Below are 144,179 nucleotides of genomic sequence, written 5' to 3' on the forward strand. Positions count from 1 at the left end.
TTTGTAGACCTCAATCATATCTCGCCTCATCCATCTCTTTTCCAAGCTGAAGAGCCCTAACCTCTTTAGTCTTTCCTCATACGAGAGGAGTTCCATCTCTTTTATCATTTTAATCGTTCTTCTTTTAAAGGTTCGCTATATCTTTTTTGAGTTATGGCGACCAGAACTGAATGCATTACTAAAGGTGCAGACGTACCATGGAGTGATACAAAGGCATTATAGTGTTTTCGGTCTTATTCACCATCCCTTTCCTAATAATTCCTAGCATCCTGGATGCCAGGTGCAGGGAAAGCGTTAAAAAGGAGGGAAGATGCACAGAAGCAGAAATAATCTCAACACCACTAGTGGGGAATTGTCCTGGGACAAGCAAATGTAAAAAGGGCAAGTCCAGTAAAGGGAAGGAAGCATGGATCCTAGTAAGGAATCCCTAATTCAGACTTCTGGATAAAAACCTTGTCTTGGACTGGAGGAACTCATTGTTGGGAGGGTTCAAAAGGATAGGGAGGAACAAGGGCAAGAAAAATGTCATAAAAAGCCCAGATTTAAGACGGAACCTGGGTGACCTGGAAAAGGTGGCAGGATTCCAAGAGGGTTGGAAGATAATTTCTTGGTAAAATACTTGGAAGAGAATATAGCTCAACTGGACTTGGAATTGCAAGTGTCAAGCAGACCAGGAAGCAAAACTACCCTTACTGAGCAATGGTTAAAAGAGATTCTAGAAATGAATAAAGGCTTCATGAAGACCCTGATAGGAGGTATACAGCAACAGAAACAGTGGATCCTCTTAGAAAACGTGCAGAAAGGACAGGGAAACCTCAGCACAGGCCTTAGAAGTCAGGGAAGCCAATGTAATGCCTATTTTTAAAAAGGTTCCAGAGGTGACCCGGGAAATTATAGACCAGTGAGCCTGACATCAGTACCAGGCAACATGGTACAGACTATTATAAAGAACAAAACTACAGAGCATATTCAAAAGCATGGATTAATAAGACATAGCCAACATGGATTTACCAAAGGGAAATTTTGCCTCACCAATCTATTATATTTCTTTGAAGGGGTGAACAAACATGTGGATAAAGGTGAGCCAGTGATATTGTGTATGTGAATTTTCAAAAGACATTTGTTAATGCACCTATGAAAGACTCCAGAGGAAATAGGAGAGTCATGGGATAGGAGGTAGTGTAAACCCCCTAGTCGTGGAGCAGGTAAATTTGAATAATTGAAGAAATAAATATATGAGTGTCACAGTTTTAAATAGGGTTCCCAAATAAACTCCACACAACCAAGGGATTTAGCAAGAAAAAAAAATATTAAAGGTTTTATTAAAGGGTAAAATGAATAGAGGGTAAAGTAAATAGAAACACTTGTTGGTTATGTTTCTTAAATGTTGGTACCAATTTTTACAGGTTGATGGTATTAAATAAAATCAGTGCAAGATGTTAAATGCTTTGAGATAAGTTACAAAGGAAATAAAGGCAATAACAATTTTAAAAACTACAACCACATTCATCAAGAATCACAGTTATCAAGGATCACAGCTATCAAGACCCCAACTCCACATCTGCAGTTACCCAAAACATCCCACACATGTACACAGCACTAATTAGTGTACTCAGATCTGATATATATATAGTTTTCAATTTGTGTGCACACAATAATATTACCGGTATACCAAATCTTCGCTAGCATCGCTGCTTTCTTGCGTTGGGTACCTTAGTCTTCTTCACTTCCACGTCTCCTCGGTTGGGGAGGTCAGCCCACTGGTTCAGGGACTCCCGATACCTACTATTCTGACTCAAAAAACTCAAAAAAGGAAAACCTTAACTTTCTGTGGAACTTGTGGACTAACTAAATTCAAAATAAAAGATAAGCAAGGAAAATTCCTATCTCAACCACCCAAAACATGACCCCTTTTGTTTTGTTCTGTTATACAACCACCCCAAATCTCACTGATGGACGGCTACACTAACTCCCCTAGAGGCAGGCACTCACAGAACTCGCTTAAGCATGGCAGCTGTTCCCCAAGGCAGGCTTTTGTCTGGATCCCCGGAAGCAGGCATAAACAAAAAAACACAGTGTTCACTTTTAGTCTGGCCACTCAGTGCAGGGGGATGCCCCTTCTCTCTCTCTTTGCGGATGCTCAAACCAGCAAGCTTCTGGGCTAGATCCCTCCTGAGGCAGGCACTCAAAAAGCACAGTTCCTTTTCTTATCTGGGCACTCAGTGCAAAGGGGGGGTGTCTCTTCCTCTCTGGATAAGCCTCTTGTTTACAGGACAGTCACATGGCTGGTCTTCTCCTCTGCTCTCTGGACAGACAGACATACACACACGTGGATTGCCCTGGGTGGATTCCTCTGGGGTTCTATCCAGCTATGCACTGCTCCCAGCACGTCCCTGTGACCACTGTAACAGCAAATCTTTTGCTCAGCTCACCTCAGCCCCCCTTTCTTCTGTTCCTGTCTGCTTCAATGCCCGGCCACACTCACCATCTCTCTCCTTCTTCATCTGTGGATTCCAGCCTGCAGCTGCCTCTTCTTATTTGAGCATACCCTGCTTCTGCAAGAGCTTACAGCACATTCTTCCCTCAGACCATGCTTATAGCTTCCATTGTCTGTAGCCTCGATTGCCTTCTTCCCAGGCAGCCTCTGCACTGTAAAACTTTTTTTCTTTGTTCCAATCCTCCTGCCCCCTGGATTGGCTCAAAATTCGTGCCAATCTAAGGATCAGACTGCCTCCTGCCACCTCATTGGTCCAAATTCGTGCCTTTTTGCAGATCCTGTCTCCTATTGGCTATCTCACACACTGTCCCCTCCTCTACTTCCAGTTCTCAAACAGCAAATCAGGAGCCTTGTACTGTGCTCTCAGACAGCCAATCGGGAGCTCTGTAACAAGTCTGCCCTTCTCTCACAGTTACAAACTGTGGAAACTTTATAAACACACATCTAGCATTTATGGACACCTGAGTTCTTTGTTTTATAGCAGTGCTGGAGCATTCTAAACACTTTAAGCATTCTAACAAAAGGTGCTAGCATTGTTGCTGGCTCTCAGCTTGTCCTCTGTGTCTCCCTGCTCTCTGCAAGATGCCCCCTTCCCAGGAAAGAGGGGGGGGGGGGGGGACAAGGTAAAGGCTTCTTTTCTTCTCTATATTTACAGTACTGTCCTATTGTGGATTAAAAACTGGTAAAAGATAGAAAACAGAGAGTAGGGTTAAATGGTCAGTATTCTCAATGAAGAAGGGTAGACAGTGGGGTTCCACAGGGGTCTGTGTTGGGACCACTGCTTTTTAACATATTTATAAATGATCTAGATATGGAAGTAACTAGTGAGATAATTAAATTTGTTGATGACACAAAGTTATTCAAAAATGTTAAATCGCGAGAGGATTGTGAAAATTTACAAGAGGACCTTACAAGACTGGGAGACTGGGCATCCAAATGGCAGATGCCATTTAATGTGAGCAAGTGCAAAGTGATGCATGTGGGAAAGAGGAACCCGAACTATAGCTACATAATGCAAGGTTCCACACTAGGAGTCACCGACTAGAAATGGGATCTTGGTGTCATCGTTGATATGTTGAAACCCTCTGCTCAGTGTTCGGAGGTGGCTAAGAAAGCAAATAGAACATTAGGTATTATTAGGAAAGGAATGGAAAACAAAAATTAGGATGTTATAATGCCTTTGTATCGCTCCATGGTGCAACCGCACCTCAAATATTATGTGCAATTCTGGTCACCACAACTCAAAAAATATATAGTGGAATTAGAAAAGGTATAGAGAAGAGCGACAAAAATGACAAAAGGGATTGGACAGCTTCCCTATGAGGAAAGGCTAAAGCGGCTAGGGCTCTTCAGCTTGGAGAAAAGACAGCTGAGGGAAGATATGATAGAGGTCTATATAATAATGAGTGGAATGGAACAGATAGACATGAATCGCTTGTTTACTCTTTCCAAAAATACTAGGACTAAGGGGCATGCAATGAAGCTACAAAGTAGTAAATTTAAAACATATCTGAGAAAATATTTCTTCACTCAATGTGTAATTAAACTCTGGAATTCGTTGCCAAAGAATGTGGTAAAATCAGTTAGCTTAGTGGGGTTTAAAAAGGTTTGTACAGCTTCCTAAAAGAAAAGTCCACAAGCCATTATTAAAATAAACTTGGGGAAAATCCACTGCTTGTTTCTAGGATAAGCAGCATAAAATATATTGCACTATTTTGGGATCTTGCCAGGTATTTGTAACCTGGATTGGCCACTGTTGGAAACAAGATGCTGGGCTTGATGGACCTTTGGTCTGTTCCAGTATGGCAATGCTTATGTTCTTATGAGTATTTTAGACAGAAGAAAAGTTATGTTAGATTGTTAACTACTCTAAATCTGAAGCTTCTGACAGAATAGGAGGGAAAGAAAGAAAAGGAGTCAGAAGTAGGCCATTTTCAGATTACCCTAGAAGAAGTCAAGGAGCAGAGCTGCAGCAAGTACATGAAGAAAAGGTATTGGAGGTGACCCATCATCTTCGACAGGACAAGGTACAGCAGATAGCTAAGCTGCTAAGCTTGAGGGAGAGTTCCAGATCAGCCAAAAGGGAGTGGCATTTAGAATGAGACTCTCTTGTTCAGAAATTAAAGAAGCAGCTAGCCAACCTTCAGCTGCAGAGACACAGTTAAGAGGCGGTAGAAGCCTCACTTAGGGCAGAATTAACAGAGGCCCAGGTGGATTGTGAACAGAAAGGGAAACTCCTAGTGAGATGGTAGTACCAGGGGTGATGTTAAAAGAAGAGGAATTGGTAGGGTTAAAATAAAGCATATCAGAGTTGGAGATGGAAAATCCTGAGCCAAAATGCCAGGCCAGAAAAAAAGGAAAAGAGGCCTGGGGAGGGTAAATAAGAAAGGGAAAATAATTGAGCCCGTGTTGAACCCTGTGCCAGGGGAAGAATCCCAGGTAGAAGGGATTTCTGTTTTTTGGTCTAAAACAAAGACTGTGGCATATAAAGCCTTCATTTGGATCCCTAAAAAGCTAATTTTTATGTTCAAGAAACTCTGGCAGGTTGTTTTTTGCTCCTCCTCTGCCAGAAGGAGTCCAAGAGAATATGGGATAATAAAGATATTATTTTGTCTCAAAGAAGGAGTGGTGCTGAATTTGTGCAAGTGGCAGTAGGGAATTTACCCTAAGTGAGCAAACTACTGAGAAGAACTATATGTCAGATTGTCTCTAATTCTTTTTATTATAGGCAAGGTTTTCTCCTTGGTACTGAGGGCTTGTAACTAGACCTGTTTGCTAGGTTTTGGAACATAGGCCCTGAAATTGTCCTCTGAAGTGCTGAGGATGTGGGGCTTGTGACAACACACAAACATATGCAGATACATACATATGCACAGATATAGAAAGGTTGAAAATTATTCTATAAAGCATGCTCTTCCCCACCACTAAACTCTCTGCTGGCCTGGCGGTTAGTGGGTTGATGTTTATCCCCTCCCCCTTCCCCCTAATATTCAGCCCACCGTGGTCAGTGTTTTCAGCACTGGTATCTGGATTCCAGCCAGTCCTGAATATCCAGGTATAATTTATTTTGGTGCTGTTTAACCAGGTACTAGTGATATTCAGACCAGTATCCAGATAAGTAACTGGATAAAGTTGGGACAGCCTTTTTGCTGCCCTAACATTACCTAGATAGTTACCTAGTTAGTGGATTGGATATCGCTGCTAACTGGATAAATGCCAGCTTCTCCCAGGCTGCACTCTCTCGGACCACCCTGGCACTACATGGATAGCACCGAAATAGTCCAGATTTTCAGTGGCATTATCTGGATAATACTGCGGGATATATGAGTATGGCCAACATAGTACTTTTGACTCTGGTCAACTGACCTTAGTTGTCTTTTTAGATCTTATGGCGGTGTTTGACCTTGTCGATCCAGATTGCCATATTGCTAGATTAGCTTCATTCGGCCTTGAGCAGTTTTAGACTTCTTTTCTTCAGAATCACACCTTCAAGGTCATAACTCAGTCCACTGCCTCTTCTGTTTAACCTTTGTCATGTGGCATACCACAAGGTTCAGTATCACCCCTCCTTTTTAACATTTATCTTAATTCCCTGGCCACAATTATTCAAGACTGTGGAAGTACTGCCAGAGGCGTAGCCAGGTTTTGACATCAGGGGGAGCAGACCTTTGTAAAATAGGCACCAGTGCGAGGCTGAAGGGCCGGGAGAGAGGAAAGGGTTAAAATCCTCATAGGCATATATGTGTGGTCAGTGACTCAGTTGTTTGGGGAGGCTAAGATGGAGTGAGGTGGGCCAGTGGTGTACCAAGGGGGGGGGGGCGGTGGGGGCGGTCCGCCCCGGGTGCACCCCGCTGGGGGGGTGCCGCAGCGCGCGCCTGTCTGCTCCCAGTTCACTACGCTCGCTAAATTCTTTCGTTCGCTGCAGCAGCTCCCTCCTTCTGCCTGGAACAGGTTACTTCCTGTTCTGGGGCAGAGGGAGGGAGCTGCAGCGAACGAGAGAATTTAGCAAGCGTAGTGAACTGGGAGCAGACAGGCACGCACTGTGGCACCCCCCCCCCCCCCCCAGCGGCGTGCACCCGGGGGGGTGTCATTTCACGGGGGGGGGGGGGGGGGCGCTACACCCTGGGGGGGGGGCGCATCGGCGATCCGCCCCGGGTGCCATTGAGGCTAGGAACGCCACTGAGGTGGGCCTAGAGTGGGGTTGGGGCAGGATAGGGCTAGGTAAAATCCTTAGGGTTAAGGCAGCACCTATGTCAGCAGCAAAGGGACAGTGAGGGCACTTTTGAACACAGCAGTGAAGGACCCCTTCAATGTGTCTCTGGTGCACCTGCACTAGTCATTTCCCCCTAGTATCTCTATTACTGAAGGTATTTACACTGAATAAACTCCAGGGAATTATGTGCCAAAACATCCATATACTGTACCACAATAATACTAATTATTAAACAGAACAGTATTTACAGTATCTTGTAAATATATGCAGGTACTTTTAAAACTTGGCTGCCAGTCAGTCCTAGCTCTCTAGTCCAGCATCTTCCTGTTGGCCATGTGAACAGTGATGTTCAGCAGCACTGTAACAGAAATCCTGTGATTACTGGCAACCATAAGATGATTTGGCTATCACATTTTTGATAAATGGCCACCAGGTTTACTGCAGAGTTACAAAACATGTTTGGAATAGGCATTATCTATATTAGATTAATCTAATAGTTAGAGAAGTGAGCTGAGAACCAGAGAAGCCAGGGTTCAAATTCCACTGCTGCTCCATTACCTCCTTTACAAACTTAGATGTAAGCCTCCAGAGGCAAGAAAATACCTGTTGTAGCTAAATGTAACTCACCTCCAGCTCAACATACATGTAGAAAATCTACCATAGAACAGTAGCACTGATTTCTATGATTTAAACAACAAGAACCCTATGTAAGAACAGGCAGCACAACAAACAATACACAGGGCGCTAGAATACCAATACACCTACCACTGGTACAACAGAACAAGTGGGGCTGCTACAGAATTCTACACAGAAACTATTTGCCAACAGAATACTACACCTTTGTCACACATCAAATACAGAACAAGAGATCACAAATTAAAAATATAAAGACAAAAATTGAACTGGAAAACCGAAGAAGTCAAACTCGGTATGTACCACAACATAGGAAAAATAAAAACAGAAATGCGTTTCTTCTTGTATTGAAAAAAAATACAAAGACATCCATGATGCACACTTCCCAAAGTTAATGTATTCCACCAAATAAATTCAGATAAAACACTTTTTTTCTACCTTTGTTGCCTGGGTACTTTATTTTTCCAAGCATATTGTTTCCAGTTTCTTCTTTTCTGTTTTCCTGTATGTCTTCTGCATTTCCAGTAAGTGCAGTCTATTTGTCCTTTCTCCACATTACTCTTATCGTTTCCTCTTCCCTCACTATATATGTCTCTCTGATATATTTCCTCTCTCTCTCTCTATTTTCTGTCTCTCCCCTCAAATTTCACCTTCTTGCTCTTCAGTCCTCCACCTATATTTCACTTGCCAGTACTTTCCATGTCCTCCTCTCCCCCCTACATCTCCTGTGTCACTCCATCCCTGGCCTCATTCCCTTCTCTTTCACCTACTCCTCATTAGTACAATTCTTCCCTCTGTACTTACTATCCTCCTCTCATACTCCTCTCCTTGAGATCCCCCATGGTCTCTCCCACATGGTTCCACCATGCCAAGTATCTCCCCCTCCCTCTCCCTTCTTATACCCTTGTAGCTCAGCATCTCTCTGTCCTTCCCTTCTCCTCCACCAATATGGTCCAGCATTTCCCTGTCCTCTCTCCCTTCTCTTCCACCCCTATGGTCCAGCAATTCCCTTTCTCCTCCCCTCTTCCTCCCTATGGTCCAGCAACTCCCTATCCCTTCTTCCTTTCCCTCCACTCCTATGGTCCAGTAACTCCCTATCCCCTCTACACCTATGGTCAAGTAACTTTCTGTCCTTTCTCTGCCCCTCCACCTTTATGGTCCAGCAATTCTCTGTCCTCTCATCCTTTCCCTCCACCCCTGTGCTGCAGCAACTCCATGTCCTCTCTCTCTCTTTCTTTCCCCCCTTATGGTCCAGCAGCTCCCTGCCCCCCCCCCCCCCTCTCTCTCCCTTTCCCACACCTCAAAGTGAAGCTTCAGTGTTCAGCAGGCAGCAGCTCGGAGAGGAGAACCTACTCAGGAAATCCAGCCTGGTGCCAAAAGAAGTGGCTACACATATCCCAGTGCCATGCACCTTTCTAGGTTGTGTAAGTGGTAAACTGCACAGTAAAAATAAAAGCCTGCTAAGCATGATTTAGCCCCTACACAACCCAGGAAGGAGCACCGCATCAAGGTTTGTGTACCTGCATCTCCTGTGAGTCCTTTCTCTTACTTACTCTCTCCATCCGCCTATGGCCTTCCATCTTCTTCCTCTCTACCTGGTCCCCTCACCTGTATTCTGGTATCTCTCCTATCCCCCTACCCCTGCAGATCTAGCACCTGTCCCCTTCCCTCCCGCTTTCCCCCCCCCCCCATGGGTTCAGCACATCTCCCTTCTCCCCAATGAGTCCAGGACCTTTCCCTCTTCTTCCCCAAGTCCCCCTGGAATCCAGAACCTCTCCTTCTGCTCTCAGCACCCCCCCCCCATGAGTCCAGCAATTCTTCTTCTCATTCCCTCAGCCCCCCATGAGTCCAGCAACTCTTTCTCTCATTCCCTCAGCCTCTCCTGAATCCAGCAACTTTCTCTTTATCACTCAGCCCCCCCCCCCTCCCATGAGTCCAGCACCACTTTCTCTTTTTCTCCCAGGTGTCTCCTGAATCCAGCACCACTTTCACTTTTTTTTTCTAGCCCTCCCTTGAGACCAGCACTGCTCCTTTTTCCCTCAACCCCTATCCTGAGTCCAGCACCTTCTTCTTCCCTCAACCCCCCCCCCCTTCCCACCTTCCCAAGTCCAGCACCTCTTTGTGTATTTGTGTATCTAAAATGTAACCTTCTATGAAACATGAAGTGAAGATGTGATTCCATGAGCCCCAATGAAAGGAGAGTTTCATTTTACTTCCATTTAATTTCAATATATTTCATCAACTTTATAACACCTGGATTCTCAAGGCAGATTACAACAGTTAAGATGAACCCGTCAAGAAACAGGATATCCTCACTGAAATTTCATCTGTATTGTATAGAACAGTGTAGGAAAATATATATTTTTTAACTGCTGTTTTGACCAGCTACACTCATTTTTTAAAGCTGTTGTAGTGATATTCAATGTTTATTTCATATAATGAACTAGATAGGCTCACTCACCCTGGCTGTCTTCTATTTTTATCCAATTTCCTTGGCTGATACAGTCTTCTGTTGTCAATCTAACCTTCTCCTTCCCTTCCATCCCTCAAACATGCTTTCTCTAGCCCCTCCCTGCTGCTGTTTCCCTGCAGGGATAACAGGCTGCCTGACTGAGCCCATGCTGAATGTTTCCCTCTGCCACATTCCACCCTCACATACACAGTTGTGTCAGAGGTGCAGGGGCGGAGCAGAAGGAAGCATCAGACTCGGGCTCACTCAGGCAGCCTGTGATTGCTGCAGGGAAACAGCAGCAGGGAAGGGCTACTAGAGAAAGCAGGTTTGAGGAACCAAGGGGGAGGAGGAAGAGAAAGAAAAACCCAGGTGTTAGTCTGCTAGGCTGTGGGGGAGGGAGTGTTTGAGGAGAGGAAAGAAGAGGGACGGTCATTTTGGTACGATGAGAGAAAGGGGAGAAGAAGTGCAGCAAAGTTTAAAATAAAATCCATGCTGCTGTGTGGCAGCAGGTGAGGTAGGCAGTGGTGTGCTGGTAAATTTTTAACAACAGGCACTCTCCCCAGTCCACCTCGGCACCCCCCCATCCACCTCTGCGCCCCCCTGTCCACCACTGCGCCCCCTCACCCACCTTTGTGCCCCCCAAAATTGCAGAGCTGGCTGTACCCGGGGAGGGGGGGGGGGAGGGGCAATGCATTACTCTCTCCAGGAAAAAAAAATTAAATGATCCCAGGTTCCAATCTAATTCATGTATAATATGGGATAAAATGCCATAAATAAGTAAATAAATATAAACGTTTAATGTTCAGCACCTGATTCTCAAAGTGGACATATTCCAAACACTATAATGAAAATAAAATTATTTTTTTCTACCTTTGTTGTCTGGTGACTTTGTTTCTCTGATCATGCTGGCCCAGTATCTGATTCTGCTGCTCTCTATCTGTTCCCTTGACTCCATTTCCAGGGCTTCTTTTCCATTTATTTCTTTTCTTTCCTCCTTTCTTCTTCATTTCTGGTCCTCCGCAGACTTGACTGTCCAGTGGATCCAGCTTCTGCCTATTTTCTCCATCCATGTGCAGTTTCTCTCCTCACTTCCTTTTTCCCTCATCTAATCTCCTTCCTCTATCTTCCCTCCATGTCCAGCATTTCTTCTCTCTCCCTTCCCTTCCCTCCCCTCCATCCATGTCCAGAATTTCTCTTGCCCTCCCCTCCATCCATGTCCTGAAACTCTCCTCTCTCCCCTGCCCCTCTCTATCCGTCCATACCCAGCAATTCTCTTCTCTCCCCTGCCCCCCTCTACCCATCCATTCCCAGCAATTCTCTCCCATGCCCCCCTCTACCCATCCATGACCATCAATTCTCTCCCCTGCCCCCTCTGCCCATCCATGCCCAGCAATTCTCTCCCCTGTCCCCCTCTACCCATCCATTCCCAGCAATTCTCTCCCATGCCCCCCTCTACCCATCCATGACCATCAATTCTCTCCCCTGCCCCATCTGCCCATCCATGCCCAGCAATTCTCTCCCCTGCCCCCGTACCCATCCATGCCCAGCAATTCTCTCCCCTGCCCCCCTCTGCCCATCCAAACCCAGCAATTCTCCTCCCTTCACTGCCCTCCCGCTCCCATCCATGTCCAGCGATTCTCCGTCACCCCCACCCTCCCCTCCCGCTCCCATCCATCTTTATGTATTAACTCCGTCGAAGTGCCGAGTTATTTAAAGCCCTGCTGCCCATCTCCAGCCTTCCCCTGCTTGCTTCATGATGATGTTCGTTCCCTCAGTCCCGCCTTCACGGAAAAAGGAAATTACATCAGAATGACGTCAGAAGGCGGGACTAAAGGCACGGACTCATCAGAAGCAAGCAGGGAAGGCTGGAGACGGGCAGCAGGGCTTTAAATAATGCGGTGCTTCACAGAGGTAATACAAACTGACGGATGGGAGCGGGAGGGGAGGGTGGGGGTGAAGGACATCGTTGGACATGTTTGGGAGCGGGAGGGGAGGTAAGCATGGCCTGTGATGGCGCCCTCCTGCCATGCTTACCTCCCGTAATGGAGCCGGCTCGCCCCCAAGAACAACCGGCTCGCAAGAGCTGTCAAAATTTAACAAGCGGCTCTTGTGAGCCGGAGCGAGCAGGCTCCAGCACACCACTGGAGGTAGGCACCGTTTTCGTTTGAAATTTGATTGGGGGAGCAGCCGCTTCCCTTGCGCCCCACCTAGCTACACCACTTAGTGCATGTTTTTACGCTGATGATATCTTGCTCTTGAACTATACTGATTCCCTTCTTCTGGACCTGAGCCTACTGCACTATTTTTTGAATCATATTGCTGTCAGGCTGCATGACAACTTATTTGTCCTTAACCCATCTAAACCTGTAACTGCTTGACTGGGCTGATTTTCCTATCCTACTCTTCCCTGACTCTCCTGGGCTCTCCTATGTTTCTAGTTGATTCATTTGATATTTAGGGTTTGTCTTAGATCATCAGCTTTCCTTTGCCTTTCACATCTTGATTGTTGTTTAGTGCTGCTTTCATACACTATCAGGCTCATTTTCAAAAGAAAAAAACGTCCAAAAAGTGGCATAAGTCTGCATTTGGACGTTTTTCTCACAGAAATGTCCAAATCAGCATTTTCAAAACCTATTTTTAGACATTTTTCTCTGAAGTTCACCAGAAGTGCGTCCAAATCTGAGGGGGAGTGCCAGGGGCATGTTCAGGGCGGAACTTGGTTGTTACTAAGACAGACGTTTTTCTGCCATAATGGAACAAAACTATCCAGGACTAAAACTTAAATGTTTTGAGCTAGACCTGTTTTTATTATCAATAAAGCACAAAAAGGTGCCCTAAATAACCAGATGACCACTGGAGGGAATCAGGAATGACCTCCTCTTATTCCCCCAGTGGTCGCTAACCCCCTCCCACCCCCCACCCCCAAAATGTGATGAAAACATAATTTACCAACGTAACTTGCGCAAGGGTGGGACACAGGGAGGGAAGGCCCGAAGGGAGGCGATCTGCAGACTGCAACTGCTGTGCTTCTTTCACATGGAGTGAGGTCGAGGTGAGGCACTATAATTTGAATTCAGGTGGGCTGGGCCCGGTGGTGGGTGGAGGAGGGGCGGCGATGACGACGATGACCTCAGGGGGTGGGGCCCCGGGGGCAGCCTTGCCCCGGGCCCGGCCCAGTCTCTCGGCGGCCCTGGCTTGGTAGGCCTGCTTGGGCTTGATTTTGACTTTCAACTGCCTACCTCTTAAATTGTCTTTAAATACCAAGGTGATAGTTCCAGGGGTGAGGTGAGGGCTGAGATGCTGTCCCCCATCTCTTCCCTTCCTTCTTCTACCTCCTTCCCTGAGCCTACCTTTGTTTCCCAAAAGGTGATGGTGGCACCGGCACCGACTTCTCCTTTCTACTGCAGCTAGCCTTTCAGGAAACAGTAAGTTACATCAGAGAGGTGGGCCGTAGTAGAGAGAAGAAGCCAATGTCGGCAACAGAGCAGCCTATGGGAATCGCTACATCTGCTGACTTAAAGTAAACAAAAGTAGACTCGGGGAAGGGGACTGAAGAAGGGGGGAGAAGCCAGACCGTGGGTGGTGTGGGGAGATATGCCACTCCCTGAAGGGTGCCGCCTGAGTCTCCCGCCTCAATTGGCCTAATGGTAGAGCCACCACTGGATGTTTCCTTCCACCTTCTTCTCTTAATTTCTCTGTTCTATCTTTTGTGGCATTCCTCCTTCTTCTCTAGCAATTAGTCTGCAAACCGCCTTGCCATGGTAACACTAAAGGCGGTATAGAAAGTCCTAAGTAAACAATTAATGGACCGGTTGAAAAGATATATCTAAGAGACATTCCTACCCAGGTAAGTCCTGCTAAATATCAACCCCTTCATTTTCTTTGCTGGAAATTCCTCTATAAAACCTATGACTGAATTCTATATCTTTCTTAATGGTTGTTATATATGGTGACATGTACTGAATGAATTGTGTAGTTTGCTACTGGTTGCTATGTGTAAGACCTCCCAATGGTAGGCAAATATAAACATACCCATTGCCTTTGTACAGTGGCACCCTGTGGTTTAAATGTATGGAGGGGCATTTTCAATAAAACATCTAAGTCCAATTTTGGACATTTTACTAAAAACATCCAAAAATTGAGTGGTAAACATAGCCATTTTTGAACCTGAAAAACATCTATTTTTTGGTTTGAGAAGAAGCCAATGTCGGTAACAGAGCAGCCTATGGGAATCGCTACATATGCTGACTTAAAGTAAACAAAAGTAGGCTCGGGGAAGGGGACTGAGGAAGGGGGGAGAAGCCAGACCGTGGGTGGTGTGGGGAGATATGCCACTCCCTGAAGGGTGCCGCCTGAGTCTCCCGCCTCAATTGACCTAATGGTAGAACCACCACTGGATGTTTCCCTCCACCTTCTTCTCTTAATTTCTCTGTCCTATCTTTTGTGGCATTCCTCCTTCTTCTCTAGCAATTAGTCTGCAAACCGCCTTGCCATGGTAACACTAAAGGCGGTATAGAAATTCCTAAGTAAACGATTAATGGACCTGTTGAACAGATATATCTAAGTAAGAGACATTCCTACCCAGGTAAGTCCTGCTAAATATCAACCCCTTCATTTTCTTTGCTGGAAATTCCTCTATAAAACCTATGACTGAATTCTATATCTTTCTTAATGGTTGTTATATATGGTAACATGTACTGAATGAATTGTGTAGTTTGCTACTGGTTGCTATGTGTAAGACCTCCCAATGGTAGACAAATATAAACATACCCATTGCCTTTGTACAGTGGTACCCTGTGGTTTAAATGTATGGAGGGGCATTTTCAATAAAACATCTAAGTCCAATTTTGGACATTTTACTAAAAACATCCAAAAATCGAGTGGTAAACATAGCCATTTTTGATCCTGAAAACCATCTATTTTTTGGTTCGAAAACCATCTTTTTCAAGACATTCCCTCTCCCCCTCCTGATATTCAGCCAGCAGCGAGCAGTACTTTTGCTGTCTGACACCGGCATTAAACCCAGATATTCAATGCAGGAAACCCAGATATTCAATGCTGGGCCTGACCGGCATTGAATATCCAGTTTCATTTTTGACTGTGACAACTTAACTGGGTAAGCCAATATTCAGCGCTAACTGGAGAAGTGCTTAGCGATTAAAGATCGGCCTGCTATTTATGCAGCCTATTTGATTGCTAAGCATAGCTGGTTTAGCGATGAATATCTGCACCTAACCAGCTATGTTAGGTGCAGATTAGTGGCTAGCTGCTAACCGCGGATAGTCAGCGGGGTATAACTGGTTATCTCCCATTAAATATCTGCAGTTAGGCACTAAAACACTATTTAACTGGTCAGGAGCTGTTCCTATCCAGTTAAATAGTTTTGAATATTGGGCCCCTAGTGCTCAGTGTATTTCTCTTTTACCCAAAAAACAGCCATTGGGATGTCTGGGGGCCATAATTCTTAGTAGACTGGCCACATGGACATCTCAGCAAAGCAGTGGGGCAGTCTAGGGGGCACTGCAGTGGACTTCACAATGGTACACATCTCACCATAACCCCCTTATATTTTATGGTGAGCCCTTCAGGAACAGAGAAAAACCTACTGTACCTCACCGTACACTACTACAATAGCCCTCAAGCTTGCAGGTGTCCCCTATATGTACGTACAATAGGTATTTAGTGTTTTTTGGAGGGCTCACATGTACCACGTAATTAAAAGATAGGTCTTTTTACCACCATCCCAACAATCATACATATAAAAGATTGGAATGATAAAAGACCAGGCCATATGTATGAGAAAAAGCAGTTTATTAACTTACCAATAGAGTATACAGAATTAAAGATTTTCTCATAGGAGTACAGTTCTGCTTATACAAAAGTATTGGCTGAGACTGTCTCAAACATTTACTAATCAGACTGCTACTTATATACTGTTTCTACACAAAGCCTTTTCATAAAACATTAGTTCATTCTTTCACTCATCTTTCTCTCTTATGTTCTACAGCCAAAAATTCCCTGCTACATTTCTATTATCTCATGTTCTGTTTCCTGAACTCCTGTACATACCATTCTAACTACAGTCATGTCTGTTAGTTTGGTCGACCTTCAACATCCCTTGATCCATGACCGTGATGCCATTTCTTCATCTCCCCCCTTGAAGGCCTTCCTGGAAGGGCTTCACATTGAACTTGGGAAGTGGGCCTTGTTCCCTCTGGCTATACAAAGAAACCCAATTTTTGTTATCTGTGTTTGGTAAAAGGTTGCGACTCATAAGTCGCCGGAAACATGAACCACAGCTTAGTCCTACACCTAGGACCTGTGTCTCACCTCTGTTTCTGTACTGGACTGTACCAGTTACCATATTAGTTAATACGATATGGTATTAGTGCCCTGGTAGTAGGCTGTCTTAAGTGATGGGCCACTCAAGTCCCAAAAGCAGGATGGGAACCCTAACTTACCTGTCATCACCACACTACCTCATGAGCACTCAATATGGCGAGTTCAGTTTCCTGCATGAATGGCGTATAACCTTTCACAAAGGTGAATCACAAGGATGGTTTGGCCTCAATGGCCAGAGAAATTTAAATATACAAAGCCAGAATGAACAAAGTGAACAGAAACAATTAACACGGTCAGACACATATCTGGATGTTCCTAATACATTAATGCTATAGTATAACTAAACTAAATATTTAAAAATGTTTAAAACACATGTGAACATCATCTGTAATTATCTACGAGTGTGCAATGATTACATAGTTATTAGCTAGATTATGCAGAGATATCTTCACTATCTGTAATTCTAACTTTTAAATGCTCATACAATACATAAGCAGGTTCTGCAATAATTTTCTTAGTTAACGCAGCTTCAATAAGGCATTGCACTACTCTATGTACACATGGTATAATACAACAGGTGAATAAAACAAAAATAGCAATGACAATAATAATAGTGGTTAAACCAAACAAAATAAAGTTTTTGCATTCTCCAAATGCATTGTCTCTCCATGATGTAGCATCAAGTTGTGAAGCAATACCTTTGACAGCATCTCTATATAATTAATCCAATCAACATTTTTATTTATACCCCCCTTGGCACTTATTAATAATAGGTGAATTGCTGAAAAATGACAGGATACAGAGCATGCCATTAGGATCATTATGCCAGGTAAGTGGAAAGGAAACAACATGAGGTTCAGGTCGAGAGGTGGTAAATATATAACAATCAGAAAGGTTTTAAGGAAAGATTAGTATATCTAACCCAATCTAACCAACTGTTCGTGTCTACATAGCCTGTTACTAAAAAGATTGTCTCTTTTAAAGTAGTTACATTAAATATTCTAACAGGAACATTACGTGAATTAAAGGGGCCTTCAGACCGTGACTTAGTGGGGTTGGTATTGGATGTTTTTGCGTGGAGACAAAACCGTGCTACAGGATCAGTACCTAAGACATCAATTCCTATCTGATAAGTCCCATTTTGTTGTGATCCTGGATTGTTAAATATAAATAATATAGGGTTACATGTTCCAGAGAAAGCACTGTAGGGTACATACAGCTACAGGAAGAGAGAAAAAATATGCTGAGAACAGAGAAAAAATATGCTGAGAACAGCAAAGCAAGGAAAACTGAGGGCTAACAGGGCCATATTACAGGCCTAGTACCATATAACAGGTCATTTCCCTCTTGAAAGGCCAAAAAGGGCTTAAAGCCTGTGGCCTTTCACACATAAGATAGTGAGGGACTGGGTTAAATTAATTAAAAAAATTAGAGTAATGGGACAAAAAGGAAGTGTAGGAGAGGTTGATACTACCAAGAAGGAGCATGAATTAAAGGAAATGTTTCATGAGGAATGGATATAGCATTAACAATTTCGAACCTTAGTATAATACATGAAGACAACAAAACAAAAGAAGAGCAATTCACCACTAAAAAAAAAAAAACAGTCCAGGAAGTGTCACTTTAAAAAAGTTCATTGCAGTGATAGGCAGGCAGTCCTGAGGACAGAGGAGACTGCAGTGGTCAGGCTTGGGTCTGGAATTGTGAAACAGCAGTCCTAACACAATTGCAGTGAAGACTGGTGCTGGTAGTGGTCACACAGTCAGAGATCAAATGATGTGATGTCCTGCTTGTACCGGAAGATGTCAACTAAGGTGAAAGGACAGTTTTACAAACCTGAAAAAATGACTCCAAACAATAAATCAATTTAGCAGAGCAGGGCAATGAGGGCCTATGTTTAGGCCTCAGGTCATAAAGGATAACAATTCACTTAATATCTGGTCAAATCCTTAACAAAATGACATTAGCTCAATTCTATGCTCAGATTTTATGCTTTATACAGATCTAGTGATAGTTAATTCAGAATAAAATCAATTGCTATTCTGGCCTATCCCAAAAGAGTATATCATAATTCATATACATATTCCTGTTCAAACACTTCCACATATATTCACTTCCACAGACCTTCTAACTAACTTACAGTGTACTTTCTAGACATGCTGCTTAGTATATTAGCATGCACTCCTGCCATGTAATTAATCACAATATGTATTGGTAAACAGTTCACACAACTTGCACATTGGCAGCAAATAACTTTTACAATGTCCAAACTTCTCAGTAACCTTTCACATAGAATTACCCAAGATTGAAGGGGAATTTTCATCCATCTTCTTCACAACTGGACTTTCTACAATTCAAAACATAAATTTAAATCTTTATCATGGCAGATTTCACTTCTTTTGGTAACCAGAGGTAAGCCTTTGCTTAAAATCATTAGATAGGCACATTTCATTTATGGAAAAGCAAAGTAGAAAAATAAAATTACATCAGCATCCAATTGTTAACAGTGGAAATTAGGGAAAATAAGGTTGTAAACTTGTCTTAAAAAAACTAATTAATAGCTTGAATAACAAATGAAATTAGGGCACCAAGTAATCAGGGAGGTGCACCGTTTCCCCATTTATTCAAAACAAGGCTCATAAAGGACACAGAAAGTGGGCGAAAAGTTTAATATTCCAGCTGTTTAAAATTAACATCTAAATTGTATATATATTACCTAGAAGCATCCTGCTTGCTGCTGAAACAAGGAAGAAAACAAGTAACTCTCCCTAAGTGAGGGGAAAATGCTTTCAAATTCAATCAATATAAAACAATAAATTGAGAAAGTTTATCACTGACATAACAGTTCCAAATAGGAAATCGAACAACCTATCTCCTATATGGTGAAAAAAGAATGCAATTTAAACAAATTAGGTCAAATTAGGCGGTTGCCTAGAAAGGCACTGTCCTTGGTTATAGAACAGCACAAAATACAATCATGCAAGGTACATAAAAACTAAACAACTTCATAATGTAAGCTCATCTAAATACACTCTTCCTGGGAGTTATTTCTCTGAAATCTCAGTTACCTGGGGTACAGAACATACATAGATAAACACATTGGATATTTCAGTAGACAAACAGTTCTTGTACAAATCCTAATGAGGTAGATAAAGGTGTATCCTTGGCTACCCTTTACATGGTTGACATAGATCAGGCAAGAAATAGTCTGCAAGTCTTATGAACAATTTGGAAATTATTTTAAATATAAATCACATCCTTCCTCTGCTATCCTGAATCGGGCCCTGAAACATGAAAACAGTGGGATAGAATGATATAAAAGAAAAACAAATTTGGTGTAATGTAAAGATAAAATGCAATTAAAGCAGCTGTAATTTGCACAGCCGGCTAAACTCATAAGACATACATGAAGTTCCTATAACGCTAACCGTTAGGCAATTAACAAAAGAGCATGGCTAACTATACCAGGAACTGATATGTCCCTGAAAGAAAGCACAAACTGGACTTCTCGCACACCCACACATAGCAAAAGAACGCAGTGTACAAAAAAACAGCTCTGTCTTATCAAGTAACTAAAGACATGGAAAAGAAAGTTGCTGAAATAAAATAGATGTGCCAAGGCTGTGCTTGTAAAGGAACAGAAAAAAAAGTTCTCTCTCTTTTTGAAAAGAAAAAACAAATGAGTTCCTCTTCAATCTACAGGCCCAAAAAACAAAACAGATGTCAGTGTAAAGGAAAGTAAGCAATTACCTTACAAAAGACACATATATACATACAAATAGGCCATGGTCTGCAGACATAAAAGATGGGACAGAATTGTAAATTAAATTGGGCGAAGTACTCAATTTCTGCTCCCTTTCCGGAAAAATAATTATTCAGGAACACAATATGAAATGATCAAAAATTCGGAATTGCAATGCATTGCTTTCTCTAAAATAGGTATACTTGGTTTCAGGACAGGTCCATGGCAATGGTAGGAAATGTGTATATGTATGACCTGTGAACAAACATAATATTATATACAAGTACATATGATAATATTATATACAAGTGCATATGGAGGAATGGCCTAGTGGTTAGGGTGGTGGACTCTGGTCCTGGGGAACTGAGTTTGATTCCCACTTCAGGCACAGGCAGCTCCTTGTGACTCTGGGCAAGTCACTTAACCCTCCATTGCCCCAGGTACAAATAAGTACCTGTATATGTAAGCCGCATTGAGCCTGCCATGAGTGGGAAAGTGCGGGATACAAATGTAACAAAAAAAAAACATGATGCTAGGGGCAGAAGTACTTCTCATGTGCACAGAGTAAGATGGAATAGCTACTCCGAAGGCAGGGAAAAATACTGTGCAAATGCTCCATTCAGATACTGTATCTCTGCAGCAGATCAGTAATCTGGAGGCGCATAGAAATAAGTAAAAAAAACCAAGAAAGTATTTCTTTACATCCCGCCAGTGGTCTAGCTATATCATGACCTTACACAGCAGCTATGTGCTCAGATGAGAAAGAAAAAAAAAAGGGTGTTGAGAATGAAAAAAAAAAAACTCTGTTCCTAGTTAGTGCTGTAGAGCCATAAAATCAAACATGAAAAAAAAACCAAGGATGACAAAGAAAGCCTTCCGTGACCACATAGAAGGGATTCTCTGTAGCAATCCTGTGCCCTTGTGTTTTCTCGTTTACTATAGAGCACTGCAATTTTAGTAATCCAAGCAGTCAGAGCAAAGCATAGTTAGGAACAAAACCTAAAAATATATTTAGCAAGAGTTATTACAGCAAATATCAAACAGTTATTCTGAGTTGACTCTGGATGTCAAAATGAAATTAAAAGTTAAATTGTATCAATAAGTCTCTGCTTAATAAATTTACGGGGCATAGTAAGGCAGACAATAAAAAAAAACTTATGTCTTCTTATCCAGAGAAATGAAATTTAACAAACCCATTTAGGTAACATGTTCATGGGATAACTTTAATTCTTTTCTGTAATTTCATAGGAGCATTGGCCAAAACTAAACTGTACGGGGCTGAAAGTAATTATCATTATAATCAATGAATGCTTTTAAAGTGGGCGGATCAAAAGATCCGTGCACTGGCCAACAAAAATCAGTTTGTTTTTGGTTCCATTTATGCAATTTAGTACGAGTCTTAGTAAAATCTGTGTTTTCTAATGGAAAGCATTTAATTACTAACTAACAAGACATGGCCATCTTACACTTAATAATGTAAAAAATAAAGGTTCTACTTACCACTGTCTGTGCGACACACACCTGGGCGTCTCATCCACTGCTGGCACTAGTGGTGTAGCCGGTCCTCTATATTGGCATGCTAATGTGGAAGCACATGACCACTCCTCTGGAAATGATTGCCGGCCGGCCTATCCAGTACTCCCTGGATTCAATCACTTTTCGTCTTCCTGAGTCGGCTCAGGCTCCCGGTATTTCACTTGCTTAAAGCACCTAGTCTGCATGCAAAAGTCTGACCTAGGACCTAGCAGTAATAACACTAAAAATGATCCACTTTTTATTGTCTTTTTCGTATTTTTTTGTACTTTTTATGATCTGTATTATTTTGTTTTTTTCTCGTTTTTTTGTTTAATTTTTTTTTTTGTCACTGCGCCCAACCCGAAATCCGTGTCAATCAGAGGGTCCGTGCACGACTCATAACGGACAATTTCCCTCCTATCCACGTCGGGGACACCAATGTAATTAAGAGATAGGTCTTTTTACCACCATCCCAACAATCATACATATAAAAGATTGGAATGATAAAAGACCAGGCCACGTGTATGAGAAAAGCAGTTTATTAACTTACCAATAGAGTACACAGAATTAAAGATTTACTCATAGGAGTACAGTTCTGCTTATACAAAAGTATTGGCTGAGACTGTCTCAAACATTTACTAATCAGACTGCTACTTATATACTGTTTCTACACAAAGCCTTTTCATAAAACATTAGTTCATTCTTTCACTCATCTTTCTCTCTTATGTTCTACAGCCAAAAATTCCCTGCTACATTTCTATTATCTCATGTTCTGTTTCCTGAACTCCTGTACATACCATTCTAACTACAGTCATGTCTGTTAGTTTGGTCGACCTTCAACATCCCTTGATCCATGACCGTGATGCCATTTCTTCAACCACCACAAGTGTTCCAGTTAGAGTGGGATATGGGCTTGGGTCCCCTTTTATACAGTTCACTGCACTAACCACTAGGCTACTCCTGGGACCTGCCTGCTGCTCTAACAAGAATGGCCATCATATCTAAAGCTGTCATAGAGCCTAGTATGTACTGTAATTGTCACATCTTAGGGGGTGGGAGGTGTGACCACTGGGGAGGAGTAAGGAGGGGGTTATGCCTTAATCCCTCCAGTGGTCATTTGGTTATTTAGGGCAACTTTGGGTCACTAATTTGTGTTTGAAATAGGTCTAGCAAAAAACAACTTAATTTTGGCCCTAGACATTTTTGTTTTCTTTCATTATTGCAGCTCGGAGTCAGGATCAGTAAATCCAACGGCATGCAGATGAAGGCCACATTGAGACTGAAAAGACAAAGAGAAAGTAAAAAATAACTGAGAGGCCTGAGATGCTGCAGTGGTCATGGACCTGCCTCTTTCCCACCCTTCTCTTTTGATGCAGATTTCCTGTGTTAGCCACACAGAAAATGAAAAATGTATTAGCAGAAAATGAAATGAGTTAGCAACAGGAAGTCTGTGTTATGGAGGAAGGCGGGAATGAAACAGGTTCTTGAGCCCTGCGTCAGCTTGGAGGCCTCACACTTATTTTTCACTTCATTGCTAAGGCTGGACTGCCAGGATCCTTCTGGCCAACGGCAAGGGACAGAAGTGAGAGTAAGGAAAGGAGAAGCTAAAGATGGCCTTCTTTCCACCCCCCCCACCCCCCCAGGTCAGTAATTTCCTACCATTCATCCCTTACAATGTAGTGATTTAAAGCATTAATATATGACATTCTCTGTTTGTTAAAAATTCTAGAAGACACATTCCATTTTCTGGAGCCATTATCTTACCAGATTATAGTTTATTAGACATTTCTTTACAAATTTAAAACATTGCTATTTTTACAAGCATGGAAGAAAATTAGTAAGAACAATTATACTTAGGATTCCATTAAAACCAACCACAAAACAAGAACATATTATGTCAATTATCAGAGAACTTGATATGTATATATCTAAAGTGCATTATTTTACAAAAAAATAATAATATAGAAAGTCAGCAGCACCAAGATACATTTACAAAATAAATACACTATTCAACAAAATAAATTATAGTAAATGTTACAATAAAAATCAGCCTAGCCTTGGCAAAAATATTCACAATGACCAAATGTGCAGTTTCAAAGAGCACTAAGGGGAAAAGGTTTTATTCTGATGTATTCACTCTATTTACAGACAATAAATATTTCTAATACTTTCCATATGTTCACCATTTCAGAATACTGCAATATGTTTTCTGAAGGTCCCCACTGAAAAATTTCAACGCCTCCTGAAAGAGAGAAAAAGAGAAAAAAAACAAGTTAGGTCTCTTCCTTTTCTGAAATATTAACATTTTAAACTTAATAATAGCACTTCTAGAAATACAGAACAAAAGATGGTGGGTCTTATGAATGGATTCTTTCAATGATGATGTATATAGATGCATAGTGATTATCTTCAGATTTACTAGAATACATTTATTGAATTCATGATCATGAATAATGTACAATGATATTTCCAAACATAGGGGCCCTTTTACCAAACTGTGGAAAAAAGGGCCCTGCGCTGGTGGTGGGGCCATTTTTCCCCACGCCAGGGCCCTTTTTACCACAGTGGGTAATAAAGCCCCCAGCATACATGGCCATGCGGTAAGAGAACTCTTACTATATAGCCATTGAACAGGGAGCCCTTACCACCACCTATTGAGGTAGCGATAAGGGCTCCCACGCTAACCTGGCAGTAACAAGGCAGCATGCGTCAATTCCTGATTACCGCCGTGCAAGCCATTTCCAGGCGGTTTCTTTCTCCCCCGGATATGGCACATGCTCAGGGTGGGACTACCACCGGCGGCTGCATTGGACCAGCAGCAGGTCCGAAACAGCGAGCGGTAAGCCCGCGTTGGGCTTAACGCCGCTTTGTAAAATGGCCCCATAACTTCTACCTCATCCCCACCACCTAAAAGCTGTGCTAATGGTGGCAATTCAGCATGGACAACCCACTAGAAAACTTTGAACAAGTTACTGTTTTCCTTAAATTTCAAAATACCTAGAGCTTAACCATCCTTCTTTCAGAATTTTATTTTATTTAGCTTGGAAGACTTAAGCCTTCCTTGGTCACATCTAGGATTAATCCAAAGAGACTGCGACTCAGCCTGTCTCTGGTTACATAAGGTATTTGCAAGACATAATGAAGTTTACAGGTATAACATCAAAGCTTCCACTTCGTTAATGCTAGGGTCTGGATAAATCTGAGTTGCTAAATTAGAAAATTAAGTGACTTTGATAAGATTCATCGCAACAGATAGAGCAGTATTTGGAGATCAGTTCTGGGATACAGCCATGAATTGTCATGGCTGTGAACCATCCACATCTCAAATTCAGCTGCTGAAGGTACGTGTTTTAGCAGTCAGACATAAAGCTATTTTCTAATTCAAAAAGAGTAATGTCAAAGTGCAGATTATACCAGAATGGAATGTCCCAATCGATAAGAAGCTTTGCCATGGGAAACCAAACTGTGACTTTATACTGAACTAGAAACACCTCACCCCTCTCTGTGAAACAGGTCACATAGACACTTGATACAGCAGATCACTTTTCATATCGCTCTTTTGGCAACTAAAGTTCCTCAGTTCTAGCATGGGTATTACATCCAAGTTAAAGTTCAATCATACAAAAGGGATAGGAAAAACAAATCTGAACAAGACAAGAGGTGAACTGAGACAGGGGTTTGTTTGTTCTGGAAGTTTGGAGCCAAGCAAATCGAGATATACCTGGCAGTTGCTTTCATATGAAACTTTATTGTGTGTAGGTTCCAACTGCTGTCTTGATACAATACTGCATTTCTTTGCTGCTGTCAAATATTTCTGGGCTATCATGTGATTAATATTTTCTGCCATCAGTGAATTACCATTTACATCAATGAGAAAAGGAGATTTCTTCATGTTTAAGAAGGCACTGCATAGTGGGGAGTTTATGTATATCTTATTATATGAAATGTGCCACCAAAAACAAGTCACTGCCTTAGATATAAAAAGCATGTCAAAAGAAGACTATTTCTGGCCCAACTGACCCAAACTTATCCCAATACAATACATACAAACCCACAAACATTAACACCGCAAGATACACCCTCCCTGTCTCAGACAGCCTGAAAATTCTCGGAGTAACAATCGACCGTAACCTATCACTAGAGACCCAAGCGAAAGCCACCATAAAGAAAATGTTTTTCTCAATGTGGAAATTCAAACACGTAAAACCATTCTTTTCGAGGGAAATATTTTGTAACCTGGTTCAGTCCATGGTATTAAGCCATGCAGATTACTGTAATGGAATCTATGCGGGATGCAAGGATCAAATCAAAAAGAAACTTCAGACCGCCCAAAATACAGCAGCCAGGCTTATATTTGGAAAAACACGTTTTGACAGCGCCAAACCACTCAGAGAAAAACTGAACTGGCTACCAATCAAAGAACGCATCACCTTCAAAATCTGCACGACTGTTCACAAAATTATTTATGGCGAGGCACCGGGATACATGACAGACCTCATTGACCTGCCAACCAGAAACACCACAAAATCTGCACGATCATAACTAAACCTTCATTACCCAAGCAGCAAAAGACTCAAATACAAATTCACCTATGCAACCAACCTTTCCTACCTAAGCGCACAACTATGGAACTCATTGCCTAAAGCAGTAAAAACCACACTCGACCACCTAAATTTTCGGAAAGCACTAAAGACAGACTTGTTCAGAAGAGCATACCCCACTGACCCAACATAAAAATACCGGTCACTTGCAACACAATATAACCAAAGACCGTAACGGACATTACCTGACTCTTCTTCCCCCTTTCCCTATCTAAATTCCCCCCAACTGTTTCCTACCATCCATATACAGTGGGGGAAATAAGTATTTGATCCCTTGCTGATTTTGTAAGTTTGCCCACTGACAAAGACATGAGCAGCCCATAATTGAAGGGTAGGTTATTGGTAACAGTGAGAGATAGCACATCACAAATTAAATCCGGAAAATCACATTGTGGAAAGTATATGAATTTATTTGCATTCTGCAGAGGGAAATAAGTATTTAATCCCTCTGGCAAACAAGACCTAATACTTGGTGGCAAAACCCTTGTTGGCAAGCACAGCGGTCAGACGTCTTCTGTAGTTGATGATGAGGTTTGCACACATGTCAGGAGGAATTTTGGTCCACTCCTCTTTGCAGATCATCTCTAAATCATTAAGAGTTCTGGGCTGTCGCTTGGCAACTCGCAGCTTCAGCTCCCTCCATAAGTTTTCAATGGGATTAAGGTCTGGTGACTGGCTAGGCCACTCCATGACCCTAATGTGCTTCTTCCTGAGCCACTCCTTTGTTGCCTTGGCTGTATGTTTTGGGTCATTGTCGTGCTGGAAGACCCAGCCACGACCCATTTTTAAGGCCCTGGCGGAGGGAAGGAGGTTGTCACTCAGAATTGTACGGTACATGGCCCCATCCATTCTCCCATTGATGCGGTGAAGTAGTCCTGTGCCCTTAGCAGAGAAACACCCCCAAAACATAACATTTCCACCTCCATGCTTGACAGTGGGGACGGTGTTCTTTGGGTCATAGGCAGCATTTCTCTTCCTCCAAACACGGCGAGTTGAGTTCATGCCAAAGAGCTCAATTTTTGTCTCATCTGACCACAGCACCTTCTCCCAATCACTCTCGGCATCATCCAGGTGTTCACTGGCAAACTTCAGACGGGCCGTCACATGTGCCTTCCGGAGCAGGGGGACCTTGCGGGCACTGCAGGATTGCAATCCGTTATGTCGTAATGTGTTACCAATGGTTTTCGTGGTGACAGTGGTCCTAGCTGCCTTGAGATCATTGACAAGTTCCCCCCTTGTAGTTGTAGGCTGATTTCTAACCTTCCTCATGATCAAGGATACCCCACGAGGTGAGATTTTGCGTGGAGCCCCAGATCTTTGTCGATTGACAGTCATTTTGTACTTCTTCCATTTTCTTACTATGGCACCAACAGTTGTCTCCTTCTCGCCCAGCGTCTTACTGATGGTTTTGTAGCCCATTCCAGCCTTGTGCAGGTGTATGATCTTGTCCCTGACATCCTTAGACAGCTCCTTGCTCTTGGCCATTTTGTAGAAGTTAGAGTCTGACTGATTCACTGAGTCTGTGGACAGGTGTCTTTCATACAGGTGACCATTGCCGACAGCTGTCTGTCATGCAGGTAACGAGTTGATTTGGAGCATCTACCTGGTCTGTAGGGGCCAGATCTCTTACTGGTTGGTGGGGGATCAAATACTTATTTCCCTCTGCAGAATGCAAATAAATTCATATACTTTCCACAATGTGATTTTCCGGATTTAATTTGTGATGTGCTATCTCTCACTGTTACCAATAACCTACCCTTCAATTATGGGCTGCTCATGTCTTTGTCAGTGGGCAAACTTACAAAATCAGCAAGGGATCAAATACTTATTTCCCCCACTGTACCTCATTATACCACAATATCACTTTGTATTCATTCATACTATGTATTTGTTCAAACTGTAACCGGCTAACGCCGTTAACGGTTATATGTAAGCCACATTGAGCCTGCAAAAGGTGGGAAAATGTGGGATACAAATGTAACAAATAATAATAATAATAATAAAAATGCCATATAGCCTCAGGAAATTGGAAAGTGGCAAGAATCCAACTGTTATAAAAGTAGATATTTTGCATACACTTAGCAAAAAAGTATATTTATCATGGCATGAAGATAGATATTCAGAGAACATAAAAGAAGGGCACATCATGGATTCTCTTTCTATACCCTCTATGCACATAAGCCCCCATTAACCTATATGCTAATCAGGGAAATATAGCAGAGTAAAAAGGCATTCTGAGAGTTATGGTTATGGAAAGAAGAAAAACATATAGAAAAGTAACCTAGTGGTTAGAACTCTGGGCTTGAGATCCAGGGCTGACCAGTTGAAATTACATTGTTGTTCCTTGTGATCTTGGACAAATTACCCAACCCACATCTGCAAACTTAGGGGGTCTTTTTCTAATAGTTTGAGTTATCTGCAACAGGGCCCATTTGTGAGCACTCCAGAGCCAGAAAAATACATACTGTGCCTGATCATAACTTGACGAGCTACTACTGTAAAAGGTGTGAACAAAATCCAAATTTATCATTTGGAGTGGAGAAATAACCTAATGGTTATTACAGAGAGGGACTGGGTTCAGTTCTCACTGTGACTCTTTGTGATCTCGGGCAACTTGCTTAACCCTCTATTGCCTCAGGTACAAAAACTTAGATTGTGAGACCACAAGGGACAGAGACACATTGCTTATATATAATAAATGTAAACTGCTTTAGTTATATCACAGAAAGGCAGTATCTCAAGTCCATGACCTTTCACTATTATTCCATAATTTCCAAATACATTTGTGCATTTTCCAGTGCATAGCCAACCTGCAGAAATAGCAGGGGTTAGGTATGTAGGTACTTTTGACCCTATGCATCTTGTAGCTAATTTTCAGACAGAAACTTCTCTGTAATTCTAACAGAGGTTTCATGATCAAAAATGAAAACAGTGAGTTCTTTTCTTTCTTCTGTTTATCCATATAGGGGAAAAAAAAACCAAAACAAAGAGGGTAATACAGCATACAAACAAAAAAAGCAACACTGGGCCTTCAAGACTAGGACAACAGGAGCACTTTATTGACAGGTAACCCAACAAGGGCCGTGTTTCGGCGTCAAATGACGCCTGTCTCAGGGGTCAAGATTTGGTTCTGCAGTATTTAAATCGTTTAGGTCAAATGCCTTAAACACATTGAAGTGTTATCGTTGAAAATGTTTGCTGCTACGCGAAAAAAGGTATTTGTAAAAGCCTTCTCCTGTGTAAAGATAGCCGGTTAAAGCTAAATGCCAGTAAGGGTGCATAAAATGCTGCTTAGAAAACTACCCCAGGGTACAAGCAATGACAAGAGCGCATGCACTTTTATGTGACTTGGGTGCAAAGGGTCGTTCTTAGCAATTGCAGGGTCCTATGCAGACCAATTCAGTTGCCCCCCCCCCCCCCCACCCATGCCCACCACCATAAGCCATAATTTATCAGTTTAAAATGCTGCTGCCTGATGCTTTCTACTAAAATGTGGATGCACATTAAGGTATGGAGAAGGGAGGTGTTCCGAGACAGGAGGACAGATGAGCCAGAGATGTGGGGCCCCTAGGAGCACGAGGCCTTTTGCGACTGCCCCTGTCACCCCTGCCTAAGACTACATGTGGGTGCATGTGTGTTCAGGGGTGGGCTTTGGGTTGAACAGGGCAGAGATGCAATTTATGTACACTGTTTACAAGATACACGTGAACATTTATCCCTGCTTTCATGCAAGTGTAAATATGCACAGCTTCATTTTAACTGTAATTTTGGCTTCTTTTGGAGGATAATTTTACTTTAAAAAAACACAGGCCCCTTTGTGCATTTATACTGTAGTCTTAAAATAGACTCCTCCATGGCCTCCCAACCTAGGTGACCTGTTATAAAATTACCCACTTTAAACATATGTTGCCTATGTTGAAGGCATGGATTGCTGAACGGATGATTTAAGAAATGTTGTATGAAGGAATGAGTTGTGTCTGCAAAGTGGTTCCTACAGAAATCCTTGACTGTAGCACACATATTGCTGGATTCTAGGATTCTATTGTCTAGGGTTCTGTGGCAAAATCTAAGCGTATCCCATAACAATGCACTTATCTTAATTGGCTTAACATGCTACTCAGCAATGATAACAGCACTTAAGCAATAATGAGCACAAATTAGCAATAATTAGAATTTACACGCACAGCTTGCTAAGTGAATTCTGTAATGAACTGCACCTAAATTCTAATGTGCGCAGTTCAAAAGGGGCAAGGCTAGGGGTGAGGAAATGGGCATTTCATAGATGTTCCCAAATTTATGCGCATAGTTAAAGAATATGGCCCAGTGCACGTAAATCTACGTGCAGAGATTTATGCCATATTTTCATTGGTGAAAATGGAGGAACGTAGTTTTAGGCACTGGGATATCAACTAAGCATATTCTATGTACCACGCCTAAATCTAGGTGCCACTTATAGAATATGCTTAGGTAGAAATGGTTACCGCGTAAATTTTTTAGGTGCCTTATATAGAATCTGGTCCAAAGGGAGTAATTCTACAGCTGAGTGCCTGGTGGGAACCTTTTCTATAAAGGAACATAAGTGTCTACTTTCTCTTATAGAATACTAGCATACCCATGAAAATACATGACAATAAGTTAGGTACGAGCATTTACACCTGCCATACTGCTGGCATAAGTGTGTGCACCTAAGTTGAGGTGATACACGCATAACTTAAAGTATTCTGAAAGGTTACATGCATAAGAATGTGTCCCATCCATGCTCTGCCCAGACTCTACCTATGTGAATTTTAGCATTTGCATGCATACATGTACACATATGTGTGTTTATGTCATTAATCTAATGATTTACATGTATAGTCCGTGCATAACTGTTAATGCATACTTTATAGAATCACAGAGGTTAATTTTGTAAGGGGGTACCTAGTTTCCAGTAGGTGCTGCTTAGAAGCTATTTTATAAATATACTTACAGGCTTATTTTCGAAAGTGATCGCCGGTGATCTTCCAACATAAATCGGGAGATGGCCGGCGATCTTGCAAAAGCGACGAAATCGGTAATAATCAAAAGCTGCTTTTTTGACACCATCGCCGCTTTCCCATCGCCGTGCCGGCGAAAGTTCAAGGGGGCGTGTCGGCGGTGAAGCAAAGGCGGGACATGGGTGTGGCTACCAGATGGCCGGCTTTCATGGATAATGGAAAAAAAAAGCAGCGTTAATCAGTATTTCGCCGGGTTTACTTGGTCCTTTAATTTTCACGACCAAGCCTCAAAAAGGTGCCCCAATTGACCAGATGATCACCGGAGGGAATGGGGGATGACCTCCCCATACTCCCCCAGTGGTCACCAACCCCCTCCCTCTATGCCAGCCTCAAATGTCATACCCAGCTCCCTGACAGCAGTATGCAAGTCCCTGGAGCAGTTTTTAATGGGTGCAGTGCACTTCAGGCAGGCAGACCCAGGTCCACCCCCCCCCCTACCTGTTACACTTGTGGTGGTAAGTGCTGAGCCCTCCAACCCCCCCCCCCCCAAACCACTGTACCCACAAGTAGGTGCCCCCTTCACCCATAAGAACTATGGTAGTGGTGTAGAGTTGTGAGGAGTGGGTTTTGGGGGGATTTGAGGGATTCAGCACCCAAGGGAAGGGAGTTATGCACCTGGGAGGCATTTGTATATTTTTAAAACATTTTTAGAAGTGCTCCCTAGGGTGCCCGGTTGGTGTCCTGGCATGTCAGGGGGACCAGTGCACTACAAATGCTGGCTCCTCCCACGACCAAATGCCTTGGATTTCGCCAGGTTTGAAATCGCCGGCATTTTTTTCCATTATCACTGAAAAACAAAACCGGCCATCTCAAACCCGGCAAACTCTGGCATTTGGCCAGGCTAAACCGTATTATCGAAAACAAAGATGGCCGGCCATCTTTTTTGATAATACGGTTTCGGCCAGCTGTAGCGCCGCCGCCAAAATAGATCGCCGGTGATCTATTTTGCCGGCGACGTTCGATTATGCCCCTGTTAGGCACCTTTATGTCTACTATACATAAAATACTAGCATAAGCAGCAGAAATCGCATCTACATTCAGGCATGGACATAAATGTCTGTGCCTAGATTAAGTACATGCATAAATTAACATATTTTATAATCTATGTGTGCACTTGTGAATTCCACCCCATGCATAGCTACCATCACAATATACACCTTCATGTCAACATGCATACTTTTAGGCTGATCAGAATTTTATAACAGACAATTTGCTTGCATATGGGCTACATAGGTGCAACAAGAAAAATAAAAAAGCCTGCTCCTGTATTAATATTTCTTCACTGTTAAAAATTGGTAATGGGTGTACCTCAGAGCTAAATACCTTCCCCAAGACCAAACAGGTTCAAATAGGACGCTACAGCTGTCCTCTATCATCGGTAACACCACATACCTGGAAGTGATGACAAACTCCACATTTAAATTAAGTAGAGAAAAAAGTCATCTCAAAAACATATATCAAAATAAATAGACCCATGTTTGGACCATTTGGTCTCAGTAGTTTCACAATTCTAGACTCCTGAAGCAGCTTTGGCGAAACAAGGGACCCTTGTTGAGTCTACAAGTCGATGTCTGAAATTCAGCTCTTCAGGGTTAAAGAATGGTGTTGCTGCTTTGAAGATAAGTGACATTATTAATTTTGATCTACTAACGCAGCGTGATTTTTGTAAACTGTTGTAGCTGTTGCCTATTTGAGTACTTTTTTGTTATAGAGAAGACCTCTTTTGCAATTATTTGCTATTATTGTACCACTTCTCTGTTTGATATTTGACATTTATTTTGATGTATGTTTTTGATGTTACTTTTTTCTCCTCTTAATTTAAATGATGGAGTTTTTTTATATCATCTTTTTCTAGTGTATGTTGTGTTACTGATACTAGACGACAGCTGTAGCCTCCTATTTGAACAAGTTTGGTCCTGGGGGAGGTGTTTAGCTCTGAGGTACACCCATTACCAATTTTTAACAGTGAAGGAGTACTAATACAGATTGCAAGATTACACACATGCTGTTGATACTGGGTGGAGTCTCATACCACATGTAAAGTTAGAAAATAAGCTTCTTTGTGAGCATTTTATAGCTTGTCTACAAAAGTAATTGGTTGCTTAAGCTATGGTGAGGCATAATACAGACTCACTTAAAAGCTGCAGATTACTGTCTGCATCCTCAGGGCAGTTCATTGAAGGCAATGAATGATTTGTGGCTACTCTGTGTAAAGCAGTGGGCTTTCCTCTGCCTGCTACAGACTTCATATAGAGTCTGAGGACAAGCAGTGAGTGATAATAATCTCCTTTAACAGGTGAAAGTGCATTTACTGTTAATTAATATAAAGGAGCACAGTAAAAAAGAAGTCAATAGTATACATTATATATACTGTAATTCTACTTGAATAACTTGCCTTGGAAAACAAGCCTTACTAGAAAGAATCTTGTGTATTCATTCTGCACTACAGTAGACGAACAACAATGCCATTCCAAGACAGTGATTCAAAGGTCTCTGTTTCATAATTAAATATAACAGAGATATACACATGCATTAAATATGAACTATTAGAAGACAAAGCACAATGTCTTTCTTTGCTTCTTATGTACAGAGCTATTGAAGGCTATTGAAAGCTGCAGGAGAAAGTAATATAACAAAATGTACAAGCGTAAAATACTTTCAGAAATCTATGGATATGTATCTATTTGTAGTGTGTCTACATCTATATATTTTATATGCTATAGATACCTTACAACATAGTAATAATGGCATCAGCCCCATGGCTCAGATCACAGTGCTACAGCATGGTAGATTTACTATTCAAGTCTACTCACTGGTAGGGCTGTCAGGGTATAGGTGCAATATGAAGGCAACCCTAAAGAAGCTCCAAACAGTGCAAAACACAGCGGCAAGATTACTATTTGTTAAATCTCGGTTGAAGCAGCGAAACCTCTAAGACAGAAACTCCACTGGCTACTGATCAAAGAGCGTATCGAATTCAAAGTCTGTGCACTAACCCACAAGATCGTTTACAGGGATGCTCCAGTTTATATGTTCAGCCTGATTGACCTCCCTCCAAGAAACTCCAAGAAGCCGTCCCGTACTTATCTACATCTCCACTATCCTAACTGCAAGAATGTATGGTACAAATTGCTCTTCGCCTCCTCTTTTTGCTTCATGAGTCCACGATACTGGAATGCCCTGCCATTCTCATTAAGGGAAACTACCGACCACGCCCTGTTTAAGAAACTCTTCAAGACTCATCTATGTGATAAAACCTACTCAGCTGCTCCTTAACTTCCTGCCATCCTTCCTTGGCTTCCCCTGTTGTTCCCTCCCACCCCCCCACAGATGTGCCTTCTTCTCTGTTCCACCCTTGCATTTGTTTGATGTTCATTCTTTATAAATTGTTAGCCACATAGAGCCTGCTATGTTGGGAATATGTGGGATATAGATGTTCTAAATAACTAAATAAATTTGAACTGATGGCAGCAATACACTTGAATGCAGTGGCGTGGCTACGTGGGGCCTGAGGGGGCCTGGGCCCCCGTAGATTTGGCCCTGGCCCCCCTGCCGGCGATCCCTTTGAACACCCCTCCGCCACCAACTCTTTGCCGCAGTCGCCGCCCGCCCCACCGCCGCATCAGATACCTTTTTTGCTGGCGGTGGTCCCCAAACCCTGCCAGCTGAAGAGAGTCTTCTTCAGCGCCGGAGTAGTGCCTTCATTCAACTAAGTTCCTGGTACGATCAGCTGTTTCGACGCCTTACGTCCTGCACCGTGCATGTAGCCCCATGCAGGACGTAAGGCGTCGAAACAGCTGATCGCACCAGGAACTTAGTAGAATGAAGGCGCTACTCCGGTGCTGAAGAAGACTCTCTTCGGCTGGCGGGGTTCGGCGACCCCTGCCAGCAAAAAAGGTATCTGATGCAGCGGCGGGGCGGGCAGCGATGGCGGGGGAGGGTTGGTGGCGAGAGGGGGGTTCAAGGGGGTTGTCGGCAGGCCGGCAGGGGGGGTCCAATGTGGCGGCGGCTCGGGGGGGCGGCTAAACAGTGCCCCCCCACCTCGGGCTCTGGCCCCACCCCCCTCCCGGCGAGGTCTGGCTACCGCCCCTGCTTGAATGCCATTGCTTTGCCATTCATATAGCAGCATCAGGGCTGGGAGATAGTTTCAGAAGATTAGAGATCTAGGGTCCATTAGGGGCTCCTGTGTACTACTCCAGCATGCCACCTGAAACTGGGAGTAGTTAAAAGGTGAAGGAGAAAATAAGACTAAGATATTGACTGATGATATAAACTTTGTCAACCACCCAAAAGTGCATAGCAAATAATATATGCCATGCTGGATGAGACCATAGGTCCACTGAGCTCAACCACCTTTCTCCAATAGTGGTCAATCCAGGTCACAAGTACTCAGTAGGATCCCCTGTTGCTCACATCCAGAGATAAGTAGTGGCTTTCTCAATTCTGCATGGCTAATGATGGTTAATGGAGTTTTCCTCCAGGAACTTGTCTAAGCCCTATTTTAAACCCAACTATGCTAATTGCCTTCACCACATCTTGCTGCCAGCAATCACTTCTTAGACAGACATAAATTCAGTGCATTAAATAAATGAACAAAATAAATAAATATGATATTATTCACAGTCTATAAAATGGTAATTCTATAAAGTAGGCACTAACATTTACATGCTAATCACGTGCATACTAGCATATATGCATGCATGTGTGCACATACATGTGTAAATGCCAAAAATCGGCCTAAGTACTATTCTGTAAATACATGCATATCTTACATAGTGTGTATTTTACAGGTAGGTGTACATATAGGCAAAGTCTTGGTGGAATGTGGGCAGTGATCACGCTTGCTCTATAACTTGTAGAATGTGCATGTCTCAGGCATTTAGGCATAGGCGGTCGGTGGCCCAACTGTTTGGGGAGGCTAAAGGGGGCGGAGTCGGGGACGGTGCCAGGGGTGGAGCTTACATCCATAATTATCTGACAACACAGAAAAAAAAATAAAAGTAAAATAGTAACAACATCTAGGTTGCACACTTTTATATTTTTTCCTCTCTAATTAAAATGCCAGCAATCGGTTAACAATACTACTTTATGCATGCCTTTGGGAATTAACAAAATAATAATAATTTTTAAAAGGCCCTCAATTGAACTGTTGCAATGGCACGTACAGTACATAACACAAAAATAACTCTTCTAGGGTGCCTGGTCTTGCATATCCTGGACATTCCACTCAAGAAAGATTCCTGTCCATCGAAATTACAGTACACAACAAAATAAATCACTTCATCTATCCATAGATAACGATTTCAACTGCTGTATGATTTCATTAAGATATACCGTTCTTATTTTGTCTTTCATGTTACCTTTTCTATAGTTTCCCTTGCTGTGAATGATGAAAGCTGCTGCTTAATGGCTTGAAAAGGAAGTTGTACCAACCGCACAAAGAAAGACTGATGTGATAAAAAGTTTGCCATCATCTTGAAACGGTGGCAGTGGCAGGGAAGAGGTAGGGAAGGCAGAGCCAGAGGAACTCGTTTCTGCTAACCTCATTTAAGTCAACGCTGGAGCGCTGCCATCTAAGAGCAGATTCCCTTAAATAACTTCTAAAGTACCCGCTGTCTCTCGGATTCAGTAGCTGTAGGTAGGCAGACACTGTGCGCGGGGCTATCATGGATCGCTGCACGGTGGCACTGATCTTCTGGTCCCACCCTCTATGATGCAACATCCTGTTCAGAGCTGTCAGCGACGTGTAGCAGAGCTCTATGGTCACGCGCACGGTCTGTATTGACGGCCACTGGGTCGGGGAGCGGAGAGTCGGACAGAAAGGCAGCGCGGGGAGGGGAAGCTCCAGCTTATATCGTATGCTGCCGCCAGAGATTGGGAAGGTTGCATTTAGGCTGGGGAGGCTTAGCCTCCCCAAGCTTCTTATAAGGGGTGCCTATGCATTTAGGCGTGAATATTTATGCCAACCCTATGGTTGGCATAAGGGCTCACAACTAAATTATAGGTGTGAATTTCACTGGTTATGCCAGTATTCTATAAAGGAAATCAGGCACCTACTTTCCTTTAGGCTCCTCATAGGTATCCTTTGGGTGTCTATGGGGTCCTTTACTGAGGTGTGCTGAAAAGTGGCCTGCGCTGGTGTAGATTCATGTATTCAGCGCACCTGCAAAAAAGGCCCTTTTTTGGCCGAAAATGGACGCAAGGCAAAATGAAAATTGGCGCACATCCATTTTAGGCCTGAGACCTTACCGCCACCTGTTCACTTAGTGGTAAAGTCTCACATGTTAACTGGGTAGTAATTGTCAGCATGCGTACAATGCTGATTATCGCCCGGTTAGTGCCACGTGCCGGAAAATAAAATATATTTTCCAGCGTGCATACTGGACACGCGTAAAAAATGAAATTACCACTTGGGCCACATGATAGCTGGATGTTAGTTCCAAATTGGCGCGCATTGGGTACATGTAGGCGCTTATGTGGCTTAGTAAAAGGGCCCCTATATATAGGCACACTATAATAGAATTACCCCCTAAGTGGATAGAAAAGGATAATGCTTATTATATATTTATTATGTGCTGACATTTACCATTCTACTAAGTTACTACACTTTATGAAGTTTTGATTAAAGTGTATAATCAAACTGAACAAAAAAATAATTGGTAGCACCTTTGAATATATATACAAAGTTAAGCCCTGTGGCAGGTGTTTAGGAGTGGCCTAGTGGTTAGGGTGGTGGACTTTGGTCCTGAGGAACTGAATTCAATTCCCACTTCAGGCACAGGCAGCTCCTTGTGACTCTGGGCAAGTCACTTAACTCTCTATTGCCCCATGTAAGCCACATTGAGCCTACCATGAGTGGGAAAGCGCGGGGTACAAATGTAACAAAAAATAAAACTTTATATAGTGGCCATCTTGGCTGAGTATTGGGCCCATAATCTCTACAGTGACTGTAAGATTATTTTCCTGAGCAGGAATTTCTAATATGCAACCCAGAATTATATACCTTTAGGTAGAATTATATCTGCATCACCTTGCACTTCTCTACATTTAATTTCATTTATCATACACCCAGTCTCACAAACTTCCATAGTACTCCTCACTGATAATTTAACTGCTTTGAAAAATTTTGAGTCTTCTGCAAATTTAATTACCTCAACTGTTGTTCCCTTTTCCAGATCACTTACAGATATGATTTTAAAAAACACCAGTCGCAGGATATTTCCCTAGGGCACTCTGCTATTTACTATTCTTCATTGTAAACTGACCATTTAGTCCTACTCTGTTTTCTATCTTTTAATCGGTTCCCAGTCCACACTAGGATATTGCCACTTATCCTATGATTTTATTTTTTTAAATTTGTTCAGGAGACTCTGAGGGACTTTATCAAGCACTTTCTGAAAGACAAATATAAATGGCCATTATTTTAGAAATATATTCATGTGTAAACAGCACCATTTTCACATGTATATCAGAAATACATGTAAATACTCATTTTAGGAAATCGCTATTTACATGTGGAGAGTCACACAATGCAGAGATTTCAAGGGGGAATACATATGTATGGGGAAAAAATTCCTCACGGGTTTACAGCAGCTCAATAGTAAGCATAGGTTTTTTAAAAAGTGCTTCCTTCTGCCAGGGCTTTATGCAAGGGATTAAGGGAGTCATTCTCCATAATCTCCCACTGTATATTTCCTCCTCAAAAACGAAACCAAGTTAAAATTGCAGCCTCACTCCTTAATTGGCAGCATTTGCAGGTGTAGATATATAAAATAGCATAACTATACATGGAGGAGGTGCCACTTTCACATGGTAGTTGTGAAATTGCCATTCCTCTGTGGACCTAGTGTACGTGAATGTAACTTGCCTTGATCTACTACTGAAAAATGTGTGAGCAAACAACACATATATTTTTTTAAAGTGCCTATATCTCTATGTAAAAGCTGCCGGGTTCATGCCGTTGAGTTTTTCAACATGTATTTTTGTCAAATGGCTGCTCCAGATACTTTTCTAAAATACCACCAGGACTGAGCACATCCCAACCTAGATATCTCAATTCTGATCTCTACTCTCTATGTAAAATGAGGCTCCACATCCACTGGTCCACTTTTACTCACATGTTTATTAACACCTTCAAAATATCTAACAGGTTAGTTGCATATGACTTTCCTCTGCTAAATCTATGTTGGCTTTCTCCCATTAAGCTTTTTCCATATATATGTGACCAGTAACTTATAATTACTACCATTTTGCTAAACATCAACATCAGGTCACCAGTCTGCAATTTCCCAGGTCACCCCTGGAGCTCTTTGTAAAAACTTGCATTTCATTTATAACATTTTCTATAGCTCCTGGAGGTAACCAGTATTTGATGACAGACAATCTGAAACAGGCACTTCTTAAGCCTCTGAACTAAAAGCAGACATAGTAATACTTAAGCTCATTGTTAAAGCTATGTTGAGCAGAAAGGAACTTCCCATTGGAAAAAAATATATTTAAACATAGTTCTGGAAAGGAGGAGGAGGTAAATGTTTGCTAAAGTTATTCTTTCAAGCAAATCTCCTTATGTTTTTTTGAAAAGAATGAATGTTTTTTTGGAAGTGTAGGCAATCATCTCTTTTATTTCATGTTTTATGCCCTTGTTTTATTTTAAAATGATGGAATAATGAGCACTGAACAAATTCCTCATCTGATCCTCTCTCTCCGATTACATCCCAGATTCAAATACCTCCTTCCCAACAACAAGAACAACAAAGCTAGTGTTTTCTTCACACTGACGAGTGAAGCTTTCATTTCTTGCCATTAAAAACATTCATTGTCATGTATGAGAGAAACTTGTCTATCCAAGGGTAATGCTCTGCATTTTTCAGCAGCAACGTAATTATCTCATAGGCTGGCAGGAAGACAGAGATGAATAAAATGGTCCTCATGATAGAGAAGGTATTTTTATATTTTTAGGAAAGACTGACTGCATTGTCTGAAGACATTACTGCTGGCAAATGTTTAAAGCTCAATTTTGTATAGCCTATCTAGGTCAGAAAAGGGAAGTCCAAGTTGGGACATTCACAGTTTGCAGGGTATTGTTCAAAAAGCTTTTGTAAAATTCTTATATGGCCAAGGGAAAAATATCTGTATTTGGTAGCATGCACACAGAGAAGATCAATTTTACAAATAAACATGTAGAAAAAAGAATGGCTTCACATGCACCTTTTTACATGTGTAAGATTTTGCTACTTACATATACAAGTAGCAGCTTTTTGCAAAACTGCACTCCAAAGTTAAGGAGTCGAACCCCAAAATCAATTTGTGTGCTGTTTGAAGTGGTTTTAAACACCAGAGAGGTAAACACAGCTCTCCCCTCAATCGTTCCTGCAAACCCCAGGTCCAAACATACAGTTAGCTAACAGTTAAGTATGCCTTGAAGCAGGTGTAAATGCAGATGGAGAAATATGTTAAAGTATACCTATATTTCTACTGCAAACTAGGAAATGCATCTAAAATTGTAAGGTTGGACCAAACTAAATACAAAACACACTTCCTTCAAATTTGTGCATGTCATATGCATACGCATAAAAGTAGCACCTCTTCTAAAATTTCTTCTTATGTGTCTACCAATTTACAGGAGTAAATGGAATTATTTTACATATCTAAGCCTTCTAAAACTACCTCCTTAGTATTCTTTGTGTAGTGTAGGAGATGGTATAAATATTTAGAAAGAATGCCAGGAAGATATTTTGTCCCACACAGCGTGGTGTGTTTGTTTCATTCATGCTAAACTGTAGTTTACTTTTCCTAATCATTCAGTCTCTGGTGGCACTCATGTAGGGAAATGAAGGGAAACAGTTCACCAACAGGCTTATTTTCGAAAGAGAAGGGTGCCCATCTTTCGACACAAATCGGGAGATGGGCGTCCTTTCCCCAGGGTCGCCCAAATCGGCATAATCGAAAGCCTCAACTGCTTTCTGTCGCGGGGACGACCAAAGTTCACAGGGGCATGTCGGAAGCGTAGTGAAGGCGGGACTGGGGCGTGCCTAACACATGGGCGTCCTCGACCAATAATGGGAAAAAGAAGGGCGTCCATGAAGAGCACTTGGGCGACTTTACTTGCTCCATTTTTTGTTATGACCAAACCTCAAAAAGGTGCCTGAACTGACCAGATGACCACTGGAGGGAATCGGGGATGACCTCCTCTTACCCCCCCCCCAGTAGTCACCAACGCCCTCCCACCCTAAAAAAAACTTTTAAAATATTTTTTGCTAGCCTCTATGCCGGCCTCAAATGTCATACCCAGCTCCATGACAGAAGTATGCAGGTCCCTGGAGCAGTTTTAGTGGGTGCAGTGCACTTCAGGCAGGTGGACCCAGGCCCATCCCCCCTACCTGTTACACTTGTGGTGGTAAATGTGAGCCCTTCAAAACCCACCCAAAACCCACTGTACCCACATGTAGGTGCCCCCCCTTCATCCCTTAGGGCTATGGTAGTGGTGTACAGTTGTGGGGAGTGGGGTTGGGGGGGTTGGGGGGCTCAGCACACAAAGTAAGGGAGCTATGCACCTAGGAGCAATTTCTGAAGTCCACTGCAGTGCCCCCTAGGGTGCCCGGTTGGTGTCCGATCCACCCAGGGCCTTTGCTCCAGGTGCTGCACGCCTAGTCTTCTCTAAATTGTTTTTATTTTCTCTTTGCTATTTCTTATGGCTCCAGTACAGTTCCTCTTCTTGGTACTTTCCCTTCCCAATCTTTCTCCATCTGAAACCACTGTATACTAAAGAAACACAATTGCCCACCATCATCTCACCATCCCTTTTGTCTTCTCCCTTCTTCTCAGCTCTCAACCTTCCTTTCATTTAACCATCTCCATTCTGTCTGACTATATCTTGTCTTTGTCGCTGTCATCATGCCTCCCCTACTCTTCTCCATACTCTCTTTCTCCTTCGCCTGCTCTCCGCTGGGAATATCAATCCCAATCCTGGTCCTCCACATCAGCTCTCTTCCTATTTGTGCAGGTCACACAGTGATGTCTCCAATCTAATTTCTGTTCCTTTCTTCTCCCCTTCTTCTCTGCCTTTCTCATGTGCTCTGTGGAATGCCTGCTCTGTCTGCAACAAACTATCCTGCATCCACAACCTCATTATATCTCGTACTTTCCATATGCTTGCCCTAACTGAGACTTGGCTTTGCCCTTAAGGCTCTGTTTCACCTACAGCTCTGTGTCATGGAGGTTGCCTTTTCTCCCACACTCCTCACATGGCTGACCGCGGAGGTGGTGTTGGGCTACTACTTTAATCCTCTTGTAGATTTCAGTCTTTTCTTTCACCTCAGTCTCACTGCTTTCATTCCTTCAAAGTCCACTCTATCCATCTATTCACTCCTTTACCTCTCCAAGTAGCAGTCATTTATTAACCCCCTCATAAGTCCCTTTCTTCCTTTCTAACTGACTTTGACTCCTGGTTTTCCTTCTTTCTCGAACCTTCATCTCATTCCGTCATTCTTGGGCATTTTAACATTCATGCTAATGATCCCTCTGACTCTTACACTTCTCAGTTTCTCGCGTTAACATTCTCTTTCATTCTTCAACTGTGCTCCACTACCCCTACTCACCAGAATGGCCACTGTCATGATCTTATCTTCTTCTTCAACTGCTCACTCTCATTTCTGTGCCTCAGTTCTTCCCCTCTCCGACCATCATCTGATAACTTTCACATTTAAACACATTCCCCCCAGTCCCGTCCAATCTCCACCAATACATTTAGGAATCTTCAGACTATTGAATCTTCTACTCTGTCCTCCAGTGTTTCAAACCTCTTGTCAACCACTATCCTGCTTATTTTTGAAGGAGAAGGGCGGCCATCTTCCGACACAAATCAGGAGATGGCCGGCCTTCTCCTAAAGCCAGCCAAATCGGTATAATCGAAAGGCGATTTTGGCCGGCTTCAACTGCTTTCTGTAGCAGGGCTGACCAAAGTTCAAGGGGGCGTGTCGACAGTGTACCGAAGGCAGGACAGGGGCATGGTTAAAAGATGGCCAGCCTTGGCCAATAATGGAAAAAAGAAGGCTGGCCCTGATGAGCATTTGGCCAACTTTACTTGGTCCCTTTTTGTTCACGACCAAGCCTCGAAAAGGTGCTCGAACTGACCAGATGACCACCAAAGGGAATCGGGGATCACCTCCCCTTACTCCCCCAGTGGTCACCAACCCCCTCCCACCCAAAAAAAAATTAAATACATTTTTTGCCAGCCTCTATGCCAGCCTCAAATGTCATACCCAGCTCCATGACAGCAGTATGCAGGTCCCTGGAGCAGTTTTTAGTGGGTGCAGTGCACTTCAGGCAGGCGGACCCAGACCCATCACCCCCCTACCTGTTACACTTGTGGCGGTAAATGGGAGCCCTCCAAAACCCCACCCCAAAACCCACTGTACCCACATGTAGGTGCCCCCCTTCATCCCTAAGGGCTATGGTAGTGGTGTACAGTTGTGGATAGTGGGTTTTGGGGGGCTCAGCACCCAAGGTAAGGGAGCTTTGCAGCTGGGAGCAATTTGTGATGTCCACTGCAGTGCCCCTAAGGGTGCACGGTTGGTGTCCTGGCATGTGAGGGGGACCAGTGCACTACAAATGCTGGCTCCTCCCATGACCAAATGGCTTGGATTTGGCCGGGTTTGAGATGGCCGCCATTAGTTTCCATTATCGGCGAAAACCAATGGCGGCCATCTCTAAGGCCAGCCTAAATGTTGAGATTTGGCCGGTCCCGGCAGTATTATCGAAACGAAAGATAGCCGGCCATTTTGTTTCAATAATACGATCAGGTACGCCATTACAGATGGCCGCCCTTATAGATGGCCGGCCCCGTTCAATTATGCCCCTCCAAGTTATCCAAGTCTGTCAGTGAGGCTGTCTCTTCCAATAATACTATTCTGTCTCCTCTGCTCTGTATACTCTCGCTCCTCCCATTCCCTTTTCTGTAAGGCATACCAAACCCCATCCTTTGATGACCTCTGCTATCTATGTTCCTGTGTCCGATCTGCCAAATGCCTTTGGCTGAAATCCCATGCCCATGTTGACTTGATACTTTTCAAATTCTTGCTGACCTCCTTCCACTCTGCTTTTTCATTTTCCAAACAGGACTACTATATCCAGTTGCCAAACTTTCTTGGCTCAAACCTTCAATGTCTCTTTGTCACTCTGAACTTTCTCCTCAAACTGCTTTCACCTCCAACTCCCCCTTCACTTTCTCCCTAGACTCTGTCTGAGTACTTTCTTAATAAGGTTCCCAATATTAAACTTGAATTCTCAACCAAATCTCCCCTACCTCTCCTTCTCTAGTCCATTCTGTCAACCCTCCTTCAACCCCTGCCTCCGTTTCTTCCTTTTCTGAAATCACTGAAGAGGAAACTGCGCATTTTCTTTCCTCCTCCAAACTGACTACCTGGTTCTCTGATCCTATTCCCACCCATCTACTTAGCACTATCTCTCCTGCTGTCATCCATTCTATCTGTCATATCCTCAATCTTTCACTTTCTACTGCAACTGTTCCTGATGCTTTCAAACATGCTGTAGTTACGCTACTCCTCATAAACCTTCATTGGACCCTACCTGCCCTTTCAACTATTGCCCCATCTCCCTCCTCCTTTTCCTATCCAAGATACTGGAATATGCTGTTCACCGCCATTGTCTTGACTTTCTTTCATCTCAAGCTATTCTTGATCCACTTCAATCTGGCTTTCACCCTTTTCATTCAACTGAAACAGCCCTTGCAAAAGTCTCCAATGACCTATTCCTTGCCAGATCTAAAAGTCTCTATTCTATCCTCATCCTTCTTGATCTGCTGCTTTTGACACTGTTGATCACCGCCTACTCCTTGATACTCTGTCCTCTCTTGGATTTCAGGGCTCTGTTCTTTCCTGGTTTTCTTCTTATCTCTCCCATCACACTTTCAGTGTATACTCTGGCTGATCTTCCTACACTTCTATCCCAGTATCAGTTGGTGTACTATCAGTGCTCTGTCTTGGGACTGCTTCTTTTCTCCATCTATACTTCTTCCCCTGGTGCTCTGATCTCACCCCATGTTTTTCAGTATCACCTTTATGCTGATGACTCCCAGATCTACCTCTCCACACCAGAAATCTCAGCCGAAATCCAGGCCAAAGTATCAGCCTGCCTGTCTGACATTGCTGCCTGGATGTCTCACCGCCATCTGAAACTAAACATGACCAAGACTGGCCTTCTTATCTTTCCCCCTAAACCCACCTCTCCTCTTCCCCCATTCTCTATCTCTGTGGATAACTATCTCATCCTCCCTGTCTCATCAGCTTATAACCTTAGAGTTACCTTTGACTCCTCACTCTCTCTTTCTCTGCACATATCCAACAGACTGCTAAAACCTGTCCGTTCTTTCTCTATAATATCACTAAAAATTTGTCCTTTCCTTTCTGAGCACACTACCAAAACCCTTATCCACACTCTTATCACCTCTCAATTAGACTATTTCAACTCACTTCTCACAGGTCTCCCACTAAGCCATCTCTCTCCCCGTCAATCTGTTCAGTTCTGCTGCATGACTTATATTCCGCCAATGTCGCTATACTCATATTAGCCCTGTCCTCAAGACACTTCATTGGCTCCCTATCCATTTCCGCATATGGTTCAAACTCCTCTTATTGACTCACAAATGCATTCACTCTACAGCTCCTTAGTACCTCTCCACTCATATCTCTCCCTACACTCCTCACCGGGAACTCTGTTCATTGGGTAAATCTCTCTTATCTGTACCCTTCTCCTCCACTGCCAACTCCAGATTCTGTTCCTTTTATCTTGTTGCACGATATGCCTGGAATAGAGTTCCTGAGCCAGTACGTCAAGCTCCATCTCTGGCTGTTTTGAAATCTAGGCTAAAAGCCCAACTTTCTGATGCTGCTTTTATCTCCGAACCCCTATTCACTTGTATAGTACCCATGTATGTTTTATCATTCTCACCTTAGTAATTCCCTTATCCCTCATTTGTCCTGTTTGTCTGTCCTGATTAGAGTGTTAGCTCTCTCAAGCAGGGACTCTCTCTTCATGTTCACATGTACAGCACTGCATACATCTAGTAATAGTAGTAGTAGTAGTAGTACCTGGGGCAGTGAAAGGTTAAGTGACTTCCCCAATGTCACAAGGGGAATTTAACCCAGCTCCCCAGGTTACTGCACTAACAATAAGGCTACTCCTCCACTTCCCATGCAAACTAAATTCCTCCCTAAGGTGGTTTCAGACTTCTTTAATAAAGAAGTCTTTAATCTTGCAAATATTTTCTTCAATGCCACATGCGCATAAAGATGAAAGATCCTTCTTTCTTTGAACTGACATCTTCTTACTGAAGCTGTCTCAGGCATATGGAAAATCTACATTGATTTTTGTTCCTTTTGACCTCTATAGATATGACAGTGCAGTATCACAATACACTATTGCTGAATGATCTCTTGTATCTTCCATTATGCCCTAATGGGCCTCATTAGAAGTGCATATCAAGGCCAATAAAGGTCATGGTGGTATCAGTTGCCAATTAAGGTTTATTTCCATTCAGGAGATTTGCAAGACTCTAATGTGGAGTTCATACATTGGCATTCCATTACTGTCTGGGCATGTTCTCCTGGCAGGATATTTGATTTGGACTGTCCATTCTCTATGATCTCTTTGAGGGATTCAGTCTAACTTCAAACCTCCATTTTGATTAAAAAAGAGAAAACAGAGAAACAGACTTTAAAAAAAAAAAAAATCTTACATTTTTTTGTAAGACACCCTTTAACTAGAAGTTCTCAAATATGTCACTCAAAAAAACTCTACCAACTCGTGAATAAATTAATAGACACCATACCGGTGACCACAACCAGCACAGGCACCCCATCAGCAGACAACCTTGCCAAATACTTCAATGAGAAAATTATAAAGCTACGATCCACGTTACCACTCAATACCACTGATCACGAAAAATTCATGGACTGCCTGGACCCAACTCCCGGTGAACACCCAGCAGATCGAACCTGGACTAACTTTGATCTGTTAACCGAAGAAACCATCACTCAAGCAATCAACAAATTCTCCAAAACCCACTCCAAACTGAATATCTGCCCCAGTAACCTAATAAGGCTCACCCCCCAACGCTTCATAACAGATCTTACGTCACATATGAACTACATGTTACAACATGGCCTGTTCCCCAAGGACAAAGGAAATATTCTACTTACCCCTATACCCAAAGACTTAAAGAAAAAATTAAACGACACAACCAACTATCGACCAGCATCAATCCCCTTGGTAGTCAAACTAATGGAAAGTATGGTAACCAAACAACTTACCAACTACCTAAACAAATTCACTATACTACATGAATCACAGTCAGGATTTTGATCCAACCATAGCACTGAAACAGTTCTAACCACTCTTATAACCAAATTTAAACAATTGCAACCGGAAACAACGTGCTTCTCCTACAATTTGACATGTCCAGCGCGTTCGACATGGTCAGCCACCAAATACTCTCGAACATCCTAGACTACTTCGGGATTGGAGGAAACGTACTTTGATGGTTCGAAGTCTTCTTAACAGCAAGAACCTATCAAGTGATATCAAACTCAAAAACGTCAACACCATGGAAACCTGAATGCGGAGTACCAAAGGATCGCCGCTCTCACCAACCCTTTTTAACTTAATGATGACACCTTTAGCCAAATTGCTATCCAACCAAGGACTCGACCCGTACATCTATGCAGACGATGTCACAATATAGATCCCGTTTAAACACGATCTAACCAAAATCACAAATTAAATCAAACACAGCCTCCAAATAATGAATTCATGGGTGGATGGATTCCAACTAAAGCTAAACACAGAAAAGACACAATGTCTCATTCTGTTCTCATAATATAACACAAACAAACCCAGCACCATAAACACCCCAGACTACACCCTTCGGTCTCAGATAGTCTGAAAATTCTGGGAGTCAGAATTGACCGAAATCTCACACTCGAAGACCATGCAAAAAATACAGCAAAGAAAATGTTCCACTCAATGTGGAAACTTAAAAGGATCAAATCTTTCTTCCCAAGGGAAATATTCCGAAGCCTGGTACAATCGATGATGTTAAGCCATCTAGATTACTGCAATGCCATTTATGCCGGATGGAAAGAACAAGTCATTAAGAAGCTTCAAGCTGCTCAAAACACAGCAGCCAGACTCATATTTGGGAAAACGAAATACAAAAGCGCCAAACCCCTAAGAGAAAAACTACACTGGCTCCCATCAACAGAACGAATTGCGTTCAAAGTTTGCACCCTGGTCCATAAAATCGTTCACGGGGAAGCTCCGACCTATATGTCAGACCTCATAGACTTGCCTATTAGGAATGCAAAAAGATCAGCATGCACATTACTCAATCTCCACTACCCCAGCTGTAAAGGACTAAAATATAAATCCACATATGCATCAAGCTTCTCCTACATATGCACGCAACTATGGAACGCATTACCGAAGGTCATAAAAACAATGCATGACCTAACAATCTTCCGTAGACTACTGAAAACTGACCTGTTCAAGAAGGCCTACCATAACAATCCATCCTATATACAAAATAATTAGACTTTACATGATCTAGACAAAACCGAACTCTTGTCACTTGACTGTTTTCTTGTCACCACTTTTTCTCTTATGTTGAAAATGATCTCTCCATAGCCGATGACCTAACTTATGTTACAATTCGCTCTATCACTCATAAACCTTTATGCAATACCATAATGTATTCTTCTTTACCATGTATGTATGCACCTTAATGCAATGCCATTTGTAATTCTGTACCCGTAAATGGCGATTGCCATCACAGCATAATGTAAGCCACATTGAGCCTGCAAATTGGTGGCAAAATGTGGGATACAAATGCTACAAATAAATAAATAAATAAATGAACAGTTTGCATTCAGAAAAAGTAATGAAGTTTGTTATCTGTAACGGATTCTCTGAACCTAGCAGTTCACTTATCATGCAAAGCTTCCCGACTCCATTTTGGGAGTTGTTCTGTCTCATGTCAGAGCTAAGTAAGCCATAGGGCTTCTGCAGGGTGGGAGCTACTACAGAACACTCTAGAAGATTCATGTCTACTTAGCATTCTGTTCAGTTACATGACCCAGATGTATGACTGGTGAACTGCAACCTTATAGAATATCTGTTACAAGCAGCCATTTTGGATTTCTAAACATCTAGGTGCCAAATGCAGGATTGAGAAGGCCATGTGACTTCTTATGAAAACAGTCATTGGATGGCAGCAATGTTAGGTCATTAGATCTATTAAGATAATTCCTAATGGGTAACCAATAATGAAAGGTTTTAAGGCATATTGTTCATCTACTATGTTTTACAAAGTGTGGGTAGAATTATCATTACCTTAAATTAAGAATCCACTTAAAGCTAGAGATATCCAAAAAAGGAACCTTTTCAACACCATCCCCAGAGGTTGTCCACACCGAACGGGCTCTCCTCTTCTTCTTCTCTTGCTCTTTGCGTTTTCCAGGTTTTCCTTTCTTCTTTTTCCCTGGTGTCTTCAATGGAGGCTCTTTGTATGATTGAGCTTTGTTTGTCTCCTGAGTTAGGTACTTGCCCTCATCATCACTGCCAAACCTGACATTATTGTAGTTTTTTGTGTTGGTAGCAGGCTTAGGATTAGGAGAAACCTCTGATGTGGCTCGGATTTCAGCTGTGTTAACCCCATCTATTAAATTCTGAAGAAAGATTCTTCGCCGTAGCTCGTGAATTGACCTCCCTTTGTCATGAAGTAACTGGTGTTCAGACACTGTTCTTTTCCTGTAGGTGACAAATAAAAAAAAAAGAATTATATACAGTGGTGGAAATAAGTATTTGATCCCTTGCTGATTTTATAAGTTTGCCCACTGACAAAGACATGAGCAGCCCATAATTGAAGGGTAGGTTATTGGTAACAGTGAGAGATAGCACATCACAAATTAAATCCGGAAAATCACATTGTGGAAAGTATATGAATTTATTTGCATTCTGCAGAGGGAAATAAGTATTTGATCCCCCACCAACCAGTAAGAGATCTGGCCCCTACAGACCAGGTAGATGCTCCAAATCAACTCGTTACCTGCATGACAGACAGCTGTCGGCAATGGTCACCTGTATGAAAGACACCTGTCCACAGACTCAGTGAATCAGTCAGACTCTAACCTCTACAAAATGGCCAAGAGCAAGGAGCTGTCTAAGGATGTCAGGGACAAGATCATACACCTGCACAAGGCTGGAATGGGCTACAAAACCATCAGTAAGACGCTGGGCGAGAAGGAGACAACTGTTGGTGCCATAGTAAGAAAATGGAAGAAGTACAAAATGACTGTCAATCGACAAAGATCTGGGGCTCCACGCAAAATCTCACCTCGTGGGGTATCCTTGATCATGAGGAAGGTTAGAAATCAGCCTACAACTACAAGGGGGGAACTTGTCAATGATCTCAAGGCAGCTGGGACCACTGTCACCACGAAAACCATTGGTAACACATTACGACATAACGGATTGCAATCCTGCAGTGCCCGCAAGGTCCCCCTGCTCCGGAAGGCACATGTGACGGCCCGTCTGAAGTTTGCCAGTGAACACCTGGATGATGCCGAGAGTGATTGGGAGAAGGTGCTGTGGTCAGATGAGACAAAAATTGAGCTCTTTGGCATGAACTCAACTCGCCGTGTTTGGAGGAAGAGAAATGCTGCCTATGACCCAAAGAACACCGTCCCCACTGTCAAGCATGGAGGTGGAAATGTTATGTTTTGGGGGTGTTTCTCTGCTAAGGGCACAGGACTACTTCACCGCATCAATGGGAGAATGGATGGGGCCATGTACCGTACAATTCTGAGTGACAACCTCCTTCCCTCCGCCAGGGCCTTAAAAATGGGTCGTGGCTGGGTCTTCCAGCACGATAATGACCCAAAACATACAGCCAAGGCAACAAAGGAGTGGCTCAGGAAGAAGCACATTAGGGTCATGGAGTGGCCTAGCCAGTCACCAGACCTTAATCCCATTGAAAACTTATGGAGGGAGCTGAAGCTGCGAGTTGCCAAGCGACAGCCCAGAACTCTTAATGATTTAGAGATGATCTGCAAAGAGGAGTGGACCAAAATTCCTCCTGACATGTGTGCAAACCTCATCATCAACTACAGAAGACGTCTGACCGCTGTGCTTGCCAACAAGGGTTTTGCCACCAAGTATTAGGTCTTGTTTGCCAGAGGGATTAAATACTTATTTCCCTCTGCAGAATGCAAATAAATTCATATACTTTCCACAATGTGATTTTCCAGATTTAATTTGTGATGTGCTATCTCTCACTGTTACCAATAACCTACCCTTCAATTATGGGCTGCTCATGTCTTTGTCAGTGGGCAAACTTACAAAATCAGCAAGGGATCAAATACTTATTTCCACCACTGTACTTTTCCTTAACAGAATGTCATAAGATTCAATGATCTGTTGCTAAATGAAACTATTGTAAACATGATCTTATTTCCAGATTCCCTAGCTCTTATAAAATGCTAACTAGTCTAGTGCACACATAAATTTCATGGCCTTACTTTCAGTGTAGGAATGCAGAGTAGGACTGAGTGTAGCACTAAACATTTATACCAGTCATAGAACTGATGTAAGTGCTAGTGTCTACATGTACATGCATTCTTCGGCACTTACACTAGAATTTTATAAAGTCAAGTAAGCATGTACCTGGCTTTATAAAACAGGCATAAAAGAGGCACATGAAAACACATGCTAACTAGGTGCAATTTGATAAAATTACCCTCCATGCATAATTACAACTGACATCCTTTCTTTCTATCTCAGAAGCAGTGGCATAGCTACAAGGGGCCTTGGGGCTCTGGCCTCCTATTCCAGCCTCAGACCCCCCCCCCCAAACCTGCTGCCCTCCCGCTCACAGCACCACTGTCTTTCAGGCTCCTTGCCCTGCTGTCCTTCACCGCTCCCTGCACCACTGTCCTTCAATTTTCCAGACCATCAGCAGCATCAGTGAGGTAAACACACTGCCTTCGGTGGCCCGGAAGCTTTCCTCTGCTACAATTTCCTGTACTGCCTAGGCAGGATGCTGCAGCAGAGGAAGACCTTCCGGGGCCATCAAAGACAGTGTGTTTACCTCACTAACACTGCTGGCAGCCCAGAACGTTGAAGGGAGAGGTGAAGGACAGTAGTGCAGGGAGTCAGGAGACGTCAAAAAGCTGAAGTCAATTAGGTTGGTTTCCCTTTCCCTCTCCTCCATACAGCTGTCAGTCATCCCTGTTCACCCAAAACAAAGCAAGCAAACCTATGAGCTGCTCTATTCACGTTGTCGTCCTTTATTGTTGGTAACATTTTTATTTGATCTCGCTTAAATTTTCAAACGTGCTGGCTTTGCAGCATGCTGATGTACACAGGGGAACTATTGAGTAATTAGTTCTAAATTGTAAATCATTTTGTCATTTGGACGGGCTGATTACAGGGACCGCTTGTATTTGTGCATAGATGTTTTCACCTAGTAAAAGGCCACCAAAACAAACATTATGTTATGAGAATCAGGTGCTTAACGATCAGACTTACTATATATAAGTACAATTAAAACAAAATAATAATTAGGTTACTTTGCAGGATTTAGTGTTACTTCACAAAGTAATTTGTCAAATAATCCTTTATTTGTCTGCTCCATAAGGAGAAGGGGGAGGAAGGAACATTGTTAGGAACACCAGGGACTTGAACTGGTTCATGTCAGCTTCAGAAAGGACAGAAAGCAATAGAACCAGAAGAAGGGACAAAAAGACTTATTTTATTAATACAGCTTAATATTATATTTCTTATAAAGTAAAGTTGAAGGATATGTGCCACTGCAGTAATTATTTTCCAGGATATTGTGACGTGTGTTGATAGGTTGACCAGACTCAACGTGGCTGTCGGCAGTAGTCCCACCCATAGGGCACGCCATTTCCGGGGGAAAAAAGAAAACCCCCAGAAATGGTTTGCATGAGCGGTAACCCAGCAGTAGTCAGACATCATCACGCACTGCCCAGTTACTGCTGGGTTAGCGTGGGAGCCTTTATCGCCACCTTAGTGGGTGGCGGCGGTAAGGGCTCCCTGTCGCATGACCATGCTGTAAGTATTCTCTTAAAATAGCAAAAAGGTTGTCCTAACTTTATCCAGTTAGTAATTTGTACGTTTTGGGTGTAAATCTAGAAGAAGCTGCCTTGGTAACTCTTAACATTTGGTTGATTGACATATTTTCAAGCATCCCCACTTGTCTGGAGGTTTAGTTTTCCTTTAGACAGCCAGATGTAACTTCAAAATATTGAGGCCAATATTCATAAGTACTTATATGTTAGCAGTGGCACTAGCAATACACATAATTTAAAAAAAAATCTGGATGCTAAATGACTAATTCTGGACATAAAAATTGTTGTACATCTAAAATTAGCCATCCACAAAGAAGCAGAATTTAGGGCATTTCAAGGGTGACACCACTTAGGTATATAATTTACACTCTAAGAGGTGTAGTTACTAAGCTGGGTAAATGTAACATTGGGACACGCTAGAAAGGTACAATTCCTTGATGAAATCAAGGACAGCTTTATGGAGCAGCTGGTGCAGGAGCTGACGAGAGAAGGAAAAATTCTAGACTTGATCCTTAGTGGAGCGCATGATCTGGTGACGGACGTTATGGTACTGGGGCCGCTTGATAACAGTGATCATAATATGATCAGTTTTGATATCAACCTTGAAGTAACTATACACAGGACGTCAAATATGTTAGCATTTAACTTTAAAAAAGGAGACTATGATAAAATGAGAAGAACGGTGGGAAAAAACTTAGGGGGACAACTGAGAAGGTAAAAACTGTACAACAGGCATGGACACTGTTCAAAAATACCATCCTGGAGGCCCAGGCCAAAAATATTCCACTAATTAGAAAAGAAAGACGGAACTCCAAAAGACAGCCGGCCTGGTTGAAAAGTGAGGTGAAGGAAGCTATTAGGGCTAAAAGAAATGCCTTCAGAAAATGGAAGAAGGAACCATCTGAAAATAACAAGAAACAGCATAAAGAGTGTCAAAGCAAATGCAAGGCGCATATAAAGAAGGTCAAGAGGGATTACGTAAAAAAGATAGCATTAGAGGCAAAAAAACATAGTAAACAATTTTTTCGGTATATTAAAAGCAGGAAGCCAGCAAAAGAATCGGTTGGGCCGCTGGATGACCGAGGGGTAAAAGGGGCAATCAAGGAAGACAAAGACGTAGCGGAGAGATTGCATGAATTCTTTGCTTCGGTTTTCACTGAGGAAGATTTGGGTGGGATACCGGTGTCGGAAATGATATTTCAAGCGGACGAGTTGGAAAAACTTACTGACTTCACGGTAAACCTGGAGGACGTAATGGGGCAGTTCGGCAAACTGAAGAGTAGCAAATCTCCTGGACCGGATGGCATTCATCCTAGAGTACTGATAGAACTGAAAAATGAGCTTGCGGAGCTACTGCTAGTGATATGCAATTTATCCTTAAAATCGAGCGTGGTACCGGAAGATTGGAGGGTGGCCAATGTAACGCCCATTTTAAAAAAAGGTTCCAGGGGAGATCCGGGAAATTATAGACCGGTGAGTCTGACGTCGGTGCCGGGGTAGAGGCTATTATTAAAAACAAAATTACAGAGCACATCCAAGGACATGGATTACTGAGACCGAGTCAGCATGGCTTTTGTGTGGGGAAATCTTTCCTGACCAATTTACTTCAATTCTTTGAAGGAGTAAACAAACATGTGGACAAAGGGGAGCTAGTTGATATTGTGTATCTGGATTTTCAAAAGGCGTTTGACAAGGTACCTCATGAAAGGCTACAGAGGAAATTGGAGGGTCATGGGATAGGAGGAAAAGTCCTATTGTGGATTAAAAACTGGTTGAAGGATAGGAAACAGAGAGTGGGGTTAAATGGGCAGTATTCACAATGGAGAATGGTAATTAGTGGGGTTCCTCAGGGGTCTGTGCTAGGACCGCTGCTTTTTAATATATTTATAAATGATTTAGAGATGGGAGTGACTAGCGAGGTAATTAAATTTGCAGATGACACAAAGTTATTCGAAGTCGTTAACTCGCGACAGGATTGTGAAAAATTACAGAAGGACCTTACGAGACTAGGAGACTGAGCTGCTAGATGGCAGATGACGTTTAATGTGAGCAAGTGCAAGGTGATGCATGTGGGAAAAAAGAACCCGAATTATAGCTATGTCATGCAAGGTTCCACATTAGGAGTTACGGACCAAGAAAGGGATCTGGGTGCCGTCGTCGATAATACACTGAAACTTTCTGCTCAGTGTGCTGCTGTGGCTCGGAAAGCGAATAGAATTTTGGGTATTATTAGGAAAGGTATGGAAAACAGGTGTGAGGATGTTATAATGCCGTTATATCGCTCCATGGTGCGACCGTACCTTGAGTATTGTGTTCAATTCTGGTCGCTGCAACTCAAGAAGGGGGATATACGATAAAAACAAAGATCTGGGTGCTGATGATTGTGCAACCTCCAATTCCTTGAACATGAAAGACTTAGCCCATAGAAAGTATACCAGATAGAGTTGAAGCTGTGACCTCTACTACAGCCAAGCCTGAGAACTATACACCTTGATTTCACCTGAAAAATTTTACAGCCTTCAGTAAAGTCCAGAACTCAGAATCACAACAGGAGACATTTCAGAACCAGGACCTCCTGCATAATACAGCCAAGCCAATCAGGAGATAATTAATTTGAGATTCATAGTTGCTATTTATGGACATTATGGACTCATATTTTGATTTATTTTTAGTCTAGCATTAACCCTGTCTATTGGAAAGGTTCTATTTTATTTTCTTAGTGCTTCCTTTAGGCTAATTTATGTTGCTAGTGACACAGTTTCCATTGTAGAAGGACATTTGTAATTCAACTCTTATTGTTTTTAGATTTAATTTTCTGTGAACTTTCATTTTGGCATAATTAACCTTTGACATGTACTTTAACACCTACCTACCCAATGCAACTTTAGGTTAGGTCTAAGCTCACAACAGTCTGTACTGTCACATGTGGTATCCAACCCTGCCTTCATACTGACAAGGCCAGTTTGCCTTAGTCCAAGTAGTTATTCCTATCACCTCAGCGTGCGAGGTCTCTAACCCTCTCCAGGAAGAAACTCAATTAGAGTTCCTAGGGGGGTGCCAGATGATTTTAAAATGCTCAATTAGATTGCAGCTGATCTATTGGCTGAATTAATTATACCATGTATGCACCCATGCAATCTATCCCACTGAATGGTATCCCATATGTTAGCATACACCTTTCTCCAATTGTTCCCCATGTGGTAAATACAAAAGATTATTTTTAGATTATTTAATTCAACATGCTGTTGTTTAAATTTTAACACTGATTGCTATGGTACCATAGGAGTGATTGAGCTACTCTGGAACGATAGCAATAATGGAAATTTTGCACTTTCAAATTTGCCCGAGGGAGCTAGCATGCTTCCGAACTTGCTAGGTACTTAGACAGGTATTACAAATCCCAATTTCTTCCTTTGATGATCTATGTACCTATAGAAAATGTTGCTACCATGTTACTCTGTGATAGAAGCCCTAACTGTTGCCCTCAGCCTATTCTTAGCTACAGTGGGGGAAATAAGTATTTGATCCCTTGCTGATTTTGTAAGTTTGCCCACTGACAAAGACATGAGCAGCCCATAATTGAAGGGTAGGTTATTGGTAACAGTGAGAGATAGCACATCACAAATTAAATCCGGAAAATCACATTGTGGAAAGTATATGAATTTATTTGCATTCTGCAGAGGGAAATAAGTATTTAATCCCTCTGGCAAACAAGACCTAATACTTGGTGGCATAACCCTTGTTGGCAAGCACAGCGGTCAGACGTCTTCTGTAGTTGATGATGAGGTTTGCACACATGTCAGGAGGAATTTTGGTCCACTCCTCTTTGCAGATCATCTCTAAATCATTAAGAGTTCTGGGCTGTCGCTTGGCAACTCGCAGCTTCAGCTCCCTCCATAAGTTTTCAATGGGATTAAGGTCTGGTGACTGGCTAGGCCACTCCATGACCCTAATGTGCTTCTTCCTGAGCCACTCCTTTGTTGCCTTGGCTGTATGTTTTGGGTCATTGTCGTGCTGGAAGACCCAGCCACGACCCATTTTTAAGGCCCTGGCGGAGGGAAGGAGGTTGTCACTCAGAATTGTACGGTACATGGCCCCATCCATTCTCCCATTGATGCGGTGAAGTAGTCCTGTGCCCTTAGCAGAGAAACACCCCCAAAACATAACATTTCCACCTCCATGCTTGACAGTGGGGACGGTGTTCTTTGGGTCATAGGCAGCATTTCTCTTCCTCCAAACACAGCGAGTTGAGTTCATGCCAAAGAGCTCAATTTTTGTCTCATCTGACCACAGCACCTTCTCCCAATCACTCTCGGCATCATCCAGGTGTTCACTGGCAAACTTCAGACGGGCCGTCACATGTGCCTTCCGGAGCAGGGGGACCTTGCGGGCACTGCAGGATTGCAATCCGTTATGTCGTAATGTGTTACCAATGGTTTTCGTGGTGACAGTGGTCCCAGCTGCCTTGAGATCATTGACAAGTTCCCCCCTTGTAGTTGTAGGCTGATTTCTAACCTTCCTCATGATCAAGGATACCCCACGAGGTGAGATTTTGCGTGGAGCCCCAGATCTTTGTCGATTGACAGTCATTTTGTACTTCTTCCATTTTCTTACTATGGCACCAACAGTTGTCTCCTTCTCGCCCAGCGTCTTACTGATGGTTTTGTAGCCTATTCCAGCCTTGTGCAGGTGTATGATCTTGTCCCTGACATCCTTAGACAGCTCCTTGCTCTTGGCCATTTTGTAGAGGTTAGAGTCTGACTGATTCACTGAGTCTGTGGACAGGTGTCTTTCATACAGGTGACCATTGCCGACAGCTGTCTGTCATGCAGGTAACGAGTTGATTTGGAGCATCTACCTGGTCTGTAGGGGCCAGATCTCTTACTGGTTGGTGGGGGATCAAATACTTATTTCCCTCTGCAGAATGCAAATAAATTCATATACTTTCCACAATGTGATTTTCCGGATTTAATTTGTGATGTGCTATCTCTCACTGTTACCAATAACCTACCCTTCAATTATGGGCTGCTCATGTCTTTGTCAGTGGGCAAACTTACAAAATCAGCAAGGGATCAAATACTTATTTCCCCCACTGTACATCATTGGCAATCTTGAACATAAAGACTCCCCTTAATAATGTCTCTTATACTTACTGTCCACCTCCCTGGTGCTCAGAAAGATTGTTTGGCCATGACGGGTAAGGAGGACTAATTGTCCCAACCTAAGACAGTCTTCGGTCAGGGTACTAGTCTTATTATTCTGAGGTGTGAACATGAGGCCTAGATGATTGACTTGGCCTACTATAAGTTGTCAAACCATATATTGTTGAAGCCCTTTCCTAAAGGCCTTCAAAGGGGGGAGATGTATAAAAATGCTACAGTTATGAGCCTTGGTCCCCTGCCTAGACTTTGGTTCAGGCTCCAAAATGAGGGAAAAGCTTACAGGCCTGTGTGACTCTGATTTGAACTCTCAGTGTTGGAACACTGCAGAGAACCACAGGAAAACATAAAGGTGGGGGGGGGGGGGGGGGGGTCTAACGGTCAGAGTGACATTATGTTCTGCAACATGGTGGGAAAAGGGGAAGTTGTGGTCAGTATAGCCAGGTGCAGGGTCTTGCTTAAGTTAAGCAAGCTAGGGAAGAGAACATGTTCTCACGATAGAGCTACTCATTAGTATGAGCCAATCAGTGGTAACCATGACATTAGCATAGATCCAATCAGGTATATCTATTGTCATATTATCCATATCCTGAGGGCACCTATAAAAATCAGAGTATTTCCTGGTTTAAGTTAGAGAGAAGGGTTGCCACTCTCTCTCGCCAAGGGAAACCAATGTGACCAGCAGAATTGACAAATTACCTAATTGCTTTCCCTTGTAAAACCTTTAATTGGTAAAAGAAATAATAAAAAATTAGGAACTAATTAACACCTGTTTGCAGCTGGATTATTATATTCCTATAATTAATTGATTGTACGTGCCTGTTGTCAATCACTGATTTGACTTGTATCTTGGCAAATAAACTCCTCATCCCAAATGATGTTCTGTGGACTTCACTTTATGATCAGAGGCTGTAAGTATAAATGCTTTTGCTGTATTAGGCTATCTTTCGCTGCATTGTATAACTTGTAATCTAAATCCAGTTTGTCATAAGGCTGGTATCTTTTCCTTAGACCTAACGTCTCTCTCAGTGGCAATTTCTTTTAGAACTTCACAACTTCTTGATTACCCCAGTACTAGTGTTCTTTAGAGATGGAGTCAGATTTGAGGTCTCTGAACCCCTATATTAAAACAAAAGATATAGTGGAACTGGAAAAAGGTGCAGCGAAGGGCGACTAAAATGATAGCGGGGATGGGACGACTTCCATATGAAGAAAGACTAAGGAGGCTAGGGCTTTTCAGCTTGGAGAAGAGACGGCTGAGGGGAGACATGATAGAGTGGAGTGGAACAGGTGGATGTGAAGCGTCTGTTCACACTTTCCAAAAATACTAGGACTAGGGGGCATGCGATGAAACTACAGTGTAGTAAATTTAAAATAAATTCGAGAAAATTTTTCTTCACCCAACGCGTAATTAAACTCTGGAATTCGTTGCCGGAGAACGTGGTTTAAAAAGGGGTTAGACGGTTTCCTAAAGGACAAGTCCATAAACCGCTACTAAATGGACTAGGGAAAAATCCACAATTCCAGGAATAACATGTATAGAATGTTTTTACGTTTGGGAAGCTTGCCAGGTGCCCTTGGCCTGGATTGGCCTGGATTGGCCGCTGTTGTGGATAGGATGCTGGGCTCGATGGACCCTTGGTCTTTTCCCAGTGTGGCATTACTTATGTACTTATGTAATACGGTTCGGGACTGCTCTTTGCGGTGCTGGCCAAATAGATTTCTTCTCCACCACCTCCCATGGGAGGGCATTCCAAGTATCCACTACTCTCTCTGATAATTGCCAATTAGTGTTCATTATTGCTTGTTAAGTGCTGGCATCAATGCCAATTAGCTTGTTAACATAAATAAGTTACGTGTGGTGTTATAGAATCGGCAATGATTTTGGGGCCTAAATCTAAGCACACTATACAGAATCTGGGCGTCAGGGGTTCAATTTCTACAGATCACCTAAAGTTAAGTGCTTTTACCAAGCTTCAGGTAAAAGGGTCCTGTGCTAGCGGCGGGGGCCATTTTTGTCGTGGGCCCTTTTTACCACAGCGGCAAGGGCGTAGTTTGGGGAGGGGCGAGGGGGAGCATTGCCCCCCCCAAAAGACAGTCTTACCCAGTGCTTTTTTTGTGCCGGTACTGGCGGGTGGCGGTAGTAAAAGCAGCAAGCAGGCAGGCTCGACTCCGTCCTTCGTTTCCCTGCCCTCTCAGCGTCTCGCCCACCCGAAAGGAAATTACATCAGAGGAAGGCGGGACGCAAAGAGGGCAGGGAAGCGAAGGACAGAGTGCAGCCTGCCTGCTTTCTGCTTTTACTACCGCCGCCCGCCAGTTCGCCGCTGCAACTTCGGTACTAGAGAGTGGAGTGGAAGTGAGCCAGCCTATCTAGTCCACTGTAAGGAAGGATGCCATTTGGTAAATCTCTGTTTCCACTCCCCCGCGCAGCCATCGCCGTTCACTCAAAACACTGCAAGCAAACCTGGGAACTGCTGCATCCACATTGTCGTTCTTTATTGTTGGTCCATCTTTAACAAGTCTAAAACTGTTTTTGTTGGGTAGGCAGTGCCTTACAGGGTGGAGGAGAAAATAAATAATTGAATATCACTAAAACAACTTCACAAATTATTGTAGCTAGTAGAAACAACAATTATAAATTGGCTGGGGGCCCCCCTCCCTCCCTCCCTCCTAATTCCATGGTCACCCCCCCCTCCCTCCCTATTCCCTCCGTCTCTCCAAGTTCTAGGGTCGTCCTCTCCCCTCCCTCCCTCCCAGTTCCAGTGCCCCTCCTCCCTCCCTCCCTCTGAATTCCATGGTTGTCGTCCCCCTCCCCTCCCTCCGAGTTCCAGGGTCGTCCCCTCCCTCCCTCCCTCCGAGTTCCGAGGTCATCCCCTCCCTCTCTCCGAATTCCAAGGTCTTCCGTCCCTCCCTCCGATTTTCAGGGTCCCCCCCGCAAGGGCGGGACCAGAACTGAGAGACAGGCAGCGAGAGAAGGGCCGAGGCTGCACGGCCTTTAGCGCTACTGGCGGACGACGTAACCCCAACTTGGTAAGTCCAACATGACTTTTTAAATTCGGAGGCAGGGGGCCTGGAAGTGGAAGGGAGGAAGGGAGTGACGGATGGGGGAACCCTGGAACTCGAAGGGAGGTTAGGAAATGTTTTTTCCAACATTCCAATGTCTCTGGTGACGTCAGTTGGTGGTTACGAATGCAGCCAGAGACATTGGAACGTTGGAAGTGCAAATTATTATATTAGATGATCTTCCTTTTTGTCCTCAATTTCATAGCTTAAATAATTTTTTGGGTCAATGGCATGTATACATATATATATATATATATATATATATATATATATATAAATGTTTTTAAAAAATATTGTTATTAGAGCTTAAAATTAGTATTTATATTCATACGTTTACATCTATTTTTAACACTTGTATCCTTTTGTGGACATACGTATGTTTGTTCATTCGTCAATCGTATTTTTGTACATAATATTACAAGTTATATATTACTAAACATAGATGAATATACACGTAGTCAATATTCATCCGGGGCCTGAATAAGACAGTTATGTGGGCTCCAGCTGAATATCAGCCAGGACCTTTATATGTTCAAATAGCCAACTCAACCAGATTTAGCTCTCAATATTCAGTGCCAGTGCCTGGACATGGCCCAGCCCTGAATATCTAGGGCTAATCTAGTCGGAAACGAGAAGCATTTAAGAAAATACACTGACCACCATGGGCTCAGTATCAGCCAGTGTGTATCTAGGTAAAACTTAAAAGGGGTCACTATTCAGCAATGATCGTTCTTCTCACTGCCGATGGCATTATTCCTGGATATTCAAAACCAGGACCTGTGCAGGCTTCAGTTTTGAATATCCAGTTTTTAAAGCCAGCTAATACATAGCTGCTTAAGTTATTTAAGAGACCATAGGTTACTGTATAAAGATAGGATAGACATTTATGTGGTCCCATTTATACACTAACCCTGTCTGCTTAAGTGCCGCCTCCACCTCCAGAACGCTCCCAAGATAGCTGATTTTGTGTTTGGCGCTAACCGCGATATTCAGCAGCACTCAGCCAGTTAAGTGCCACTGATATTAGCAGCCAGCCCAACCAAGCGATTTAACCGGTCAGTGACCAGCTAAGTTAGACAGTTCAAGACATATGTTCTCTATGCAGCTGAATATTGATTTCTGGCCCTATTTCTACAGCTTGCACTTTCGAAAGTAGCTTTCTATCAACTAAGATATAGTCTATGCGGGACAAAGTTCCATGAGCTCTCGAGACGTGCGTAAAATCTCGTTCTCCGGAGTGTAAGACACACCAGGCGTCTATAGTGTTCGTCGCTGTCATAAAATGTGAGAGTGCTTTACATCGTGATCCCCCTCTATGAGCTTTCATAGGTACCGAGCAGTCTAACAGTGGGTCTACAACCATATTAAAATCTCCCATTATCAGCAGCTTAAGATTTGGGTGCTGGTTGCATTGTTGCACTCTGTGGTTGTAAAACCTCTGGTCGTATGTATTTGGTCCGTACAGCGCCACTACCAGGAGCTCCAAACTCTGTAGCCACAAATGCACCAGCACATAACGGCCCTGGGGATCTTTCGCTATCATTTTCGTTTTCGCTGCAAGGCCCTTCCGCACTAGGACAGCCACTCCTCCATGCCTTCCCTCTGATGAGGCATGTACCTCCCCCACCCACTCTCTGCCTTCATCTTATTGTTGATATTCAGTGGCAACATCACTGAATATCACTGAATATACATATGATCTGAAATCATTTTGAAAATTAGGCAGAAAATTTCTAACTTAGACATTTTAGGTTCGATATTCAGACAAAAAAAGCAACACTGGGCCTTCAAGTCTTGAAGGCCTAGTGTTGCTTATTTTGTCTGTATACTTTCTGTGTATGCTGTTTTACCCTCTCTATCTGTGTTAGGCTCACTATTCAGCCAGTGCTGATCACTGCTGGCATCATCCCCAGACATTCAATGCCATGATATTCAGCAATTAACCAGCTATGGAGTACTGCATAAAGATAGCACTGACTTTTATACGGTCCTATTTATGCAGTTAACTTGGCCAGTAAAGCATGAATATCAACACTTAATTGACTAAGTGCTGTCTTCACCTTCAGACACCCCCAAAATAGCCAGCTTTGAGTTGGGCACTAATTGGTCATTTTCAGCAGCATTATCTGGTTAAGAGTTGCTGAATATGACCAGTTAGCCCCAAACAAGTGATTTAACCAGCCAGGGGCCGTTTCTGTCTGGTTAAATTGCTTTGAATATCGACACCTTCATCTTATTGTTGATATTCAGTGGCAACATCACTGAATATCACTGAATATACATATGATCTGAAACCATCTAAGTTAGACAGTTCAAGACATATGTTCTCTATGCAGCTGAATATTGATTTCTGAGGGATCGATATTCAAACTGCGGGAGTTAGCCCAGCTAAGTCCCACACTCCGTGGTGATGCCGGATATTCAATGCCAGGCCATTTCCGGTGACTGGAATTAAATATCCAGTTTATTTTTGGCCGATTTGAACTTAACCGGCCAAGCTGATATTTGGTGCTGGCCGGTTCTGTTTAAATTGGCCAAAGATATTCCAGGGTTTTATGTGGCCAAATACAGCTGCCAAACTCAGACTGAAAATTGGCAGATAGCCGGTTATATCGGGCAATATAACCGGCAATCTGCTACCCACTAACTGGCAATATTCAGCAGGAGACAGCCTGCTATCTCCTGTTGAATATCGCCATATAGCCGGCTAAGCACCATTTAACCGGCCAGGTGCTGTTCCTGGCTGGTTAATTGGTTTTGAATATTGGGGCGGTGAATGTCTAAATGTAAAGCCATCAAGGCATCTAATCCTGTACTAACTATTAAAGAGGTCCTTTTACTAAGGAGCGCTGAAAAATGGCTTGCGGTAGTGTAGGCACGGGTTTTGGGCACGCACTGATCCATTTTTCCACATGACTGTAAAAAAGGCCTTTTAAAAGTTTTGACAAAAATGGATGTGCGGCAAAATCAAAATTGCTGCGCGTCCATTTTGGGTCTGCGACCTTACTGCCAGTCATTAACCTAGTGGTAAAGATTCACGCGGTAACCGGGCAGTAAAAACTTACATGCATCAAATGCCACTTGGCGTGCATCTGATATGCGCATCTGAAAATAAAAATTATTTTTCGGATGTGCACATTGGACGTGCACCAAAAATGAAATTACTGCAAGAGCCATGCAGTAGCCGGGTGGTAACTCCATTTTGGCTTAGTAAAAGGGCCCCAAAGTGTCTAAACACTATGCTATTTTGTGTGGTGTCTAGGTTCCTGGTATTCTTAAGACAATGAGAATCCGAGCATTGGTTCCTTCTTTGTTGCACAAGTTTAAAGACTACCCTTGCTGTGCAATTTGAAGAATATTTTCACAAGACATTAAAATACTAGAGTAATTAGGCAAATAGGAAAGCTTTATGCTCACAATTATACTTCTCTTATTTATTTTGTTTTTTGCCACTTTTCCAAAAAGTGCCCAAAGTGTCATGTTCCCGTTCAGATGGAATTCTGGAGATGTCCCAGCATAATAGACATATAATAAATTACAGGAAGGACTGGTTAATTAGTTATATAAAACTGAGAGTTCCTGGGTTTTCATCTGTCATTGACTTTGTGACTTTGGTAAGTCCCTAAACCAGCCATCTGTGCTTGTGCAATAATAAGACTGGATATTTGGAAGCTGTCAGCAGCATGCAGGCCAATGTAAATAGTTAAGTGGCGGTGTCTGCATATGTGTTTCTACGGTGCATTGAGAGTCTTGATGAAAAGTGCTACAGAATTGCAAATGTTTGTTTATAGAATATATTTACATTGTGTATTATTCCAGACACCACTCTCCTCTTTTCTTCCTTATGTGTAATTCAATTAAAAAAATATAAATAGACAGAGGAACGCTGTAGACAGAAAACTTCAAAAAGTCTGTGAGGTCACCAGACCTTCAGGGGCTCTTTGGGGCAGGAGCTCACTGCATGTGTATGTAATTTCTTAAACCTTGTTTAGGGTGGTATATAGATTTATTTAGGGGCCCTTTTACTAAACTGCAGCAAAAAGTGGCCGTAGCGCACTCTTGTGCAGGTTTTTGTTGTGCACTAAGGCCATTTTTACCACAGCCATAAAAAACAGCCTTTTTCTATTTGTTGTATTAATAGCCATGTGCTAATGTTGCCATTTCTGGACAGCCATTTACAAAATTAGCACTGTGCACTTATGACCAGCAATTTTGTAGGTGGTAAGGGCTCATACACTGTTCATGCACTAATTAGTTAGGGTTGTGTGGGGGAGGGAACTGAGCTAGTGAAAGGACTGGAATGCAGAGTAGAAATGAGAGAACTAGAGAGGGACATAGGGAGAGAGTGATAGGATCTAAAGGGTATGGGTGTGAGATCAGAGTAAGTGAGGAAATCAGAATGGATGTGAAAGGATAAGGATAGAGTAAGGGAACTGGAAGGGGTGTAGGAGGATAAGGAGAGAGTAAGTAATGGTATCTGAGTTTGTGGGAGAGTGGGGGAGGGTGAGAAGATCAGAGTGGGTTTCAGAGGATAGGGCTAGAGTAAGGAGATTGGAAGGAGTATGGGAGGAAGTATAGAGTGACTGGTGGGAGGAGAGAAAGGAGATCAGATGTGCTGTGGAGTGTGAATGGGGAATGAAAGAAGGTCTGGTGTGGGGTGTAATCCTAAATCCTTTCCCCAGTCCAGGACCACTTCTTTCTCTTTCTCCTCTCCCATCACCAGTCTGGGATCACTTCTTTCTTTCTAAGTACCTGTATATATGTAAACCGCTTTGAATGTAGTTGCAAAATACCACAGAAAGGCGGTATATCAAGTCCCATTTCCCCTTTCTCCTCTCCCCCCCCCCCCCAGTCCTGATCAATTAACCCATCCTTTCCCTTCCTTCTCTTTCCCTCTCCTTCCTCTGCTCCCTGCTACCCTCTTCCTCACCTCCCCCTGCACCTTATCCTTCCTTTCAATCCTTATCTGTTCCTTCTGGCTGAAACCCACTCTACATTTCCTCCCCCCCCCCCCCCCCGAGATTCATTCTCCTTTCCCTTTCCCCAGACCCCATTCCCTATTTACTATCCCCACTGAGCCACATTGAGCCTGCAAATAGGTGGGGGAATGTGGGATACAAATGCAATAAATAAATAAATAAAATAAAAATCGTTCCTTTCCAGCTTCAATCACTAAGATCTCTTTTCCATCCTGAAAGGATTGAATAAATTAGCTGGGCACACAAGAATGACCAGAAATGACATTATTCTATAAAGTAATACCCCCTATAATTTATATGCAAATTTATAAAATCTGTGCCACATGATTGCCAAAGAATTTTGTAAAAACTGTGAGGGAGCCACTGCCTTGGGTGCTCAAATTAGCAATTGCATTAGTCAGTTCAAGTTTCAGAGTAGTATCTTGTATTGTCAAATCCAACATCTTCCTCAGAATGTAATACCTGCATTGTAGGAGGCTATTTATGTGATTGCTTATGGTCAATGAAATTAAATATGACCTGTCACTGATTTATGCAACAGAACAGTTCTGTCTCAGATAGATTACACTGACTGGATTTTTAGCTTTGATCTTGAGGCTGACATTGCTTATAGAAATGCTTATTCTCTAAAAGCACAAGATATTTGTGCTTCAAGAGAAAATTATCCCCATGTGTTGTCTTAAACTCTTCAGACAAACTATGAGAAGAGAAAGATTGATTACATTATGTTTAGAGCTTCTGATTTTAAGGTTTAGCAAAAAAAAAAAAAAAAACTCTGATAGAACACCCTTAATGCAAAATAATCATAATAATACATTAAAACAGGTGTTCATTAGATTAACACTGAAAAAATACTACATCCCCATGTACTCTCTCACCGCTCTCCGTGCTTGTCTTTTATCCTCAACTCAGTTTTTGTGCCTTTTCTGCAGTGATGACTGCTAAGTGACACAAACATATTTGATTCCGCTGAAAAAAGTGTTAGGTGATAGCACATGTGGCATTAAAACACCAAAGAATACCAATATGTTGTACTCTCAAAGAAATAATTAGCTAGAAGATAAACACCTAAATTTACAAGGGTGGATATTCAAAACCACTTATCTGGATATCAGAACCTGCTGTCCAGCTAATTGCCACTGACCAGAGTATTCATACATAATTGGGATAGCGCCTCTGAATATCCTTTCAGACCAGCTTTTCACCATCCCCCAGATTCTGTATAGGTCACACAAATTTGGGTGCAGATCACAGATGTATGGATAACTAGTCAATTAGGCGCAGATAATCAATAATTTGAATTAATTGGCAAGAGTGAAGATTAGGCCAGGATGCACATTTATGTGTGTAACTTATAAAATGCTATAGTTACGCACATATCTCCCAAATCTAGGTGCAAGCATTTACACTAGCTTTTTGGTTGGTTTAAGTACTCAAGCCTCAACACATAGGCACATATATACCCAATTATGCCAATATTCTTTATAGAATAGGCTCCAAATAGACATTCTGTAGGTACCTAAGTGTATGTGACCCTTTACAGAATTGCTCTCCTAGTGGTAATATTTATTTACCATATGAACAAATTGATGTGTTTAGATGGATTGGACAAATAGCAGTTGTACCTTTAAATGGATAACTTATCTGTTAAGATTAGGACTGCATATTCCCCCAGATTCTGTTAAGTTAGGCACCGAATTTCTGATTAGTGAGCAAATTTGGGGGCACAAGTTATAGAATAGTGCCAGCTGGGTGCCTACATAACTTAACTTTTTAAAAGTATTTCCAAGTAACTTCCTTGAGTGTCCCCTAATCTTTGTACTTTTGGAACAAGTAAAAAATCATTTCACTTCTACTCATTCCACACCACTCAGGATTTTGTAGATCTCAGTTGTATCTCTCCTCATCCATCTCTTTTTCAAGCTGAAGAACCCTAACTACTACTTTAGGTGGTGAGCATTTACACCATGTAAAAAGGCTGGTGGAAATGGTGGTGCATAAAGTTGGCAGTTAAGGGTCTAAGTGCTACTATTCTGTAACTTACACATACAACTGCAATGCACGCCCCTGACCCTTTCATAGGCATGTCCCCGTTGCAGATGCGTGCTACAGTATTTAGGCGCTATGTTTATAGAATAGCACTTAAGTGCACTGCTGTGCATAACTACAAATTAGTGCCAATTAGCAACAATTAACACCCCTTTAGGGCTATTATTGGTACTTTTAATGTCACTTGGGAGATATGTGCTTAACTATAGCATTTTATAAGTTACACACATAAATGTGCATCCTGGCCTAGACACCACACATGTGAATGCCCACTCGCAAAGTATACGATACCAGTTATATACATTCTTACAAGACAGCATGTGTAAAGGACTAGAATACCAGCATTTCCAGGTATACATTCCACCTAACTTTAAGTTGCTCCTTATAGAATTAACTATATGGGTACATTTTGACCCTGCCCCAGAACACACCTGACCCTGTCTCATTTTCAGTGGATTCATTTTGACCAGACATTGAGTTGTCTATCTAAAAATTATTCATTTGCTCCCGGATTCTAATGCAAATTTGGTAGTGTGGCCAAATTGTGCACACAACTTAATTGGTTAACAAGCCAATTGGCGCCTATAATTGGCCACTAACAAGCAATTATTGGCACTAATTAGAATTTACACACACAATTTTCTAAGTGGTGCATGTAAATTCTAATGTGTGGATCTCAAAAGACCCCCTTTTGAGATCCACATATTAGAATTTACACGCACCACTTTACAGAATACACTTAGAAATTTGTGTGTGTAAATTCTAATTAGTGCCAATAATTAGTGGCAATGAGAGGACCATGGGTGGGTTGTGGGCATTCATAAAAATTACACGCACTGTTATAGAATATGCTTGATCTGTGTATAAGTTACGTGCATGCATTTACACTAGGTTTTGTTTGGAAAAAATGGTCACGCCTAAATTTTAGTGATGGAATGAGTGCTACGGCTAACTTTAGGTGAAGTTTGTAGAACAGCGCTGTGATTTTTTTTTCTGCACTGATTTTTTTGGTGCCATATATAGAATCACCCCTTGGTGGCTTCGGATATTACATTTAAAACACATATATGTTCAGCACCTACAGCTAGCAGCCTATCAACCCCTATGTTTTCTTATTTGCATGATGTCTTTTTAAAAATTTCTCCTTCCCTCTCTTCCAGCTGCTCCTGTACCTCCACCAGCACTACCCAGCAATAACCTAGCTAAACTATACCATCTCACAACAATCATCAAACTGATTTATGTGGATACAAATTATGAATGAGGTTTTGCTGGAAATAAAACACTGTTTCCATGACATTTCTTGTGGTTTTTTTTTTATTTTGAAATGAAAAAAAAAAGAGAATGACATTCAATTTGTTTTCATCTCATTTTAAAGAATCGGGCTTTACCCCACTATATTAAAAACATCCCATTCATGAATCCCCTTCCCACTACCCATCCTATTGACAACCTCTCCTCCCCCCTCCCTCCCCAGCATCTTACCCTACTCACTGTCTGTAGAAGGAGCAGGGATAATCTTTAATTGCTCCTATCTAGATGGTCCTATGTGGCAAAATGGTGCGGGCTGAAAGAAGGCGGCTGGTGCCATTTAAAAAATGGTGCCAACCTTGGATCAACAAGTATTATTTTGCCATACACATTCAATGGGGCAGGAGTGACTGAGAATTGCACCATCCCCTTTTACAGAGAGTAAGTGGGGTAAGATGCCAGGGATAGGGAAAGGGTCCAGGGGCTTCCACCAGCTGCCTTCCAGGTGCTGTGGAGCACTTGCAGCCTCATCTGCATATCCTCCCAGCCTTCTAAGGTGCTGTGCACCGAAACATTTTCTCTCTACAGGCTTTATTTTCTTTCTGCTTCTCCCAATGACTCCAATACAATTTACCTTCTTGATACTGCCCCTTCCCAATGTCTTTCTCCATCTGAAACTACTGTAAATCTCAGGGCCACATTGCCCACCTTTGCTTTCATCACCTCACCATCTTTTTTTTAATCTTTCCCTTCTTCTCAGCTCTCAAGCTTCAACATTTTATTCCTTTCATTTAACCATCTTCATTCTGTCTGAGTGCATCTCATCTTCGTCACTGTCGTCATGCCTCTCCTACTCTTCTCTGTACTCTCTTGCTCCTTCTCCTGCTTCCTGCTAGGGATATCAGTTCCCAATCCTGGTCCTCCAAATCAGCTCTCACCCTATTTGGGCATGTCACACCGCAATGTCTCGAATCTAATTTCTGTTCCTCTCCTCTCCCCTTCTTCTCTGCCTTTTTCATGTGCACTGGGAATGCCTGCTCTGTCTGCAACAAGCTTTCCTACATCCACAACCTCTTTATCTCTCATACTCTTCATCTGCTTGCACTAACTGAGACTTGGCTTTGCCCTGAAAACTCTGCTGCAGCCGCTGCCCTATGTCATGGAGGTTATCTTTTCTCCCATACACCTCGCCAGGTTGGCTGCAGAGGTGGTGTCGGGCTACTATTCTCACCCTGTTATATTTCATCCTCTTCTTCCAACTCAGTCTCAGTGCTTTTCTTCCTTCAAAGTCCACTCCATCCATCTATTCACTCCTCTACCTCTCCAAGCAGGAGTCATTTATCAACCCCCTGATAAGTTCCTTTCTTCCTTTCTCACTGACTTTGACTCCTGCCTTTCCTTCTTTCTTGAACCCTCATCTCCTTCTCTCATTCTTGAGGATTTTAAAATTAATGCTAATGATCCCTCTCGCCAGGTGCCCTTGGCCTGGATTGGCCGCTGTCGTGGACAGGATGCTGGGTTCGATGGACCCTTGGTCTTTTCCCAGTGTGGCATTACTTATGTACTTATACTTATGTACTTATTACTCTCATGTCTCTCAGTTTCTTGCTTTAACATCCTCCTTCTATCTTCAGCTGTGCTCCACTACCCCTACTCACTAGAATGACCACAGTCTTGATCGGCGGCGAATTGGCTGTACAGACCACAATTCAGATGAGGGACGTAACAGGCGGCAAGCAAAGCAGTAGTCAGGTCCAGGCAAAGTCTCTAGGCAGGCAGCAAGCAAAGCAGTAGTCAGGTCCAGGCAAAGGTCAGATCAGGTCAGGAAGAAAGTAGAGGATAGACAGAGTCTCCCAAACACCAGCAGGGGTCTGTGCTGGGACCGCTGCTTTTTAACATATTTATAAATAACCTTGAGATGGGAGTAACTAGTGAGGTAATTAAATTCACAGGTGACACAAAGTTATCCAGGGTAGTCTCGTCACAGGAGGAGTGTGAAAGATTACAAGAAGACCTCATGAGACTGGGGGATTGGGCGTCCAAATGGCAGATGACATTCAATGTTGACAAGTGCAAAGTAATGCATGTGGGAAGGAGGAACCTGAATTACAGCTATGTCATGCAAGGTTCCGCTTTAGGAGTTACGGACCAAGAAAGAGATCTGGGAGTCATCGTGGATAGGACGTTGAAATCTTCAGCTCAATGTGCTGCGGCAGCTAAGAAGGCGAACAGAATGTTGAGTATTATTAGAAAAGGGATGGAAAACAAGCATGAGAATGTTATAATGCCATTATATCGCTCCATGGTGCGACCGCACCTGGAGTATTGTGTTCAGTTCTGGTCGCCTCATCTCAAAAAAGATATAAAGGAAATGGAGAAGGTGCAGAGAAGGGCGACAAAAATGATAAAAGGGATGGGACAACTACCCTATGAGGAGAGGTTAAGACGGCTAGGACTCTTTAGCCTGGAGAAAAGGCGGCTGAGGGGTGATATGATAGAGGTCTACAAAATAATGAGTGGGTTAGAGCAGACAGATGTGAAGCATTTGTTTACACTTTCTAACAATAATAGAACCAGGGGACACAAGATGAAATTAGAATATGGTAGGTTTAAAACAAATCGGAGAAAGTTTTTCTTTACTCAGCGCATAGTTAGACTCTGGAACTCATTACCGGAGAAGGTAGTGATGGCAACTGGCCTTGCTGAAGTTTAAAGGGGGTCTGGGCAGATTCCTGAAGGAAAAGTCCATTGATCATTATTAAATTTGGGGTTTTTGCCAGGTTCTTGGGACCTGGATTGGCTGCTGTCGGAGATAGAGTGCTGGGCTTGATGGACCTTTGGTCTTTTCCCAGCGTGGCAGTGCTTATGTACTTATGTACTAAAAGTAGAAGCCGAAACAACTTCTGTGGGGAAAGGCTAATCTTTAAATAGCCCCCCTCAATCAGAGAACGGACATCAGTGTCAGGAGGCACTGAGATAGAAATCAGCTGGCTGGGAGGCTAGGAGATTGGCCCGTAAGAAGAGGAGGCGGAATCCAGACCCAAGAGACCAATCTGGCATCAGAGGCATGGCCAGAGTTCCCGAGCTCCGCGCATGGAAGAGAGGAACATCCTGGAATGCTGGCGTGCCCAACATGGCTGGTGTTCCCAGCAGCAATGGAGCAAGATTATGCCGGCGCCGCCCTGACAGCTGGCAAAGCAGACCGGAAACGGAGCAGGACCCAGCAGCCTGCCCGATGCTCCTCACTACGGAGGCAGGACCGGAGAGTGGGAGCGTGCTGCAGGTGAGGGGTGTGGCAATACCCTTGCTCCTCCCATTCCCTGTTCTGTAGGATGTACCATACCCCAGCCTTGGCTGACTAGAATCCTCTACCTACATTCCTGTGCCTGATCTGCTGAACGTCTTTGGCTGAAATCCAGTCTCCGTGCTGACTTCATACATTGCCAAACAGAACTACTGTTGACAAACTCTCTTGGCTCAAACTCTTGACGTCTCTTTTCCATACTGAACTTTCTTCTTAAAGTGCCTTCACCTCCAGCCCCTCCTTCACTTTCTCCCTAGATTATGGCTGAGTACTTTCATGATAAGATTCACAAGATTAACCTTGAGTTCTCAACTGAGTCACCTCCACCTCTTCTTCCCTCAGTCCATTCTGTCAACACTCCTTCAACCCCTGCCTCCTTTTCTGAAATCACTGAGTACCTGTTCTAACCCATCTACTCAGCACTATCTCTCCTACTGTCATCCCTTCTGTCATATCATCAATCTTTCACTTTCCACTGCAACTGTTCTTGATGCCTTCAAACATGCCGTACTTATACCACTCCTCAAAAAACCCTGCCCTTCCAACTATCACTCCATCTCCCTCCTCCCTTTCCTATCTAAGATACTTGAATGTGCTGTTCACTACCTTTGTCTTGACTATATTTCATCTCAAGCTATTCTTGATCCACTTCAATCTGGCTTTCATCCTCTACATTCAATTGAAAGGTCTCTATTCTATTCTCATCCTTCTTGATCTATCTGCTACTTTTGACATTGTTGTTTACCACCTACTCTTTTATACACTGTCCTCACTTGGATTTCAGGGCTCTGTTCTTTCTTGGTTTTCTTCTTATATCTCCCAACACACCTTTAGTGTATGCTCTGGTGGATCCTCCTCCACTTCTATCCCACTATCCATTGGTGTACCTCAGGACTGTCTTGGGACTTCTTCTTTTCTCCATGGTGAGTGACGTTCTGGTACTAGGGCCGCTTGATAACAGTGATCATAATATGATCAGTTTTGATATCAACCTTGAAGTATCTATACACAGGAAGTCAAATGCATTAGCGTTTAACTTTAAAAAAGGAGACTATGATAAAATGAGAAGAACGGTTAAAAAAAACTTAGGGGGGGCATCTGAGAGGGTAAAAACTGTACAACAGGCATGGACACTGTTCAAAAATATCATCCTGGAGGCCCAGGCTAAACATATTCCGTGAATTAGAAAAGAAAGACGGAAGTCCAAAAGACAGCCGGCGTGGTTGAAAAGTGAGGTGAAGGAAGCAATTAGAGCTAAAAGAAACGCCTTCAGAAAATGGAAGAAGGAACCGTCTGAAAATAACAAGAAGCAGCATAAGGAGTGTCAAAGCAAATGCAAGGCGCAGCTAAAGAAGGCCAAGAGGGATTACAAAAAAAAAAAAGATAGCATTAGAGGCAAAAAAACGTAGCAACATTTTTTTTCTGTATATTAAAAGTAGGAAGCCGGCAAAAGAATCGGTTGGGCCGCTGGATGACCGAGGGTTAAAAGGGGCGATCAAGGAAGATAAAGACGTAGCGGAGAGAATGAATGAATTCTTTGCTTCGGTCTTCACTGAGGAAGATTTGGGTGGGATACTGATGTCGGAAATGGTATTTCAAGTGGACGAGTCGGAGAAACTTACTGACTTTAGGGTAAACCTGAAGGACGTAATGGGGCAGTTCAGCAAATTGAAGAGAAGCAAATCTCCTGGACCGGATGGTATTCATCCTAGAGTATAGATAGAACTGAAAAATGAGCTTGCGGAGCTACTGTTAGTGATATGTAACTTATCCTTAAAATCGAGCGTGGTACCAGAAGATTGGAGGGTGGCCAATGTAACGCCGATTTTTAAAAAAGGTTCCAGGGGAGATCCGGGAAATTATAGACCGGTGAGTCTGATGTTGGTGCTGGGGAAAATGGTAGAGACTATTATCAAAAAACAAAATTACAGAGCACATCCAAGGACATGGATTACTAAGACCAAGTCAGCACGGTTTTTGTGCGGGGAAATCTTGCCTGACCAATTTACTTCAATTCTTTGAAGGAGTAAACAAACATGTGGACAAAGGGGAGCCGGTTGATATTGTGTATCTGCATTTTCAAAAGGCGTTTGACAAGGTACCTCATGAAAGGCTACAGAGGAAATTGGAGGGTCATGGGATAGAAGGAAATGTCCTATTGTGGATTAAAAACTGGTTGAAGGATAGGAAACAGAGAGTGGGGTTAAATGGGCAGTATTCACAATGGAGGAGGGTAGTTAGTGGGGTGCCTCAGGGGTCTGTGCTGGGACCGCTGCTTTTTAACATATTTATAAATGATTTAGAGATGGGAGTAACTAGCGAGGTAATAAAATTTGCTGATGACACAAAGTTATTCAAAGTCGTTAACTCGCGACAGGATTGTGAAAAATTACAGAAGGACCTTACGAGACTGGGAGACTGGGTGGCTAAATGACAGATGACGTTTAATGTGAGCAAGTGCAAGGTGATGCATGTGGGAAAAAAGAACCCAAATTATAGCTACGTCATGCAAGGTTCCACGTTAGGAGTTACGGACCAAGAAAGGGATCTGGGTGTTGTCGTCGATAATACACTGAAACCTTCTGCTCAATGTGCTGCTGCGGCTAGGAAAGCGAATAGAATGTTGGGTATTATTAGGAAAGGTATGGAAAACAGGTGTGAGGATGTTATAATGCCGTTATAATGCGACCGCACCTTGAGTACTGTGTTCAATTCTGGTCGCTGCATCTCAAGAAAGATATAGTAGAATTGGAAAAGGTGCAGCGAAGGGCGACTAAAATGATAGCGAGGATGGGACAACTTCCCTATGAAGAAAGACTAAGGAGGTTAGGGCTTTTCAGCTATGAGAAGAGACGGCTGAGGGGAGACATGATAGAGGTATATAAAATATTGAGTGGAGTAAAACAGGTGGATGTGAAGCGTCTGTTCACGCTTTCCAAAAATACTAGGACTAGGGGGCATGCGATGAAACTACAGTGTAGTAAATTTAAAACAAATTGGAGAAAAGTTTTCTTCACCCAACGCATAATTAAACTCTGTAATTCGTTGCCGGAGAACGTGGTGAAGGTGGTTAGCTTAGCAGAGTTTAAAAAGGGGTTAGACGGTTTCCTAAAGGACAAGTCCATAAACCACTACTAAATGGACTTGGGAAAAATCAACAATTCCAGGAATAACATGTATAGAATGTTTGTACGTTTGGGAAGCTTGCCAGGTGCCCTTGGCCTGGACTGGCCGCTGTCATGGACAGGATGCTGGGATCGATGGACCTTTGATCTTTTCCCAGTGTGGCATTACTTATGTACTTATATACTTCTTCCCTTGGTGCTCTGATCTCTTCACATGGTTTTCAGTGACTCCCAGCTCTACCTCTCCACACCAGAAATTTCAGCAGGAATCCACACCCAAGTATCAGCCTGCCTATCTGGCATTGCTGCCTTTATGTCTCACTGTCATCTGAAAATAAACATGACCAAGACTGAGCTTCTTATTTTTGCCTTAACCCCACCTCTCCTCCTCCCCCATTTGCTGTCTCTGTTGATAACACTTTCAGCCTCCCTATCTCATTTGCTCATAACATCTTTGACTTCTCTCTCTTTCTCTGAACATATCCAACCGATAGCTAAAACCTGTTCGTTCTCTATAACATCACCAAAATTCATCCCTTCCTTTCTGAGCACACTACCAAAACCCTTATCCACACTCTTATCATCTCTCAGACTACTGTACCTTGCTTCTCACAGGTTTCCCACCAAGCTATCTCTCTCCCCTTCAATCTGTTCAAAACTCTGCTGCACGACTTATATTCCGCCAGTGTCGCTATGTTCATATTAGCCCTCTACTCAAGGCATGTCATTGGCTTCCTATCCATTTCCACATACAATTCAAACTCCTTTTATTGACTTAAGTGGCCTAGTGGTTAGCGTGGTGGACTTTGGTCCTGGGGAACTGGGTTCGATTCCCACTGCAGGCACAGGCAGCTCCTTGAGACTCTGGGCAAGTCACTTAACCCTCCATTGCCCCAGGTACAAATAAGTACCTGTATATAATATGTAAGCCGCATTGAACCTGCTATGAGTGGGAAAGCGCAGGGTACAAATGTAACAAAAAAAAGTGCATTCACTCTGCAGCTCATAAGTACCTCTCCATTCTTTCCCAGGAACTCTTTTCATTGGGTAAATCCCTTCTTATCCACTGCTATTCTATTTTATGCTATGCTGTATTCTGCTAAATTCAAAAGAGATTCTAAGTGGATTACAAACAATAAGTCCTTCTTCAAGAGAATTTACAATTGCATATCTGATACATTGAAACTAAAAAAATAAAACAAAACATCTTTCTCATCAAATACTAATTACAGTTGCATATCTAGTACATTGAAACTAAAAAATGATCTGCAAACTCCAGACTCCATTCCTTTTATCTTGCTGCAGCATATGCCTGGAATCAGGGGCGTAGCTATGGGTGGGCCTGGGCCCACCCAATCTCAGCTCAGGCCCACCCAGTTTTAAGCGCCGGTGAAAAGTGCACAGCAAAACAGCAGCAGAATGGCCACAGCCTTAGTTTCTGCCATCGCGAGAACGGGCCACAGCCTTAGTTTCTGCAGTCGCGGAGGCAGCCCGCCCCGCTCAGCTGACCTCCCTCCCAGTTCCACCCACCTGCGTTTTGGCAGTCTTGGCAGCTCTTGACTTCTGGTCCTGGCTCCTCCTCCTCGGCCAGCACTGCCTTCCATCCCACGCCACGGCCGTGCACGCTCAGCCTTGTTCTCGCATAAGCTCAGCTGCTGCATGCGCCGCAGCCACGCGGCACTGCCTGCTTCCCCCCACCCCGGCTCCGGCCCGCAATGCACATGGCACGATGGTGCCGGCCGGGCCACACGCAGTGCCGCATAGGAAAGGCTGCTGTTGGCCTGGCTGTGTCGTGGGCATGGCTTCTTATTCCACAGCTGTGCCTGCCTGGTGCACTGCCATCTGCGTCTGGGTCTAGATGATTCAGTACCGGGTTCTTAACAGTGAGTCACTCGAATCTTCGATCACAGTAGTAGTCACAACAGTAGCACTGCCCCACGGCCCCACAACACAGTCTGAATCAGCTACAGGAGCCAGGGCACATCAGGTAATAAAATTTAAATACATTTTTTTAATGTCATGTAATTGTTGTATTCAAAATGTTGGCTGGTGGTAGTGGGCTTCTGGGTAGGGGAGGGCTCTTCACTGCCTAGGGCAAAAAAGGTATATTTAATGATTAAAATATACCTTTTTTGCCCTAGGTAGTGAAGAGCCCACCCCCACCCAGAAGCCCACCCCCAGCCAGCATTTTGATTACTCTTGTAATAAAAATGATGGCTCTGGTCTGGTGGTGGGCTTCTGGGTGGGGGTGGGGTGGGCTGTTCACTACCAAGGGCAACAAAAGTATATTTTAATCATTAAATATATCTCTTTTGCCCTAGGCAATGAGGAGCCCACCCCCACCCAGAAATTTACCAACAATAAATTTTAATAGTGCCCAGCTTAATTTTAAAAAAAGTTGTCCATTCCTCTTATTTTGGTGAGTTCTTGGGTGGTGATGGTCTCTTTGCAATGCCCAGGTTAAAACTGTTAAAAAAAAAAAAAAAACCTTTATATTTAATGTGGATGGGGGGTGGGGATTTGGGCTCTGCTGTGTCCAGGACATTAAAAAACAAAAGGTTTTATATTTAATGCTGATGTACCTCAGGGTGGGGGAGATGATAGACTATGGGGGGATGGGTAGGGGGTAGGACAGGGCTGATACTAGGCTACAGTGAGGGATGGAAGATACGGTAGAGAAGGGAAGGGCTGATGCCAGGCTGCGAGGATAGGGGTAGGGTAGAGAAGGGAAGAGCTGATGCTGGGCTATGGGGATGGATTGGAGGTAGGAAGGGATAGGTAGGGCTGATTCTGAACTATAGGTACAGATAGGGTGGTAGGAAGGGAAAGGTAGAGCTGATGCCAAGCTACAGGGATGGATGAGGGGGGTAGGAAAGGGCAGGGCTGATTCTGGGCTATATGGATGGATGGGGGATAGGGAAGGCAAAAGTAGGGCTAATGCCGGGCTACAGGGAGGGATGGGGGGTAGGGAAAGGCAGGGCTGATACTAGGCTACAGGACAATTTTAAAGTTTTGGTCCTTTATGCTGTAATTGATGAAGGTTGAGCTGTGTTCTGCATGTGAGAGATTCTTCTGGCATGTGGTTGGTGTGGAGATCTATATGTCTGACTTGTCTGGCTTTTCCAGTAGGACACATATTGGTGTTGTGTATATTCACTGCTGCCTTTTTAAAGGTACTGTTATTGGTATTTGTTCAAAATTGGTGGTGTTAAGGTTTGCAACATAGGATCCGAGTATTTATGTTGTTATGTTGATGCAGGACAGATGGGCAGATTATTTATTTAGAAATCCATCATCAAGCACACTCTAAGGCATTATTTAGGAGTATCCCAAGAAACACTACTCACACCTATATATACATAGTGCCCACCCATATTAACTCTGGGCCCACCCAAAATGTCAGGTCTGGCTACGCCACTGCCTGGAATAGACTTCCTGAATCAGTATGTCAAGCTCCAGCTGTGGCAGTCTTCAAATGTAGGCTAGAAGCCCACCTTTTTGAGGCTGCTTTAACTCCTAACTCCTATCCACTTGTTCAGTACCTATGTATGTTTTATAATTCCCACCTTAAATAATTCCCTTATTCCTTATTTGTCCTGTTTGTCTGTCTTGATTAGATTTTAAGCAGTGGCGTAGCTAGGGGGAGGGCGCAGTCACTCCCCCAAATAGATTTGTCAAAAAAACGGCACCAGTGAAACGGAAGCCTGTCAGGGCCTAGTGACCTGGGAAGTGTGCAGATAAGTGCCCGCTTTTTGCCTATCTTTGATGCATAGCATTTTTGGAAAAAACATTTAAGAAATGTATTTGAAAATATCAAAATACAAAAAAAAAAAGAGATATCTGTACTGTAAATACAACATTATTAGGAGGTGGGGGTTTTGGTCGATGATTATAATTCTCACACAAAGGACTTCACCTGATACATGGGTGCAGATTGTTAAATGTGTCCTCATGACTGTATGACACTTTTCCTCTTACATTACACATTCAGTTAATTGAAGTGAACCAACAATCTACTTTTATGAGAGTGAAGTATAGAAGGGGGAGACAAAGAGGGCAGATACTGGATGGAAGAGGAATGACCAAGAGGACAGATACAGGAGAGAGATACTAATGGAAGGGGAGAGAGAAGGGAGCCACTGGCTGAAAAGGGGGAGAGACAGAGGAGATATACTGATAGAAGGGGAGAGAGAGAGTGGAAACATCAGATGGAAATGGGAGAGAGAGGGGCTGGATGCTTTATAGAATGGGGTAGACAGTGAGGGCAAATACTAAATGGAAGAGGAGAGAGAAAGAAGGCAGATGTTGGGGCACAGAGACAGAAAGGAGGGAGGTAATGATGGAAGGAGGGAAGAGAATGGGGAGATAGATGGCAAGGGGAGAAGAGAAGAGCGAGGGCAGATGTTGGATGGAAGAGGGAGAGAGAAGAGGGAGATACTGATGAAAGGGGATGGATAAAGAGAAGACACTGGGTGGAAAGGAGAGAGAGAGAGGGCAGATATGGATGGAAGAGTGGAAGAAAGAGGGCAGATGTTGGGGGAGAGAGAGAGGAGGGGATAATGATGAAAAGGGGATGGAAAGGGGAGAGAAAGAAAGCATGCTGGATGGAAGGGGGCGGAAAGAAAGACTGTGGAGTTAGTAACAGACTGGGGAATAAGGGGAAGTGGAATAGGAGAGCTGGGATGAGGAAAAGAGATGGAAAGATGCAGGTAGAAACAGTAAAGAAGAGAGAAAATAAAGACAAGATAGTAAGAATGAAGTAAATTTGGATAGAGATGTAGACAAATAAATTGAAGAAAACTGAAAAGAAAAAGAGGAGAGAGAAAAATAACAAATAGAAAGGAAACCCTGGCGATAGAGTTGAGAGAAGATGGAAGAAAGCAGAAACCAGAGACTGGGACTTACTTAATCTATATTGGGTGAGCATCTATAAAAATTTGGCTTGTTTAGTTTTCTCTTAGGTGTATTGACATTTTAGTGTGCACAGCAGTGTTTATGGTGCCACCTTTTCTTAGGTAGGCTCTTGTTGTGTGACTCATGGAAGTTACTGTCATTATGGTATGGTAGAATCATTTATAAATATGTTAAAAAGCAGCGGTCCCAGCCCAGACCCCAGTGGGGTTCCCCAGGGGTCTGTGCTGGGACCGCTCCTTTTTAACATATTTATAAATGACCTAGAGATGGGAGTAACGAGTGAGGTAATTACATTTGCTGATGACTCAAAGTTATTCAAAGTCGTTAAATCGCGGGAGGATTGTGAAAAATTACAAGAGGACCTTGCGAGACTGGGAGACTGGGCTTCTAAATGGCAGATGATGTTTAATGTGAGCAAGTGCAAAGTGATGCATGTGGGAAAGAGGAACCCAAATTATAGCTACGTCATGCAAGGTTCCATGTTAGGATTCACGGACCAAGAAAGGATCTAGGTGTCGTCATTGATGATACGTTGAAACTTTCTGCTCAGTGTGCTGCTACAGCTAAGAAAGCAAATAGAATGTTAGGTATTATTAGGAAAGGAATGGAAAACAAAAATGAGGATGTTATAATGCCTTTGTATTAATAATCCATGGTGCGACTACACCTCGAATATTGTGTTCAATTCTGGTCACCCCATCTCAAAAAAGATATAGTGGAAATAGAAAAGGTGCAGAGAAGAGAGACGAAAATGATAAAGGGGATGGGACAACTTCCCTATGAGGAAAGGCTAAAGTGGCTAGGGCTCTTCAGAAAAGGCGGCTGAGGGGAGATATGATAGAGGTCTATAAAATAATGAGTGGAGTTAAACGGGTAGATGTGAAGCGTCTGTTTACGCTTTCCAAAAATACTAGGTCTAGGGGGCATGCGATGAAGCTACAATGTCATAAATTTAAAACGAAATGGAGAAAATGTTTGTTTACTCAACGTGTAATTAAACTCTGGAATTCGTTGCCAGAGAATGTGATAAAGGTGGTTAGCTTAGCGGAGTTTTAAAAAGGTTTGGACGGCTTCCTAAAGGAAAAGTCCATAGACCATTATTAAATGGATTTGGGGAAAATCCACTATTTCTGGGATAAGCAATATAAAATGTTTTGTACTTTTTTGGGATCTTGCCAGGTATTTGTGACCTGGATTGGCCACTGTTGGAAACAGGATGCTGGGGTTGATGGACCTTTGGTCTTTCCCAGTATGACAATACTTATGTACTTATTCTGTAGGTCCTGAGTGACATTTGTAGTGGTCTGTATTACTTCACAGTGTGCCTGGTACTGGGTTTTGGATTTGGATTTAGATCACACCGTTCTCAGTAGTAGCTCAAGACAAGTTACATTCACGTACAGTAGGTATTTTCCTGTCCCCGGAAGGCTTTACCAAGTTTTGTACCTTGGGCAATGGAGGGTTAAGGATCTCAAGGGTCCAGGATCTCAAGGAGCGGCAGTGGGTTTTGAACCCTAGCTTCCCTGGTTCTCAGCCTGCTGCTCTAACCATTAGGTACAGCAAATATAGAAACACATATTATCTATATTAGCTGTCCCTAGTGTTTGGTAACTCAAGCAAACTAAAGGCTAGCAGAGTTGAAGCTTGGTGGCAATTTGGCAACCTATCAAAAACTTAGTTAGTGTGTTCTCAGGGCAGGGTAGGGACCCACCAACTTACCTGAATTTATATCTGACCTTAAACTCAGATTTGGATAGGCAAATAATCAAATCCAATTAGTTCTTGTTGGTCTGTGCTCATCAGCTCATCAACTTCTCACCCCCTAGCAAATATAGCTATTTTGGGTTTCTACAGCCTATGTGCATCAATCTACAATTCTTTGCATTCAAGTTTGACTACCAAACGTTAGATCGTTCTTCCAATTTATTTAGATCACTTCTCATATTGTCTACTCCCACCAAGGTGTTGGGTCAGTTTAAATGAATTATTTTTAATCATTTCACTATTAAGTAACACTTTGTGTTTTAGTCAGTTTACTTTGATGGTTGCATATCCTTTACAAGTTTGTATTATTATAATTTTCATAAGTTTGTATTACATGTATCAATTTATATTTCTTGTTTTGTCTGTACTCTGCAATACTTACATGGTTTATGTTGTACATATTTTTCAGTGTATTGGACAGGTGTATTTCAATGTGAATCTTAATTTTAAATGTTTTAATCATTATACCTATAAAATGGCATCAGTATTGTAGCTAACATTTCAATAATAGTGTTGTATTAATTTTAAACATTTTTATCATTATACCTATAAAATTGCATTAGTATTGTATTTAACATTCCAATAATAGTGTTGTATGTGAGTGCAAGAGTCTAATGATTACGAACTGTGCAATAACCCCGACCCAGCTAGAGATGACCCCCTATTGAAAATTCCTGGCTACACCACTGCCTAGAAGCCTGAAAACTATTGAGGTAGTGTATATTCAGGTACAGTAGGTATTTTTCTGTTCCTGGAGGGCTCACAATTATAAAATACAAGAGGTATGGTGAGATTTTAACTTGGGTCCCGTACTTCACTAACCATTAGGCTGTCCCTCTGCTCTGCATGGAAATCTGTGTTACCATTTCCAAAGAATGCTGCCATACAGACGTCCATGTCCCTTGTTTTCCCTATTCTTAATTTGGACATTCCAGTTTGTAAAATGACTGTTCATGCTGGGCATCTCCAGCATGTGGATGTCCATCTCACATATTTTCAAACAGGAAATCTAAGCATATATCCTGTTTGAAAATACATGCGAGATGCACGTCTGTTTGGGACGTTCTGCCATCGACATCCCTATTCTGACTTGGAAGTCCTTTCGAAAATGCCCTTCAATGTGTCTTTATTTGATAGGTCCCAGATAGGTACCTACTTGACCTCCCAACCTAGGCAACTTGTTATAAAATTACTATCTGTCACCATAAGTTTTAGAAGTAAACAGGGCTATTTTTAAACAGTTGAGGTAGTTTGCATGTCTACAAGCACTTTATATTAGCATAACAAATCCCTCAGCAAGTTTCCCTTTGAAAATGCAAGCAGGCAAAGATAGTGAGTACCAAAGTGCCTGCTTTAGCATAGGTGCAAAGTACACACAGGAATTTTCCGTCTCCTGTCACCTCATATCCAGTGTACCCCTTCGCTGTGGCAATATCTAGCCATCTTATGGAACTTGGCAGATAGATTAACTACTGAAGGAAGAGCAATTTTCAGCAGCTATTTAGGCAATTATTTAGACACCCAGGCAAACTCAATTCAGAACTCTTCTTCAACTTAATCGTCTTGCTTAATGGCTCAGAAGCAAAATCTTAACTCAGTTCCTGAGTAATATTTCTACTCCTAGTGCTAGAGGATGCTGCAGAGGAAGAATTCAGAAATACTATCAGAGCTTTGGACCAAACTAATAGCATGTGCTACAGCCTTATCACATGCTAAAAGTTGTTACTGTATATATCACTGATTCCATCTTATGCAAAATATAGGTCAGTGATCACTGTAGATAAAGGCTGATATTATATGAGTCATATACCAATGTTCTATAGCCCCAGTAAAAGAAAATTCTCAGAAAGCATAAAGACCAAAGGAGCAACAGAAAACTGCAAGGCCAAAACTTTACCAAATAAAACCCTGCCATTATACTGCTATTAGATTTAGAGCTGTTCAAATTTCTTAAAGCAAATAATATCTTAAAGAGAGTTGTGAAGCCCACAATGGACCACTATCCTGCTTATTTTCGAAGGAGAAGGCCGGCCATCGTCCGACACAAATCGGGAGATGGCCGGCCTTCTCCTAAAGCCAGCTAAATCGGTATAATCGAAAGCCGATTCTGGCCGGCTTCAACTGCTTTCCGTCGCAGGGCCGGCCAAAGTTCAATGGGGCGTGTCAGCAGTGTACCGAAGGCGGGATGGGGCGTGGTTAAAAGAAAGCTGGCCTAGGCCAACAATGGAAAAAAGAAAGCCAGCCCTGACGAGCATTGGGCTGACTTTACTTGGTCCCTTTTTGTTCACGATCAAGCCACAAAAATGTGCCCTAAATGACCAGATGACAACCGGAGGGAATTGGGGATCACCTCCCCTTACTCCCCCAGTGGTCACCAACCCCCTCCCACCCCCCCAAAAAATAAAAAACATTTTTTTGCCAGCCTCTATGCCAGCCTCAAATGTCATACCCAGCTCCATGACAGCAGTATGCAGGTCCCTGGAGCAGTTTTTAGTGGCTACTGCAGTGCACTTCAGGCAGGTGGACCCAGGCCCTACCTCTTACACTTGTGTTGGTAAATGGGAACCCTCCAAAACCCACCCGAAACCCAATGTACCCACATGTAGGTGCCCCCCCCCCCATTACCATGGTGTACAGTTGTGGGGAGTGGGTTTTGGGGGGCTCAGCACCCAAGGTAAGGTAGCTATGCACCTGGGAGCAATTTGTGAAGTCCACTGCAGTGTCCCCTAGGGTGCCCGGTTGGTGTCCTGACATGTGAGGGGGACCAGTGAACTACAAATGCTGGCTCCTCCAAGGACCAAAGGGCTTGGATTTGGCCGGGTTTGAGATGGCCGCCATTAGTTTCCATTATCGGCGAAAACCAATGGCGGCCATCTCTAACGCCGGTGATCTCTAAGGGCGGCACAAATGTTGAGATTTGGCCGGCCCCGACTGTATTATCAAAATGAAAGATGGCCGGCTATCTTCTTTCGATAATACGGTCAGGTACACCGTTTTACGGGGCCGTCATTAGAGATGGCCACCCTTATAGATGGCCAGCCCCGTTTGATTATGGCCTTCCACTTTGACAGGCATCATTCAATGGAGGAGCAAACTGTTTGAAGGCTTAAGAACATAAGAATAACCATACTGGGGTCACGTGATGCAAGAGACCTGAGCGGACGCCTGGTGGCTCGGCTCCCCGCTCCTCACCTAATTTTTCCCCCATGGAGCAAGAGTTGGACGACTAATCACTTCTAAAACAGACCAGCGCGAACACTGAATCAGCTGAGGCGCGGGACGTGAGGTTAGAAGAAAGCTAGAGCGAAGCGGCATGCCAGTAAAGACGCTGCGATCGGGGAAGGAGAAGAGCAGCGTGGTGAAAAACAAAATGGCGACGCAATCCCCATTTGCCTCATCGATATTGCTGGGACGCGGTCAGAGCCTCACTCCGCAGCATGAGGACATAGTCCAAATGTCCCTGAAAAATATGTCTCAGCTGCTGGATGACAAACTAGCTAAACTGCATACCGGCATGGACGAAATTAAGGAGTGCCTAGCAGGGCACGCAGCCAGGCTACAGCAAGCAGAGGAGCGCATCTCTGCACAAGAAGACCAAGCAATGGCGGCAGAGGGGCGCCTCGGCACCCTGGAATCCCAGATGCGCACACTGCTCGACCGTGTGGAAGACCAAGAGAATAGGGGAAGACGCAACAATGTCAGATTTGTTGGCATCCCCGAATCAGCTCTGGACTTGGACCTAAAGGAACTGGCAGAAAAATGGCTGCCCCAACAGATGGGCCTTGCACTGGAATCCGGTAAGGTGGAGAGGATCCATCGCATAGGAACGCGGAGAGAGGGAACAGATCGCCCGAGGGTTGTCATTGCCAGATATTTAAATTATGCAGATAAAGCTAAAATTCTGGAACAATATAAGAGACAACGCAATCTGGAGTACAAAGGGAAAAAGATCTTATTATTCCAAGATTTTTCATTCCGGGTCATGGAGCAGAGGAAGCTGATGGCGCCATATTGTACGAAACTATTTGAACATGGCATCAAGTTCGCATTCCAATACCCGGCCAAAGTGCGAGTTACTCACGACAACCGCACCGTCACCTACACAAAGGTAGAGGAAATCCAAGCGTTTCTGGAGAGAGTGGCGAAAGTGCCGCGGCAAGACATGGAGGCGATCGCAGAGGGAGAGCAGTGAGTCAGGAACTGTCTCGAACAGGTACCTCACTGGAGGAGTAACAGAGCAGACAATGGACTTGGAAAGCCTTGAATTGAGCAGCGGCCTAAGTGCGGTCGATTTGATGTGGAGGCATGTGTGCAAAGAAGATTCAGCAGATGACTGGATCAGTGCTTTAGCAGATCGGTGAACAATGAGAGGTCTGACTGGCCTGAGACGCCTTGTGAATAAACTTTGCGCACGTGGAGCGGAGCTTCAGCGGCCTAGGAGCCAGGGATCACCGACACTGCTAGTCATTCGGCCAATGATAGAGTCCTGAAGGGGACCGTAAGTTTAGCCTGGCCGCCAGGAGCTACTAGCACGGTGGCCTTAGAGCGGCTAGGCGAAATATATGAACGATATAAAGTTCATCCGATACAGACAGTAAGCTTAAAATGAGGCTTAAATTGCTGCAATGTTACAACTGTACTAGGTACCGTACTATTTACTGTTATGTTTTTGGGTTTTGTTTGCAGTTCAGTTAAGTTGGGAATGGGCTATGGTCCCAAAGTTGGAATGTTGATATGTTGGAATGCAAATCACTTTTCTGAATCAACAATGTAGATATGGGGGGAGCGGGTGGGGGCGGGGAGTTGATGCATATTTCAGTTGAGGATGGTTGAGGAGGTTCAAATCTCAATCACAGGATACAAAAGGAAGGTGAGTGAGGATGTGAGGGAGTGGATGAAAGATGGATGGGAACAGGATGAGATGTCACGAAGAACGGATGCATTTGTGAGTCTGGGGATGAGAAGAGAGGCTGATTGGGATCTCAGGAAAGGGGGGGAGAGGAGAGGGGATGGGGGGGGCGGGTTGGGAGGGACGAGGGGACCGGGAGAGGGGAATTAGGCATATAGGACCGAGACCTGGGAGAAAGGGCAGGGAAATGCGGCAGTGGAATCAGAGCTCTCACTTTGGTGCTCAGAGGTCAAGGGAGGCACAAGATACACACCGGGGACTGACTTTGCGGGGTGGCATAGCTGGGATGCCACTCCGGAAGGGTTTCAAAGGCAGAACACACTGTATTAAAAAAAAAAAAAAACCACTAGTGTGGAGAAATGGGTAGCATTCGTATAGCTTCTCTAAATGCAGATGGAATACACTCACTCATTAAACGCAAAAAGATCTTGCAATATAGCAAACAACTAAAAGTGGGGGTTCTATTGGTACAGGAAACTCACTTGTCAGCCACAGAGCATCTGAAATTGAAACAAGGCTGGGTGGGAGAACTGGCTTACTCGTCCTTTAACAATCGGCAGAGGGGAGTGGCCATTCTCTTAAATAAAAGCTTAGATTATACGTGCCACAAGACGGTCCAAGATTCTGAGGGCCGCTTTGTGATATGGATGGGTATACTGAGTGGGTCAAAGGTGGCTTTATGTTTGGTGTATGCCCCTAACGTCTACTCCCAAAAATTCTTTCTCAAACTTATAGCAGCCCTGGTTCCACTACAAGAATATAAACTGATCATGGGAGGGGATTTTAACATAACAGCAGATCCTCTAGTTGACTGTAATCCACCAAAGATGAGACCTAAGGATGCAGAAGATAGAGGCGTAGGGTTGCTACAGAGGGACCTGGGACTTGTGGATGTGTGGAGGGTATTGCACCCGGACGAGAGAGACTATACTTTCCTTTCCACTGTCCACGGGTGTCAGGCAAGGCTGGATTGTATCCTATTAACACAGGGCCTTTTTTCTGTGAGCAAGGCGGCGGGGATTGAAATAGCCGTGGTATCGGATCACAGTCTGGTATGGGTGGATGTGGCCTTGGGTGGGGCTAGGAGCAAAGCGGGATGGCGAATGAACCCCACACTGTACCAGGAGCAAGAATTTAGAGACTATCTGCAACAGGAATGGCAGTTTTTTCTAGAGGATAACAAAAACTCTGTAAATGATCCGGTCGCACTATGGGAGGCAGGGAAGGCTGTATTGAGGGGCAAAATCATTGAATATACCGCTAGGACTAGGAAGATAAGAGAGGGGGTGCTCCTTGACCAGCTCACAACACTGCAGAACGCTAGGGCAGCGATGATGAGAGGAGATGAGAGGGCAAAGGACACTTTTAAGGAAACAAAAGTCCTGATCAACGAGACGTTGAACAAAAGGGCAGTGCGGGATATACAAATATACAAATATAAATTACATAGGTGGGGGAATAAAACGGGGAGCTTATTAGCATCCATGGTACGCAGTAGATCTGCAAAGCATTTTATCACTAATATTAAAAACAGAGGGGGACAAAAACTAGAAAGGGAGGAAGAAATACAGGCAGCGTTTGTGGATTTTTATAAATCATTGTACGATAAGGGGACTTGTGATGAGAGTAAAAGGGAGGCCTTTTTCCAGAATCTTCAGCTCCTGACACTTTCTCAAGACCAAAGAGACGCGTTGAATGAGAGAGTCTCGGGTGAGGAAATTTAAGCAGCCATCAAAAAGCTAAAACTAGCCAAAGCGCCGGGACCTGACGGGATAGGGCCAGAATTTTACAAGATTTTAGGAGGAAAGATAGCAGGGCCGTTTAGTGATCTATGTGAGGCACTGTGCATGGAAGGGCAATCCACGGGGACTTTGACACACGCCACCATCATAGTGCTACCGAAGCCGGGGCGCGATAAAGAGGTGCTGGGATCTTATCGCCCTATATCTTTACTAAACCAAGATATTAAGCTGTTTGCCAGCATCATGGCCGCTCGGCTGGGGAAGGTGCTTCCCCATTTGGTGCATGGAGACCAAACGGGATTCGTGCCGGGGAGATATGCGTCCACAAACATCCTCAGAGCGATTAGTGCCTTGCAGGCTAAGGGAGGCAAGACGGGAGATAATATTATTGTCAGCCTAGATGCAGAAAAACCTTTTGATAAGATACTGTGGGACTATCTTTTCTGGGTGCTTCCCCAATTCGGCATCTACGGGGAATTTCTGCGGGGGACGAGAGCGCTATACAGGAATCCGACGGCACAGATCTTGATAAACAACGCCTTGTCGCAGTCGTTCCCACTGCTCCTGGGCACGCGCCAGGGATGCCCTTTATCTCCAATGTTATTTGTACTGGCCTTGGAACCCCTGGCGAGTAAAATTCGGCAGTCCCAAGAACTAACAGGAATTCGGATAGGGAAGGATGAATACAAAATAAATCTTTTTGCGGATGATATGTTAATTTTTTTAGGGGAGGCGACTAGTGGTATCCCCACCCTCATAGACATGATCCAACGGTTTGGCTCCTTCTCCGGTCTCAGGATCAATTTTGACAAATCAGAGGCTATGGCGCTATCCAAAAATTGTAAGTGCCAATGCTGTCCAGACTTTCCATTAACTTGGGCAAAGGGGCCGATGAAGTACTTGGGAGTCTACCTACACACAGATCTCAAGGTCATGTATAAAAAGAATGTAGCTGAGAAGGTGGACGGGATAAGAAAATTGTGCCATCAATGGAAAGACCTACCAGTATCATTCTTGGGACGAGTGGCACTTGTCAAAATGGTACTTATCCCTAAGATACTGTACTGCTTACAGATGCTGCCAATATGGGTTCACAGTAAAGATGAGAGGGTATACCGGGGAGCTATAACCTCATTCATTTGGGGGGGGGGGGGGGCGGAGGGCTAGGATAGGTTATGGCAAGCTGGTCCGGGGTAGAAATGAAGGGGGAGTCAACTTACCGGGTCTCCGTCTTTACAATGTTGCAGCGCTCCTTAGATGGATTCACGAAATACACACGGGTTGCTTCAAATATGCACCGCCACGGGTATGGAAATTCGCAGCCCACCCTTGGTCGGTATTTAACACCTTACACGGCAGGAGATCACAGATTCAGATCTCTCCTCTTTTATTGCCATTACGCATGGCATGGGATTGGTGGCGACAGAGGGTGGGGGATGCAGCAGGTCCCTCTCCATTCATAGAACTTCTAGATAATCCCGACTTTCCCGCAGGGAGGGGATCCCGATATTTTAAGGAATGGGATCAGAAAGGTTGTAGATATGTAGGGCAGGTGCTAGAAGAAGGGGGAACCCACATTCTATCATTCGCAGAGTGTCAGGCCAAATGGAATATCCCACAACATTTATTTTTTTCTTATTTACAAATCAGGCACTATGTGTTATCCTTGAAAAAGAAGAGTAATAAACTCCCATCCTTTACCGCACTAGATGTAGTGTTCAAGCAACTGCCCACGGAACGCAATAAGCTCTCAGTCTGGTACCAAGTGGGTAAAACATGGAGGCCAACCAATTATGTGGACACGTTGGCCGCCAGGTGGAGCTCAGGGGTGGGCAGCGCGGTGTCGGCAAGGGAGATTAAGAGATGCTTTGAATTGGCCTACAAAGTAACCCCTAATGTGAGTTGTCACGAAACAGTTGAAGATCCTGCACCGGGTGTATCTTACTAGGAGTAGGGGTAAGGCCATGGGACTATGGGCATCAGACGACTGTAATAGATGTGTAAACCACAAAGGTACCCTGACGCACCAATTTCTAGAGTGTTCAGCACTGCGAACGTTCTGGAACGGTGTGTTGAGGCATCTGGACGATGTGCTAGAACAACCTATAGAATGGAATTATAGAGTCCTATTACTGGGCTTGGATTCAGATTTGGTTACACAGGGACTGAACCTGTATCAGTGCCGTTTTGTTTTATTGGCGCTGATCCTAGCGAAAAAAGTCATCCTACAATATTGGGTGAATGAAATCCCTCCTCCTCTTACTCAGTGGCACAGTAGCATGAAGCAAATGGCAGGTTGGGAAGGGGGAGGTCAGTTTGAATTCCCATGGTATAGGCCTCCACCGGGCCGCTCTCTTTGGAGAAACAGCTTTGCGAAACTGACACAGCTGCCCCCTGGGAAAGCCTCCAGTGTTTAATGATTGATATTCAAAGGAATAAAGGTTCAAGGGAACCACTGTACAACAGCATAACTCAATCGGTACAACCAATCATGGAGACAGGAACGATCTGTACCTTAGGCACTCAGGTCTTGGTTCTGTAGGGGAGGGAGGGGGGGCATGGGTGGGAGGGGGGGGAGAAAAGATGATAATAGAGAGGAATGTGCACACAACGATGAGATAGAACATGTCATCTGATTGTTTGTGCCACTACTGGTTTGCGATGTATTATATTACTATTATTATTTTTAAATGTAAATCACTTGAGTGATATTTTGTGTCATTGCTATATGGAGAACTTTCGGATGTTTGTACGTTTCTCTTGCTAATAAAAATATTTCAAAAAAAAAAAGAATAACCATACTGGGTCAGACCAATGGTCCATCTAGCCCAGTATCCTTTTTCCAACAGTGGCCAATCCAGGTTACAAGGACCTTGCAGAAACCCATATACTAGCAACATTCCATGCTACCAATTCCAGGGCAATCAGTGGCTTCTCCATGTCTATCTCAATAGCAGACTACGGACTTTTCCTCCGGAAACTTCTCCAAACCTTTTTAAAACCCAGATACGCTAACCACTGTTACCATATCCTCTGGCAATGAGTTCCAGAGCGTAACTATTTGTCGATTGAAAAAATATTTTGTCTTATTTGTTTTAAAATTATTTCCATATAACTTCATTGAGTGTCTCTTAGTCTTTGTACTTTTTGAAAGAGAAAAAAATTGATTCACTTTTACTGGTTCTACACCACTCAGGATTTTATAGCCCTCAATCATATCTCCCCTCAGCTTTTTTAATCTGAAGAGCCCTAACTTCTTTAGCTTTTCCTCATATGAGAGGAGTTCCATCCTCTTTATTATTTTGGTCACTCTTCTTTGAACTTTTTCTAATTCTACTATTTCTTTTTTGAGATACAGCAAACAAAACTGAACACAATATTCAAGGTGAGATTGTACCATGGAACGATACATAAGTACATAAGTATTGCCACACTGGGACAGACCAAAGGTCCATCAAGCACAGCATCCTGTTTCCAACAGTGGCCAATCCAGGTTTCAAGTACCTGGCAAGATCCAAAAATAGTACAATACATTTTATACTGTTTATCCAAAAAATTAACAGTGGATTTTCCCCAAGTCCATTTTAATAATGGCTTATGGACTTTTCTTTTAGGAAGTTATCCAAACCTTCTTAAAACTCCGCTAAGCTAACTGCTTTTACCACATTCTCTGGCAACAAATTCCAGAGTTTAATTACAAGTTGAGTGAAGAAATATTTTCTCTGATTCGTTTTATATTTACTACTTTGTAGCTTCATTGCATGCCTCTTAGGCCCCGGATGCATCAACCATATGTAAAAAAAATCTACAACTTTAAAGTCCTTAACGAATTTGAAAAAACGAAGCATGCACCAAAAAAATGAGTCGCACATGTTCGGTGCGGTATTGAAAACCACAATGTATCAAAGATTCGTAATCCCCGTCGGTAATCGGCCCCTAAAGCATGCGCAGAGCAGGCTAGCGTTATGCTGGATGCTCTGCGCATGCCACAAACGTCCAAAACAGCAACAAGAAAAAAACGCAAACACATGGCTCCCCGCTTCCCCCTGCATCAATACAAAAATAAACATACATCAAAAAAGGATCTGGAGGGGGCAAAGGCGCTCGTCAGAAGCATCCAGTATGGACGGCCTTGCCCCCCCCCCCCCGAGGTCGCCGCTGCTCCCCGCTTCCGCTCGTATAAAATAAAAAATTAAAATTAAACTAAAAAGTTTAGCAGCCCTGGTCCCCCTCCCTTTCTGTCTCTCTCTGTACTCCTTCTCCCATAGCCCCACCTCCCGGCATCCTCCGCCCCCGTGCCCCGCCCCCCTGAGCTCGTCGCCACCGCTCCCCCCTCTACCGGACCCCCCTACGCTTTACCGGCCCATGCAGCGCCTCTCACCTCTGTGTGAAGGCGCTGCACGGGATGGAACAGCTGATCGGCGATCACTGCTGCCTCCTCCGACGTCTCTCTGTTCTTCCTGGGCCCGCCTTCCTCTGACATCAGAGGGCTATGGTAATGGTGTAGAGTTGTGGGGAGTGGGTTTGGGGGGGGGATTTGGGGGGGCTCAGCACCCAAGGGAAGGGAGCTATGCACCTGGGAGCTATTTGTGTATTTTTTAAACATTTTTAGAAATGCCCCCTAGGGTGCCCGGTTGGTGTCCTGGCATGCCAGGGGTCCAGTGCACTACAAATGCTGGCTCCTCCCATGACCAAATGCCTTGGATTTCGCCGGGTTTGAGATGGCCAGCATTTTTTTCCATTATCGCTGAAAAACAAAACCGGCGATCTGAAACCCGGCGAACTCTGGCATTTCGCCGGGCTAAACCGTATTATGGAAAAAAAAAGATGGCCGGCCATCTTTTTCGATAATATGGTTCCGGCCAGCTGTTGCGCCGCTGCCAAAATAGATCGCCGGCAACGTTCGATTATGCCCCTTTTTGTCTCATTAATCCATGCTTTTGAATATGCTCTGTAATATTTTTCTTTATAATAGTTTCTACCATTTTGCCCAGCACCGACGTCAGTGTCACACACTGGACACAAGATTTTAGCATATTGTTTACAATGACACCTAGATCTTTTTCTTAGGTGCTGATTCCTAATGTGGACTCTAGCAACAGGTAACTATGATTTGGATAATTCTTCCCAATGTGCATCACTTTGCATTTGTCCACATTAAATTTCATCTGCCAGTTGGATGCCCAGTCTTCCAATTTCATAAGGCCTTCCTGCAATTTTTCACAGTCTGCATGGGGTTTAACAACATAAAAACACAAGAACATAAGCATTTCCATACTAGGACAGACTGAAGGTCCATCAAGCCCAGTATCCTGTTTCCAACAGTGGCCAATCCAGGCCACAAGTACCTGGCAAGATCCCAGATTAGTAAAACAGATTTTATATAGTGGATTTTCCCCAAGTCCATTAGCTAATTGCTTTTACCACATTCTCTGGCAATGAATTCCAGAGTTTAATTACTTGTTGAGTGAAGAAATATTTTCTCTGATCCATGTTAAATTTACTACTTAGTAGCTTCTTTGCATGCCCCCTAGTCCTGGTATTTTTGGAAACAGTAAACAAGCGATTCACATCTACCTGTTCCAATCCACTCAGTATTTTATATATCTCTATTATATCTCAGCCATCTATGTCATCTGCAAATGTAATCACTTCACTTGTCATTCAATTTCCAGATCATTTACAAATATGTTAAACATCACCGGTCCCATTACAGATCCCTGCGACACTCTACTATTCACCCTCCTCCATTGAGAAAAAAGGCCATTTAACCCTACCTTCTGTTTTCTGTCCAATAACCAATTCCTAATCCATGACAGAACATTGCCTCCTATCCCATGACTCTTTAATTTTCTCAGGAGTCTGTCATGAAGAACTGTATCAAAAGCTTTCTGAAAATCTAGATGCACTACATCAAGCAGCTCTCCTTTAACATGTTTATTCACACCTTCAATTAACTGAAGCAAATTGGTGAGGCAAGACTTCCGTTGGCTGAATCCATGCTGACTGTCACATTAAACCTATCCAGCTTATTTTTGAAGGAGATCGCCGGCCATCTTTCGACACAAATCGATCTCCTAAAGCTGGCTAAATCGGTATAATCGAAAGCCGATTTTGGCCGGCGCCAACTGCTTTCCGTTGCGGAGCTGGCCAAATTTCAAGGGGGCGTTTCGGTAGGGTAGCGAAGGTGGGACAGGGGCATGCTTTGAGATGGCCGGCTTCGCCTGATAATGGAAAAAAGAAGGATGTCCCTGGCGAGAATTTGGTCCACTTTATTTGGTCCCTTTTTTTTCAGGTCCAAGTCCCAAAAAAAGTGCCCGAACTGACCAGATGACCACTGGAGGGAATCGGGGATCACCTCCCCTGACTCCCCCAGTGGTAACCAACTCCCTCCCACCCTCAAAAAAACAACTTTAAAAACTTTTTTTGCCAGCCTCTATGCCAGGCTCAAATGTCATACTCAGGTCCATCGCAGCAGTATGCAGGTCCCTGGAGCAGTTTTAGTGGGTGCAGTGGACTTCAGGCAGATGGACCCAGGCCCATCCCCCCCTACCTGTTACACTTGTGGTGGTAAATGGGAGCCCTCCAACCCCCCCCCCCCAAAAAACCCACTCTACCCACATGTAGGTGCCCCCCTTCACTCATAAGGGCTATGGTAATGGTGTAGAGTTGTGGGGAGTGGGTTTTGGGGGGGATTTGGGGGGCTCAGCACCCAAGGTAAGGGAGCTTTGCACCTGGGAGCTATTTAAATTTTTTTTTTTTAATTTTTAGAAGTGCCCCCTAGGGTGCCTGGTTGGTGTCCTGGCATGTGAGGGGGACCATTGCACTACAAATGCTGGCTCCTCCCATGACCAAATGCCTTGAATTTGGCCGGGTTTGAGATGGCCGGCCTCGGTTTCCATTATTGGTGAAAACCGAGGCCGGCCATCTCAAACTCGGCCTTCTCTGACATTTGGCCAGCCCCAACCGTATTATCGAAACGAAAGATGGCCGGCCATCTCGTTCGAAATATGGTCGGCCCCACCCCTTTGTGATGCCGCCCTCGGAGATGGGCATCCACGGTCGAAAATGCCCCTCCATGTGTTCTGTAATTTTACTCTTTATAATAGTTTCCAATATTTTGCCTGGCACTGAATTCAGGCTTACGGATCTATAACTTCCCAGATCACCCTGGAACCCTTTTTAAAAATTGGCATTACATTGGCCATTCTCCAATCTTCAGGTACTATGGATGGTTTTAATGACAGGTTATCATCTAACAGCAGATCAGCAATTTCATGCTTGAGTTCTTTCAGTACCTTAGGCTTAGGGACCTTTTTACTAAAGTGTGGTAAAAATTTGCATTTACTGCATAGTAAGTGCCAAAATTACCATGCAGTACGTGTAAACCTGTGTGTTAACTCCATGAGTCATACCCAGCATCTTTCCATAGAGATACTGCAAAGAAAAAAATTTATTGTACGATACAAAAAGTGACATTGCAGATGCACTTACTACTCCTGCTTAGAAGATAGTAAGTGCATCTGCACTATTTGCAATAGTGACAACACATGGCAAATTACTGTATCTTAACTGCAATGCACAGTCCATACTCACTCCCCTCCCACAACTCACTCATTTCCTACCCCATTACAAGGTATGCAGCTACTGCGTGAATTAGTGCATGCTATGATGCCGGCATAATAATAGTAACAGTTATCACATGTTAATTCCGTGGTAACTGATTAGTGTATGTCATTAACAAATGAAAAAAAAAAACCACATTTTGTTTTATTTTTCATTTGCCAACAATAGTGTACCCTCTTTCCCATTGCTATGCTCATGTGGAAACCATCACACGTGTGAACCATTGCACATACATAAACCATCCTGCATGTGTGAATTAGTGCATGCATGCACAAACTATCATGAAAGAGTGTGCTCTCTTTCCAAAAGAGTAAGCACTACTTGCAAAGAGGGTGCACTTTATGATATTGCTCCTGAAAAGACAAAATGGCCATGAAAAAAACAAATAAAACACATATCCTGTAAACAACATGGGGAAATGATAGAAAATGAAAACTTTCTGGCTGTTCACCCCTATTAGTAAATGGGCCCCTTCATTTCCATAGAACATTGATTCTCAGATGCAGTCCTCAACAGTCTCCAATCTGGTTTCCAAACACCCACATATATGTATATATGTGTGTGTGCACACATACCCAGTTGACTGTGTGTGCACAGATTAAATCAATTTTTAGACCAATTATCAGCAAATATATTTCATGAATATTCACCACAGATAGCCTGAAAGACAAACCTTTCAGGGCTTCTTCAAGGCCAGATTTGGAAACCACCAAACTCAGCAAAAATCTGTTTTAAATAACATGTCCAGTCATGTCATGATGACTGTGGATTAGGACCAAATGCACTACACACTCTCATTCTCCCAACTTTGCTTCATGGTTTCTTCGTATTGCTTAAATATTCACACTTAGAAACACACATATGTGTAGTAATTAGAGAATCCAAGGATTTAAATCCTTTCTTACTATTCTTTGCTAAAGACAAAAGTTCTTTCTGCACAGTTCCTACTAAATGGGTAATATAGCAACAAAATGACAGTTCTTTAGCAGAATTTGTTTGTGTGAAACAAATATAGTGGACACTCTGGTATTCTTTATAGAAAGCTGTAGAAAAGTGATATTTAAGACTGACACATATAATAAATGTAATGATATATGCCCCTCACTAGAGAAAACAGATATGTTTTATAAAATCTAACCACATGGAAACATTGGCCAGAAGCCAGATCAAAGTTACTTTACCTAGGGAGAGGCAGTAATATATTTATGTTTTGAATATTCTAATTTGCATACTTTATTTTTTATATATATTCTATTCATTTTGTAAGCTGCTTTGAACCAAAGTACTAGGATTTACTGGGATATAAAAGTAGACAGGATTGGATTGGATAAACTCAAACTTGGATTCGCCAGATAGCTAAGTTTAATAGAACAATGTCCAGACAATAGCAGCCAAGGGCTAGCAGGCAACTCCGCAAAACGTTCAGAGAACAAGATCTAACTTTAGATTCCTTTCTTCATGATGTTCTATACAAATAGGAAACATAAACTATTATTTTCATTTTGTGCCAAAGTTCAGGCATGTCTCCGTTTCTTTTACATAGTATTTTTTGTTAGAATAACAGTAAGAAAAAAAAAAGACATTTTTCATAGCATGCTCTACACACTTAAAGAAGTACATGTAGCCACTTGAAATTAACTGAAGCCCTACGGTATTTCGAGTGATCTAAGGATTTTTTAAAACATGTATATAATTAACAGTTAAAATGCTCATGTTTAGCCACACAGATCAATTCTCTTTTCTGAAGCCAAATAAGGGTAATTAGTCTTTTCGTATATTTCCAAAGAGATCCTAGTGTCTAGGTTCTTGGAGCCTCTGAAAGCAAGCAGACGTATATGAAAAGGAGCTCCATGCAGCCTACCTGCCTTCAGGAGACTGGCCATTCAGAGCCAATTCTGAACACAGCCACCTGTGTGACTCCTTTTCTGAAATTCATCTAAAGCCCTGACTTTCACACGATACTTCTCTTTTATCCCCAATTATTCAAAATAAACTTTCCTTGCAAAAGAGCCAGTATGCATTGCCTTCCAAATATACATTAAAAAAATCTTCCATTTTCCAAGTAAAATATTTGACTCTAATTCACAACTATTGCAAAGTGGCACTATTCCCAAAAAAAAAAAAAAAAAAAAAAAATCAACGCTTCACTTAAAATTCATTATATATATACTAGCTCTATCTTTGACTAAGGCGCACAAGCGCTAATTTTAGAACTACGCCAGTGATATACATAAAATACGTCTGTATGTATTTCTTTGTTTCTTTCCCTCTCTCACACACACACAAGCGCTCTCTCGCTCTCTCAACTAAAATTCAGCTGTTTCACTTGGTCATAAAAGGTCTATGCCATAAGACAAACCTGTAACATCGAGTTTACAGTCTGTTCTGATGCTTCACAAAAGTTCATTCTTCTAGTTTTTAATCAGTAGCAAAAATCCATATCGGAATGGGACCGCTGTCAAATTACGAAGTTCATATCCTGATTGCCCCGTCCATGTTCAAAGCACAGCTACCAATGGACTTAGCCAACTAGTTGTAAATTCATCTCTTAAATGATTTAAACCTCGAGTGCATTTAGAAAGGAAGGCAGGGACAATGACTAAGTAAGCAACATTTTTATACAAATTCATCACTGCAGTAGGGTAGGGAAAGATAAAGAGTGGAAAAACTCACACTCGGCTGCTGATCTCTTCCACTGATCTCCCGTAAGAGGGTACAGAGTAACTGAGCAGGAACACTGCGAGACCCCACTGCTGGAACAGCGTCCTTAACATTGTGTCCTCCGCGTCTCAGAACCTGCAAAAACAGGAAACTAAATCTGAGGGTACTCCTTGATTTTGTCTTAGCATCTTCCAACTTTCAGTAACACCTGGGGCTCCGCAAATGAAAATAAACTTACAAGAGACAGCGTACGGCACTCACCTCTATAGATCTAATGCGCCAAACCTTTAGTCGGTGTCTTGTCCTTTCACAGAGCAATAAATATGTAGAAATTACTGAAGGATTCCCTCCCTAAAATAAAAAGCAAAGTATATATAAATTAGTAAGAGTGCTTTTTACCCTGCAAACACCTCTCCCTTGGGTTTAAGTTATTGAACGACCCCCCCTCCCCTTTTCAGTCATAAAGTTTCAAAAAATTAAGTTAACAATCAAAACTGCTTACCAGATGCTATCTATACAGTTGCACATATAGAGTGTGTGTGTGTGTATGTATGTATATATACATATATATATATACACATACACACTCAATTTAGTGTATATACTAAATTGAGTGTATACATATGTCTGTATATGTGTAAATATATGTCTGTATAAATTGTTTAATTATGTATAATACCTCCTCTGCTTCAAGATTCAGCTCTTGGTCCCGAATAACTTTGGTCCGCCTCTGTGTAGAAAAGCAACATAGACAGAAGGTGAGTGTGATGTCCCTCTGGAAAGCTAGCTTGCAGGGGTCTGAGGATTACAGGGTGCTGGAAATCATGCTAGCAGTTTGCAGGTTGCTTGCTGCTGGGCTGGGTAGGGCTGGGCTGAGTCTGTCCTGGGCTGCTGGTGGAGCAGTGCTGAGCTGGGCTCAAAATGTTCACACGCTCTGAGGCAGCGGCTTGGAAACATGCTGGAGGAGTTGACTGTGAAGAGAGGTGGCGCCCTCTGAACGGAGCAGAGCTCCGATAGTATGGGACACCCATTAACTGATGCAATGCGAATTCCTTCACTTACAAAGATCAGAATAAAGAGGGAGCAAGAGGAGAAGCAAAGAAACAAAGCGCTTAGAACCCATTCATAGTTTCACTCTGAACAGTGTTTCTTTATATTGCAGTTCTTGAATCAGCATCATGGCATCTGCAAGTTGAGACTCTGCCGTTCTATAGCAGAAGTACAGCCAGTGTTGAGTCTCTGCACAACCAGTACAATTAAAGTGGTTATATACAACACTGTGTCTGCTACCTTCATCCACTCCACAAGCAGGCATTCAAAGTACTTTGTCTATGTCAGTGACCTGGGAGCACAAGGTATTAAGGTGTTGAAAAGACCTTTTTATGGGTTGATTTATAATGTAGCGAGAAACCGAAATCACTTTGCCCAGGCTTGTGTTTATGTGTGAGAAAATGCTCCGGTTTTAGAGTGGTATGTCTTGATACTTTAGCCTGAAAACAGCTGGATAACTGGAATCTGTCCAAACATACGCCTGCAAACATTCCTGCACTTCTCTTAAAAGATGTGTTTTGCCATCCTTTAAAAGGGGGTATCCCGTTTCTGCAACACAGTTTGGAAAATGTGTAACACTATCAAACGTGCCTCCCATAAGATGCCTTTTCCAATCACTTCTGACCAAATAAAAGAACTGCGTGCTATTTTTTTCCAGCACGGCGAAATATTCCCAGAAACAGAAGCAATATCTCCTAACACTTGTTTCAGATCCACAATATAGCAAATAAGGTATTTAAAGTATTTCCATTTACTGTAAAGACAGTAGAATATTTCAGCTCCCCAACTCAGCTTAATGTCTAACTCAGAAGGTGAGTAATTGCAACTTCCAACACGTTTGCTGGCCAGCGTAACTTGTATTTTACCAATCTGTTTGTCTCTGTGTCTATTTTCTGTTTGGTATGATAGGCAGTATAGCGGTTCAGCTATCCCTCCAAAAAGTTGTTCTTTAAGTGCTGTTCAAATAAACTTGTTCTTGGTGGATGGGAACTGCGGAACCTTCGCTAGTTTTTAGACCCAGAATGATTTAAAATGTACATGTAAAATAACTCAATAGGATTCAGTGGCATTTAATTAAGATACTTGCTTTTTCTAATTCACCACAAATTCCAAATCCAAAATAGAATCTCAAGCCTCTGCGTAATCTAAACATCCTTTAAAAAAAAACTTGCTATAAAGAGTAAAATAAAAATAAACTCTTTTTATATATCGGCAGGTTGTTTTACATTTTAAACGATATTTACTTCCACATTACACGCTAAGAAACTGTAGCCCACTTTCATATACCACACATGCTACGAAACCCGAAAATAAGAGAGAAGTGCAATCCGATTGGAAGCATTAATGATTAAAAGGACCGCAATGCATTTGACGAGATACAAATTCAAGAGACTAATAATGTAGATTAGATAAATGTATGATATCATTCAACTAACTGGAAGAAAAGGCTGTGAGACCTACTGCTAGTGTTAAGCATCTATCAAATATTTTTGAATCTCTTTTCCCCATAGAAAAGAAACTTACAGATATAGAAAAAATAAACAGTCTTTATGAACTTGGAAAGGCGAAGGTTCCTCACAGCTTATTGCTTCTGCTCTCCAGGATTTGGAGCCTTCTTGCACCTCACGGAAATTTCCCTGGACATGCAGGATGATCTTTGAAAACACTTTCAAACTATTCTTAAAACCTATGTCTACACAGAAGTTTAATAATCCAGCCTGAAGGAGAGAGAGATGAGAGATTTTATTTTGTCTATTTTCCTCTGCAGTGCAAACTCGTTCTTTTCCTTAATCTGTTTTATTTTTAGTAAGCAGGTGCTTAACTTGCCTCTTCTCTTCCAATGATGGAGCAGCAGCTTCTCTTTTTCTTATATAAGGATTCCTTCTGGTTGTTCCTTTATTGGACAGGAGGCTTTCTGATGTCATAATCCACATTCCCCTTTTTAACTAAACAATCATCTCTGGTTAAATGATGCTAGAGACACATAACTATGTAATTCACAGACTTTTTTTTTTTTTTTTTGCCTGGAGTAAGGGACAAATGCCAACAGGGCTGGATGTTTGATTATTTCACAGGTAGGGTGTCATTTCCATGCTTAAAAAATAGCAGGGCTTGGAAATTTGTCTTCTATCTGAAGTATGTTTGTTCAGAAGACAATCTAGATATTGTATAATCCATCCCACCTACATAAATACTTTATCATATGACAGCTAGCTGTTTCCTGTATAAACTTCACACCCATTTTCTATTTCTGTTTCGCTTCCTTCAACAAAATCTTACACTAAATCTTGGGTCCTATTAGGATTTGGAAGAGCTTTGCTTTCTCACATATGCAAATTATCCTTAATTTTAATTATCCTTAATTTTTATTATTCGTATTCGCATGTATCATACACATGTGAAGCTATGTATAACTATGTATTTTTCCATACTCTGATCGAAAAACTGGCCCAAGAGCTGGTCTCGAAGGGCCCTCCTTAAATGAGGGCTGGGCCCATTCAAGAAGGCTCGGTAAGAAGACGTGGGGGGGGGGGGGGGAAGGAGGGGTGCGGCCTGAGTGCACGAGGGGAGCATGGATGGTTGATTCATAAGGAGTGGGTGTGCCTTATTACCCACTGGAGCTGCCCATTGGAGGAGAAGTGGCTGGGGGCGGGGCTGAAGGAAAATTAAAAGTGTGAGCTCTTCCGGCTCAGGGCATTTCCTGATCCTTGGAGGTGGTTTGCAGCATGGCATCTGGTGAGCTGGGAGAGGAGGAACTAGAGGCCGAGGTGTCCCTGTATGTGAGCAATTCAATTGAGGGGAGCCCGGTGATGGTGAGTAGGGGGGGGGCAGCATCGACGAGCAGCAGGAGAGCAAAGGAAGTTGCAATGTCTGCCTTAGCTGTAGCTGCAGCGGAGGGAGCAGGAAAAAAGAGGCAGGAGAAGACTAAGAATTTCAGCTCGGGCAAGCGGGGGGGGGGGGGGGGTGGAAAGCCGCAAGGGGCTAGGGGGTTGGGAAGTGGGGATTGGCGGGGGAGTGCTGTTGGAGGGCAAGGTGGGGCAGGAGAGACAACGGCCAGGCTAGAGGGCTGGGAGAGGGAATTGGTGAGGGTTTCTTTGTTGCCCGCGGGGGCCAGTAGCTGGGCAGTGGGGGACGAGGGAGGGGTAGAGGGTACCTCGGTGCCACAAAATACCAGGGGCCATAGTGCGGAGGGAGGAGCCACAGTGGATGGCCCTATGCCAGCAGCGGGGTCCCAGCATGTGGGCTACAGGGATAGTTTTCAAGGGAGAGCAAGTGGTTCCCTGGTGAGGTGGGGCCCCTCACAGTGGGGTGCTTGGCCCCCAAGTGGGTTGCCCCCATGGGCAGCGTCAGCAGCCTTTCCGTGGGCCTCCATGTGGTCGGGTGTGCAACCACAGGTAGACATGGGCTGGGCGGGCCCGGGGGACGGAGAGGGGGTGCTTCGGGAAACAGGGTGGGGCTGGTTCTGCTGCTTCTCCTTTGGTGTCTTTGCAGGTGTGGAGCGAGATGGCCTGTGCAGAGACAGGAGCGGGTGCTGCGCGTCAGGAGGATTAAGAGTTGGGATGCCCCTCGACGTCTACAGCGGAGGGACACGGCAGTAGGAGGATGGTGGGTTGAGAGCGGGCTTTGCTGAGCACGGACGAGGACGCACAGTGGGCAGAAATGTCGGAGCAGGGCCCTGTGGCAGAGATGGCTAGGCCAGGTGCTATTACGTCAGGAGCCTGTACGCGATCGTCCTCAGTCGGAGGGCAGGGTAAGAGTGCGAGGCGCAAGCGGAAGGGGAAGGGAAAGCGGGGGAGGGCATCTTCCTCGTCTTCTGTTTCCTCTTCTTCCTCTTTTACCTCCTCCTCCTCTATTTCTTGGGGGGGGGGGGCAGCGGGCAGCGAGCGGATATGGCTAGGGGCATGGGGGAGGAATTGTGGGGCCGCCGGCATTAGTGGCCTTGTTGGAGCTGTGGGAGCAGGTGCCACGTGCGCTGTGGAGGAGGATTCGGTAGCGAAAGTGCATTGATATCTTCCATTTGCTGGAGGGCAGGGGGCAACATAAGAGGTCAAAACGCGACAAACGCCAGGCTGAGGGCAGCAGGAACGCAAAGTGCCCAAAACATAGTAACATAGTAGATGACGGCAGAAAAAGACCTGCACAGTCTATCCAGTCTGCCCAAAAAATGTGCCACTTTTTTGTGTATACCTTACCTTGATTTGTACCTGTCTTTTTCAGGGCACAGACCGTACAAGTCTGCGCAGCAGTACTTCCCACCTCCCAACCACCAGTCCCACCTCCCATCACCGGCTTTGGCACAGACCGTATAAGTGTGCTCTCCACTATCCTCGCCTCTCAACCACCAACCCCTCTTCCCCCCACCTGCTCCCGTGGGAAAGCAGTAGTTGGTTGGCAAGAGCGTCCACGCCGCTGCGTGTTGGTGCGATGCGGCCATGGCTCCACCAATACCCGGTAAAAGAGGTGGGGGAGGTACTGGAAAGGGGTTTTACAGAGGGTTTTCAGATTCCCTACCAGGGGAGGGTGGTCACTAATTGGGTACGAAATTCGGTGTCGGCTGTGCGGCTGCGGGAGGTGGTGTGGAAAAAGTTAGTGGAAGAGATATGGTAGGGCAGGATTGTGGGTCCACTCGACGGGTGCCCCTTTTCGCCATTTATGGTATCTCCATTGGCGGTAATCCCAAAGAGGGCACCGGGGAAATACCGCTTGATTCATAACCTTTCCTACCCGCTGGGCAGTTCCGTGAATGCGGGGATTCCAAAGGAATGTTGCTCGGTGCAATACACCTCATTCGATTGTGCGGTGGGTTTGGTGAGGCGGTGTGGTAGGGGAGCGTGGTTGGCAAAGGTAGATATCGAGACGGCCTTCCGTCTGTTACCAGTACACCTGTCAGCATTCCCATTACTAGGCTTTCAGTTTGAAGGGTCCTTTTATTTTGATTGCTGTTTGCCGATGGGTTGTGCAGTCTCGTGTGCTTATTTTGAACGTTTCAGCTCCTTTGTGCATTGGATGACCGCTCAGAAGGCTGGGTTAGACACGTTGGTGCACTATCTCGATGATTTCCTGTTTGTGGGGGCCTGTGATGGGGCAGATTGCGGGTGGTTGCTAGCGGTTTTTATGGAAGTTGCCGCGGAATTCGGCATTCCGCTGGCCTCGGATAAAACTGAAGGTCTGGTGGTAGTCCTGACTTTTCTAGGTATTGAGATCGACACTGAACAGATGATAACCCGGTTGCCACAAGAGAAGGTAGGGCAGCTGGCCAAGCAAATTATGGTCATAATGCAGGCCAAGAAGGCCACGTTGGGTGCTGTCCAGTCCTTGTTGGGGAGTCTTAATTTTGCGTGTCGGGTTATCCCGATGGAACGGGCATTTTCCCGGCAACTAGGGGCGGTGACATCGGGGGTGCGGCAGCTGCATCACCATGTACGACTGACCGCAGGATTGCGCAGTGACCTCCAGATGTGGTTGGAATTTTTGGCAACATTCAATGGCACATTAGCAATTCAGAGTGCAGAGGTGTCCAATGCGGACCTGGAGTTGTGGACAGATGCGGCCAGGGGGTTGGGTTTTGGGGTGTACTGCGCGGGGGCTCGGTGCGCGGCCCCGTGGCTGGACAGCTGGGTGGCACGGGTATAACAAAAAACATCACCATTTGTAGTGGCGGGGCGGCTACGGAATAAAAGCATTTTGGTGTGGTGTGATAATCAAGGAGTAGTAGAGGTAGTGAACAGGCAGGTGGCGCAGTGTCTACTGGTGAACTCCTTGATGAAGAAATTAGTGCTGCGTTGTTTGCGGTTGAATGTGCACCTGCGAGCCAGGTACGTCCCAGGGCGGGCAAATCAAGTGGCTGACGTGCTGTCTCGTTTTCAATTTCAGACTTTCCGGGCCCTGGCACTGGAGGCAGATGCCGAGGGGCAGCAGATGCCAGAGCAGCTTTGGCAACTAGGAGACCGGAGGTCTGGAAGATGCTGAGGGCATCGGTAGCGCCGACTACGTGGTCAGCATATGTATGCGGGTATGACAAAGTGATGGGCTTTCTCAGGAGTGAGGGCTGGGCAGAGAGGCAGGTGTCGGACGAGCTTTTGGCAGTATACATAGCGTCAGCCAAGGCACAGGGCTACTCGCGCAGTGCAGTCCAGAGGAATTTAGCTGGTTTTGTGTTTTTCTGTAAGGCTTTTGGATGGGGTATGCCTGGCAGTCGTTTCCTGGTTGGCAGCACCTTAAAGGGTTGGGGTAGGTCAGCGCCACAGGTGGTGGATGAGCAATGACCAATTACACACAGCTTGTTAGTGCAATTGCTACAGGTAGCAAGGAGGGTGACCGTGTCCGATTTTGAGGCGAAGCTCTTTTGAGCCGCCTTCACACTGGCATTCTACGGGGCTTTTCGGGTAGGGGAGTTGGTGGAGCGGCATAGGGCAGTGTCGGTGTCTTCGGGGCTGTTGCACGAGAATATGTGCATACAGGGTGGAGTGCTGCGCATCAAATTGTTGCGGTCTAAGACGGATCAGAGCGGGGCGGGGAGTACGATAGTGTTGAGGGGAGTCCCGGGCCTGGACTCATGTCCCGTGTCCTTGCTCGAAGCCTATTTGGAGGTTCGCCCCGGGGGCCCATCATTTCCACTGGTGCATGCGGATGGCTCGGTGTTAACGAGATATCAATTTGCTGCAAAACTTCGTCGCTGTCTCGAGGGCGTGGGGGCAGACCCGAGTCAATTTGGCACACATTCATTCCTCATTAGGGTGGCTACAAGTGCGAGTCAGACGGGGTTAGAGGCAGAGGCCATTCGAAGCATTGGTAGATGGACTTCGGAGGCTTATCTAGGGTAAGGCCTTAGCGGGTGGGGGGGCGGGGCGGGGACTGCGAGTGACCTTGGGCTGTCTGTCCTGGCTTGCCTTGCTTTACTGGGGTCTGGCTTTGGGCGGGGTCTTTGGAGGGAGGTGTAAGAGTGTCAGAGATCACCCAATGTTGAGCTTGGCCCTAACTTTTTTAGATGCGGGAGGTGCGGCATACTCCATATGGATTGTGGGACATTCCTTTTTTTTTTTTTTTTTGTTACATTTGTACCCCGCGCTTTCCCACTCATGGCAGGCGCAATACGGCTTACATGGGGCAATGGAGGGTTAAGTGACTTGCCCAGAGTCACAAGGAGCTGGGCTGGAGTCAGGGCGGCGCAGCGGCCAGGAGAGATCCACCTCGGACTAGCACAGCGAGGGAGCCAAATATCTTGGTGGGGAGAGCAGGGCATGTGGTGGTGTCAGCTCCTGCCTTTGCTATACTGGTTGCGCAGCAGACTCCGGCACCCCCAGATGCTGCTCATTCATTTGGGGGGACAACGATGTTAATGGCTGGATGGGCAAGATGCTCATTGACACCATTACTACTACTACTACTACTTAACATTTCTAAAGCGCTACTAGGGTTACGCAGTGCTGTACAATTTAACATGGAAGGACAGTCCCTGCTCAAGGAGCTTACAATCTAGGAGACAAATGTACAGTCAATCTGATAGGTCAGGCAGATTGGGGAAGTCTATATGTTCGAAAGGTTAGGTTCCGAAAGCAGCATTGAAGAGGTGAGCTTTAAGCAAGGATTTGAAGATGGATAGGGAGGGGGCTTGGCGTAGGGGTTCAGGAAGATTGTTCCAGGCATAGGTTGAGGCAAGGTAAAATGGGCGGAGCCTGGAGTTGGCAGTGGTGGAGAAGGGTACTGAGAGGAGGGATTTGTCATGTGAGTGGAGGTTACGGGCAGGAACGTAGGGGGAGATGAGGGTAGAGAGGTAGTGAGGAGCAGCAGAGTGAGTGCATTTGTAAGTAAGGAGGAGAAGCTTGAATTGTATGCGGTATCTGATCGGAAGCCAGTGGAGTGACCTGAGGAGAGGGGTGATATGAGAATAATGGTTTTGGCGGAATATAAGACTTGCGGCAGAGTTCTGAACGGATTGAAGGGGGGATAGATGGCTGAGTGGGAGGCCAGTGAGGAGTAGGTTGCAGTAGTCGAGGCGAGAGGTAATGAGGGCATGGATGAGGGTTCAGGTGGTGTGCTCAGTGAGGAAAGGGCGAATTTTATTGATGCTGAAGAGGAAGAAGCGACAGGTTTTGGCAGTCTGCTGGATATGCGCAGAGAAGGAGAGGGAGGAGTCGAAGATGACTCCGAGGTTGCGGGCAGAAGAGACGGGGAGGATGAGGGTGCCATCAACCGAGATAGAGAGTGGAGGAAGAGGAGAAGTGGGTTTAGGTGGAAAGACGAGGAGCTCGGTCTTGGACATGTTCAGCTTCAGGTGGCGGTTGGACATCCAGGCAGCAATGTCGGATAGGCAGGCCGATACCTTGGCCTGGGTCTCTGCTGTGATGTCTGGTGTGGAGAGATAGAGCTGGGTGTCATCAGCATAAAGATGATACTGGAAACCATGAGATGAGATTAGTGAGCCTAGAGAAGAGGTGTAGATAGAGAAGAGAAGGGGTCCAAGGACAGATCCCTGGGGAACTCCAACAGATAGCGGGATGGGAATGGAGGAAGATCCATGAGAGTATACCCTGAATGTGCGGTGGGAGAGATAGGAAGAGAACCAGGAGAGGACAGAGCCCTGGAACCCAAATGAGGCCAGAGTGGCAAGAAGTAAATCGTGATTGACAGTGTCAAAAGCGGCGGAAAGATCGAGGAGGATGAGGATGGAGTAGTGGCCTTTGGATTTGGCCAGGAGCAGGTCATTGCAGACTTTAGAGAGTGCTGTTTCTGTCGAGTGGAGAGGGCGGAAGCCGGATTGGAGTGGATCGAGGATGGCATGAGAGGAGAGAAAATCGAGGCAGCGGCTGTGAACGGCGTGCTCAAGTATTTTGGAGAGGAAGGGTAAGAGAGAGATGGGGCGATAGTTGGAGGGGCAGGTAGGGTCAAGTGAAGGTTTTTTGAGGAGAGGTGTGACTACGGCGTGCTTGAAGGTGTCAGGGACAGTTGCGGTGGAGAGAGAGAGGTTAAGGATGCGACAGATGGAGGGGTTGACATTATGGGCGATGGTGCTAAGTAGGTTGGTGGGGATGGGATCAGAGGAACAGGTGGTGCATTTCGAAGAGGAAAGAAGGCGGGAGGTTTCATCCTCGGTGATCTCAGGAAAGGAGGAGAAGGAGGCCTGGGTTGGTTGGTTGAGGGAGAGGGTTAGTGGGTGAAGAGGAGGTGATGGCTTGTTAGTGAACTGAAGGTTGATCTTTTGCACCTTGTCGCGGAAGTAATCAGCCAGTGATTGAGGAGAGAGTGAGGGGGGAGTGGGAGCGGGGTGCACCTTGAGGAGAGAGTTAAGGGTGGCGAAGAGACGACGAGGATTGGAGCTGAGAGAGTTGGTCAATTGGGTGTAATAGTCCTGTTTTGCAAGGAATAGGGAGGAGTGGAAGGAGGATAGCATGAATTTGTAGTGAAGGAAATCTGAGTGGGTGCGGGATTTCCTCCAGAGACGTTCAGCAGATTGGGTGCAGGAACGAAGGTAGCGGATGCAAGGGGTCAGCCAAGGCTGTGGGACGGGAGGTGGAAGGTGCGAGGGTGTCCAGAGCAGAGGAGAGAGAGCGGCATTGTAAGCGGAGACCGCTTTGTCGACAGTCTCGGAGGACATGATGGATGGGAGGAGATTAGAGATGCTAGAGGATAAGGTGGGGGGGGGGGGGGGTCAATGGCCTGGAGATTCCTGGAGGTGGTGGTTAAAGTTGGACGGGGCCGAGGGGGGGGGGGTGAAGATGTGTGAATGTGATCAGATGGTGGTCGGAGAGAGGAAGAGCTGAAGCTTGGAAATTGGAGGGTGAGCCGGAGGAGGAGAAGACGAGGTCAAGACAATGGCTGTCACGGTGAGTAGGGGTGGTAGAGCACAGCTGGAGGTTGAAGGAGGATGTTAGGGAGAGGAACATAGAAGCGTGATGGTCAGATGGGTCATCAGCATGAATGTTAAAGTCTCCAAGGACTCCGAGGACTTGCATTTGGTAATGGACTGGTTTCCCCGTGCCAAAGTGGCCTGGTCTGATATTATATGCAGGCCAGCTGGCTTCCTGTCGCGCAAGTGGCGGTGAGGCTTAAGTAAGGTAAACCGCCAGTTGGGTGTTTGGGTCATGACAAGGGGAGGAATCCAGATTAAACACAGTTGGATCAACGTTACGTGTACATGGCTCTTCGCGAGGGATCGGGTGCATTTGTCTGATGTGGGTTTGGACTTGTTTCTGCATGATATTCAAGAATGTTTAGAGCGCTTGTGTGAGACGGGGTTCTGGTAGGCCGCAGCTTTTGGGGGGGGGGGAGGAGGGTCTTTGCAGGTGCGAAGGCCCTCCCCCTGTGGCAAAAAACAAACCCCGAGCTACGGAGAGTGGGCTCAGAGGGTCTGAGTCAGGCCTTGAAAGGCGGGTCGGGTGACCCGGAAATTGTGTGGAGGTCCACACGGATCGGGGCACTTGCTGCAAAGGCGGAGCCCGAAGGATGGTGGCCAGAAGTGAAAGAGCTGCTTTGCTTACATGGCGAGCGGCGGTGGGGGGCGACTGTGGAGGTTATGCCTGGACACTTGTTGCTCGGGGTGGGGAGGGGGAGATATCATGTTTTAATGTTAAAGTTGGATTGTTAATAATAAATCAAGCTGCGGCCTATGGTTATCCCATCTTGGTGTAAAGAATTTATCGGTGAAGGGAAAGGGGAGAGGTAAGGGGGAAAAGAGGGGGGGTGGAGGGGCGTGATGGGTAGAACAGGTCCTGGCTCCAAGGTTTAAAGGTGTGGTACTTCAAGCTTTACCAAGTTCAAAGAACGTTCTTATCTAATGGCATTTTGTGCATAAATCCATCACTTTCACAGTAGGAGCTACCAATCTTAAATGACAAGATATATTGTTATGTTCTATCTCATAAAAATGCATAACAGATGATTAACTAAAATAGCTAATGGAACATTTCTTTCTGTTTTGGATACACTTGACAGCATACTCTATGAAACTGGCATATTTGTCCTACTACTTACTTATTTAATTACTATAAGTAGCACTTAGAAATTCACATAGGAAATGCTCTTTATCCTCTTCCTGCCTTTTACTCCCATATGTATTAAGACAGGCATTAACTACCAAAAGTGTATCCACAACAAACGAGATATAATAAGCATCATTTAGGTACAAGGTAGAAAATGAATTCTTGGCCTCAGACCTGTTGTATGAATAATCCCACCTTTAAAGGCACAGTAACAATTTAGGGTATATGGAAATGACGTACTTTTAAAGAAGATTAGTGCATATCCTTATTTTGTTCCTCAAAGGGAAAATGGCATTCATGCAACAATTCTTTTGTGAAGAAACCTTCATTAATTACTTCACTCAAATCCATTCAATTGTTTAAGTAGTATGACATAATAACCATAGGTTAGCCAGTCAGCATAAGAGTCTTTGGATACAGATCCAACACAGTAACAGTTTGTCAGATAGAAGAGCTGTTTTTGCTTATTCAACTATTAATTATTATGTTTTCTTTATTTTTGCCTCCATTTCAGATTCCAGCCTTTGGAAAAATATCCTGTATTATGCTTCCCTGCTACGTGTGCACAAGTAGGCATATGTTGACAACTTCTGAAAAGAAGATGAATTGAGAAGTTGGCTAAGAGACCTGACTTTTCTAAAAGAAAGAGTTGGTTCTGGGTTCCAAAGTTAATGGGATCTGGAAAAGGATCACAATCTGCTATCCATGATAAGCACAGAAGTATTGCCATACTGGGAAAGACCAAAGGTCCATCAAGCCCAGCATCCTGTTTCCAACAGTGGCCAATCCAGGTCACAAATACCCGGCAAGATCCCAAAAATATACAAAACATTTTATACTGCTTATCCCAGAAATAGTGGATTTTCCCCAAGTCCATTTAATAACAGTCTATGGACTTTTCCTTTAGGAAGCCGTCCAAACCTTTTTTAAACTCCGCTAAGCTAACCGCCTTTACCACATTCTCTGGCAACGAATTTCAGAGTTTAATTACACGTTGAGTGAAGAAAAATGTTCTCCGATTCGTTTTAAATTTACTACATTGTAGCTTCATCGCATGCCCCCTAGTCCTAGTATTTTTGGAAAGTGTGAACAGGCGCTTCACATCTACCCGTTCAACTCCACTCATTATTTTATAGACCTCTATCATATCTCCCCTCAGCCGCCTTTTCTCCAAGCTGAAGAGCCCTAGCCGCTTTAGCCTTTCCTCATAGGGAAGTCGTGCCATCCCCTTTATCATTTTCGTCGCCCTTCTCTGCACCTTTTCTAATTCCACTATATCTTTTTTGAAATGCGGTGACCAGAAATGAACACAATATTCGAGGTGTGGTCGCACCATGGAGCGATACAAAGGCATTATAACATCTTCATTTTTGTTTTCCATTCCTTTCCTAATAATACCTAACCTTGTATTTGCTTTCTTAGCCACAGCAGCACACTGAGCAGAAGGTTTCAACGTATCATCAACGAAGACACCTAGATCCCTTTTTTGGTCCGTGACTCCTAACGTGGAACCTTGCATGACATAGCTATAATTCGGGTTCCTCTTTCCCACATGCATCACTTTGCACTTGTTCACATTAAACGTCATCTGCCATTTAGACGCCCAGTCTCCCAGTCTCGTAAGGTCCGCTTGTAATTTTTCACAATCCTCCCACGATTTAACGACTTTGAATAACTTTGTGTCATCAGCAAATTTAATCACCTTGCTAGTTACTCCCATCTCTAGGTCATTTATAAATATGTATACAAATTAAAGCGGGTTTGGGAGAATGAGAGATGAAAACATGGGAGTAATAAAGGGAGAAGTTCTATTTTTAAAAATCTGACCTTTGAAGTCTAAACCAAGAAAATATATCATTGGTCAGGATAAAATGCACCCTAGTTAAAAGTGATACAAATTTGGTGAAAAGAGAAAAAAAGAAGTGACAGTTTGGTTTGAGTTATGTTTTTGCTCCAGGTTTGAATACATAAAAATATGAGTAAAGGGTTTTGGTTCCAACATGAGGGCCAGTCCTGAGCACCTCCATTAAGAGGGGGCTAAGTGGCCTCCATATTCTAGAGGTCTTTTAGGGCTGTGGGCAGTGGCTAAGGACAGTGATTTGCTTGCTATTTTTTTTAAAAGCCCCATGGCGCAAAGGTATCATAGTCAGGGGTTGGTAGGAATTTTCCAGATGAGGAACAGTTGACTTATTTATATAGCTCACCTCCAACATTCAGGACTGGTTCTTGCTCCTTGGAGGTGGTTTGCACCTTAGATTTACCCTACTGCTGCATTGTAGCTCCTGGAAGTGAGTCCCCAATTGAGGAGGCTGGAGATTCTTTTGAGGAAGATACCAGTCCACAGAGTTGGCTAAAGCACCTTAATGTGAACAGCCCCCAGGCCCTCTCCTCAAACCCAGACCACTTAGCCAGTCACTATGAAAATCTAAGGAGGGCTGGGATAGGGAGGAATCATAATCCCAGTGAGGGGCTGAATGAGCTCCAATGAGACCAGAACCAGAAACATCCCAACTTTCTAGCAGAGATACTGCTGGCCTTTTTTCTCATTCTTTGCAGGTTCCTCAGTTTGTGGAGTTGTCAAGAAGGGCTGCTCCACTGTTAGTACAAGCTCATCAGGAGACGTGGAGGGGCATTTCCGAAAGAAATGTCTAAGTTGGGATTTGGACGTCTTTGTAAAACGTCCAAATCTGGAGGCGGGGAAAAGCACATTTTCAAGGGAAAAGCTCATTTTCAAAAAAAGATGGGCGTCCATCTTTCATTTCGAAAATACCAAGGACGTCCTTAGATTTGGACGTCTTTGACTTTCGGCGATTTTCGAAACCAAAGACATCCAAGTCAAAACCATCCAAATGCAAGCCATTTGGACATGGGAGGAGCCAGTGTTTGTAGTGCACTGGTCCCCCTGACATGCCAGGACAGCAATTGGGCACCCTAGGGGGCACTGCAGTGGACTTCATAAAATGCTACCAGGTACATAGCTCCATTACCTTGTGTGCTGAGCCCCCCCAAAACCCACTACCCCCAACTGTACACCACTACCATATCCCTTACGGGTGAAGGGGGCACCTTTATGTGGGTACAGAGGATTTGTGGTGGGTTTTGGAGGGCTCGCTGTTTCCTCAACAAATGTAACAGGTAGGGGGGGTATGGGCCTGGGTCCGCCTGTCTGAAGTGCACTGGACCCACTAAAACTGTTCCAGGGACCTGCGTGCGCTGTCATGGACCTGAGTATGACATCTGAGGCTGGCATAGAGGGTGGAACTTAATATTTTTAATGATGTTTTTTGAGGGTAGAGGGGTTAGTGACCACTGGGGGAGTAACAGGAGGTCATCCCCGATTCCCTCCAGTGGTCATCTGGTCATTTCGGGCACCTTTTTGTGCCTTATTCGTAATAAAAATATGTCCACGTGAAAACATCCAAGTGTTAGTCATGGATGTTTCTGCTTTTTTCCATTATGGCTCAAAGATGTCCAAGTCTTAGGAATGCCAAGTCCCGCCTTCACCACGCCTCTGATACTCTCCCTTGAGATTTGGATGTCCTAACGATGGATTTTTGCTACAGACGTCCAAAATCAGGTTTCGATTATACCGATTTGGACAACTCTGAGAGATGGATGTCCAAGTACCGATTTATGTCGGAAGATGGACGTCCATCTCTTTCGAAAATGAGCCTGGTAGTGTTCAGAGGAAGGGTTTCCTGCTCTGCTTTGGCCTACCCAGTCTTTCAGCCTTCTACCCAGAGACCATGTGGATGTGGTGACTTCAATGCCACAGGATGCTGTGAAGAATTCTGATGGCTGTGGGTGAAGACTAACATTGTATCTGAGGGTCAGTGCAGAACCTCATCCTCAGGGGAAATGGTTCTTGCAAAATAAGATGGTCAACTTTCCAAGAAAAAGAATAGAGGGAAGGACAAAAGACAAAAGAGCTCTTCCTCATCCTCCTCTAGTTAAGAACATAAGATCATAAACATTGCCATAATGGGACAAACTGAAGGACATCAAGCCCAGCATCCTATTTCAAACAGTGGCCAATCCAGGTTACAAGTACCTGGCAAGGTCCCAAAACAGTACAATTCATTTTATGCTGCTTATCCTAGAATAAGTAGTGGATTTTCCCAAAGTCCAATTTAATAATGGCTTATGGACTTTTCGTTTAGGAAATTAGCCAAATCTTTTTTAAACCCCGCTAAGCTAACTGCTTTTACCACATTCTCTGGCAATGAATTCCAGAGTTTGATTACACATCAATTGAAGAAATATTTTCTCTGATTTGTTTTAAATTTACTATTTTGTAGCTTCATTGCTTATACTCTAGTCCTAGTATTTTTAGAAAGAGTAAAGAAGAAATTCACAGCTACCCATTCCACTCATTATTTTAAAAAGCTCTATCATATATCCCCTCATCCGTCTTTTCTCCAAGCTGAAGTGCCCCAGCCACTTTAGCCTTTCCTCTTAGACAAGTTGTCCCATCTCCTTTATCATTTCCGTCATCCAGTGGTGTGCTGGTAAATGTTTAACAACAGGCTCTCTCCCCAATCCACCTCTATGCCCTCCATGGTCCACCTCTGCGCCCCCCCCCAAAAAAAAAAAAAATTGCAGAGCTCACTATAGCCGGGGAGATAACCTGTTGGGGGGGGGGGGGGTGCAATGCATTACTCTCTCCAGGAAAAAAAAAATAAATGATCCCAGGTTCCAATCTAAATCATGTTTAACATGGGATAAAATGCCATAAATAAGTAAATAAATCTAAACTTTTAATGTTGAGCACCTGATTCTCAAAGTGGACAATTCCAAACACTATAATGAAAATAAAATGATTTTTTTCTACCTTTGTTTTTCTGATCATGCTGGCCCAGTATCTGATTCTGCTGCTATCTACTACTACTGCTGCTACTATTTAACATTTCTAAAGCGCTACCAGGGTTACGCAGCACTGTACAATCTAACAAAGAAGGACAGTCCCTGCTCAAAGGAGCTTACAATCTAAAGGACAAAAAAGTGCAGTCAATCAAATTGGGGGCAGTCTAGATTTCCTGGATAGAGGTACAATGGTTAGGTGCCGAAAGCAACATTGAAGAGGTGGGCTTTGAGCAAGGATTTGAAGATTGGCAGGGAGGGGGATTGGCGTATGGGCTCAGGGAGTTTATTCCAAGCTTAGGATGAGGCGAGGCAGAAAGGGCGGAGCCTGGAGTTGGCGGTGGTGGAGAAGGGTACTGAGAGGAGGGATTTGTCCTGTGAGTGGAGGTTACGGGTAGGAGCGTAAGGGGAGATGAGGGTAGAGAGGTAATGAGGGGCTGCAGATTGAGTGCATTTGTAGGTTAGTAGGAGAAGCTTGAACTGTATGCGGCACCTGATCGGAAGCCAGTGAAGTGACTTGAGGAGAGGGGTGATATGAGCATATCGGTCTAGGCGGAAGATAAGATGGGAGGCAGAGTTCTGAACGGATTGAAGGGGAAATAGATGGTTAAGTGTGTGGCCAGTAGGTTGCAGTAGTCAAGGCGAGAGGTGATGAGAGAGTGCATGAAAGATCGGGTGGTGTGCTCGGAGAGGAAGGGGCGAATTTTGCTGATGTTATAGAGGAAGAAGCAACAGGTCATGGCTATCTGCTTGATATGGGCAGAGAAGGAGAGGGAGGAATCGAAGATGACTCCGAGGTTGCGGGCAGATGCGAAGAGGAGGATGAGGGTGTGGTCGACTGAAATAGAGAGTGGAGGGAGAGGAGAAGTGGGTTTGGGTGGAAAGACAATGAGCTCGGTCTTGGCCATGTTCAGTTTCAGGTGGCGGTTGGACATCCATAAGTACATAAGTACATAAGTAATGCCACACTGGGAAAATACCAAGGGTCCATCGAGCCCAGCATCCTGTCCACGACAGCGGCCAATCCAGGCCAAAGGCACCTGGCAAGTCCCCCAAACGTATAAACATTCTACACATGTTATTCCTGGAATTCTGGATTTTTCCCAAGTCCATTTAGTAGCGGTTTATGGACTTGTCCTTAAGGAAACCGTCTAACCCCTTTTAAAACTCTGCCAAGCTAACCGCCTTCACCACGTTCTCCGGCAACGAATTCCAGAGTTTAATTATGCGTTGCGTGAAGAAAAACTTTCTCCGATTTGTTTTACATTTACTACACTGTAGTTTCATCGCATGCCCCCTAGTCCTAGTATTTTTGGAAAGCGTGAACAGACGCTTCACATCCACCTGTTCCACTCCACTCATTATTTTATATACCTCTATCATGTCTCCCCTCAGCCGTCACTTCTCCAAGTTGAAAAGCACTAGCCTCCTTAGTCTTTCTTCATAGGGAAGTCGTCCCATCTCTGCTATCATTTTAGTCGCCCTTCGCTGCACCTTTTCCAATTCCACTATATCTTTCTTGAGATGCGGCGACCAGAATTGAACACAATACTCAAGGTGCGGTCGCACCATGGAGCGATATAATGGCATTATAACATCCTCACACCTGTTTGCCATACCTTTCCTAATAATACCCAACATTCTATTCGCTTTCCAAGCTGCAGCAGCACACTGAGCAGAAGGTTTCAGTGTATTATAGACGACGACACCCAGATCCCTTTCTTGGTCCGTAACTCCTAACGTGGAACCTTGCATGACGTAGCTATAATTCGGGTTCTTTTTTCCCACATGCATCACCTTGCACTTGCTCACATTAAACGTCATCTGCCATTTAGGCACCCAGTCTCCCAGTCTCGTAAGGTCCTTCTGTAATTTTTCACAATCCTGTCACGAGTTAACGACTTTGAATAACTTTGTGTCATCAGCAAATTTAATTACCTGATTAGTTACTCCCATCTCTAAATCATTTATAAATATATTAAAAAGCAGCAGTCCTAGCACAGACCCCTGAGGAACCCCACTTACTACCCTTCTTCATTGTGAATACTGCCCATTGAACCCAACTCTCTGTTTCCTATCCTTCAACCAGTTTTTAATCCACAATAGGACTTTTCCTCCTATCCCATGACCCTCCAATTTCCTCTGTAGCCTTTCATGAGGTACCTTGCCAAACACCTTTTGAAAATCCAGATATACAATATTAACCGGCTCCCCTTTGTCCACGTTTGTTTACTCCTTCAAAGAATTGAAGTAAATTGGTCAGGCAAGATTTCCCCACACAAAAGCCATGCTGATTCGGTCTCAGTAATCCATGTGCTTGGATGTGCTCTGTAATTTTGTTTTTAATAATAGCCTCTACCATTTTCCTCGGCACCGACGTCAGACTCACCGGTCTATCATTTCCCGGATCTCCCCTGGAACCTTTTTTAAAAATGGGTGTTACATTGGCCACCCTCCAATCTTCCGGTACCACGCTCGATTTTAAGGATAAATTGCATATCACTAGCAGTAGCTCCGCAAGCTCATTTTTCAGTTCTATCAGTACTCTAGGATGAATACCATCCGGTCCAGGAGATTTGCTACTCTTCAGTTTGCTGAACTGCCCCATTACGTCCTCCAGGTTTACCCTGAAGTCAGTAAGTTTCTCCGATTCGTCCGCTTGAAATATAATTTCCGACACCGGTATCCCACCCAAATCTTCCTCGGTGAAGACCGAAGCAAAGAATTCATTCAATCTCTCCGCTATGTCTTTGTCTTCCTTGATTGCCCCTTTTACCCCTCGGTCATCCAGCAGCCCAACCAATACTTTTGCTGGCTTCCTGCTTTTAATATACTGGGAAAAAATTTTACTATGTTTTTTTTGCCTCTAATGCTATCTTTTTTTCGTGATCTCTCTTGGCCTTCTTTATCTGCGCCTTGCATTTGCTTTGACACTCCTTATGCTGCTTCTTGTTATTTTCAGACGGTTCCTTCTTCCATTTTCTGAAGGCATTTCTTTTAGCCCTAATAGCTTCCTTCACCTCACTTTTCAACCAGGCCGGCTGTCTTTTGGAGTTCCGTCTTTCTTTTCTAATTAGTAGAATATGTTTGGCCTGGGCCTCTAGGATGGTATTTTTGAACAGAGTCCATGCCTGTTGTGCAGTTTTTACCCTCTCAGTTGCCCCCCCCTAATTTTTTTCCCACCGTTCTTCTCATTTTATCATAGTCTCCTTTTTTAAAGTTAAACGCTAACGTATTTGACTTCCTGTGTATAGTTACTTCAAGGTTGATATTAAAACTGCTCATATTATGATCACTGTTATCAAGCGGCCCCAGTACCAAAATGTCCCTCACCAGATCATGCGCTCCACTAAGGACCAAGTCTAGAATTTCTCCTTCTCTCGTCGGCTCCTGCACCAGCTGCTCCGTAAAGCTGTCCTTGATTTCGTCAAGGAATTGTACCTTTCTAACATGTCCCGATGTTACATTTACCCAGTCTATATTTGGATAATTGAAATCACCCATTATTATCACATTGCCCATTTTGTTTGCGTCTCTGATTTCTTTTATCATTTCTGTGTCTACCTGCTCATCTTGGCGAGGCGGACGGTAGTACACTCCAATCACCGTCCTTTTCCCTTTTCTACATGGAATTTCAACCCACAATGATTCAAAGGTGTGATTTGTGTCCTCCTGAATTTGTAATCTATCTGTGTCAAGGCTCTCATTAATATACAATGCTACCCCTCCACCAGTCCGGTCCACCCTATCACTACGATATATTTTGTACCCCGGTATGACAGTGTCCCACTGGTTATCCTCCTTCCACCAGGTCTCAGTAATGCCTATTATATCCAATTTTTCATTTAATGCAATATATTCCAACTCTTCCACCTTATTTCTTAGACTCCTAGCATTTACATATAGACATTTCAGAGTATGTTTGTTGTTCCTATTTGCCTGATGCTTAGTACTGGACACTACTGATTTGCCATCTTTTGTCTGATTTTTAGTTGTATTTAAGGGCACCTGGCCTACCACGGTCTGTTGTGCAACCTCACTATCCAGAAATCCTATCTTCCCTTTTTGTGAGGTGTCTTTGCAAGATACCTTAAACTAGAAATGGGGGGAAGGCCGACAGTTGCTCAAAAGCGCTTGGTTCGGGATAAGGTATCTTGCAAAGCTGCTCTATCTCCTTTTTAAATGCCGATGCCAGCAGCCTGGTGCCACCCTGCTTAAGGTGGAGTCCATCCTTTCGGATTAGGCTCCCCCTTCCCCAGAATGTTGCCCAGTTCCTAACAAATCTAAAACCCTCCTCCCTGCACCATTGTCTCATCCACGCATTGAGACTCCGGAGCTCTGCCTGTCTCTTGGGCCCTGCGCGTGGAACAGGTAGCATTTCAGAAAATGCTACCCTAGGGGATCTGGATTTGAGCTTTCTACCTAAGAGCCTAAATTTGGCTTCCAGAACCTCTCTCCCACATTTTCCTATGTCATTGGTACCCACATGTACCAAGACAGCCGACTCCTCCCCAGCACTATCTAGAATTCTATCTAGGTGACGCGTGAGGTGCGCCACCTTTGCACCAGGCAGGCAAGTCACCAGGCGATCCTCACGTCCACCAGCCACCCAGCTATCTATATGCCTAATGATGGAATCACCAACTACAACAGCTGTCCTAACCTTTCCCTCCTGGGCAGCACTTGAAGACATATCCTCGGTGCAAGAGGATAGTACATCCCCTGGTGGCAGGTCCAGGCTACAGGAGTACTTCCTACTTCACCAGGGTGATGCTCTCCTTCTAGAAGACCTCCCTTCTCCAGGGTAGCACAAGGGCTACCAGGCTGGAGGTGGGACTTCTCTACAACATCCCTGTAGGTCTCCTCTATGTACCTCTCTGTCTCCCTCAACTCCACCAAGTCTGCTACTCTAGCCTCAAGAGAACAAACACGTTCCCTGAGAGCTAGGAGCTCTTTGCATCGGGCATACACATATGACATCTCACCAACTGGGAGATAACCATACATGTAACACTCAATGCAAAAGACTGGATAGCACCCCTCTTGCTGCTGGAATGCTGACTCCATCTTAGTGTTTTTGAGTTTTTTGAGGCAGCAATGTCGGATAAGCAGGCCGATACTTTGGCCAGGGTTTCCGCAGTGATGTCTGGTGTGGAGAGGTAAAGCTGGGTGTCGTCAGCATAAAGATGGTATTGGAAACCATGAGATGAGATCAGCGAGCCCAGGGAAGAGATGTAGATTGAAAAAAGAAGGGGTCCAAGGACAGATCCCTGAGGAACTCCAATAGAGAGTGGGATGGGGGTGGAGGAAGATCCATGAGAATGTCCTCTTAACTCCATTTCCAGGGCTTCCTATACATTTATTTCTTTACTTTCCGACTTGACTGTCCAGTGGATCCAGCTTCTGTCTATTTTCTCCATCCATTTGCAGTTTTTCTCCTCTCTTCCTTTTCCTTCATCTCATCTCCTTCCTCTCTCTTCCCTCCCCTCCATCCATGTCCAGCATTTCTTCTCTCTCCCTTCCCTCTCCTCCATCCATGTCCAGCATTTTTCCTCTCCTCCCTCCATCCATGTCCATCATTTCTTCTCTCTCCCCTCCATTCTTGTTCATCTCACTTCCTCTCTCTTCCCTCTCCTCCATCCATGTCCAGCATTTCTCCCTTCACCTCCATCCATGTGCATCTCCTTCCTCTGTCTTCCCTCCCCTCCATCCATGTCCAGAATTTCTTCTCTTTCCCCTCCATCCATGTGCATTTCCTTCCTGTCTTCCCTTCCCTCCCCTCCATCCATGTCCAACAGCTGTCCTCTCTCCCTACCCTCCCCTCTATCCATCCATGTCCAACAATTCTCCTCTCTCCCTGCCCTCCCCTCCATCCATCCATGTCCAGCAACCCTCCTCTCTCCCCTGCTCTCCACCCATGTCCAGCAACACTCCTCTCTCCGCTGCCCTCCCCTCCATCCACCCATGTCCAGCAACCCTCCTCTCTCTCCTGCCCTCCCCTCCATCCACTCATATCCAGCAACTCTCCTCTCCCCTGACCTCCCATCCATATCCAGCAATTCTCTTCCCTGCCCCCTCTATCCATCCATACCCAGCAATTCTCTTCTCTCCCCTGCCCCCCTCCATCCATTCATACCCAGCAATTCTCTTCTCTCCCTTGCCCCCCATCCATCCATACCCAGCGATTCTCCTCTCTCCCCTGCCCCCTTCCATCTACCCATACCCAGCGATTCTCCTCTCTCCCCTGCCCTCCCCTCCCACTCCCATCCATGTCCAGCGATTCTCCTTTGCCCCCATCCTCCCCTCCCATTCATATCCGCATGCTCGCCCTCTTCTCCCCCCTCCCCCCAACATCCCCCTTTTTCTTTGTGCCACCCTGCGTGGGTTTAAATCTTTTTTATTACCTCCATCGAAGCGGCTGCGTCATTGAAAGCCCTGCCCTTCTTTAGCCTTCCCTTCGTGAGTTCTTTCCCTCAGAGTCCCACCTTCTGACATCATTTCCTCTTTCCACGAGGGCGGGACTCTGAAGGAACGAACTCACGAAGGGAAGGCTAGAGACGGGCAGGGCTTTCAATGACGTGGCTGCTTCGATAGAGGTAATAAAAAAGATGTATCCCCCCCAGGGCGGGCGCAGGCAAACGAGGGCTGTGGGAGGTGAGGTAAGCGGGGCAAGCATGGCCTGTGGTGCCCTCCTGCCATGCTTATCTCGTTTACTGGAGCCGGCTCACCGTGAAGAACAACCAGCTCGCAAGATCTTTAAAAATGTATCAACTGGCTCTTGCGAGCCAGTGCGAGCCGGCTCCAGCACACCACTGCCTTCGCCCCTCTCTATACCTTTTCTAATTATACTATCCTGATTATTTTCGAAAGGAGAAAAACGCTCATGTTCGGGAGATGGGCGTCTTTTTCCCGTGGGCGGCCAAATCGGTATAATAGAAAGCCGATTTCGGTCATCTTCAACTGCACTCCGTCGCGGGAACGAATAAAGTTGATGGGGGTGTGTCGGAGGCCTGGTGAAGGCGGGACTGGGGTGTGGTTATCGGCCCAGCAGAGATGGGCGCGCTCGGCCAATAATGGAAAAAACAAAGGCGTTTTTAGCGAGAATTTAGGACACTTTTTTGGGGCCTTTTTTTCTCATGAACAGGTCCCTAAAAAGTGCCCTAAATGACCAGATGACCACCGGAGGGAATCAGGAATCACCTCCCCTGACTCCCCCAGTGGTCACTAACCCCCTCCCACCAAAAAAAAAAAACACTTGCAAAAACCTTATTTCCCAGCCTCTATGCCACCCTCAAATTCCGTACCCACCTCCATAACAGCAGAATGTGTTTGATCCTCTCACAGCCTTTCCCTGGGTCAGATGTGGCTCTCAGGTGCACTGCAGGGTCACATCAGCATTGCATTGTGGTGGGTGTAGGGTATTGAGCTCCGTGATTTCACTAGCTTGTGTTACAGTCTCACGATGTTGGTAGTTGGTAGGCTCTTCTCCCATGGTGCTTTTCCCTCTGCTTACTGGGTCAGAGTGTGCCCTGTTTTGTTTCCGGTAGTCCACAAGGTAGTGGCCATTTTTGTAAGTCCGTTTTAGATCCCTTTCGTGTGTTAGCCACGTTACAGAACTTAGTTATTATCTTGAATGTTGCTGAAAGAGGGCACTGTACACCATTCTGCCAGCTCTGACCTACTGCTAATCTTAGTACCAGGGAGACTCGTTGCCAGTGGGGCACAACCTCTGATCTGCAGTTAACTGTGAGTAAACGCGGTTATTGAAATAAAGGACGTTTTCAGCGAGATTAGTCTTACGGTGTGAACTGCTGTGCCAAGATTATACAGCAGCAACAAGTCCTGTCCCTGGAGCAGTTTTAGTGGGTAATACAGGTCACTTCAGGCAGGCGGACCCAGGCCCATCCCCCCCTACCTGTACCACTTGTGGTGGTAAATGGGAGCCCTCTAACCCCCCCCCCCAAACCCACTGTACCCACATGTAGGTGCCCCCCTTCACCATTAAGTGCTATGGTAATGGTATTGAGTTGTGGGGAGTGGGTTTTGGGGGGGATTTGGGGGTCTCAGCAGCCAAGGTAAAGGAGCTATGCACCTGGGAGGTAACTTAATGTTTTTTCCAATTTTTAAAAGTGCCCCCTAGGGTGCCCGGTTGGTGTCCTGGCATGTGAGGGGGACCAGTGCACTACGAATCCTGGCCCCTCCCATGACCCAAAGCCTTGGATTTGGTCATTTTTGAGCTGGGACACTTCGGTTTCGATTATCGCTGAATAACGAAAACGCCCAGCTCAAACAAACAACCAAATCTCAAAAACGCCCTCATCCAATGCATTTGCCTGGCACAAACCGTATTTTCGAGACTAAAGATAAACGTCCATCTTTTTCGAAAATACGATTCGGCCCACCCCTTCACGACCCATTCTTGGAGATGGATGTTCTTACACATGGGCGTTTGCGTTCAATTATGCCCCTCCACATCTTTTTTGAGATACGGTGACCAGAATTGTACACAATATTTGAGGTGCTGTCACACCATGGAGTGATATAAAGTCATTATAGCATTCTCATTTTTGTTTTCCATTCCTTTTCTAATAATACCCAACATTCTATTTGCTTTCTTAGCCACCGTTGCTCACTGAGCAAAGGGTTTCAACATATTATCAACGATGACCCCTAGAACCGTTTCCTGGTTGGTGACTCCTAATGTGCAACCTTGCATCATGTTTATAGTTTGGGTTCTTCTTTCCCATATGCATCACTTTGTACTTGCTTACATTAAATGTAACCTGCCATGTGGATGCCCAGTCTCCCAGCCTTGTAAGGTCCTCTTGTAATTTTTCACAATCCTCTTGCGATTTAACAACTTTGAATAACTTTGTACTGTCAGCAAATTTAATTACCTCTTTAGATCATTTATAAATATGTTAAAAAGCAGCGGTTCCACACACAGACCCCTGCGAAACCCCATGATCTACCCTTCTCCATTGAGAATACTGACCATTTAACCCTACTCTCTGCTTTCTACCTTTTAACCAGTTGTTAATCCACAATAGAATACTACCTCCTATTCCATGACTTTCCAGTTTCCTCTGGAGTCCTTCATGAGGTACTTTGCCAAATTCCTTTTTGAAAATCCAGATACAGAATATCAACCAGCTCACACTTACTAACATGTTTGTTCACCCCTTCAAAGAAATGTAGTAGATTGGTGAGGTATGATTTCCCTTCACTAAATCCATGTTGGCTTTCTCTCATTAATCCATTATGAATATGCTCTGTAATTTTGTTCTTTATAATAGTCTTTATCATTTTGTCTGGCACCAACGTCAGGCTCAGTGGTCTATAATTTCCTGGATCACATTGGCCACACTCTGATCTTCTGGTACCATGCTTGATTTTAAAGACAAATTACATATTAGGTGTTACGGATCAAGAAAGGGACCTGGGTGTCGTCGTTGATAATACACTGAAACCTTCTGCTCAGTGTGCTGCTGTGGCTAGGAAAGCGAATAGGATGTTGGGTATTATTAGGAAAGGTATGGAAAACAGGTGTGTGAATGTTATAATGCCGTTGTATCGCTCCATGGTGCGACCGCACCTTGAGTATAGTGTTCAATTCTGGTCGCCGCAACTCAAGAAAGATATAGTAGAATTGGAAAAGGTGCAGCGAAGGGCGACTAAAATGATAGCGGGGATGGGACGACTTCCCTATGAAGAAAGACTAAGGAGGCTAGGGCTTTTCATCTTGGAGAAGAGACGGCTGAGGGGAGACATGATAGAGGTATATAAAATAATGAGTGGAGTGGAATAGGTGGATGTGAAGCGTCTGTTCACGCTTTCCAAAAATACTAGGACTAGGGGGCATGCGATGAAACTACAGTGTAGTAAATTTAAAACAAATCGGAGAACATTTTTCTTCACGCAACGTATAATTAAACTCTGGAATTCATTGCTGGAGACCGTGGTGCGGTTAGCTTGGCAGAGTTTAAAAGGGGGTTAGATGGTTTCCTAAAGGCCAAGTCCATAAACCACTACTAAATGGACTTGGGAAAAATCCACAATTCCAGGAATAACATGTATAGAATGTTTGTATGTTTGGGAAGCTTGCCAGGTGCCCTTGACCTGGATTGGCCGCTGTCGTGGACAGGATGCTGGGCTCGATGGACCCTTGGTCTTTTCCCAGTGTGGCATTACTTATGTACTTATGGATGTGTACAGATACATTTGTAGCAGTGGACTTTCAAAGGGAAGATTTTCAAAAGGAAGCTCAGCCCACATTTTCAAAGGGAGGCTCTATTTATATGACACAGAAACATACAAGTGCATGCACTCTCTCAGGCAGTGCCTCCACCTCCACACTATCATGCAAAGTTCTTGCATTTACTGCCAGTTCAGGTACACTTGTAGCAGTGGGCTTTCAAAGGGAAGAGTTTCAAAGGGAGGCTCTATTTATATGACACAGAAACACATACAAGTGTGCATGCACTCTCTCGGGCAGTGTCTCCACTTCCACACCATCATGCAAAGTTCTTGCATTTACTGCCACTTCTTTTCCTCAGCTTGTAGCAGATCCTTCATACTTTCTCCCTTTCAACAATCTCGTTCCCCCACAATACTCATTGATTCCACAGCTCTCTCCAAAACCCCATGCAGGGCTCAGCCTCCACCTACTCCAGCAAGGAAGTTGGATTTGATAGGAGACAGCCTGACGTCACAAGGCTGAAACCATTTTCCCCCAGCAGCTGCCATCTTGGTACACCCAAAACAAAGTAAACAGGCTATTAGCTACTGCATCCATGTTGTTGTTCATTGTCAGTAGCATTTTAATTTTATTTCAGTTATATTTTGAAACATGCCTGCTTGTGCATCATACGGATTCACTCTATCACGACAGACTAACCTTTCACTGGTTTGGTTGCTGGGATATGACCTGTTGCCTTGGAGCAGAGAGTACAGCACACACGTGCCAGTCAAGGAGATTTAAATCCAACCTCATTGATGCCAGCTGGGGGTGCGAGCTGTGCATATGGGGTGACGTGATTGTTAGTGGTTGCAGCAGGAACTAGGAGTTGCGGGTGGGAGGAGCACTGTTTGCAGCTAATGAAGTGACTGCTGCTGTGTTTGGCAGCTGACAGCTGCATCTCTCGCTGCTTGAGTGGCTAGTCAGCTGTTTGGGCTTTGTGGGTGGTGAGTCCATGGGGCTGACGGAGTGATTCTGTACTGCCTTCTGCTGCTGGAGGGGTCGGTGCTATGCAGAGCCCTTGCCAGACAAGTTGACTCCCCAGTGATGGCTTTGCCCTAGGACAAACAAATCCCTGTGCTTAGGATCTTTTTCTACTCTGATATTGCCTCTCACGTTATGAGCAAGCTAATAGAATCTGTTTTTAGCCTCTCATCTGACTGAGCTATCTGAGCCATCCATTTCCATTGCATCCTGTCTCGCAGGGAACAATGTATCACCTGAAAAACTGTGAGTCATTAGTAGCGGCAGTGGGATCGGTAAGAGACATTTTTATATGGAAAGTAAAATAAGTTGCAGCACAGCGAGCATATGCTGCTGTTGCTCTTTCACAGACCCAAAGGAAGTCCAGAATTCAAGAGAGCCTCCGATTTTAAACTTGGTGCCTAGTTTAAAACTACAGCATTTCAGTCACTGGAGTAATCCTGGAGCAAACCGGTTTTGTTGTAGGATGACACCTTTTAGTGTCTACGAGTAATCCAAAGACGATTTTTGTACAAGAGGTTTTCTGATATCAGTTATCCCATTGTAAGTCTGTTAAGACTTGGCTATTTATTAAAGGACAGACTTTTTAAATGCACATTTGGATATATATAGTGTGAGGAAGTTCAGGATAATATCCCTGCTAGAACCCCTACACATCTAAATCTGTACTACCCAAGCTGTAAAGGACTTAAATACAAATCGACTTACGCATCTAGCTTTTCCTATATAAGCGCACAACTGTGGAACGCATTACCAAGAGCCTTGAAAATTACGTATGACCACCTAAACTTCCAGAAATCATTAAAAACCAACCTTTTCAAAAAGGCATACCCCACCGATCCAGCTTAGATGCCTAATCCTTGCAACACAACAAACCTAAAGTACGTAACGGACAAAACTCAACTCTTCCGTTGTACGTTTCCCTAATGTGGCTATGCCACATGAACTTTATCTTACCACTATATCACTTTGTATTTGTTCTCACCAGAGTCTGCAATCGCCTCTCCAGTACTATGTAAGCCACATTGAGCCTACAAATAGGTGGGAAAATGTGGGATACAAATATAACAAATAAATAAATAATTAAAACACATAGGCTGAAGAGAGGCGGGGAAGAGATTCCCGTCAGAGGAAGGATGAGTCTCTAAAAACTCTAAAAACAAATCCTACCCCAAGGAGGTTTAATAAACAGGAGTGGAAGTGAGCCTATCTAGTCCACTGTAAGCAAGGAAGACAATTAGGACAATCTAAGTTTCCCCTTCCCAGCACAGCCCTCATCCCCATTCACTCAAAACAAAGCAAGCAAACCTATGAGCTGCTGCATCCATATTGTTGTTTTTTTATTGTTGATCCATCTGTAACAAGCCTAACGCTGTTTTAATTGGATAGGCAGTGCCTTAAAAGGTGGAAGAGAAAAGGTTTTTTTTTAAACTTATTGGTCAGCTTTTTAATTTATTTGAGAGTTTCCCATATATAGATATAAATATCATGAAATAACAATTGAATATCACTAAAACAGCTTTAAAAATTATTATAGCTGGTAGAAACAGCTATTTTAAACTCTGTATTTTCGCTCATTTTGCTACACTAAAAACTAAATAAATAAACTGTATACAATACAGATGGCCAAATTTCAGTGAGGATATCCTGTTTCCTGATGGGTTCATCTTAAAGGTTGTTGTAATCTGCCTTGGGAAGCCTGGTGTTATAAAGATGATGGAATATATTGAAATTAAATGGAAGTAGAATTAAACTCTCCTTTAATTGGGGCACATGGAATCACATCTTCATCTGTTTTGTAGAAGTTTTCCTTTTAGATACACAAATGGATTATTCTGTTGTTTGAGCATGTTTCAGGGACAAGTGGTTTATAAGTCAAAATAATAAAAATATTTTCTGACAAACAGATCTCTCATTTGTTGAAACATAACTAATTGGGCTATAAGCCCCTAATGCAGTCAATTGGTTTTATTTTATTTTGTTCTTGTGATGGCTTATACTGTGCCAAAACTGGAAATACAATGAGACAGAATAATACAATTCAGTAACATCTAAAACTTATTTTTTTATGTTTTAACCATATTTATTAAAAGCAAAACAAGTTGAGCCCCACAGCGCGTACTCCACCTCAGCCGCTCGGCGCAAGATCCTTCCACTCTGACCCGACAGGGTCCCCCTCGGAAGAAGGTACGGGTCCAGAAGAACGTTGATGAGAAGCGTCACTTCCATCTGAGGAAGAAATGGAGGGCAGTTTGCCCACAGAGCCGGCGCAGAATGAGGGGAGAGAAACTGAGAGACGTGGAGGGGCATAATTGAACGAAAATGTCTATCTCCATGGGCGTTTATCTCCGAGAACGGGTCCGTGAAGGGGCGGACCGAACCGTATTTTCGAAAAAAATAGACGTCCATGTTTTATTCGACAATTTGTGAGCTGGGCGTTTTTGTTTTTCAGCGATAATGGAAAATGAAAGCGCCCAGCTCAAAAACGAATAAATCCAAGGCATTTGTTCATGGGAGGGGCCAGGATTTGTAGTGTACTGTCCCCCCTCACATGCCAGGAGATCAACCTGGCACCCTTGGGGGCACTTTTACAAAAACAAAAAAAAGGTAAAAGAGCTCCCAGGTGCATAGCACCCTTCCCTTGTGTGTTGAGCCCCCCAAATCCCCCTCAAAACCCACTGCCCACAAGTCTACACCATTACTATAGCCCTAAGGGGTAAAGGGGGGCACCTACATGTGGGTACAGTGGGTTTGGGGGGTTGGACGACTAATAAGCATTAAGCAGCACAATTGTAACAGGTAGGTGAGGGATGGGCCTGGGTCCACCTGCCTGAAGTCCACTGCACCCCCTAATAACTGCTCCAGTGACCTGCATACTGCTGCCAGGGAGGTGGGTATGGCATTTGAGGGTGAAAATAAACAGTTGTGAAACGGCATATTTTGTGGTGGGAGGGAGTTTGTGACCACTGGGGGAGTCAGGGGAGGTCATCCCCGATTCCCTCCAGTGGTTATCTGGTCATTTAGGGCACTTTTTGAGGCCTTATTCGTGGAAAAACAGGGTCCAGGAAAAGTGCCTTAAATTCTCGCTAAAAATGCATATTTTTCTTCCATTATCGGCGAAAGGCGCCCATCTCTGATCGGCCGATAACCACGCCCCAGTTCCGCCTTCACCATGCCTTCAACATGCCCCTGTCAACTTTGTACGCTTCCGCGATGGAGTGCAGTAGAAAACGTCCAAGTTCGGCTTTCGATTATACCGTGTTTTTCGATTTTGGGAGATAAACGCCTATCTCCCGATTTAGGTCGCAATATAGGCGTTTTTGTCTTTCGATTATAAGCTGGAAAGTGAGGATCGTAAACAGTTTTCAGCAAGGTTTGAACTTCCTAAAGAGCTGGCGGTCAAACCAAAGGAAGTGACCCTAGATGTTTTGTGGGACTTAATGTCTAATCTGGGGCAACTTTTTCTTAAGCAGATTAACGAGGTTTTACCAAAAGTAAAGCTTATTGAAATTGATTTACAAAAAAAGGAGGAAGAGACTAAAGTTTTAAATGAAAAAGTTGAAAAAATTGATCAAAGGATTATGAAGTTGGAAACGTTACAAACTACGATGTTAAAAGATGTGACGAATCTCAGGCAAAAAATGGAGGTGTTTGATAATTTCACTAAAAATCATAACCTGAGATTTGTCAACTTTCCTAAATATACAAAATGTTCTTCCTCTTGAGATGTTGAAATGTTATTTCTGTGAAGTTTTGAATATCTTGGAAAAGGATTTTCCACCCTTTTCCCAAGTATACAATCTTGCTTATAATCAAAAGAGAAAAATGCCTATATTGCGACCCAAATCGGAGATGGGCGTCTTTCTCCCGTGGGCGCCCAAATCTGTATAATCGAAAGCCGATTTTGGGCGTTTCCAACTGCAATCCGTTGCAGAAACGGGTAAAGTTGACGGGGGGGGGGGGGGGGTATCGGAGACGTGGTGAAGGAGGAACTGGGGCGTGGTTATCGGCCGAGGACAGATGGGCGTCTTTAGCTGATAATAAAAAAAAAAGGCGTTTTTACCGCAATTTTGGGTCACTTTTTTTTTACCCTTTTTTTTTAACGAACAAGTCCCAAAAAAGTGCCCCAACTGCCCAGATGACCACTGGAGGGAATCGGGGATGACCTCCCCGGACTCCCCCAGTGGTCACTAACCCCCTCCCACCAAAAAAACCACTTTAAAAACTGTTTTTCCAGCCTCTATGCCAGCTTCAAATGCCGTACCCACCTCCATGGCAGCAGAATGTGTTCTATCCTGTGACAGCCTTTCCCTGGTTCTGATGTGACTCTCGGGTGAATGTGACACCTTTTCTGTTATGTGGGTGTAGGGTATTGGGCTCCGTGATTCCACTAGCTTGTGGCAAATGCTCACAATGTTGGTAGTTGGTAGGCTCTACTCCCATGGAGCTTTTCCCCCTGCTTACTGGGTCAGAGTGTGCCCTGTTGTGTTTCTGGTAGTCCATGAGGTAGTGGCCATTTTTGTAAGCCAGTTTTAGATCCCTTTCACGTGTTAGCCACGTTACAGAACTTAGTTCTTACCTTGAATGTGACTGAAAGAGGGCATTGTACAGCTTTCTGCCAGCTCTGACCTACTGCTCATCTCAGTACCAGGGAGACTCGTTGCCAGTGGGGCACAACCTCTGATCTGCAGTTAACTGTGAGTAAGCGTGCTTATTCCAATAAAGGACATTTTCGGAGACATTAGTCTTCAGGTGTCAACTGGTGTGCTAAGGTTATATAGCAGCAACAAGTACTAGAGGCCTGCGTGTATGCAGGTCCCTGGAGCACTTTTAGTGGGTACCGCAGTGCACTTCAGCCAGGTGGACCCAAGCCCATTCCCCCCTACCTGTAACACTTGTGCTGGTAAATGGGAGGCCTCCAAAACCCACTGTACCCACATGTAGGTGCCCCCTTCACCCCTAAGAGCTATGGTAGTGTTGTACATTTGTGGGTAGTGGGTTTTGGGGGAGGGGGTTGGGTGCTCAGCACCCGTGGTAAGGGAGCTATACATGTGGGAGCTTTTTCTGAAGTCCACCGCACTGACCTCTAGGATGCCCAGTTGGTGTCCTGGCATATCAGGGGGGCCAGTGTACTACGAATCCTGGCCCCTCCCATGACCAAATGGCTCAGATTAGGACGTTTTTGAGCTGGGCGTTTTTAGTTTCCATTATCACTAAAAAAAACAAACGCCCAGCTCAAAAACGTCCATTTTTTCAAAAATACGGTCTGTCCCGCCTCTTCACGTACCCGTTTTCGGACATAGGCGCCCATGGAGATAGGCGTTCGTGTTCGATTATGCCCCTCCACATCCCAGAGAAGAATTTGAATCAAGAGACTGAAAAATCGATGGACGTTTCTCTTTTGCTTGAGTCCTCTGACTCTGAGTTAGCGACAGCCGCTACTTTGGTGGCGACTGTCGCATTAATGCCTGACAAAAATTGGATTTCCCGAAGGCGGGAAGCGCTGAGAGGGAAGCAACACAAGAGGAGACGAATCTGTCTGCGTGCCTGCCTCAGTAAGCACTGCTGCCTTCACTTCCGGTTCGCCGCAACTTGGAGAGGGGAGGGCAGGGGAGAGAGGCGACATGCTGGACATGGAGGGCAGGAGAGGGAAGAGAGAATTGCTGGACATGGAGGGGAGGGCAGGGGAGAGAGGAGAATCATGACTTCAGGTAATGAAAATTTTAGAGCGTGGGAGCAGGAACGGAAGGGAGCTGTCAAGTGAGAGATCTCAGGAAAAAGGTGCCGGTATGCTGTACCGGCGCGTACCGGCACAAAAAAAGCACTGCTCTTAGGGCACTTTTCTATAAAATATGCTTGCAAATATAATTAATCTGTGTTCGAAATAATTGTTTCAATTTTATTTCTTTAATTTCTAGGCATCCATCTGAAACACACACACGTACACATTCTATCTGCACCCCACCCCCATATTTCCTGCTCTTAATTTCCTTTTTATATATACTTACCTATATAGATATGTGTAATCCCAAGGAAGAACAGCACAGGCAGTATCATAGTGGACATCACTGCAAAACTTGCTCCACTAATGCTCTTCAAAGCCTATATAGAAATGAATAAATCATTATAGTAATTGTCACCAAGCTCCTTTTCTTAGCATGCTATACACATGCAAAAAGAAAAAAAAGTCAGCAAAATCAAGACGTCTATCTGGAAAATTAACAGCTGAACTTGCTTAGATTGCCAAGTTGCACACTGCCTCCTCCACTTTCAAATTCAATTGGAACTCTGCCATAAAACCATTGACATAAAGCTAGGGTTTATTATTTAAACAAAATATGCTTTTCATTTTAATGGATTCAGCAAAAACTGCGAAACTGAAGGAGTTTTTGTCAACTCTACATCTGGTTCCTAGAACCTAGCAGACACTAGTATGACTAATTTTGATTTGAAAGCAAGAAGTCGGTTATTAATTCATAAAGCCTGTGTTATATATAGCTCCACGGTGCCTAAAATTGACATCAGGCAGTAGTTCAAACTGTGGAATCTGGCAAAAATCCAGGAGAATGAGAACAAGCAAATCAGGTTGTGGCTGAAATGGTGTTTGCAGCATTTGCAGGACTCACTGGTACATATTCTCAGTGAGCTGTCCATGGTGTTTTGGCTTTCTGATATGTCCCACTTTAACTCTGTCCTACATCAGAGTCATCATTGCAGTGCCTCACTATTTGCAAGCTGCCACCACTTTGGCAAAATAAAAAGTTTCAGTGTAAAAGCTAGGACCATCACTGAACAAATCAGCAGATGCCTTAGTAATGGATTAGAAAATTCTCCTCAGATGAACATGGACCCTCTGCAATAAATGTAAATAGTTTTCTCCTCCAGACACATCTCTCTCTCTCTCTCTCTCTCTCTCTCTCTCAGTCCTTCTCCCACCAACTCATTTTTCCCAACATACTTTCCTCCTAAAAATAACTCTCTGGACCCAGTTCCTATCATCTACATTCTCTTTCTCCAATACACATTCTCCTCAACCCAATCCCAGTCAGTCTCGGTTCTTACCAATCTCTTCCATTAGTCAGCCTCTATCAATCACCCTGTCCCTACCCACAGCTCCTCCAAGCTGACTGTCTTTCCTGTTTTAGAATCCCCTTCCCTTTCCTATAGCCTTCCTGTCAGCACCACCTCTGGACCTGCTTGGGGGGGGGGGGGGGGGTCACCATTGCACAGCAATAAGGGAGTTTGAGCCATATAATCCTTGATTGCCTGCACAGTCTCATGAGAGTACTACTACTACTACTTAACATTTCTAGAGCGCTACTAGGGTTACGCAGCGCTGTACAATTTAACAAAGAGAGACAGTCCCTGCTCAAAGAGCTTACAATCTATAGCACAGGAGCTCGAGCAACATGTGGCTCAAACTCACCAAGAGTCATCGGTGCCAGAGGAAAACATAATAATTGTTCCAGAGGCAGTACTAGCAGCAAGCCTCTGGATAGGATGAGGAAGAATGCATTTTGGGGGAAAAAAGTCAGAAAGTCAGACTTAGGGCCACAAGAAGCTGCCACTGCACGCGTGCACACACACACACACACACACACACACACACACACGCTTGCAGAGTACAGACCTGTGGTGAAGAGGTGCTGGAAGGAGAGTTGCTGTACCTTGTGGCTGCTGAACAATGCAGAGGGGAGGGGCCCCCCTGCAGGAGGACCCCAGGCTGAAAGGCCTGGCACACTTGGAGCTGAGAAACACTATGAATTCCCACCATGGTTTCCTCCACCCCAGCCCCAAGCATGCAACCAGGAGAACCAGGAGAGCCCAGGCCTGTGGACGGAGGAAGGACCAGAGCCCAGCGGCGCTTGCTCAGGAGCCAGCTCACCCTGACTGTAAGTCCTGGCCATAACATTCCTAAGCCGGGTGAAGAACAGGGGGCAAGAAGGCAGGTCCAGGACCCTGGTTCCAGAGCAGGGTTCTCTGCATCTAGTAACAGAGGAGAAGTGGAGGAAGATAGTAACAGAGCATCTGAGGAGGACATTAGTGAAGAGGAGGAGGAGGAAGAGTCCAGGCCTGGGGCCTGGCAGAAGAAAGAGGCCCAGCAAATGACTCTTGAAGAGGTCATTAGATTAGTGAAGAGAATTAATCGAGTAGAAGGTGAAATAGAGGAACTGAGGAAGCGGGTGAAGCTAGCAAAAACTATGTGTAACCTGGCTTCCACTGGACCACGAGACAAGTACATTAAGGGAGTTGAAGCACTCCAGAAGCGACTTACAGCAAAGCAAAGGCAGCTGCAAGAACTAAAGAACAGCAGAGGTAACCCCCTTCGTGAGGTTTTCCTGAACAGAGAACGCATGCAGCAAACCCAGACGCAATCCCAGATCCAGCAGGAAGTGGAACCCAGAGACACCGTGGTTCCAGAGACTCCAGAGGCTGTGCTGGAAGGGACAGCAGGGGAAAAGAAACAGCAGCAGGCAGAAGGAGGGAAAGACAAGACTGATACAGATAATTCCCAGTTATCACGAGTGGGTTTTTTTTCTTACAAGATTCCCAAGAGTTAGGTGCTCCATCCACTTATCAGCCTTGTGGAACAGGAGCTACTAGTCCAGTTGTAGCAAGCACTGTAGATAAGGAGGGGCTCCAGCAGAGCATGCAGCAAAAGAGCCTGGCAAGTTTGGAACACAAAAGAGCAATGAAACTGAAAAAATTTCAAATATGTCCATTATACTTAGAGAGCTGGCAGGGCATAGTGGAGTACTACAAGAGATGGAAGAAGCTGAGAGTAAATATGGTGGACAGAGGGCAGAAACATCGTGGGACACCACAGTCACTCATGGACAGAATTGAAAGGGCAGACCTCTGAGTGAGGCTGTCCAAGAGCTGCAGTCCAATCTCAATCAGAAGTGCTGATGACATCATGGAGGAAGCCCAGTGACAGGCAGGGGCTCCCAATAGATTCAGCCACTCAGAAACAAGAAGAAAGAGCAGAAGGGAGCTTCCAAGAAACTCAAGCCCATCAAAGTAGTAGTCCGAGAAAGAAGAGAGAGAATTATGGAGGATGTCAGCTGCACCAGGAGGCGGAGCCAAGACCCAGACTGAGTAAGACAGTGCCAGATACAGAGAAAGCGCATGGAGGAGAGTGTCAGCTGCACCAGGAGGCGGAGCCAAGACTCAGACTGAGTAAGACAGTGCCAGATACAGAGAAAGTGCATGGAGGAGAGTGTCAGCTGCACCAGGAGGCAGAGCCAAGACCCAGACCAAGTAAGACAGTGCATGGAGGAGAGTGTCAGGTGCACCAGGAGGCAGAGCCAAGACCCAGACTATGACAGCGCCGGATACAGAGAAAGTGCATGGAGGAGAGTGTCAGCTGCACCAGGATGCGGAGCCCAGACCGGGTCCGAGTGGGACAGTGACAGGTACGGGGAACGTGCATGGAGGAGAGTGTCAGCTACAAGAGGAGGAGGATCCCAGACCTGGTCTGAGTGGGACAGTTGCAGAGCAAGGGAACGAGAGCTGGTTGGGAACAGCAGCAACTGGCAGAGGACTGGAAGCAGGACATTGTAGAGGGGGAAGAGACAGAAACAGCACAAGTGAACTGAACATAGTGGGGTTAGTGGACATGGGATAGGAGGGAGGGGAAGAGCAGGGTGAGAGGGGGAAGGAAGGAAGGCAAGAAGGGGATATTGGGGAAGGGAGTGGGGGAGGGGGGAGCACATTGGTATCAGCCCCTTTATCCTTTGCAGCGGTAGTACGGGGAGGAGGGGAGGCAGGAGTCAGACATGGGGACAAGGGGAAATCCATTTTATGGCCCATTGTGGGGTCCCGGGAGCGGTGTTACCCCAAAACCTCGAAATGTCCAGCTGCGTTGGGTGGGCATAGGGTTGCACCACCTAGAGAGGTTGTTTTAAGAATGGTATTTTCCCTGGGCTTTATCCCTGAAGATCTGTATGCATGCATCCACCTTGTGGGAATCCCTGAATATGATATTAGTTTCTTAACAGGGCGAGGATTGGACCTGTTTTGGGAAAAGTACAATGAGTTGCAGCATCAGGGTAGATGGGTGGATTTTAAAGCGGTCCCCATCAGTAGACAGGAAGCAGTCCAGATTACCATATTGGTACATAATGAGTCTCTCACAACTGCAGACCTGTCCTACTGGTTGGGACGGTATGACGAAATTAGGACCCCATTAAGCAAAATACCAGACCAGAGCCGTGTGTGGGTGGGGGGTGGAGTGCCCTTGTAAAATTAAAACAGGCAGGCTATGTCACCCAACACATACCTTCAGCCGCATACATTGGAAGGGATCAAATTCAATGCTTTTATGCAGGGCAACCCAGACAGTGCTACAGGTGTGGATCTTTCCGTCACTTAAGCATGTCTTGTACAGTTTTAAAGTGCTCTCAATGTGGCAGTACAGATCATGACACCAGTGACTGCACTACCATACGCTGTAACCTGTGTGAGGACTTGAAGCACCCTTTTAGCAAGTGCCCACAAGCATTGCACAATCAGGCAGAGGGAGAGAGACGGGGGGGGGGGGGGGGGGAGGAATGGGCACAGGCAGAAGCTACAAGGATACAAGGGCAGAAGCAGGAAGCATTAAAGGGACTAATGGAGAAATCAAATACCACTATCCACACAGAGGCAGGCACTAAGGGAAAGGGGGAGAAGAGGGCATCAGGTTTGGATCAAATTCAAAGAAGGGGCATTAGTGAAAGGATGGAAGAAGGAGGTGGGGAGAAGAAGGGGAAGAATGGACCCTGGTAGGGAAATATGGAGGGAAGGGGTATAGCTCGAGCGGGGAGAACAGAGATTCTGGAGAGCCAGAATAATTGATATGCAGTGTTGCAGGTGTCAGGGGAAGGAGAGGGTGATCTCGAGGTGAATCCACACCAAAGGGAGGTTATGGAGGAGAAGAGGAGGGAGGGGAGGGGAGAGAGGAATGAATCATCTGGAAGACTGGAGAGAGGAGCCAGCAGTGTCAACCCCAAGTTTAGCATCACACCCTGCTAGTTTAACAAAGTTCCTCATGCAGGAAATAGAGGAGGGTAAGGAAGGGGTGAAAGGGGAAAGTGCTGGTCCAGAGGAAAACAAGAAAAAGAAGGGTAGAAAGAAAGCCGGGGAAGATGACTCAGAGTGGGAGTATTTGGAATTGGAAGAAATTATAGAGGATCCTGAAGAAATGATGAGGGCAGGAATATCTGTGAAGAGGGATTGCGGTGAAGAGATGAGTAGTGGTAAGAAATTTAAGAAATAAACCATGGCTGCATTGTCCTTAATCTTTGCTACTCTGAATGTAGCATAAAGGCAGAGAGAACTAGATTTGTCACCTTTAGCCAGGGCTTTTTTTGAGGGGGTACTTGGGGGTACTGAGTACCGGCACCTTTTCCATTGTCTGCTAAAATGGATCCATGGTCCCCAAGTTTTAATGAAAGAGCTCAGGCTCTACACACCAATTCTGCCTTGCCATAGATTATGTGACTGGTTGCAGGGGGCCTGGCTATTGTGGGGTGGGTTCCTCAGTGATTTCCCCACCTCTGAAGGGTGACCTGGCATTTGAGTACCGACACCTTTTTTGCTAGCAAAAACGCACTGCCTTTAGCGATTTGACCCAGTTCAAGGTAGACTGCATCCTGTTGCAGGACACTCATTTGGATTCCTTGCAGCTCCAGCACCGGGCCAAGAGAGATTGGAAAGGGGGCCCTCATTCTGATCTCTGGCCAAAGAGAGATGAGCAGGGGTGGCAATTTTTTTTGCCACCCGAAAGGTGGAGGTTATGAGGGAAATAGAGGTGGAGATGGGGAGGTGTGTTGTATTAGATGTTTTAATCAGAAGACTTATGGAAAAAAGAAGGGCGTCCCTGATGAACACTTGGCAAACTTTACTTGGTCCTTTTTTTTTTACGACCAAGCCACAAAAATGTGCCCTAAATGACCAGATGACCACCAGAGGGAATCGGGGATGACCTCCCCCTACTCCCCCAGTGGTCACTAACCCCCTCCCACCCTCAAAAAAATATTAAAATATTTTTCCAGCCTCTATGCCAGCCTCAAATATCATACCCAGCTCCATAACAGCAGTATGCAGGTCCCTGGAGCAGTTTTAGTGGGTGCAGTGCACTTCAGGCAGGCAGACCCAGGCCCATCCCTCCCTACCTGTTAAACTTGTGGTGGTAAATGAGAGCCCTCCAAAACCCACCAGAAACCCACTGTACCCATATCTAGGTGCCCCCATTCATCCCTAAGGGCTATGGTAGTGGTGTACAGTTGTGGGCAGTGGGTTTGGGGGGGGGGGGGTTGGGGGGGCTTAGCACACAAAGTAAGGGAGCTATGCACCTGGGAGCTTTTTCTGAAGTCCACTGCAGTGCCCCCTAGGGTGCCCGGTTGGTGTCCTGGCATGTGAGAGGACCAGTGCACTACGAATTCTGGCTCCTCCCACGACCAAAGGGCTTGGATTTGGTCATTTCTGAGATGGGCGTCCTCGGGTTCCATTATTGCCGAACATCAGGGACAACCATCTCTAGGAATGACCATTTCTAAGGTCAACCTAAATGTGGAGATTTGGGCATTCCCGACCATATTATCGAAACGAAAGATGGATGCCCATCTTGTTTCGATAATACAGGTTTCCCCGCACCTTCGCCGGGACATCCTGCGAGGATGCCCTCAGGAAAACTTGGGCGCCCCATTCGATTATGCCCCTTCATATGACACACACACACACACACACACACACACACACACACACACACACACACACACTATTGCTCTTAATTAAAAGCTAAGCTTTAACATAGGATGTTGCAAAGAATTAATGGTTTTACTGGGAGCAGTGTGCAGAGATTCAGAGCCAGCCTAGCCATTTACACAGAACTAGATGGCTGCTTAGGGAGGCAGCATAAATTAGCTGCAGTCAAAGGAAAACAACAAGTCCTTACAGCCATAGAAACTCAAAGAACAAATTTTAATATTTAAAAATATGGAGGCCAATTATGCATTCTTATAGAATTGCTGTAGGATAATCATGATTGTAGAGTTTAATTATCAAAAACTTGGAGGTAGAACCAAGAAGGTAGGAACCTGAAATTAAATGAGAGGGGTGTAAGGCTGATGTTTCAGCTGGGACATCCAATATACAGTACTTACACCGATTCTGCACAGTTTCAATTCACTCAACTTGAGGCCTGAAAGGACTGTAATGGTTAATGACTATTTTGTAGTCAGGTGAATGAAAAATTTGGCATGGGAGTTTGAATAGATACAAACAGGTCATTAGCGACCACATAACAGCTACTTTAGAAGCATCTGCATATGAAGATAACAGCATTTGCATGTTTAGATTCTATAGTTGTATATATGGCAATTTCAGAACCGCACTTTTACATTTAGAGATCCATACCACACAGAGATTTCAAGGGGGCATGGTGAGGGGAATGGTTTGTGCAGACCAAAAATCTATATATGAATTCCAGTGTCAGTGTTCTATATAAAATACACCTTTTCCAAGGCATTTGGGGCAGACCTGGCTCCAAGCAGCATTATGCACATCAGTAAAATATCATATGCTTCATTATCTCATTTTGGCCATGCAAAGGTGCTCTACTGTCATCAGCAAAATCTGGAATTGGTTGAGGAGGTGTAAGATAATGCTTGATGAATGATATCAGCATAAATTAAAGGCAAGAAAACAAAAACATTTGCCTATACTGTGGTCACCTTGTTACCTTAAGTTGTCTCTGAAACATTTATTCCACCAGATTCTGTAGAAAACTATAAGGCATGAAACAACAGCAAGATATCAAGCATGATGATTTGCCAGTATCCAAGCACAGATTGGACCAAAATATTAGCGAATTCTTTCTCCCTTTGATTAAATATTTTTTCTTCTTCATACCACCTTTCTGTGGTTACAGTCAAAGGTGTCCTTTTAATAAGCTGTGGTAAGCACTAACATGTGCTTACTGCAGCTAAAAATGCCTTATCATGTGGCTTGCTCAGGCATCCTGCGGTAATTTTGGAATCAGTGCGCTTTCCCCGCGAGCTAAAAAATAAAATTTATTTTTTAGCACTGGGGGTGGAGAGTGGGCATGTTCTGCGCTAATCAGTTAACAGTCACATTACTACATGCTAACCTATTAGCATGTGGTTAGCATATGAGCCCTTACCACCTACAAAACAGGTGGCAATAGGGGCTCGCATGTTAATGGGAAAATTAGTGCATGGCCATTAATACAGAAAATAGAAAAATCAGCCTTTTTACCCTACAGTAAAAATGACCTTAGCGCACAGGAATGACCCATGTAAGGACATGCTAAGGTCACTTTTTACTGCAGTTTGGTAAAAGGACCTCAAAGTGGTTTACATATTATATACAGGTATGTATTTTGTACCTGGGACAATGGAAGGTTAAGTGACTTGCCCAGAGTCACAAGGAACTGCAGTGGGAATCAAACCCTGTTCCTCTGGTTCTCGAAGACTATCACTAGTCAACTCATATAGTGCTGTTATAGCTTCATATCTCCAAAATATCTTCAACATAGCAACAGAGGACAGCAAGGTTACAATCCGTTTTTTTCTTCTTTTCGCTTCAAAGTCAGTGGTTTAAATGTGGTTCACATCATAAATAATAGAAAGTACTAAGCACTGGAAAATTAATCCATGCCCTATGTGTAATCTTTTGGCAGTCTCAGGGGACATATGTCCACATCACTCAAAAGCTACTCAAAGCCTTGTTCGTAGACTCAGCAAAGAGGCAACAAATTCAGCAATAGAACAGGCTCGAGGCAATGTTGGGAAACTTGCACTGCTGATGTCTGTGTCAGCTCTGTGAGCAAAAATGAAAATGTAGACATCCAAACTTATTAACCTGGCACTCTTCAAAAGCACAATATTCCAAAGAAAAGCTTAAAGATTAACATTCAATCAATAAGTTCTAATTATTATAAATATTTTTCCAATAATGTCCCCATTCCTATGTTCGCAAGCAAAATAGATGGAGTCCTCCATGCCTAATTTTATGTATTTATGTATTTATGTATTTATTTATATAATTTATTTTCACATTTCTATTCGACTTTAACCAAAGTGGATATCAGTCAAACACACATAATAAAATAAGATCATACCAAATCAGACAAACAACTTCAATAAAAGAACACAAAAACCTAAAGACATTACAATCCCCATATCTGACAACCTGAAAATCCTTAGTGACATTAGACAACCATCTCTCTCTTGAAAGTCATGCAAAATTCACTACAAAGAAAATGTTCAACATGATGTGGATACTGAAACGCGTAAAACCATATCTCCCCCTGAAAACATTCCGGAATTTGGTGCAATCCACAGTACTTACCCACGCCGACTACTGCAATAGTGTTTTCTTAGGCTGCAAGACCCATATCCTGAAGAAACTTCAGACTGCACAAAATACAGCAGCAAGACTCATTTTTGGCAAATCATGTTTTGAATGCGCAACACCTCTTCGTAAAAAACTTCACTGGCTCCCTATCAAAGAACGAATCAACTTCAAAGTCCATACATTAATCCACAAGATTATCCACGGTGAATCTCCGGGCTATATGCTCAATCTGATTGACCTTCCCACCAGAAACATGTCTGAAACTTTGCGAACTTACCTCAACTTACATTACCCCAATTGCAAAGGACTCAAGTACAAAACTTAATATGGATCCAACTTCTCTTTCTTGGGCAGCCAACTCTGGAATGCCCTCCCCAGACCCATCCGATCAATCAGCGACTATCTACCCTTCCAGAATGACTCAGACCATATCTCCCACCAAATTTTCCCTATGCTTTTCCCATGTCCCATCCCCTCCCACCTCTTCTACCCCTTCTCCAATGCCCATCTAATCTACCCCTTGCTCATACCGCTCCTACTCCTTTCACCCTTTCCTACCTCTACCTACCTATCTCTCTTATTTACTCTGATATAATTAACTTATATTTTCTCTATCAATACTCTGTAGTCCATATTATTATGTACGCCGCATTGAACCTGCTTTAAGTGGGAAAGCGCAGGGTACAAATGTAATAATAAATAAATAAATAAATAAAGAGGAGTACACAATTCATCTATACATGCTTATTTATATTTCTTATTTGCCTTTAACAACGAAGTCATAAGGAAAAGTACAAATAAAAACGCAATCATATGTAGTATGGAAGTCATTTTAAAAAACACTTCCCCCCTGATTCTATATTTGGCACCTGAAAATCCGTGCAGAAAGTGAATCATATTCTATAACAATGTGCATAACTGAGGGCCCCTTTTACTAAGCCGCGTAGGTGCCTACGCATGCCAAAT

The 144,179-nt window shown here is 44.1% G+C and overlaps 1 protein-coding gene across 2 annotated transcripts; it reads right to left on the minus strand.

Annotated features, from left to right (window-relative positions):
• Positions 1-23,068: 23,068 nt before the first annotated feature.
• On the minus strand, positions 23,069-102,460 carry PTHLH (parathyroid hormone like hormone). Of its 2 annotated transcripts, XM_030214513.1 has the most exons (6): positions 102,315-102,460; positions 100,420-100,470; positions 100,002-100,091; positions 99,753-99,875; positions 49,437-49,853; positions 23,069-23,636 (listed from the first exon to the last, which is right to left on the minus strand). In XM_030214513.1, exons 4-6 carry the CDS (start codon positions 99,851-99,853, stop codon positions 23,627-23,629), a joined length of 528 nt encoding a protein of 175 aa, XP_030070373.1. In that variant the 5' UTR covers positions 99,854-99,875; positions 100,002-100,091; positions 100,420-100,470; positions 102,315-102,460; the 3' UTR covers positions 23,069-23,626. The 2 variants fall into 2 exon arrangements, with proteins under 2 accessions (XP_030070373.1, XP_030070372.1); XM_030214512.1 differs by lacking the exon at positions 102,315-102,460 and having other exon boundaries at positions 100,420-100,645.
• Between the last annotated feature and the right edge of the window lie 41,719 nt (positions 102,461-144,179).

The sequence above is a fragment of the Microcaecilia unicolor genome, chromosome 9 (genome assembly GCF_901765095.1).
Source record: "Microcaecilia unicolor chromosome 9, aMicUni1.1, whole genome shotgun sequence".
NCBI lineage: Eukaryota > Metazoa > Chordata > Amphibia > Gymnophiona > Siphonopidae > Microcaecilia > Microcaecilia unicolor.

Coding starts and splice junctions, on each gene's coding strand:
- PTHLH (XM_030214513.1), bottom strand. CDS start 99,853: ATGTTAAGGACGCTGTTCCAGCAGTGGGGTCTCGCAGTGTTCCTGCTC. Junction 49,854..99,752: donor GAAGAGATCAGCAGCCGAGT/GTGAGTTTTTCC, acceptor TGTCACCTACAG/GAAAAGAACAGTGTCTGAAC.